At 60.3% G+C, this 136,304-nt stretch overlaps 5 protein-coding genes across 8 annotated transcripts; all 5 read left to right on the forward strand.

The window, feature by feature from the left end:
* Window positions 1-16,774: 16,774 nt before the first annotated feature.
* MTA1 (metastasis associated 1) lies at window positions 16,775-55,157 on the forward strand. 2 transcript variants are annotated; one of them, XM_081228892.1, is made up of 21 exons: window positions 16,775-16,905; window positions 30,837-30,904; window positions 35,372-35,465; window positions 38,588-38,638; window positions 39,035-39,161; window positions 39,532-39,595; window positions 41,970-42,087; window positions 45,167-45,269; window positions 46,058-46,157; window positions 46,775-46,963; window positions 48,329-48,403; window positions 48,537-48,595; window positions 48,988-49,103; window positions 49,360-49,511; window positions 49,606-49,795; window positions 49,890-49,979; window positions 50,943-51,095; window positions 51,226-51,261; window positions 53,940-53,971; window positions 54,262-54,413; window positions 54,502-55,157. In XM_081228892.1, the coding sequence occupies exons 1-21, from the start codon at window positions 16,878-16,880 to the stop codon at window positions 54,650-54,652; spliced, it is 2,148 nt and encodes a 715-aa protein (XP_081085018.1). In that variant the 5' UTR covers window positions 16,775-16,877; the 3' UTR covers window positions 54,653-55,157. The 2 variants fall into 2 exon arrangements, with proteins under 2 accessions (XP_081085018.1, XP_081085019.1); XM_081228893.1 differs by lacking the exons at window positions 49,890-49,979; window positions 50,943-51,095; window positions 51,226-51,261; ... (1 more) ...; window positions 54,262-54,413; window positions 54,502-55,157 and having other exon boundaries at window positions 49,407-49,511; window positions 49,606-49,743.
* A 3,806-nt stretch (window positions 55,158-58,963) lies between these two features.
* Window positions 58,964-64,172, forward strand: CRIP2 (cysteine rich protein 2). Its single transcript, XM_081229485.1, has 8 exons — window positions 58,964-59,082; window positions 62,058-62,152; window positions 62,233-62,290; window positions 62,644-62,784; window positions 62,867-62,935; window positions 63,013-63,107; window positions 63,403-63,460; window positions 63,542-64,172. Exons 1-8 carry the CDS (start codon window positions 59,040-59,042, stop codon window positions 63,607-63,609), a joined length of 627 nt encoding a protein of 208 aa, XP_081085611.1. The 5' UTR covers window positions 58,964-59,039; the 3' UTR covers window positions 63,610-64,172.
* A 7,077-nt stretch (window positions 64,173-71,249) lies between these two features.
* On the forward strand, window positions 71,250-72,894 carry LOC308614186 (cysteine-rich protein 1). Its single transcript, XM_081228405.1, has 5 exons — window positions 71,250-71,391; window positions 72,286-72,380; window positions 72,452-72,509; window positions 72,590-72,636; window positions 72,760-72,894. The coding sequence occupies exons 1-4, from the start codon at window positions 71,352-71,354 to the stop codon at window positions 72,628-72,630; spliced, it is 234 nt and encodes a 77-aa protein (XP_081084531.1). The 5' UTR covers window positions 71,250-71,351; the 3' UTR covers window positions 72,631-72,636; window positions 72,760-72,894.
* A 1,725-nt stretch (window positions 72,895-74,619) lies between these two features.
* TEDC1 (tubulin epsilon and delta complex 1) lies at window positions 74,620-100,321 on the forward strand (the record flags this gene model as incomplete). Of its 3 annotated transcripts, none has more annotated exons than XM_081228403.1 (8): window positions 74,622-76,107; window positions 76,205-76,283; window positions 76,586-76,788; window positions 77,078-77,233; window positions 78,342-78,440; window positions 81,614-81,700; window positions 82,166-82,333; window positions 100,205-100,321. In XM_081228403.1, exons 1-8 carry the CDS (start codon window positions 75,967-75,969, stop codon window positions 100,319-100,321), a joined length of 1,050 nt encoding a protein of 349 aa, XP_081084529.1. In that variant the 5' UTR covers window positions 74,622-75,966. The 3 variants fall into 3 exon arrangements, with proteins under 3 accessions (XP_081084528.1, XP_081084529.1, XP_081084527.1); XM_081228401.1 differs by lacking the exon at window positions 100,205-100,321 and adding an exon at window positions 83,666-86,055 and having other exon boundaries at window positions 74,623-76,107; XM_081228402.1 differs by lacking the exons at window positions 82,166-82,333; window positions 100,205-100,321 and adding an exon at window positions 83,666-86,055 and having other exon boundaries at window positions 74,620-76,107.
* Window positions 100,322-100,364: 43 nt separating this feature from the next.
* On the forward strand, window positions 100,365-101,665 carry TMEM121 (transmembrane protein 121; the record flags this gene model as incomplete). The annotated part of the gene is made up of 1 exon (XM_081228404.1): window positions 100,365-101,665. The coding sequence occupies one exon, from the start codon at window positions 100,365-100,367 to the stop codon at window positions 101,319-101,321; it is 957 nt and encodes a 318-aa protein (XP_081084530.1). The 3' UTR covers window positions 101,322-101,665.
* Between the last annotated feature and the right edge of the window lie 34,639 nt (window positions 101,666-136,304).

Here is a 136,304-nt window from a genome sequence, read left to right on the forward strand (position 1 = left end):
AAGCCCCAGGCCCATCCCTGTCCCAACACCCACACCGGACAGAGCGCCAGTGTGAGGCCCAGAGGGGCACCTTACACACACATGCACACACACACACCACACACACACCACACACAAGCACCACAGACTTCACGCACCACACACACCACACGCACGCCTGCAGGAGAGGCAGATGGTCCCCAGAATGCACAGTCCCTTCGCAGAAAGGGAGTCCCCACTGGCTAGAAAGAAAACTAAAAGGTATTTGATGTCAGGGAAATCAATGAAGTTCAGTTGACAAAAACATGAGAGGCCAGAGTTCTGGCCAAGATGCGGGGCTCGGAGCCAGCACCCCTGCTGGTGGGAGCTCTGGGGCGGCCCCAGGCAGCGCCTGGAGAAGGCGAGACGCCAGGTGCCCCGCAGGAGCCCACGTGTCCAGCCTGCTGTCCCCACAGTGGGGGTGGTGAGGTCATCGGGGCTGTTGGTTCAGGTGAGGGCAGCACAGCAGTGACGGTTGATGGACTGGCCCCTGCAAGTCCACGGGGAAACGTCTCAAAAGCAGGTTAAGGGAGGAGCACGCGGAAGAGCACTTGCACCCCGTGGCCCCGGTTACCTGCGTCAGAGACCAGCCTGGTGCCTCGCGTGGTTTGTGGCCACATCTGCTGGTGGCAGGACCGGAGAGTGGGGAGCAAACCCGGGCTCCCAGCTCACCTCCCTCACTGGGGGTGGAGAGAAGAACCTTGCACGAGACCGTATCAATATGTTTTATTACTTGGGGGAAAAGATCGGGAGCAAGTACAGCATTGCTCATTTTGGGTAGTGGATTCCTGGGTTTTCTCATGTATTTTCCTTTGCGTTTTTCTCATGTGGTTACCATTAGTTTTAAACTAAACTGTGCCTAAGGCCGGGCTAAGGTGGGACAGCCCTTCCACGGACGGGGCCTTGTGTGCAGGCCCGGGGGCTGGCTGCAGGGACTCCTCTGTGGTGGGCTCAGCCCTCCCCTCGCCTGGGGTGACCCAGGAGTGTCCCAAACCCAGCTGAGGCCAGTGGGACCCGAGCCCCCAGGGCCAGTGCCCACAGGCGGCGGGAGGCCTTCACGGTGAAGTCTCGCCAAGTGAGGAGGAAAGCAAGGACCCCGAACTGTGATGATCGGAATCCGTGTTACAAATTGACTTTCAAAAACCTGAAGAGACTGATAACAAAGGAACTTCTAAAGTGGGCCTGGACCTTCCCTAATGAAGGATTTGTGGGTAGGCATCCCCAAGCAACTAAGAAACAAGTCCTCCCCATCGATGAGGTTCACGCTGCCCGGAGCATCACCCTGACACCAGTGCTGCGTGAGGAGGAGGGGAAGAGAAAAGGGAAGGAGAGGACGCGCCATCTAACTGAAGCACAGGTCGACAAGTCCTGGACGTGCACGAAGTGAATCGAAGCAAGCAGCAAACTGCGCGACCACGAAGGGTAACCCCGTCCAGGACAGCAGGGCCTCCGTTCCTCACAGCTCTGTCCCCAGCGCCAGGAGGGTGCGCGGCACGTCGCAGGTGCTTGATGAACATACATTGAGGGGACTCCCCTGATGGCGCAGTGGTTAAGAATCCGCCTGCCAATGCAGGGGAAAACGGGCTTGAGCCCTGGTCCGGAAAGATCCCACATGCTGTGGAGCAACTAAGCCCGTGAGCCACAACTACTGAGTCCTCGTGCCACAACTACTGAAGCCCGCGCGCCTAGAGCCCGTGCTCTGCAACAAGAGAAGCCACCGCAATGAGAAGCCCGCGCACTGCAACGAAGACCCAAGGCAGCCAAAAATAAATAAATAAATAATAAAATTTAAAAAATAAAAAACAAAATCTGTCGATTCTTACTAAGGTAGGAAGAAATGGGCACTTCTGTAATCTGGCAAAGGCAAGCAGCAGGAGCCCACAGTGGGTGTGTTTCCTGAAGCGTCAAGCAGCAGGCAGGGCATCACCATGACGACGAGCCGGCACATGAAGCCTGCTCAGAAGTCAGGAGAATGAAGTGAACCATGAATACCTGCAGCAGCCACCATCTGTAGCTAGCATACTGTCTACCTAGAAAATCCACGCAGGGCAATTAAAAGACCACTAATGAAAGAGGAAAGTTGGATATATGCTCACCATTCAAAACTTAATCGTTTCCAATGCACTAAAAATAACCAACCAGGAAATGTAGTAGCAAAAAGGATCCACTCACTTTAGCAACAGAAACTACGATGTCCTAGAAATAACTCTGTTCTCGTTTGATGCCTATGCGAAGAACACTATAAAATGTGACAAATGGCAGAGAATTCCTAAGGGGAAAATTGTATCATATTATCGGGTGGGAAGATTTAATGTTTTAAACCTGCCAGATTTTCCCAAAATAAATAATTCACGGCAATCCTAATTAGAAAAAAAGAAAAGTTTTTCATGAATCTTGAAGACGTTATCTTAAAGGCACACAGCGTTCCTGGCAGTGTATGAGTTATCTGTTAGTGCATAACAAAAGTCTCCAGATTTCAGCAGCTCAGAAACAATAATAAATATTTTTGTCCCAGTTTCTATAGGTCAGGAGTCTGGGAGCTGCTTAGCTGTGTGCCTCTGGCTCGGGGTCTCTCGTGAGGTTATTCCAAGACGCCAGTCAGAGCTGCAGTCATCCGGAAGCTTGAAGAAGGCTGGAGATCGTGGTCCCCTCGAGTGGCTGGCGAGTCAGTGTTCTAGATCCCCGGCGCTGGTTAGGAAGCCGGTGGAGATGGTTGTCACCCTCAGGCTCAGGTGGGCTTGGTGGGTTTTGATTACACCACAAGACTAGGAAGAGAACTGCCTCTGAACAAGTGGAGGGGAAGTGGGCTAGAAAGAGCACCTGATCGAGCCAGAAGAGGAAGACAGAGAAAGACTCTAAAATAGGCAATACCAACAAAGCAGGAGACGCGGCAGAAGGGGAATTAGCAGTGTCGGTTAGCTCGGGTTAAAGGCAGCTGTTGTCAGAGTGGGTTGCAAACCACACAGCCCCTCGACACGCACATGGGAGGGTGCGGAGAGAAGGGTGGAATATTCCCACAAGTGGGAGGAGACATACTGTCAACAGTCTGGCATTAGTTCAGTGGTGCTCAGCTGCCAGACGCCGCCAGCGTCCCGTGGGCTCCGGGGTCAGGCGGGTGGACGCCCCTCCACACACAGCAAGGCGGCCTGGTGGGTGCTCTCCAGGGAATGGAGCAGCAGGTTGGGTGCCCATGCGGTGAGGACAAAAGAAGACAGTGTATTACTGCAGAGTGACAACATAATTTGAAAAACTAGAGATTTAAAAATTTTTTACTTGCCAAAGAAGCCATGCAAGAATTTTTTGTTTTTGTTTTTGTTTAATATTTATTTATTTAGGCTGCGCCGGCTCTTAGTTGTGGCACTCGGGATCTTTGTTGCAGCACGCGGGATCATTAGTTGCGGCATGTGGGATCTAGTTCCCTGACCAGGGATTGAGCCCAGGCCCCCTGCGCTGGGAGCGTGGAGTCTCAGCCAGTGGACCGCCAGGGAAGTCCCCATGCAAGAGTTTTAAAAAAGAAGAGCAGGGCCTCCCTTGCCTGCTCTGAGCAGTGCATGTTGTGTGGCGCTGGGGCAGAAGTGGGCAAGGAGCCTTATGACCTGCACAAACAGTCCAGAAATGGACCCTGGTTTAAATCTGGGAATTTAATTTCCGAGATTCTGCAGAGCAGTGGGAAACAGACTTTTCAATCAATGGTATTGGGGTGACTGGTTGTCCATTTAGAAGATCGTAAAGTAGATCCCCACCACTCATCGCACACACACACACACGTGCGTGCGCACGTGCTAAACATTAAAACCAAACCACAGAAGCACAGGGAGAATGTAGCAGTGTTTAGAATCCAAGTGGGAAATGCCCATTTTAGGCCAAATCCATAAAGGAAAATCCTGACAAATCTGACTGCCGTTTTTAAAGGCTAGTACAATCAAAGACACAAAAGTGTTACAGGACACTCTGGAAGAAAATACTTCTAATATTTAGAACATACAAATGTTTACCAACCGGAATCTGTGAAGAGATGCTTAAGAGAAAAGAGAAAACAGTTTTTAAAACTGAGCAGAAAAGTGTGTTAAGTCTGTGGACTTATAGTTCATAACGGAGAAATGAAATGGGTGCTAAATGTGAAAAGATTGGCAAAAACGACAAAGATAGACCCGGGCTGTTTGGTGGGGCTAACGACAGACTCTGGGAGTGCTCACGCCAGGGAGCGCTCCCCGGGGCTTCCGCTGCCCGTGTCCTCGTCCTCGTCCCCATGGTGAGACACAGCGCACCACGCCTCCGCAGTAGACCCTCCGACACTAGCAGATGGAGAAAATGAGGTCCAAAGAATGGAGTGATTTGCAAAGGAACTGAGTCAATGCTGTATGTGGAAGTCAACAAAAACTGATCAGCGCAGCGCAACATTTGAAGACTCAGTGATATTTGGAAATTTCTGGCAAGGTTTCTGAAGCACTTCTTTTTCCATCCGAGATAAAGCCTCTTAGCCAGGCCAAAACATTAAACTTTGCTTTATGCAACATTATTTGCTGGAGAGAAAGCAACACGGGGACATTGATTGCATTTTGTGTACAATAATTACCGTAATGTAGCGTCTCCTGTATGCAGTGTCCACTGGGAAAGAGACATGGCTGTCAGGATGGTTCTGCCTCAGTTTGTTAGCATCAGCTTGACCCAACTTAGCATTTGCCACATGCAGAGACCAGCGTCCAACAAAGACTCTGGCATCTGTCTGGGGCACTGGGCTTGCATCTCGGCCCACCTCTGCTTTGCTTCACTGAACAGATTTAGGTGGCTGGGTCATGGCTGTGTTCTGCCTTAGATCAATGACATTTCTGGACCCAGAGAAAACATGAATTAATGAAGGTTTCTAAGTAGCTAGTATGGGCTAGGAGTTCTGCTAGGTGACTGGGATAAAATATACCTCTGTTCCCAGGAAGTCCTCAGCCTGGTTAGGGAGGCAGGCACAGCTACAATTAAGTTACAATTAAGGCAGTGAGTGCTACAGTACACACATACAAAGGGGAGTGGGGGGCTTCCCTGGTGGCGCAGTGGTTGAGAGTCCGCCTGCCGATGCAGGGGACACGGGTTCGTGCCCCAGTCTGGGAGGATCCCACATGCCGTGGAGCAGCTGGGCCCGTGAGCCATGGCCGCTGGGCCTGCGCGTCCGGAGCCTGTGCTCCTCAACGGGAGAGGCCGCAACAGTGAGAGGCCCGCGTACCGCAAAAAAAAAAAAAGTGGGAGTGGGTTAGTGGGGCTATCTGGTAGAGCCTGACAGCAGAGTGGAGAGCAAAGAAGTGCTTCCAGAGTCTTAAAGGATGAGTAGAAGTTAGGCTGATGAGGGCCCAAGAGGGGGAGGACGTGGCAAGTGGGCAAAGAACTCCGGGGAGAGTGTGAACAGAGCCAGTGAATGGTTTTGAACAAGGAAGTGATTGGTGCTCCAGGAAGATTGTTTCTGTTTTCAATATCTGTAAGTCTGTCTCTGTTTTGTAAATAAGTTCATTTATATGGCTACCAAAGGGGAAATGTGTTGGGGGGAGGGATAAATCAGGAGCTTGGGGTGAGCATACACACACTACTCTATACAAGGTAGATAACAAACAAGGACCTACTGTAGAGCACAGGGAACTCTACTCAATATTCTGTGATAACCTGTATGAAAAAGAATGAAGATATGTATAACTGAATCACTTTGCTGTGCACCTGAAACTAACACAACATTGTAAATCAAGTATACTCTAATAAAACTAAAATTTTAAAAAGGAAAAAAATGATAAAGGCAGATCTGTGTGGAGGTGGTGAGGACACGAGGAAACAGTAGTTCTGTTTTATTGGTTTTTCAAAGAACCAGTTTGTGATCATTGTCCACTATTTTTTTCATTTTAATTTATTCATCAGTCTTTCCTAATTCTGTCTTTAAACTTTCAGTGAACTGCTTTTGTTGTTGTTTTCCTAGCTTCTTGAATTGTTTGCTTTGTCCCTCGTTCCAGGGCTGTTTTCTAATTTTCCAGCATTTAAAGCTATCGTGTGTCTTCAGAGGGCAGCTTTGGCCACCCTCTTGGCTGGTGGGAGTCCTCGCTGGCTCCTCCCCGGGATTGGATTTCCCGTCCACTCCTGCGTCTGCGCCCACAGGAGCACCTTGTTCTGGTTTCCAGTCGGGCCCACGGGGGAGTCTGTTCTGCCCGAGGCCTGGAGCCCAGCCAGTGTGCACGATGGTTCCTCTTGCTGGTGAGAATGTGGGTCCCCTGTGCGTGCTCGCGGTTAGGTCACTCTACTTAATTGCTTCCATCTGTTTGTAAACTTTTGTGCCAGTTTTATTACCACTCGCGGGCACATAATTGAGAACAGCAGCCCTGCCAGGCCCTGCGGGTCATGGTCCAGCTGCCCGCATCTGCCGGCTCCCCACACAGGGACTGCGGGTCTCACCTTCCCCGAAGACACCTCCCCCTCCCCGGACCTGGAGTCGGCTCATCCTTTTACCTCAATCTGCTGCGAGTGTCTGCTCCCCAGTGACCCCCTGGAAGCCTGCCCACAGCTGACTGTGGGGCAGTTTCCCTCACAGTGGCGAGGTTGCCCTTCTCGGACCACTTCTCTTTGTCCCTGGAGGTGATAGTCATGCCCTCCTGCCCCTCCTTCGTTGTCTGGGCACTGATTATTGATGCTTTCCCAAACTTTCCAGAGAAACTGTGACACTCGGCTCACAAACGACCCGACCCCTCAGGTCTGGGGGTTCCACCGCCCCTGCCTCTGTGCCGCCCTGTACCTGCCTCATCCAGGGACCCTCCCTGCTGCTCCTGGTTGGGACCCCAGTTCCTGGGCCCTGGGTGTCCCTCCTGCCGGCTCCCCCCTTGTCTGCTGGAGCCCCTCATCTCGCAGCTCCTCAGAAGGCCCTGAAGATACTCAATTTCCTGAGACTTTAAAGTTCTGAAAATATCTTTATTCTGCCTGCACACTTGAGTCATACTTTGGTTGGGTGAAAATTCTCGGTGGCAAATAATTTTCTTTCAGGAACTTTAGGCCGTTGTTCCATTGCCTTCCACCTTCCAGTGGGGTTGCTCGATGCCCTGGACCTTGCGGACTTCTCATCCTTTGTATGTGCCCTGCTTTTTAGTCTCTGGAAGTCAGGCTCTTTCTCCTCTTGCCCTGGTTCTGAAATATCACCACACTGTCCTCTGGTGCCAGTCTGTTCCCTTTCTTGGTCCTGTGTGAGCCCCTTCAATCTGGAGCCTTTTCCCTTCGTGGTGTGTGCGTGTGTGCGTGTGTGTGTGTGTGTGTGTTCATCTTCTCTGTTCTGTCCCTTTCTGAAAACTCTATTAGTTGGATGTTGGGCCTACGTGGTTGACTCTCCCATTTTCTCATATTTTGTTACCTTGGCTTTTTGGGCTTTGCTGCCAGTCCTTCTATTATTCGCATTTGCTGTAATGATGCTCTGTGACAAACAACTCCAAAATTTCCATGATTCACAACAGCAAACTTTTGTTTTTCTGCTCGCAGGTTGTGTGTATTCCATGCCTCTTACCCTCAGAGGTCTTCCCAGGGAACCCTGTGCTCGGGTGGACACAGAATCTCAGGAGGCCCACTCAGACTACACTGGGAATGCACGTGCTCTGTCAGCATCCTGTGGAGCTGCAACATCAGTGAGGCAGGAAAATATACCCTAGTGGGAATCGGCGTGACGTCACATGTTAAAGGGGAGGTGTAGGATTTGATTACAGGAAGGGAGTGACCAACTAGGGTCAACGGTCTACCCCAGCACCTTCTATAGGAGTTTTAATTCTGACATCACATTGTTAACTTGAAAGAGCTCATCCCTGTTCTCTGAACAGCCTTTTTCACATCATCCTCTTCTTGTTTCATAGGTACATTGAATCTAGGAGAACAACAGTTACAGGGGGAGGTGGCCTGCTTTCTTCTGCTCCCTGTAATAGCTCCCTGTCCTCTGAGTTTCTTCTGCCCAGGTTGGTGGTTTGGCCTCTGTGTCTCACACTGGAGACGTTCTCAGGTTGGGGGCGGGGGCCGCTCTTGGTCTACACTGAAGAGTGGGGCACGCAGGGCTGGCTGAAGGCTCCGTGTGCCAGGGGCAGCCTCATCAGTGGCCACGCTCTTTGTGGGGTGATCGGGCAGGCTTGGGTTGCTCTGCATTGGGCACCCCCCACTCTTGGTGTCTGTAGGCCTCTTCTCTGGGGCTGGCCTTTCTCCCAGAAAGGACCCCTCCCCTCTCCTGCGCAGAAGGGGAGCTCAGAGGCCACCACCGGTCTTGGCGCAGAGTGGGAAGGGGTGCTGGGGGCTTCACTGTCTTTGGCTTAAACAACAGAAATGTATTGTCTCGCAGTCTGGAGGCAAGAAGTTCAAAATCAGAGTGTCAGCAGGGCTGGTCCCCTCTGAGGGCTGCGAGGGAAGGGTCTCTTCCAGGCCTCTCTCCTTGGCTTGTAGACGGCCATCTTCTCCCTGTGTCTTCTCACATCATCTTCCTTCTGTGCATGTTTCTTGGTCCAAGTATCCACTTTTTTGGGGGGGGCATCCTAACCATTTTGAAGTGTATGGTTCAGTAGTGTTAAGTATATTTGCATTGCTGTGAAACCCACACCTCCAGAACTTTCCCATCTTGCAAACCTGAAGCTCTGTCCGCGTGAAGCCGCACCTCGCCCTCGCCCAGCCCTGGCAGCCATCATCCCACGTTCTGACTCTGCGGATCTGATCACAGTAGGTAACTCGTATGAGTGGGCTACAGCAGCGGTCCCCAACCTTTTGGGCGCAGGTACTGGTTTCACGGAAGACAATTTCTCCACTGACGGTGGGGCCGGGGGGGCGTGGTTCAGGCGGTGATGAGGGCGATGGGGAGCGGCAGATGAAGCTTCGCTCGCTCACCTCCTGCTGTGCAGCTTGGTTGGCGGGGATGGGGCGGAGCCGGGGATCCCTGGACTAAACAATATTTGTGTTTTGTGTGACTGGCTTATTTCACTACACATACTGCAGCCTGTGCCAGAATGTCCTTCCTGTTTAAGGCTGGATAATATTCCATTGTGTGCATGGACCACATTAGGCTTATCCATTCATCCGTTGATGGGCGTTTGGGTTGCAGCCGCTTTTTGCTACGGTGAATAGTGCTGCTGTGAACATGAGCACAGAAATATCTCTTTGAGACTTGCTTTCAATTCCTTTGGATGTATACCCAGAAGTGGGATTGTTGGATCATATGGTAGTTCTATTTTTAATTTTTTGAGGAATGGGGACTGAGTTTGTCTTAATCCTCTCTTTATTTTTAGCATGGCACCCTTCCCTGCCCCCCATGGCACTCCAGAGGGTGACCTCCTGGCTTCCCCCAGGGAGGCAGTGGGATGGCTCCCTGGCTGGGCAGAGCAGGAGAGGCTCTGAGGGTCTTTCATGGACAGCCCACCTGGGACGTTCTCCCTGGGGGGAGGGTTCCTGCAGGGGTGCAACCCGCTTCTGGTCTTTCCCAGTTAGTAACTGCTTTCCAGCCTCTGCCGACAGCCCTCTAACACCCGTGGCTCACTGCCTGTTCCTTTGTCCCTATGGACACCTGAGCGATATTTTTCACCCTACGCCTCTTTATGGTCATTTTAGAGGGGCCTGGGGAGGAGGCTGACCTTTGGGTCCGCCTTTCTTGAGGCGGCCGCAGTCTGGCTGCGTGTTCTGGGGCCTCCCCAGAGTGTGGGCCAGCTCTGTCCGGCCAGGACCGGGCAGCAGCCGGAGGGCCACGGCCTCCGCGGTAATGGCCCCCAGCATCCAGGAGGCTGACCCGTGCACTCCCGAAGGCAGGGCAGGTGCCGTCCAGGGTGCCCAGGGGCCGAGCCGCCGGGCACGGCCTCAGGAGGCCCCAGGACCAGAGGCTGAGGACTTGCCCGCCCGGCCGGCACTGGGGAGGCTGAGCGCACCGCACTTGGGAAGCGTCCCCCTCCGCATGGCGGGTGCGGGACCCCCAGGCGCGGCCGGCGCGGACCCATGCCCTGTCCCCGCAGGTGTGTGAGCCGCAGGGGAGCAGGCCCCCGAGCCGCCGCTGGAACGTCAGCATGGACGAGCGCTGGAGGCTGGCCGTGCTGGACGGCGGCGAGAGGCCGGGCCTCGCCAGGGCGACCCTCTCCTACAGGGTGCGCGGGGCGGGTGCGCCGAGGGTTCGGTCCTGCCCCGCCCCGCCCTGCTCGCCCCGCCCCCTGACCCCGCCGACCCGCAGGACCTCGCGCAGATCGCGGCCCAGCTGGTGTCCTAGGACGTGGACAAGGATGTGCTCTTCCCCCATCCACCGAGGTCCGCCGAGTCCAGCAGCGCCTTCCAAGCCTTCCTGGTCCGGAGCGCGCCTTTCTGGCACAACGTGACTCTGGAGGCCCAGGCCTCGAGGTCGCCGCCCTCCTAAGAGACGACTCAGCCCCGCGTGTCTGTCTTCAGTGCCTTTCCTGTGGGTCTTGGGGAGGCGGCCTGCCAGGTCTGGGGCGCACGGCCCCTGCGCCCTCCCCAGTGCCCACCAGACAGTCATGACCAGCCCAGGGATGAGAAAACAGGCCTGGGAGGACGTCTGGCTGCCCTCTCCTCAGAACACTCACCCCTGAGGCCTTGGAGACCACCTCCGGTTGGGGTGACTTGCCCCAGCCCACTCTCCAAGAGGCCACCTGGCGGGGCCTGAGGGACAGGGCCAAGATGGCCCTCTGGGCTGCCAGGAGAGGCTGCCCACATCCCCCAGGGGCCGTCATCCTGGGGACAAGCCACTGTGGGCGGCCTGGGAGGGGTGTGAGGCCTTGGCAGCACCCCCTTCGGGGCCTGGTTCATGGACAGCCCCTTAGCTGGCCTGGGTGGAAGGGGTCTGGGCTGGGGAGCCTAGCCCCTTGGGGAGCTGGGTGCCTGCCTGCAGGGGGCAGTGAGGTGGGACCAGCGATCTTCCAGGAGCGGCGAGGTTCTGGTCATGAACTGCTTGGTACTGGTGCCCGCCCAGCCCAGGGGCACTGGCTCTCCAGGAGGCCCACAGGGGCACATGTAACTCGGGGGTGATGCCGTGATGGGGAGAAGCCCAGAGCCTGCGGGAGCCAAGGAGTTTCCCAACACAGAGGGAGGCTTCCTGGAGGAGGTGATGCCCCCCGTCTCTGCACAGGGAGTTTGTAGCGGGACAGGGCCTGAGAAGGCAAGGCGGGGTAGCTGCGAGGAGCTGGCCCTGGCCTGCCACGGTGTCTGCCTGTGCCCTGAGGTTGAGGGGTGGGCGGGGGGTGACATGGGGCTGCATTTTGGGGAGACCAAGCTGGAGGGGAAGAGCAAGTGGGAGGAGGGGAATAAGGGGGGTGACGATAGGCTCCCAGCCCGTGGAGGCGGGTGGAATGAGGGCAGCAGGTGCAGTGCCAGCCCCTGGACTCGGGGACTGACAGTCAGGGGCTGGCTGGGGGCAGCGTGTGTGGGTGGCCGTGAGGGAGGGGGCTTTGGGCAAGATGACGTAATCAACCCCCACCCCCAGGCCCAGGGTGAGGGCAACGCCCGGGTTTCTGCCTCCCTCCCAGAGCCAGCTGCTGAGGTGCTGCGACCCCACCTGCCCATCCTGGCCTCAGCGCAGGCCCCTCCTCCAGGAAGCCTTCCAAGATCATGCAGCTAGGCCCCCACCCCGTTCTCTCTGGGGTCCCCTGAGTATAATCTTGTTCCAGGCCCATGCCTTTCTCAGGATCCCTAGACCCCTAGGGTTAGTGGCAGGCCGCAGGGATGTGGGGTGGAGGCTGGGGCTGGGGGAGGTGTCCTAAGACGTGGGGGAGAAGGGTGGAGGTGAGGGTTAGGCTGGGTCCTGGGGGACAACACGACTCCCTCCCCCTCCTCCTCAGGGACCCTGGTGAAGTGGGGAGTAGGTGTCAAAGGCCAGAACCTGCTCTGGGCCAGGCTCCATGCGGGCCAGGAGGACCCCCTCCCATGCTGAAGTGCCAACAGTTACGATAGAGGTGACAAGTGACAAGTGCAGTGGAGTTCTCTGCCCCAAGGGGCCTTAAAGGACTTCATGTCCAGGGCCTCACTGGGCTCACCCTGCCAGGTCTCTTGGTCTCACTTAGGGTGTCTCATGAGGCCGCAGTTGGATGGGGTGGGTCCAGGATGCTGGGCTGGCCGGCCCTCTGTCCTGCGAGTGGTCTCAGGGCCTCTCCTCTGCACCAGGTCTCCCCCACTGGGACCACCCAGCACTCCTCACCACATCAGCAGAAGTCGCAGGGCTCCCCTGGTGGAGCCCGTGGCCCACTCCGGTAAGGTGTGGAGCCCCAGGACAGGTGGCAGTGCCGGAGATGGTTTTGTTGTCACCCTGGGTGTGTTGGCTTCCTATCGCTGCCCTAACAAGTTACCGCAGACTTAGTGTCTTCACACAAATCCATGGACGCTAAGTTCTGTAGAAGTCTGAAACGGGTCTCGCTGGGCTGAGATTAGGGCGTGGGCAGGGCTGCCTTCCTACTGGGGGCTCCAGCCTTCTCCAGCTCCTCGGGACGCCCGCACGCCTTGGCTCGGGGCCCCGTCCTCCATCTTCAAAGCCAGCAGCGCAGCACCTCCTCCTCCGCTTTTAAGGACCCTGTGATGATGATGGACCTCCTGGACACCCCAGGATAGTATTTTAAGGCCACTTGGTTAGCAACCCCAACTCCCCCCTTGCCGCGTAACCCAGCATGGCCACAGGTTTGGGGTGAAGATGTGACATGTCGGAGGGAGGGGCACTCTGGCATCGAGTGGCTGGAGGCTGGGGCCCATGCAACATCCCAAGAGCAGAGGACGCTCCCCCCGCCCCCAGCTGAGAATGACCGGGTCCCAACGTCACCAGTGACCCAGCTGGGAGCCCCTGGAAGAGAGGAGGGTCTAAGGGGGCCTCGGAACCTGGATGAGAGGAGGGGGTCACACAGCAGACAGGTCAGACAGCACCACTCTGGTTAGGACACCGCCCCTGGTCACTGCTCACAGTGGACATTGCAGCGTCCCTTTACTCTGCTTCCCAACCGGGAGGTCCCTTCCTGAAGTCTAGGAGGAGCAATGCACCTCCCCAGACTCACAGTGACACCCCCGGGCAGGGGGTCTGCGTAGGTTCTCCTGTGGCAGAGAAGACGGCCACCCTCCTGTGTGGTCTCCCTTGTACCCTAGCACCCGCCTGTGCTCGTGGATCAGGTGGGCTCAGAGCAGGAGCAGAGGCCACTCTGGACACCCCAAGCAGAAAGGGGAGCCCCCCAGCCCAGCCCACAGGGCACGGCACCCCCTACCCCCGAGGGCTGGCAGGGCACCTGGGAGGTGTGTGTGGTTCATGCCCTACCGAGGGCCGCAGACAGTCACTGCCCAGTGTTGCTGGTTGAAAAAAATGACTTCATTGGCTTTACAAGAACACTTGCTCACTATTCAGCAATCCAACAATAAAGTTTAAAAGTCTCGCCCACAATTTCATCATCGAGAGGACCGCTGTGATGGAGGTAGTTCAGATATTTCTAAAGGCCTAGGCAGAGGCGAGAGGATATATGGAAATACAGAATAGGGACTTCCCTGGGGGTCCAGTGGTTAAGACTTCGCCTTTCAATGCAGAGGGTGTGGGTTCGATCCCTGGTCGGGGAGCTAAGATCCCACATACCTTGTGGCCAAAAAAACAAAACATAAAACAGAAGCAATATGGTTAACAAATTCAATAAAGACTTTAAAAATGGTGCACATCAAAAAAAATCTTTAAAAAAATACAGAATAAGTGTAGAATTCTTTCAAATTTTTAAAAATTTAATTTTAAGGGAAAACATGATCGCTGAAATTAGATGAACGCTTCTTCACCCCAAGTTTACGAGATTTTGCTAAGATTATTTTTAGAAATTACAACAAACATTGAGAGATGGGTGTCACTGGGGTTTGGGTGGTGTGCGTCCATCCGATGCTGGGCTTTGAACGGTGAAGGATGCCGGCACCTCCCCGCTGGCCCCGGCCCACCTTGCAAAGTCACTCCCGTCCCCTGCGTGCCACGTGTCATATCTGCATCCCACTGGGGGGCCGAGCTCACCGCCAGCATCTGCCCACTCAGTCTTTCTTTCAATTACATCTTTATTGGCTGTCTTAAAGGTCAGCTTTCACATTTTTAAAGAACTTTACTTCTCAGGTTCTTCTAGGTTTAAAAATGTTTCCCTGAGGCCTTTAAACACGCATGAGAACTTGGCCGGGGCAGGATTCTTCAGTTTAGCTTTCTTACCCTCGCGATTTGCTCTTCAGGCTTTGAATGTTGCCGGAGAGAGCAGGGCCAACTTGGGGTTTTGTCTTTGTATGTGACATGCTTTCTCTAAAAAACACTTCTAGGAATCCCTGAAGTTCAGTAAGCAGGCAAGGTGGGTCTCCATGTGACTTGCGCCCCACCATGGTCCTGGAGGCTCCCAGGTGACGCCGGGGGAACTTTCTTGTAGTGAGTCTCTGAGTCTCCTTTCTAACCGAGCACGGCCTCTGGCACTGTGTGCCTCCCTCTGAGGCCTCTTGCCTCCACACCTGCTGCTGCTACTCCCATCCCTCACCAGAGGTCAGCTCAGGTCACTCGGGACTCTCCAGGCCCTGCACAAGGATGCGGCCCCGTCGAGTGGCCTACGGGCCACTTCACCCACCGTTGGACTCCCATGGGTCCCTCCTTCACCAGTGTCCCAGCCTCTCCAAACAGTGCCCCCACTATGATCACCCTGTCCCCTGACCCTCATCACTGTGTCCTCAAGGCCCGTAATGTCACATTTATCACCTCTCCCCCGCCCCCCACTGGACCGCACAGCCTTCCCTGTTAGTCGCCCGACATCCTGCCCCTCGCCGTTTCTTGTTCTAGCGACGACGGCGTGATTTTGAGGAACTGTGTTTCCTCAGCTCTTAACCCTTGCTCTCGTCCTGCTGTCCGGCCATCTACCCTCTGACTTCTGATGACCGACCTCCCGTTCTGTCAGGCTCCTAAGATTCCAGGGCTGCTGTGGAGTTGCCTTCTGCTTCTTCAGGTCTCTTCCGCTGCGCCTCACCCCCGCCCCCTGCTGTCCTTGCGGCCGTGGACGTGGCCACACCTTCACACACCCTCCCGGCTCTCTCCTGAATGTCTACTTCCTCTGCTACTAAATGGGTGAATTCCTAAGTCTTTTTTGCAAGGTGTCTCGGGTCTGTAGGCCTGCCGCGGAGCTGGTGTAAGGGCTGGGCATTGCATGCAATCCCCCCTTTTTGTTAGTCTGGAGAGGGGAAAGCAGTGTGGAAGCCAACGGAGGAGCGGGGGCTCTGTGCTGTCTCCCGAGGGTTTATTAGACGTCACTCTGCTCTGGGAGGGGGGAGACCTGTTATTCCAGCGGCTTCCCTGAGACGCGGCCCGTGGCCTTGCTTCCGGGGGAGGTCAGCCCGGACTGCCGCTCACCCCCACGGCCCCGTCCTGGGAGGAGAACAGCCCCCGCCCTTTGTTGCTTCTCCCCGCAGCTGGCAGGCGGGCGGCCCTGCGGAAAGCTGAAAGCCCTGCCTGGGTACTTATCGGTGGTTCGTAACTAACTTTATGGTCGACTTGTTAGGTGTAGGTGGAAGGGGACTTCATGCTGCAGCTTCGCTGTCCAGACGAGGAGATGCAGGTCACGAAGCTCGGACGGGGCCTGGGGGGAGGGAGACCATTCCACGGCCAGCGCCCCCCACTGGGGAACCTGCCTAAATATCCTCAGCCCTAAGCTCCTCCCCTGCAGCCGCCCTCAATCACGGCGGAGGTGCTCGGCCGGGGGCCTCTCCTGAGCTCCACCCCTTCGCCACTCCCCTCCGTGTCTCGAAGGGATGTCTCTGAGTGGACAAGGCAGTCACCCTGGGGCCCCGACACCTCCCTCCGCTGGCCTCCTAGCAGCCAGGTTGGTCCTGGCTCCCAGCGTGGCCGGGAACCCGCTTCTCTCCACCCGGGACTCCCCCCTGCACCCACTGCTTTTCCTTGCGGGGTGCGCCCAGGCCACCGCGCTCCCCACCATCCTCGGACCTTAAGCTCACAGTCGGTTGCAGGTTCTGCCAGGCCTGGGGAGGACAGGCAGGTGCCTCACCCACAGGGGCCCGTCCAGACTCGCTGTTCTGGGCACGCACCGCCCCCCGCCCCACCAGCCGCGGGGTCTGGGCCGTGTCAGAGAGGCCTGCAGGACCCCCGCTCTCAGGCGGGGCCTTGCACAGGGTCCTCTGGGCACGGCCACGCGCCTCCCTTGGCCTTCTCCTCAGGTCACAGTCCAGGGAAGCAGTGCCCGCACGGAGGTGGGATGGGGCGCCGCCGCTGCCCAGGCGGGGCGTGGGGCTGGGCAGTGGGGCAGGACAGAGACCCCTGGCGTGAGCGGAGAGGGCCGGGCCGGGAGTCAAGAGGCCGCGGCTGGGCCGCTGCGCTTCAGGGAAGTGGGGGACTCGGAGGGGACCCTGCGACAGGAGGGAGGGTGGGAAAGAGGAGCGGGAAGCCCAGGAAGGACTCGGACCGGCGTGGACGGCTGCTGAGGGCCGCTGCGGGGAGGGGCGTGGGGAAGACCCCCGGGGGCGCGGGCGGGTGGCGGGGAGCGCGCGGCCGCGGGTCGGGCAACCGCCCGCGCGGTGGGCGGTGGCGCCTGAGGCCCCTCCCTCCCAGCGGCCGCTCCTCCTCTTCCTCTCCCGCCCGCACCGCGGCCCTCGGTCCCTGCGCGGCCTCGGCGGCGGCGGCGGCGGCGGCAGCGGCGGCAGCGGCAGCGGCGGCGGCGGCGGCGGCGGCGGCGGCGGCGGTGGCGGTGGCGGCGGCGGCGGCGGCGGCGGCGGCGGCAGCAGCAGCGCGGCCCCTTTAAACCGCCCGCCCGCCCGCGCCCCCGCGCCTCGCGCCCGCGCGCCTCCATTTTCCCGGCCGCCCGCGCCGAGCCCCGCGCCGAGCCCGGCCCAGCCTGCGGCCTCCGCCGCCGCCGCCGGACATGGCCGCCAACATGTACAGGGTCGGAGGTAAGGCCGCCGCCTGTCCGCCCGCCGCCGCCGCCGCCGTTATGCGCCGCGGGCCCGACCCTGCCACCCCGGGCCCCGCCGGCCCCCATCCCCCCAGTCCCCGCCGGGTCCCCATCCCCCCCGGGCCCCATTCCGTCCCCCATCTCTCCTCCCCTCCCTGCCTCGGTCCCAAACCGCCGCCCCGGGCCTCGCCATACCTCCGCCCGGGCCCCCTCTGCACCCCGTGCCCGGATCCCCCGTCGTGTCCCTCCCTCCCCCATTTTCCCTTCTTCCCCTTCCCCTCCTCCGCCCGCCTCCCCAACGGCCCAGCCCCCCCATCGGCCCACTTCTGGTCCCCTCCCTCCGCCTCTGCACCCCTCCCCCACTGCAGGCCGTCCCGGCTGGGCCGTCCTTCCCCTCCCCCGGCAGCGCTCACCCACTCTTCTGCACCCCACCCCATCTCCTTCCCCTCCCCCCCTTTCTGAGCAGCCCCTTCCTCCACCGCCACCTCTGCCCCGGCCATGCTCATCCCAACCCGAAGTGACCCCTTCGGCCGGCCCTCATGAGCCGGTGCGGGTAGTGGCCGAGCGGCGCACCAGGGACGCGGGGGCTCTGCCCACCTGTTGGGGACCGACCGTGTAGCCTGTTGGGCCCTTTCAGAGGACCTGTGGAGGGCCCTGGAGTCGCAGAGCATCCTTCTGGGCCAGCGACCTGGTGGGAGCCCCCGACCCCGGAGCAGTGCAGGAGCACATGGTCTGGGGGGGCGGGGGCTGGCGGCCCTCCTGGGAGCGGGAGTTCGGGGGCCGCAGGCGTGTGGCGTGCCCACTGGGCCAGGCAGGGCTGGCTCGGGTGCTGGGGTGGGGAGCCCCACGCGTGGGAGCACAGGGGCGGCTGAGAGCTACCCCTTGGGCCGGGCGTGTGCTTGGGGGCTTCCCCTAGCAGGGCTCCCTCTCCGGGTCCTCAGCAGCCTGTGGTCACCCCGAGCATGCTTTTCTAAGACACCCCCAAACTTTTTGCTGCGTCCTGTTTCCCCAGCCCAGCAGGGAGGTGCTTTGCAAGGGTGCAGAAGGGGCAGATAGCCCCCTGGTTAGGGGGTCGCCGAGCTGGCTGAGGCCCTGGGGGGCTTCCTTCCTGGGCTGTTCGTCCTCCCAGTTGGGCCCCAGGAAGCCGCCGGCTTTGGGCCTTGCCCCACTTCGTGGGGCGGGGGCGCCGGGAGGCTGTGCCGCGGGTTTTCCATGGGTTTCTGAGCTGGTCCTTCACAGGGAGGTGAGGTGCCCACCCGCTCTGAGACTTTGAGATGCTCACTTGCCCACCTTTGGTGGAGTGTGTCAGGGCTGAGGACGGCGCTGGCCTCGCTTTCCAAGTCTCCTCTGTCCTCAGTCTACGCTGTCGCTGGCCAGGTGACCCCGAGTGCCAAGCCAGCCTTGTGACCTTGGGCGTGCACCCCCATCTGTGCAGTGGGTCAGTGCAGCACCTGCCCGGCCGTCAGGCCCTTCCTTGCTCTCTCTGGCTCAGAGGTGGTCATGGGAACGGGGGCCTGTACCCCGTGTAGCTCAGGCCCCTGGCGGACACCTGTGGGGAGCAGGCTGCAGTGTAGGGGCCCTTCCGGGAGGGTCCTGTTCATTTCCCAGCCTCGCCACTCCAAGCAGGAGCCGGCCATCTGTGGATGGAGGCGGGAGGGTCACCCCCAGGACCGAGCCGCCTTCTCCGCCCTGGTAGCTTCGGCCTCTGCCTCACCCCAGCTGCGCAGCCCAGGGCTCCTGCCTCTCTTGCAGCTGCCCGTTCAGTGCTCCCCGAACCTGTGCCCTCTTGGACCACCTTTCCGCAGTGCAGGCCCCTCCTGGCCTCCTGCGCAGCCTGAGGCCCCTCCGGTCTGCCCACCATCCAGCTCGCCCGGTGCCCCCTTGGGTTTAGCCAGCTAGAAGCCCCTCGGCAGGTGTGGTCTTACCTCCCATCCCAGGCGCTGGCCCTGCGGTCACGTCGGCATGCTGAATAAACGAAGCCGTGTCCGCAGAACGGAGGCGCCCATCTCCTGGATGGAGGAGACACGGAGGCTGCAGGAGGAGGTGGCGGCGGCCGGGGGCTGGAGGCCCTCAGCTGGCCCCTGCTGTGCTTTCACCCGCTGCCAGGCGCTTCTGCCAGCTCCTGCCTCGGTGGGTGGGACCTCCACTGTGCCTGCCTGTGGGGACTGGTTCCAAGGGGAGCTGTCCCTGCCCCATCCAGGCTGTGGATGCCCCGATCTCCACTTGTGTCCACTCCTTGACATGTGGGCTTCAAGCCACCTATCTGGCTGCGAAGTCAGCAGGGGCCTGGCCACCCTCAGACCTTCCCGTGCCTCAGTTTCCCCACGTTGTTGACCAGGATCTCTGTGTCCTGCAGTGCCTCCTCCAGGGGAGTGGTCTGCGTGTCCCCCTGAGGGTGTCCTGGAGGCCCTCCCAGGGCCTGCGTTGCAGGACCGCTTCCACTTGGACTCCCTCTTGGTCCCTGCAGTTCCGTCCCCAGTTTCTGTATGGAATCTCAAGGCGCTGCCCCATGGGTCTGCGAGGCCAGTGGTTCCGGTGGGCAGGGTGTTGGCAGGTTGGCACCCTGTCCTGAGGTGCTGCTTGCTCGGGGTTGGGGGGCGGTGTCTGGATTTCTCAGGGCCCAGACAGAGGAAGGTACGCCCCTCTCTTGCTGGGGTTTGGCCCTGCCTGGACAACCTGCTCTGGCCTGGGGAGCACCGCAGGAGCAGAGTCTGGGAAAGCCCCCCTCGCCGCCGCCCCCGTTGTCTCCACTCAGGACGCTCTACCTTTTCCAAAGGTGCCAGACTCAGCCAGGAAAGTACAAGACGCCCGTTCAGTTTGGATTTCAGATAAACAATTTCTTAGCGTAAGTTTGTACCAAATATCGCATGGGAGGGACACGCACTAGAAAGTAGTTAGCAGAGTCCAGCGTTCTCTGGGTGTCCTGCATTCTACCTGGCAGGCCGTCCTGAGGCCCTGCCAGGATGTCTGGGCGGGGCTGCAGCTTCGTGCCAGCTGACTGGCTGGGCGGAGTGGGTCAGCCTGGGAGGGGACAGGGCCTGGTTCTTCCCCGGGAAGTGACCCAGCCTGGACAGAGGGTTGCTGTCGGCGGCGACAGCAAATGTGGTGGTGGAGGCCTGGACGTGGGTGGCGGGGTCAGGGTCCACGACCCCTCTTCCTCTGGGGTCTGCTCTGTGTGGGGAGTGGGGGCACCTGGCCAGTCTTCTGCAACCAGCCGTGGACTGAGGGCACCACGGGCACCTCTTTTTGTCTCTGTGCAGAGACGTGCTGGCATGTTTCGGGACAGAAAGCAAAAACCAACAGCCAGGAGCCACCCGATGCCGCGGTCACTGGGGCGGTGGGTGTGTTTTTAACGGGCGGGCTGCAGCCATCTCCCCTCAGGTCTCGTCTCTTTTTTTTTCTTCTATCATTGTAAGAAATTAACCCCCATTCTTTTGGATAGTTGATTTTTAAAAATATATTTTGAAAAGGTGACAGGAACACCCTAGTCCTCCGGGCAGCTTGACAGTGTCTCCGTTGCCCCTGCTGTTTTTGTCTTTGTCATCTGTATCCTGTCCTGTTGTCAGAAGTGCTTCTTTGTTTAATTTTAACTTTTGACTAGGTAAGACATCCACACGCGAGAAAATGCCAAACTTGTGCGGGGCCAGCAGGGACGTGCTGGGGCAGGCGGTGCCGTTCTCACGTGGTGGGGCGGGCACCCCTGCAGTGCGCAGTGGACTTCCCAGGGTGTCTGGATGTGTGGACGTGGGTGCTGGACATGCGGGGCCTGAAGGGTGGCTTGGGTGAGGTCAGCACAGGGGCCCCTCCTCTCGGCTGCCTCCCGCTGAAGTTCGGGGTGGGGTGAGGGTGGTGGGGTGCCCTGAGGACCCCCCCGTGACCCTCAGCCTTCCTTCTCTCAAGAGTTTGATGTTCTACGCAATGTCCTGTCTTCCTGCCTTCCGTCTCTCTGTCCGCCCTGCACCCCTGTCCGTCTGTCTTCAGGGAGCAGGGGGCCCGTGTCCTATGGCAGCGGGCACAGCCTTCCCGGGGCTCTTGGGGGCCCCTGTGTGGACGGACGAGGGTGCTGGTGCCATCTCCACAGCCGGGGGGGTCCAGGCTGACGTCGGGGTGCGGTTCCTGGGGAGGGCCTGGCAGGCGGGGCTGCCAGGGGTGGCCTCGGAGATGCTGCCCGTCGTCTCGCGCTGGCCAGGCCCCTGCGGCCTCCCCGCTCCCGGTCAGTGGGACGCGGGTTGGAGCCGTACCTTCTCGTGGGACGCCTGCTGTCCCGGCCCTGCAGCGCCCTGACCCTCTCCTGGCTGCGATTCTTGGGCTGCCTGAGGAGATGACCCTTCTGAGCAGCGGGTCTGCTCCGTCTCCCGTGCTTCAAACTGCTTAGTGGTTCCTGCGGTGGGGGGGTCAACTCCCAGCACCTTCGGGGCCCCGTGATCCGGCCCCGCCCTTGGGTGGCCTCCCACTGCCCCCCGACTGGGTCCTGGCCCTCTTGTCGCTGCGCGGGGGTCCCAGCTGGGCACGGGCCCCTGAGACGGAGGCCCAGGTTCCGCTGGGTGACGCGTGTGACAGTGGTGACCGGAGGTGGGGGCTGCTTGCCTCGGGAGCGAGGGGCATGGCTGCAGCACGCCCAGGGGGGCCCCGCGCTCAGCACCCCTGGAGGGCAGGCCCGCTGCTTCCCTGCCCTCTGCAAGGCGGGGGTCCAGGCGGCCACACTGGCTCCCCGAGGGTCCGTCTGTGGGCGTCGGGCAGAGTGGGCTCCTCGGGCTGCACGGGCGGGGCTCCCCTGGGGGTCGCAGGAGGTCGCCTCTGAGAGGCGGTGCAGCCCGCGGGAGGGGACTGGGTGCAGCCCAGGGCAGGGTGGGACGTGCTCCAGTGAGCTCAGCCGTGGGCACCGGCCGGGCTTTCCCTGGCGTGCGGGTGAGGGCGGCTCTGTCCCTCCCTCTGTAGAGATGTGGGGGACACCTGCCGTGCTCAGGCCTGGGGCCCGGCCTGGGGCGCCCGCGTGACCGGCCGTCAGCCTCCACCCTGTGCTCCAGCCCCTGGAGGGAGGCCAGGCCCCGTGGTCGTCGGCCACTTGCCTCTCCAGGCAGGGTCCGGCCTCCGTCCAGTGGGGTGTGTGCACGGGAGGCCTGGCTGGGGAGCTGGAGCCGGCGGGGTGAGGACAGCGGAGCAGGGCGGGGCCCGTGTGCAGGCGGCCTGGCTTGGGGCTTGGGGGGGCCCAGGTGTAGCAGGTGAAAGCTGACTTGGTCCTGCAGGGCCAGGAGTGCGGCTTCCTTAGGCGCCCCGTAGTTCCCGCTGCGGGGTCCCCAGCCCCAGGGGCCCTGGTGGGAGTCGGTTCTGGAGGGATGCTGGCGGGTCTGGTGGCCCTCCTGGGGTGTGGGGCCTCTGTCCCCGCCGGCGCCCCTCGCGCGGCCTCCTGGCTGTGACCAGCTCGCCCACTTGCTCCACGGACACATCCTGTCCAGCCCCATCAGTCCTCACGGATCGTCTTTGCGAATCCGCCTGAGGTTGACGTGTAAGCAGTGGAGCCGCGAGGGATGGGTCCCCCGCCTGTTAGGACCCTATGCCACCTGAATTCTTGAGCTTTTAGTTGGAGATTTCGGAGTTTCAAGTGCACCCCAGCGTAGCCATGCAGTGCGCCCAGTGTCCCTGAGCGCGGGGAGGCCACGGGCCCGACGCTCATGAATGGACGACGTGATACGTACCGGATACTCACAGAGGCCAGGTTACGTGTCGATCTGCTGATGGAAAGGTAGCCCGAGGCTGGCGGGACCCTGACCCTGAGCTCCCTGCGGGGCGATGGCTCAGCTCAGGATAGTTCAGTGTTGGTGGTGACATTAGGGGACGTCATTACTGAGACAGACGGGAACGGCCTGTGTGTGTTTTTTACATTTAAAGTTAGGTCTATTGAAGTACACTTTCAACACCCTTTTATGTGTGCGGTTCTTTGAGTTGGGCGGATGCACACCGTTGTGTAAGTGCCGCACACGCTTCCACGTGTGTGGTCCTAAACAGGCCGGAGGGGGAGGTAAGCGGTTAGACCGCTTCCACGACCCACGCGCGTCCCTCTTGCCTTCTGTAGTCAGCCCGCCTGCCCCCCCCCCCCCAGTGCTGGCAGCCCCGATCTGTCCCTGTTGCTGCAGATCCGCTTTACAGGGTGTCACACAGCACGCTGGCTTCCCTCATGGGCTACAGCGCGTTCAGGACTTGTCCTCGTGTTGGGGGCTCGTCCTCTGCTTGCTGAATGGGTTCCATCGCATGGACGTACCGAGGTGTATTCAGCGGCGAAGGGACGTTGGGGCCGGCTCGGTCCCTCAGGCTGCTGTAACAAGGCATGAGCCACTGGGGGCTGGTTAACAACAGATGCCAACTTCTTGCAGTTCTGAAGGCTGCAGGTCCCAGGTCAAGGCTCCAGCAGCCTCAATGGGGAGCTCTGTGGGGTCTCCTGTAAGAGCACTAATCCCACTCCGAGCCCCACCTAAGCACCTCCCAAAGGCCCTGCCTCCAGATACCATGGCTTTGGGGTTAGGATTTCAGCGTGACTTTTGGAAGGACCTGATGTTCAGACCACAGCTGGGCCATTTCTAAGTCTTTTTTAATATATAATTTTTTAAAAAAGTTATTCATTTTATTTATTTACTTTTGACTGCATTGGGTCTTTGTTGCTGCGCGTGGGCTTTCTTTACTTGTGGCGAGCGGAGCTACTCTTCGTCGCGGTGCGCGGGCTTCTCATTGCCGTGGCTTCTCTTGTTGCGGAGCACGGGCTCTAGGCACGTGGGCTTCAGTAGTTGTGGCACGTGGGCTCAGTAGTTGTGGCTCCCGGGCTCTGGAGCACAGGCTCAGTAGTTGTGGCGCACGGGGTTAGTTGCTCCGTGGCATGTGGGATCTTCCCGGACCAGGGCTCGAACCCGTGTCCCCTGCATCGGCAGGCGGATCCTTAACCACTGCGCCACCAGGGAATCCCCTATTTCCAGTTTTGGTGGTTGAGTGAAGCCGACCGCGAGCACCTGTGCTCAGCTTTGAGTGTGAACGTATGTTCTTATGGGTGTTTCTCGTGGGTGAAAGTGCCCAGGGGTGGGGTTGCCTGGCGGAGTCGCCTGTCCGCAGTGCATCCTCATTACTTTCCAAGGCGGTGGCATTATTTTCCTGTGCTCCCGGCAGCGATGCTGAGGGTCCTGGGTCCTCTGCACAGGAGTCTGACTGGCACACAGGGCATCTCACTTGAGTTTTGATTCATGTTTCCCTAAGCTTCCGTGCTGCTGGCCACCTTTCCGCGTGTTTATTTGCCATCCTGTGCCTTTGGTCAGGCGTCTGGACAAAGCCTTTGCCCGGTTTTTAAAATTGGAAAGAAGCTTACTGTTGAGTTGTGAGAGTTTCTTTTATATTCTGGATTTCAGTTCTTTACGAGATATGTATTTTGCAAATTTTCTCTTTTATGAGAGAGAAGTGTATGAAGTCTGCCTACCCCAAGGTCACAAAGATTTTATCCTGTTTTCTTGTAGAGTTTTTATAGTTCCAGGTTTTACTTGCAAGCGTAGGACCCATTTTGAGTTCATTTGTGTGTGTGGTAGAGGTGACGGTTCTCGGGTCCTTGCCCTTTTGCGTGTGAACGTCCAGTTGTCCATCTCCACCTGTTAACGTCTTGACCGCCCCCCCACCTGTAGGCACCTTGGTCCAGCCCGTTTGCCGTGGTTCCCTCTGTTCCTCCTCTCTTTTCCACTGATGCGGCCATGCTTGTGCCGATCCACGCCGTCTGGATTACTGTAACTTCACGGCAAATCTGGATCAGGTGGGAATCCTCCAACTTTTGTCCTTTTTCTTTCTTTTTCTTTTTGGTCGTGCCACGCAGCTTGCGGGATCTTAGTTCCCTGGCCAGGGATTGAACCGGGGCCTCGGCAGTGAGAGTGCAGGGTCCTAACCACTGGACCGCCAGGGAATTCCCTGACTTTGTCCTTTTTCCAAATTGTTTAGCCTATTCTGGTGTCTCGGATTTCCCATGTAAAGTGTAGGATTGGCTTATTGGTTTCTACAGAAAAAAAATTGTGGAGTCTTGATTGGGATCACGTTGGAACTATGGTTGAGATCAGTTTGGGGGAAAATTGGCATCTTCACCAGGACTGACTCCTCTGCTACAGGGACTGGCAGGCTGCGGCCCCCTGCCTGTGCTCGTGTGACTCATGAGCTAAGAATGGTTCCTACATTTTTAAATGGTTGAGGAAAAAAAAATCAAAAGAAGAATACTTTAGGACACATGAAAATTCCATGAAATTCAAATCTCAGTGCCCATAAATAAAGTCGCGTTGGAACGAGCTGAGCTGGTGCGTTTGCGTTTGTCCTCTGGCTGCTTTGGGGCCTCAGTGTGGTTGAGCGGTGGTGAGGTCACCTCACTTGCTCACCTGCCCACCTGCGGTGCCGTCATTACGAATCACATCTACGTGTCGTAACTCGCGAGCTCGGAGCCCTGTCTGCGTCCCTGTCCCCGCTGAGCAAGCAGGGCACCCGGGCTTGGGAGGTGGTGGCTTTAGGAGCATGAGCGCTGCGCCTAGGGGACGCAGCGTGTGTGGGTGCAGCCGCAGGGCTCCTTCACGGAAGTTCGCGAACTGGACAAGAGCCTCCAACAGGGTCTGCTCGCTTATCGGCCAGGCAGGCGAAGCCGGTTACTGGTGGTGACGTCATTCAGTCGTGCTGGTGGCAGCTGGCCGAGGAGCAGCCTTTGGGAGGCTGGCTGCCCAGGCTGAGGGGCTGGGAGTGGGTGCGGGGTACGCGGGATGGGCTCCCCGCGAGGCGACCGGCCTCTGTGAAGAGTCCGCCTGGACCAGGCACAGCTGAGACGTTCAAAGAAGTGGGGAAAATGCGAACCTCATGCCGACTGAAGTGGGCTCTACTAGGACGCTGTGTCCACCCGGCTGGGCTCAGGGCAGCCAGGGAGCCGGGGGGATGTCGTTTCCGGTGCGGCTGCCAGGGCGTCGCGGGACAGGTCAGCCTGGATTGGAGCCCTCCCAGCACAGCAGCGTCCAGTCTGTGAGGCCTGATGGCGCGGAGAGGCAAGGGGCTGGCGTCCTGCTCGTTGCACTGGGTCATCCATCCTCTCCTGTCCTTGGACATCGGGGTTCCTGGTGCTCAGCCTTTGGACTCCGGTTCTCAGGCCTTTGGACTCAAGCTGATTCTCACCACTGGCTCCTGGTCCCCAACTTGCAGACGGCAGATCATCTGACCTCTCAGCCTCCATACCCACGTGAGCTGATTCGTAGGACAAACTGCTATGTTCGCGAACAGAATTTGGTGTATGGAGCAGAACAGGGCTTGGCTGGACACCTGGACGAAGCTTGTTAACACATCAGGTGCCTGAAGCTTGTCCGTCAGGCTGCTTGTCAGCAGGTGTTTTGTGCAAAATGTTGAGTCTCGTGCTTCACCCAACCTGTTGTGTCAACAGCGAGCTGCACTTGACCTCGAGGAGTTAGCTGTCATCAGTTCTGGGAATTTTTATCAGAAGTGGAAGCTGAGGACTTCCCTGGTGGTGTAGTGGTTAAGAATCCGCCTGCCAGTGCAGGGGACACGGGTTTGAGCTCTGGTCCAGGAAGATCCACATGCCGCGGAGCAACTAAGTCCATGCACTGTAACTACTGAGCCCGCGTGCTGCAACTACTGAAGCCCGCACGCCGAGATCTAGCCTGTGCTCCACAGTAAGAGAAGCCACTGCTCGCCGCAACTAGAGAAAGCCTGTGCGCAGCAGTGAAGATCCAACACAGCCAAAAAAAAAGGTGGAAGCTGAATATCTTGACTTGCCCTACCATGCAGCAGCTTGAGGGCGTAGCAGTGGTTAAATTTTACTGTGATTTCTTAAACTCGGGGCAGAAATTGGAGTTTTTCAGAATGAGAAGAACCACTCTCAACCACGAGTATCAAACACTGAGTGCCTTTGGAAATTAGTTTTTGCTGCGTACTTGATAATGGTCCTTTATGAATTCATCTGAAAATTACATGAAATGGCACTTACTGCAAACTTATACTGTGGTACATTCATTTTGGTGATGACTGACGTTTGAATCACAAACTGCTTTATACAGTTTCTTACTGTCAGATGTTAAAACGAGAAATGGGATCTCCATTCCGACCCAGATTTGCATCGGGCATGTTTTCTGAGTTCAGACCACAGTCCCCGCAGTGTGTTTTGGGCCGCAGTGCAAGTGCGAAGGAGGTTTCTGTGTTTCAGAAGGCACTTAGCTGCCTTGAGGAGCTGCCCCACCGTCTGTACTGTGCCACCTGCTGCAGTTCTGGGTCAGCAAAGCCGTCACACTCATGGCTGAGTTTAGTACAACAAAAAGATATACACCAGAATCAGCAAAGGTAAAAGGTCAAGGCTTCCAGCTGGCCTCTCTCAGGGCCACAGATGGTGAGACCACAAGCAACTCGGTGTCCAGGGTGTTTATCCAGGTTGGTCACATAGCCATGGCTAACCATCAGCGTGGCTGGCCTTAGTGTCCAGCCCTCCGGAGGTCAGGTTGATCTCTGGCCCACCACAGATCACATTGTCGGCGTGGTCTGTGTGGCCTGTGCCCCCAGGTGGGCAAAGACTCCCATCAGGCAGGACCCTCCAGGGGCTTTGGGGCGACCTCCCAGGAGGTCAGGGGCCACACCTTCCTTTGGATGTGCAGGGTGTGGACGACCCGGGCCTGCTGGGTTCACCCTTCACTGCCCAAATGCTGAAAGGAAAAGGTCGAGAGAAATCTCAGAGAGTCTAGTATGAGTGTGCTCAATGAAAATTTCACGCCTGCAGATGGATATCATTGTTTGGGTACTTTTTGTGCAGAAAGACATAGAGGCCGCGTCACGGGTCGACATTAACAGGGACGTTGCGATGGGTTTTCATGATCCAGAACGTGAACTTGAGCCCCGATGAAGCAAATTGTCCTCCCCCAAAACAGAATTCCTTAGTAGGCCAGGATTATCACAAAAAAGTATACTCAGTTATTATTGTTTTGATTTTAATTTCATTGGCAAAATGTTTGTGGAAATGTATTATGTTAATACCTAAGTGATACCTTTGGTTTAGCCTCTTGTCGTGCAAAGCCTGAAGTATTTACTCTCTGGCCCTGTACCGAAAAAGGTTGACGGTCTGTGTTTTGATCCATGATATCTTATGTTACGATTTATTTAGATTTTGTTGGTTTTTCTCAGTAGCGTTTTGTAGTTTTCAGCATACAGATCTTTGCACTGAGCTTTTGATCTTTAAAGATCTGTAGGTTGTTAAATTAATACTTCAGTGCTTGTGTGAGCTATTGTAAATGGTACTTTTTTTTTTTTTTTTTTTTTTTTTTTGTGGTACGCGGGCCTCTCACTGTTGTGACCTCTGCTGTGGCGGAGCACAGGCTCCGGACGCGCAGGCTCAGCGGCCATGGCTCACAGGCCCAGCCGCTCCACGGCATGTGGGATCCTCCCGGACCAGGGCACGAACCCGTGTCCCCTGCATCAGCAGGTGGACCCTCAACCACTGCACCACCAGGGAAGCCCTAAATGGTACTTTTAATACACTATTTTTATATCCTATGAGCTTGCTAAACCCTCACTCATTAGTTTTTCTTTTTTAAGTGAAAGCAGGTTTATGGAGAGAGCAACACATGCCACAGGCAGGATGCAGTCCATCTCAAGGCAAGAGCGGCCCCTCACTTATGAGTTTTAATAGCTTTCTGTAAACTCTGGGAATTTCTCTGTGGACAGTCATGTCCTCTGCATTTAGAGAGTTTTCTCTCCTCCTTTCCAATCTGTACGCCTTTCATGTATTTATTTTTTCTCCTCGTGGCACCGACTAGGACCTTTGGGTGAGTAGCAGTGCAGTGGATCGACTCCCGTGCCCTCTTCCTGGCTTTAGGGGAGGGCACCGTGTTTTCATCAGTAAACATGACTTCACTGAAGGTTTTTGGTAAACGCCTGCTAGCAGGCGAGGAAGTTCCCTTGAATCCCTAGTTTGCGTCAGAGGTTTTTTGTTTTTTAACAAATTTATTTGTTTTTTATTTTTGGCTGCCTTGGGTCTTCGTTGTGGTGCGCGGGCTTCTCATTGCGGTGGATTCTCTTGTGGAGCACGGGCTCTAGGCGCGTGGGCTTCAGTAGTTGCGGTGCATGGGCTCTTGAGCGCAGGCTCAGTAGCTGTGGCGCACGGGCTTAGTTGCTCTGCGGCATGTGGGATCTTCCCAGACCAGGGCTCGAACCCGTGTCCCCTGCGTTGGCAGGCGGATTCTCAACCACTGCGCCGTCAGGGAAGCCCCTGTGTAAGAGTTTTTATCAGGAATTGTGTAGGTTTCGTCAGCTCCTCTGCATCTATTGAGATGGTTTTTCTGCTTTATTCCACTGCTGTGATTTTGACGTGTCCCCAGGTGACTCCCAGTGGTCGAGGGGCGTTGTCCCCTTGCTGGGCGACCAGCTACCACATGCAGAGGTTGTGCTGAGAAGCTGTGCTCCGAGCTGGTGGGGGGCACTGCTCTGGCCTCTCGCGGTGTCCCGCCTCCTGAGCCACCGGGGGCCCCCTGCTCTAGTGCTTTCTGGGAGAGTTCGTGTGCACTGGGTTCAGCCTCCCTTCCGGGTTCGGTGCGGTTCACCAGCGAAGCCGTCTGGGCCGGGGAGGGGCCGGGGGTTCTCCTCTCCCTTCTTTCTCCGTTTGGTAGGCGGTTGCCTCTGCGCTCAGGCCCCCTCGCGGGTGCGGGGGCGGCTCGTGCCTCCTCCCGCTGCTGCTCCCTCTCTCCCCCTCCTGCCTCCTTCTTTGTTCCCCACCTACCGAAGCACGAGTTACAGGCGGTGAAGCCCAGTCCTCGGAAGCTCAGGGCAGCTGCCGGCAGGTATGTAACTGCCGCCCGGGCACGAGACGCCCAGTCCCCCGAGCCCCCCGTCGCCCCGTGTCCAGGGCACCTTTCCTGGCGCTGCCGGGACTCTGTCGCTGGGCGCAGACCTGTCTGCCACCCCCTACCCTCCCGGGGGAGCGTTTGGGTGGTTTCCAGTTCCTGACACGCAGGAGTAATTATTTCAGGTTTAATTTGATCTTTATCTAGTTTCTTAGAACGAAAGCTTGGATGATTGATTTGAGACCTTTTTATAAAACCTGCTTAGTTGAGATAGAATCTACATGTGATAAAACCCGCCTGTCTGGAGTGTACGGTCCAGTGAGGTGCAGCGTGGCCGCGGTCGCCCTGGAGCGAGCTCGTGCCGGCCAGCCCCTCCTGCAGGCCTCTCTTGGTCCCGCCAGCCTCCGGGCACATCCTCCTGTGATCCCTCTGGGGTCTTCACCTCTGTCCGGGGGCACCTGGGCCGTGTGCACGTGCAGGCCTCGGCGGACTCCATCCAGGACAGCCTTCTGGTCAGCTGTCCCCTGCGGGGCTGGTCTCGCGGCTGTCCTGGGCTTTCCCGGGTGGGCCCCCGGCCTCCCGCTGGGGGCCTCCCTGTGCCAGAGCCCCGTCGCCCTTGGGGGCGTTGGGGAAATGGAGAGCACGGGTGGTGGTTCTGTGAGGGGAGCCTGTGCTGACTTGAGGTCTGGGGGACCCGGCAGGGGCGGCAGCACCCTCAGGACCCCGCTCCCCTGGGCCCCCGACCTCGTCCCGCCCCACGAGCTCCGTGTCTTCTCCACCCGGGAAGCCCCGGCCTGCGTTCAGCTCTTTTGTCTTTGGGGGAGAGGTTGTGGGACGCCGGGGCATGTGCACGGGGTGGGGGGGGGGATGACCGGGGCCTGGCAGCCTCCATGCCGACGTGGTCCCTGGGGCCGGCGGTAGCGGTGCCTGTGACCGTCCTTCCCGCTCTGCCGGCACCGCTCTTGGGGCCCCCTGCGGCCCCCCACGCCCCACCTGAGCCTGGCCCCCGCCCGCCACCGCAGATGCAGCCAGACCGCGGGCGAGCGGGGGGCCGGCCCCCAGGCCAGCGGGCTCGCGAGGCTGACGCGCTCTCGCCCGTTTGCAGACTACGTCTACTTCGAGAACTCCTCCAGCAACCCGTACCTGATCCGGAGGATCGAGGAGCTCAACAAGGTAGCGTGTGGCCCCGTCCCTGCTGGGGGGCGGGGGTGCCCCTCCCCGGAGAGCCCATCCCTGAGGGTCCCTGGTAGGGTGTTAGGAGAGGGTCTGGGTTGGAGGGTTCCAGCCGAGGAGTGAAGGAAGCCGCCTGGGCGCCCGCAGCCCGAAGGTCCCCTGCCCGTCTACCTCCTCTCTCGCTCCACGTCTGCCGGGCAGGCGCTTATGAGTGGATCAGGGGGCGGGGCCCCCGGAGCCCTCCTGGGCCTGGTGGGGCGCGGTGGGCGTGGGCTCGCAGGCTCGGAATGGCCTCTTCGGTCAGAGGAGTGGGCGCCGTCCTGCGCGGACCCCCAAGCCCGGTGGGGGAAGCCCCCCACGTCTCCTGCCGCCCTCCTAGTTGGAGGCGTTGGCGGGGGCACTGGGGGAGAGGGCATTGGTGTGACCCTCCCCCGAGGCCACGGCTGCGGCCACGGCGGTGCCCGGTCAGCAGGGCCCTTGGCGCTTCTCTCTACCCTGGCTCCTGCAGAAGGGCGGCTGTGGACCCCTGCCCTGGCGCAGCCCCCGTCCCGGAAACACTGTTGTCACTCGTGTTGGCTAGGGGCCACCTTGTTGTGCCTCCATGTGGCCGGCAGGGGAGGAGCTGCTTTCCTGGACCTCAGGCCTTGGGGCGGTGCAACCGATTCTCGGGGCCAGGCAGGGTGGGGCGGGAAGGTCAGGGTGCCGGTCCCCCAAGGATCAGACTAGCCGTGGCGGCACCCCGACCCTGCGACTGTGCCTGCCGGGACCAGGAGATGGGCGGCGTGCCCATGCCCCGAAGCCTCGGCCCCGGCCTGAGCGTGTCAGCTGGGGGCGGTGGCCAGATGTCCCATGAGGCCACCACACCGCCGGAACCGGTGCGCTGGCAGGCGCCTCCCCCGAGCCCTGCTCACCGCCCGCTGGAGCCGTAGGGCGGGAGGGTGCGGCCCGTGCCCGCTGCTGCGATGGGAGCAGGCGTCTGTCCCGCCCCCACCCCCACCCACCCCGTGCAGATCACTGGGGACGTGGCTGGGGGCCAGGCCTCTGCGTGGAGTCGTCCTGTCAGGTGGGGCCATGGCAGCCAGTGGTCGCAGGGTGGCCACGGTGCCCTCACTCTGGCCGCGACACGCCACGTGTGTGAGGAAGAGGCAGTGCCGCCCCGTGAGGGTGGACGCATGCGTGGGCACCAGGAAGCTCCGCCTGGTGGGGTGGTGGAAAGGGGCGTGGGTCCAAAGCACCGGAGAGCACGGATGTCTGCTGTGACCCTCGGGGTCCTTGGAGCCCTGCACCCTGCTGGCCTCCCCTCCCACCCCACGGGGCACGGGGGCTCCGTCCCGGCTGGAGAGGTGGGCACAGCCCAGGCGATTGTAGTTCAGGCAGGGGCTGAAAACGGGGTCAGTTCGAGGGCTCCCCCCTGACGGCCCCAGGATGCTGGGCAGCCTCATGTGCAGAGAGATGTGGAGAGGAGGGTGCTCTCTGGGGGCAGATCTGAGCCACGGGCGTCACGTCCCAGCAAAACGCCTGCTCTCAGCCTGCGACCTGGATGGAGCAGGGAGGACAGCTTCCACCGTGAGATCCATCGAAACACACCGAGGAGAGAGCTGATGAGGGTGCGGAGGAAACCTGAGGCCAGACAAGCCGGGGGCGTCCTTGGAGAGCCGCGGCGGCCACTGTGACCGGGGAGACTCGGGAGCGAGAAGAGGCTCCTGGAAGGCAGGAGCAGAAACTGGGACGAAAACAGAGAGAAAACTCAGAAAAGGAGAGAGTCCTCCCGCGGCCCAGCGGCCAGTTAGTAGGACTCAGAGAAGAGGGCCCTGCAAGCAGAGGAGTGGCCTGAGAAAACGCCCCCACCCCGAGGTCCTCCAGAGCCACAGCCCCGTCCAGCCCCGGGACAGCGGGCGCCCCGGCGGAGGGCACCCTGCAGGCCACGGACCAGTCTCCACGCCGCCCACCTAGAGCAGCGCGGGGCGGCGTGGGGTCCTGGCGGGGCCCTGGAGTGGACCCTGGAGTGAGCACTGAGGGGTCGGGAGGAAGGGGGGTGTGTAGACTGGGGCAGGGGGTCCGGGGTCGCTCCGTGCTTTGTCTCTTTTCTGTAAATGAAAACAAGTCTAAAATGAGTTTTCTTGGCGAAGCCCAGCTCTTTGGAGCCCCTCGGAGCCCCTCCTCTGGGCCGTGCCAGACACCAGTTCCCCCAGCCCTCCCAGGACTCTGGGCGTTCGTGAGCTTTCAAAGTAACTGTCGAGTTTTCTCCTTAGAACTTTGATTGGATATGTATGGCATTTACGTTGTTTTCATGAAGAGTTAAATCTTTACACTACTGGAGAAAATTGCCATTGTGAACAGGAAAAGGCCGACGGGGGTGTGTGTTGGGGGGGCGGAGGGCAGACCCTCGGGACGCGCGTTGGGGGGTGTGGCGTGGGGACCAGGCCCCGCGCAGGCCCTCTGGGTGCCAGCCAGGCAGGAGAGGCCCAGAGAGGACAAGAGGGCAGGCGGAGGCCTCCCGGGAAGCCTCTGTCGTGGGATTAGAAGCCAGGTTTTAGGGAGTCAGGTTGGACCGTGGGCCGTGGGAGTCTCCGAAAAGTCCAGCAAAGGATGAAAGGCAGACGCCGCTGACCCCAGTGGGACGTCTCCCCGCATCCCATGTTGTCCTCCAGCGGGGTCCTCCTGGGGGGCCAAGGACCCCACTCCGCCTGCTCCCGAGCCGTGGCCACCCCCAGCCTTGTGGGAAGGCCCCCTGCCGTCCTGCCCTTGCTCCTGGGCCGCTGAGCCGGCCTCCGTGGAGACAGGAAACGGGCGAGGGTGCCCTGTAGTCGCCCCAGCTTTCCTCCCACAGGCCCTTTGGGACCCCAGCCCGGGGGGTGGGGACGCAGGCAGATGCAGGAGACACGTGGGGGTTGTGAGGGGCTAGGCAGCAGGAATCCGGGTGGAGCACCAGAAGGAAGAGCGCTCTGGAGTCCCGGGTCTCCAGGGTCTGGCCTGAGCCAGGCTTGCAGAGCTGAGCTTGTGCAGAACAAAGCACAACTCCAGGAGGTGCACGTTCTGGGTGGGGGGGGCCTGGGAGGGGCTGCACCTGGTGTGGATCCAGGAGGGGGCATTGCTGTGACTCCACAGGCCCACTGGGGGGCAGCCTCTGTGGCTCAGAGACTCAGACGAAGCCCTGAAGACGCAAGGCCCAGGTGCTCCCGGAGGCCGGGACCCTGGCTGCTGCGGGACGCGTCAGCCTTCTAGACTCTGTCTGGTTGCTTCTGTGGTCCTGACGCGGTGCCAGATCATCTCTGTCGTGTTGAAGGCCCCTCATCATTCCAGGCTCAGCGGACAGTCTCCAGGACCATTTCTAGGAGGCGCTTTTTGGTCTGGGAATCCCATCTTGCAAAACTCCGGGCACCCTTGAACACTGCAGGCGTTTACGGGTCTGACACAGCCGTGCTGACAGGTCGACAAGTCGTGCTTCTAAAAACCGTCTTCACACGCTGAAGACACACGCGTCATCTTCAGGCCTTTCACAGTCGCTTGTTCTGATACTCGATCTCAGCTTTCCTGGAAGAATTCTTCATGCTCTTTACATCCCTTTGTGGACTGGAGTGAGGATGCTTTTCATCAGCGTGCACTCTGCAGTTTCTGTGATGAACCTGTAAAGCAGCGGAGTTGATATAGCGCTTTTAACTTACACTCAGTGATGTGAAAAATTCTGAAGGTTTTTTCTTGGGAAAAATTCCTGGTCTAATAGAATTTAATAACTAAAAGGGAAATACTTTTCACAAAGATAATTTTGTTTAATGTTATAAATGCTGCTGTGCTAAACTCTACAAAGATTAGAATTGTGATACAATCCTTGCATTATTATTAAAAATTTTGTGAACTCGTTAGTTAAGAAAAGACATGTTCTCGGTACGAGGTTACCGCCCCGCGGGCTTCGTGGTGTCCTTGCTGCTGCTCGTTCACGGACGCTTTGCAAGCCCGGGTCGTCTCGGGCAGCAGCCGCTGAGCGGAGGTCGGTCCCGGCCGCCGCCGCCCCATCCGGCGCTCAGCCCCGCCGCACTGCCCTGCGTCTCGGAGGCGGATCCAGGCCTCGGCCGCGCCTCTCGTGTGCTGGCCAGGTTTCTGCTCGTGGGGGGTGACGGGGGCCCGCAGTCGTTGTCCTTGATCCCGCCCCCTCTGGTGCCCGACAGGAAGGGGCAGCTCCCGAGGCCAGGGCAGAGCTGTCCTCCTTTCTGGTGGCCGGGGTCCACCGGGTGTCCTCAGGCGGCTCGGGGTAGGACAGGAGTGGGGGGCGCAGACGCGGTCTAGGTCCGCTGTGCGTCCCCTCGTCAGCCAGGGTTGCCGCTGCCCTCAGGGCCCTCCCTGGGGCATGGGCTCTGCATGACGGGCCCGTCCCTGGTCACACCCGAGGCCCCGTCTGGGGGACACCCCTGCGGGGAGCCGCAGGCCCGCGGGGGCGTGCGTTCCTTAGACCCTGCCTTGCTGTTGCAGACGGCCAACGGGAACGTGGAGGCCAAGGTGGTGTGCTTCTACCGACGGCGGGACATCTCCAGCACGCTCATCGCCCTGGCCGACAAGCACGCCAGTGAGTCTCCCAGCTGCCCCTCCAGCCCGCCTGGAGCTGCCGCCTCAGCCTCCGGGCGGGTGTAGACTGGAGTCCACGCATGTCCCTGGGGCCTCCTTCCTTCTCTGAGAAGCGGCCCTGGCCGTGCTTGTCCTAGGGTGTGGCTGCTCCCACCTACCTGAGGAGTTTACTTCGGGGGACTTTCCAGATCCTTGGTTGGACCACTCCTTGGATGGTGCAGGGAGCGCTGGGGCCTGGGCTCCAGGCCTGCGGGGGAAGGGGCAAGGCCGCTGCCGCTCTTGCCCAGGACAGGCCTCTGCACCACGCAGGGTGGACGCAGGCTGTGCGGCCGACCCCAAGGGAGCAGCCGGGTCTTTGCCAGCTTCGTCTGGCCTCACGGGAGGATGGGGTCCCACCTTTGGGTTTTGGCCTCTGTCAGCAGCATCCCTGTGGCACGCCAGTGGTGGACCCTGAGGCTGTGCCCAGAGGGGACAGAGATGGGATGCAGGGCCTCTCAGCCTCCCACCCTGTGCCCACCACCCCTGCACTCGGGCTTCCCGGTGCCGAGGAAGAGAGGAAAAGAGCCGGGGTCTTGGGGGTGCACGGCTGCGTGGCCCAGTGGAGTGGTCCGTGCAGTCGCTGGCCCTGCAGGTGTCAGCACGCGGGCTCCCGTTCATGCTGTCAGGACGCTGACGGGGGCCTTGGGGGTGGCCCTGGCGGTAGGTGACCCGGGGGTGTCGATGATACAGGATCTCCTCCCTGTGTCTGCTGCTCAGCCCAGAGCGACCGCAGCCCCTGCCCCTCAGCACATGGCGTGCCGTTTCCACGGGCCCAGGCTCTCCTGCTCTCAGGCCTCCGGGGGGAGCCTGGCCAGGTGTTAGGCCCTGAGGCCCGTGGGAGGAGGGGGTCCTGCAGAAGTGCTGGAGCTGGCAGGGTGGGCAGAGGCCCTGCGGTGCCGGCGGGGCTTCTGCACGCAGGGAAAGCTCCTTGCCGGGGACTTAGAGCCAAGCTGCAGGGAACACGTGTCACGCACACAGGGTGCGCTGCTCTGAGGAGGCCACCCGCTTCCACCAGCTCGCCGCCTCAGTGCGGGGCCTCGGCTGTTTTCTCAGGAGTCTGTACTGGCTGCTCCGTCTCACGGTGATTTGTGCAGAAACCACGTTTCTCGGGGTTGACTCTCCTGGCGTGCTCATCTGTGAGCTCGCTGCAGCTGGGGCAAGGCTGGTCGACCTCGCTGCCCAGGGCCTCGCCCGGCGTCAGGGCATGGGTGTAGGGACACTCTGGGGGCCCTTCTGGCAGGAGAGGTAGAGACCCAGGGGAGCCCACTGCACGGTCAGATTAGCTGCTCGAGTTTCTTCTGGGCCTGGGGGCCTGAGAGACAAGCTTCCGCCCTGCCCCTACCAGAGCGTCCAGCCCCTGGTGCAGCACAGATGCCCTGGGGCCACACAGGTCTCCCCGGAGCGGTAGAGCCCTTGCTGGGGTCTCCAGGCCACATTCTGCTCCGCCACGGCCCTGTCTCGAGGTGTGTGGCCCCCTCCCACAGAGCTGTCCTCCTGAGACCAAGGCCTTGCCCGAGGGGACAGTGGGCACAGGTGACAGGTTCTCCCTGGAACCCCCCAGAGCCAGCTGCAGGGGCTCGGGAGAGCCAGTAGGGTGTGTGAGCTGAGCCGGGGCAGGGTGGGAGCCCGGAGCCTGCCTGGGCCTTGTGGGGAGGGCCCCCAGCTCTGAGCCCAGGGCCCAGGCACCCTGGATCCCAGAGGGAGGGGCTTCTGCGCCAGGGGCCATGTGCCTGGGTTCCTAGAGGCCAAGCGCCACAGCCCGCGCTCGTTTGAGGCTCCGCTGGGGACGGGGCCTCAGGGCTGTGGGGAGGCTCTCCTGGCCTCCCGGGGGCTGGAGGTCAGCCCGGCCCGAACCCTGGCCACCCCTGAGGCCTTAAGCGTTCCTGGGTCCCTCCTCACTGTTGCTGATGGCAGGGAGCCCTGGTGGGCTGGGGGTCTCAGAGCCACTGTGAGCTAGCTTCAGGATGGGGAGGGGCGGTGTCTGCAGACCTGGAACGGATGCCCAAGGTCCTGTTGCGGGTAGGGGCCAGGGTGGCTGCCCCCAGCCCGGTCCCTAGCCTCGCTGCGGGGCCAGCGGGGCCGTCACTGGACGGGCGTGAGCAGGATGAGGTGTGGGGACTGTGGGCCGGCTTCCGGGTGCTGGTGACGTCCCCGGGAGCGGGCAGGGAGGTGCCGAGGCCAGCAGTGTGGGTGCTCAGGCTCCTGTGGCCCATGGCCTGGGCCGACCGGCCCTGCCCCCCTTCCCCCAGCACCCCCGCCCCTAGCCTTGGCCTCGGTCTGAGCTGCCGCAACCGGGGTTTGTGGTGGGGGGTGGCGTGTCCCCTGCCCAGGGGCACCAGGACTCCCTGCAGCCACCACAGGGGGGCAGCAGAGGGCCAGGGGCCTTGTGGTGGCCCACAGCCTGGGGGGCTGGGCTCCACGCCCCTACCTTTGGGTCTTGGGGCAGAGGATGGGTTTCACCGTGCGTCTGGCTTCCCCCACCCCACTGTGCACGACCCCAGACCGCCAGCTTGTGTCTGGGGGCACCCCAGCCCCAGGACTGCACGTGCTGGGGTCCACATCGTGGAGACCTTCCACAGCCCCACCGCGTGCATGCCAGTTTCGAGTTTCAGGCTTTCCCTGTGCCCATTGATAGCCCAGCCCTGGAGGTGTGGCCGAGGCCCCCCGGGTCACCGTCCGCAGGCAGGAAGCACACGCTGCTGACCTGGCCTTGGGACGCATCCCCGCCCCTCCCCCCCCAATGCTGTGGCTCGGCCGTGTCCCCCACCCCGTCCTTGCTTCTCCCGACTTCTCAGGGGCAGGTGTTCTGTGTGCAGGTAGCAGGGCCTCGCTGCCCAGGCTTTTCTGGGGCTCTGCTTGGAGAGTCTTGGGCAGCGTGGGCGTGGGGTGGGCAGGAGCTGAGGTCAGCTAGGTGGGATGTCCAGAGGCTCAGGTGTGTTCTCTGTCTGCGGCTGGGTGGTCTGCGGTCCCCTTGTCCACCCTGCTTCCTGGCCTCACAGCCCTCGGTCCAGGCCGGGCAGGGAGCGAGTGGCGCGGCGCGCTGTCGCTGACCCGCCATCTGGGCGCTGTCTGTCTGTTCCACAGCCCTGTCAGTCTGCTATAAAACCGGATCGGGGGCCGACAACAGCGAGGAAGGTAAGAGCCGCCCCTGCGGGAGGGTCCTGAGGTCTGTGCGCCGGGCTGCCCGCGTGCCCGTGCCTGTGTGCCCTGCCGCGAGGTGGGCCTGAGGGGTTCCTGGCACAGGGAGGGCTGCGGGGCACGGTGGGTCCTGCCCCCTGTCCTGGACGTGCAGCAGCTGCTGCCTCGCTTTCCCTTCTCTCTCTGACGTGCTGCTTCCCAGGCCAGCACAGGACACTGTCCTCCTTCCTGTTCAGATGCCCGGGGCTCCTGGGGTGCGCTGCGGGGACCTACACTGCCACCTGCCCCGGGTCCAGCACGGGGAGGGGCCTGTGCTGCCAGTGGGTGGGCCTTTGTCCGGCCGCCTGAGCGTGTGTCTTTGGGACCAGCTCACAGGAGCTCTTTGTCCTTCAGGTGAAACAGAGGAGGAAATGGAAAACCCAGAAATGGCAGACCTGCCCGAGAAGCTCAAGCACCAGCTGAGGCATCGAGAGCTCTTCCTCTCAAGACAGCTGGAATCACTGCCCGCCACCCACATCAGGTGCCCAGGGGCCTGGGGCGGGCACGAGGGAGTCCCGCCACCCACATCAGGTGCCCGGGGGCCTGGGGCGGGCACGAGGGCGTCCCGCCACCCGCATCAGGTGCCCGGGGGCCTGGGGCGGGCACGAGGGGGTCCCGCCACCCACATCAGGTGCCCGGGGGCCTGGGGCGGGCACGAGGGGGTCCCGCCACCCACATCAGGTGCCCGGGGGCCTGGGGCGGGCACGAGGGGGTCCCGCCACCCACATCAGGTGCCTGGGGACCTGGCGCGGGCACGAGGGGGTCCCGCCACCCACATCAGGTGCCTGGGGGTCTGGCGCGGGCACGAGGGAGTCTGCCCGGCTCCCCTGACGCACGCCCTTATCTTGCAGAGGGAAGTGCAGCGTCACTTTGCTCAACGAGACCGAGTCCCTCAAGTCCTACCTGGAACGGGAGGTGAGGCCCTGACGCCGTGGGCTGGGGGCTGGGGGCTGGGGGCAGAGGCGGATCCTGGCTCCGCTGGTCTGGTCTGGGTGGGCATTGCTGCTCCCACCTCTCGCTGGGCTCAGGCCCTTCCCTGCCCGTGGTGCCCTGAGGCCAGGCGCTGTCACGGCCCTTCCCGGTGTCCCGTGCAGTCCCCACTCCTCGCACCTCCAGAGCGAGGGCCCAAAGTGGGCGCGACGGCCCCTGGGGGTCTGCTCTCCCCACCACCCCCTGCCCCCCAGGAGGGGCACGACTCGTCCTGGAGGGGACGATGGGACCCGTGCTGGCCGCCGTGGTCGCCGTCAGGCTTTCCCAGCGGGCGTGTGGCCCTACCGCAGTCCAGGCCACTGTCTCCAGTCTTCGCTGGTTTGACCCACGGCTGTGTTGGCCGGGCAACCAGAAGGTTTCTGAGTTTATGAAATCAAAAACGTCAGTGCTGCCAGGGTCTGGAGCCAGGGCACTGACCTCCTCATCCCACAGACGAGGGTGGGAAGGGAGCCACAGCGGCCGGTGCCTGGGCCTTGCTGTGACACCTGAACTGCTCACCCTGAGCCCGTGGTGACCCCCAGGGTGGGTGGTGCTTGTTGCGGGCTGTCCGTGCTGCCCACCCAGCGCCCCTCCCCCGAGGCGGAACAACCAAAACCGTGCCCAGAGGGTGCACGCGTGAGTCCTGGGAGCAGCGAGAAGCGTGTGTGGGGACAGTGGCAGGCCGGCGGGGTCAGGAGCAGCGCGGGCACGGGTGTCACCTAGTGGGACAGGTCGCGGTGTAAGGGAGCTCCTGGGGTCAGGTGAGGAGTGGTTGTGGGTCCGGGGTCCCCTCCCTGCATGTCCCCACACACTGCGGGCTCCCCCGGGACCTGCATGCGGCCACCCTGCAGCTCCTAGCAGGAGTGTCATCGTCTGTGGGCGACGGTTGTTCTCAGCCACGGTCCCCTCCTCCCGAGGCAGGGCCCGGCTCTTCCCGGGGGCCCAGAGGGGAAAGGTGGGTGGGGGGTTGGACCGTGGACCATGGTGACAGCGGTCCAGCGAGGAAGGGCAAGCCCGGTGCCGTGGCCTCACCGAGGCCTGACTCAGTCAGGCGTTGGAGAACCGCCAGGAGGACGCTGCCTGGAGTCGGCGCTGAAGAGCCCCCAGGGCAGCCCGGGCTCCAGGGAGCCGCCGCGTGCCTGCCCACGGGACAGAGCAGGGGCCGCGGCCCCCACGCGTGTGTCCACTGGGGGCTGCTGTCTGCAGTTTAGAAAGACCCCTTGGTGACAGCCACACAGAGGTGGTGACGTGGAGGGACGGCCGTGAGCAAAAAGGCGGCTGTGGGCCACTTGGTCTCTGGCCGCGGCACGCGTGTGGGCCCCGTTTGGGGACCCGTGTGTGGCTCCTAGGCGCACGCCGCGTGTCTTCTGCTTCTCTCCGCTCACCTGTCCAGGGGTGGGTGGCTCGTAGCCTGAGACGGCAGGCGGCCTCCCCTCCCGGTCTGGGCGGCCCCGGGCGAGAATCGACTGACTGCATCCAGGCCCGCCGTCCTGCTCGGGCCTCAGGGAGTCAGTCCTCGGGTGCGGGTGCAGCCGCAGCCTGCATGGACCTGCACCCAGAGGAGCCCTCGGCTCCGACGCAGGAGCTGGCCGCTGCCCGGGAGCAGGGGCCGCGAGAAGCAACCACAAGGGACTGAGAAAGGGGACACGGGGACACAGGGCCAGGTAGAAGTCCTGGCACGGGGTGCCGTGACCCTTGGTGTACACGGCGAGACCCCCGGGGAAGCCCAGGGTCGGCAGGCTAGTTTCTGCAAAGCAGCCCAAGCCAGCTAAACGCAGCTTCTGAGAAACAGCATTGGCACGTGGAGTGCCAGGCAGCGAAGGGCCAGAAAGGCCGGATTGTGCCAGTTCCAGGCGGAACAGCCTGGGCGCAGGCGTGCGGGGTGAAGACAGGCTCCAAGGCTGAGGGCCGCAGCCTGCTGCTCCGCTGACAGCTCTGGGCACCGAGTCCAGAACATTCTGTAACGTAACCCCCTTTGTGTACGTCTCCTGTGACAACTGCACGAAAACGGCACCATCTCCTCAAAGGACGTGCCCGGAATCTGTCAGATTCCTTCCCAGATGCCTTAGGATTTTTGTTGCTGTTAAATGCTCTTATAAACTCAGTTTTCACACTGTTGCTGCTGGTGGGCACGCGGCAGTCTGGGGAGCTGGTCCTACAGCCGCCTCACCTGCGCGCTCAAGCCTGCTGACCTGTCAGCTCTCTGCGTCTCTGAGCAGATCCCTGTCCCCCCTGATGGGCGTCCCTCCTGTCTGCTGACCTCCCACGAGCGTGGCCGAGGGTGCTGTGTATTGACGCCGCCCCGTGTGCTGTTTTCCAGGACTTCTTCTTCTACTCTCTCGTCTATGACCCCCAGCAGAAGACCCTCCTGGCTGACAAGGGGGAGATCCGTGTAGGGAACCGGTACCAGGCGGACATCACCGACCTGCTGAAAGAGGGTAGGGTGGACCGGGAGGCTGGCGGGGAGGGCGGGGGGCTCTGGATGTTGGGATGGGGCGGCAAGCCCCAGGGCCCCCAGCAGGAGGGGTCGTCGGACCCTCCCTGGCACCCGGAGATGTTGTTTCCTTTTGTCAGTTGTTTTCATAACCTTTTCGAAGCTCTTTCTCTCTCCCAAAAACTCGTTTGAATGGATCTGCCTGTTTCACTGACTTCTAGCGGGTGGTGCCGTCCGCGAGGCCGAAGTGCACGGGGACGCAGTGCCCAGCTCCCCTGCCCTTCAGTCCTTCAGCAGCCTGGGGGTCATGGGTGGGCTTGACCCCCCTCTTCTCAGCCCGTTCTGTCCCCGACCAAGCTGCCCAGGCAGGAACGTGGACCCGCGGTGACCAGCAAGGCCGGTGCTGTCTGGCTCGGGGCGCCGTGTGGCGGGCTTCCTTCTGGGGCCACGTGGTTGAGCCCGGGTCACCTGGGTGGTGGCCGCACTCAGGCAGCTCAGGTTGACCGGGAGCATAGCGGGGTCCGGGCCTCGTGGTACCGTCCACTTCCCCTCCCCCCTTTTTTCCCGCGCGGTCGCGTAATGGCCGTGTGCCGCGGGCCTGACGGCTGGACAGCGCGCTTGCTCGTCCGTGGTGGCGTTTTGGTGCCTGTTCTCTTCGGAGCCTGTGCTCCTGCGGAGCTGGTTCCCTGTGTGCAGGGTCATCCCCGCGTGGCACCCAGGTGGCCTCGGGGCCTCTGTGTCCCTCAGGAGCGCGGTGTCTTCCTGACGAGCATCCCCAGCACCTGTGGGGCTGCGGGTTGGGCTTGGCTCCCCTGCTGTCTGTGCCTCGGTTTCCTCTGTGCCGTAGAAACACCGCATGTCCCTTCTTTCCGTGGCTGCCGCTCCTTTCAGGGACGTGACTCCTGCTCTCCAGAAGCTGGTCCGCTTGTCCTAAACATGCGCTCTTGGCCTGTGTGCATGTTTCCTGTTGCACACACGAGCGCGCACGCGCGCCACGCCTCCCATGCGTATGCATCTCACACACACACACACGCACACGCACACGCACACACACACACACACACGCTTGCTTTCCCCATTGGTCCGTCTTGGTCTCTGTCTCTGTCTCACGGGGGTTCCTGCCGCTGGGAGCACCTGGTGGGGGCGGCGCCCTCTGCTCGCGGAGGTCCCCGGCTCCGTCCCAGGTGGGGCGAGGCTGCCCTTCCTGCCAGCCCTGGCGCTCTGCCTGTGGTCCTGCCCTGTGGCCGCTCGCGTCACTTGTGGGGGCTCCCGCACTTGAGCAGAGCCGGATGCGCTGGCCCAGCTGGTCTCCTCAGCCCGGGCACCGCTCCAGGGATGGGCATCCTCCAGGGGCCCTATGGGGCCTCCTGGTCTACACCATCCCAGCCTGGCTGAGAATAAAGGGCCTGGTAAGGGCCACATCCAGTGGGAAACAGGAGAGGCCACACGACGGCCACAGAAGAACACTGAGTGGCTGGAACGTCCAAGGACCTCCCTTTCTGGCCAGCCCTGGGTGCTTGGCGGGAGGATGCGTCTCTGGTCTCGGGGCGCCCCGGGGAAGCCCTACCCAGGGCCAGGGGCGGCACCCCTACAGCCCTTCCTCTTCCCGACCCCGGGGCCGCGGGGGCGAGGTGGGGTCGGCCGAGGCCGCAGCTCCCTGTTCTCCTCCTGGAGCCTGGACCCTTCCCAGCGGGTGAAGCCGTGCCCCTGCCTTTGATGCGTGAGACATCTGCAGGGTGCACCAGCGGGCGTGGGCGACAGGTGGGGCCACAGCTAGCTGTGCCCGTGGCTCTGGGCTCAGTTGCCCGGCAGTCGCTGGGGGGTGGTCGTGGCCTGCGGACCTTGGATCCAGGAGTGGGGGCCCTGCCTTCCTTGGTACCCACTGTCCCTGGGGAGGGCTCTCCGTGCCGGGTCGCCACCAGGAAGGGGCCTAACCCACAACACCGGGAAAATCCCACCTGTGCCCATCCTACAGGTGCAGCCCCCAGGTCCCTGACCCCTCAGATCTCTTCGTTCCCACCCCCGGGTCGGTCCTGCACGTCTGCAACGCGGGGCTTCTCTCCCGTGAGCCGCTGGCCCAGCGCCGTCCCCTGGAGCCTGGCGGGGCCTGACCTTCCCCAGGGCGAGGGAGCACGTGTTTCCTTGGTGACTTTCGGCCATGCCCGGCCCTGCATGACTGCGCTCACACAGGGCTCCCGTGGGCTTGCTGAGTGCCGTGAGGGGTCCTGCCCTGGGTCTGGAAGTCGGTCGCCACGGAGAGCGGTAGAGGCTGAGAGGGTCTGCAGACGTGCAGGCTGAGCGCCTGAGCTGAGCGGGGTTGTGACCTCGGGGCGGGCGTTCTCTGGACCCTCGTGCTGGCCTCGTCTGCCTCTTGCTGCCTGGAGCACGTGGCAGGTGGCGCTTGGCATGGGCAGCTGCCCAGGAGAGAAACCCTCGTGGCTGGGCCCTGAGCCCCCGTGCCCGCTGCACACAGGGTGAGGAGTGGGGCTCCCGCCTGCAAAGGGAAGGTGCCCCGAGACGGAGCCTTTTGGCACCAAGGGGGCCCTTGGGTGGCAGGCGTGTGGGTCCGCACTGAGTCGTCATCAGTGTCCTCGTTGTGACGGGGCTGCCGCTGGGGGCTGGGAGCAGCTGCACCTCACCCTGCAGCGTCTCAGAGGAAAGAGCTTGATTGATCAGATCCGAGCCGCTCCCCCCTCTGTCCAGCTGGCTGTGCTCCCTGGGCCCTCCCGACGGCACCACTTCAAGCTCCTCCACGGGGGCCACGGGCTGCCAGCCCAGGCGCCCACTGTTTCCAGAGGTGAAGGCCGTTGTGTGTCGAGCGTGCCCTGGAGCTCTGGGCCTGACCGCCTCTGGGCGTGCACGTGCCTGCTAGTGCGCGCGTGTGTGCGTGCGTGTGCGCGTGCTGTTGCCTCGCCCCTGGGCTCACTCGCCCTCCCCACCCCTCCCAGCCCTGCAGGAGGGCGTGTAGCCTGCTCCCCGCCTCAGCAGCCTGGTCCCTCGTCCGACCCTGGGCTCCAAGCTGAGCCTCAGGGGTCTTCTCACGGCCTCGGTGGTTCTCACCGTGCAGTGTGTCTTTCTCCTAGGCGAGGAGGACGGCCGAGACCAGTCCAAGCTGGAGACCAAGGTGTGGGAGGCTCACAACCCGCTGGTGGACAAGCAGATCGACCAGTTCCTGGTGGTGGCCCGGTGAGTTCTGGGCTGGGGCGGCCATGTCCTGCCTGGCCCCCGGGCACAAGCCGGCACGGGGCCTTAGCCACTTCCCCTCCCCTGCGGTGGGCGTCGGGATGCCTGTCCTACACGGCATCCCCCAGTGAAGGGCCTGGGAGGTTAGAGGGTCCGGGGCCCTGCTCTGTTGAGACCCCCTCATGGCTCCTAGGGAGGCCTGCAGGGTGGGGCCTGGCCCGTCCCTGAAGGTGGAGCCGGCTCTTGGGGGCTGCTGGGTCCCCGGGTCCGGGAGGCAGCCCGACCCGTGGACCTCAGGGGCCGCCCACCAGCCGAGGCCAAGGAAGCCGGCTGCAGATGGGGGCTCTTTCCCCGGATGGCAGGGCGGGACAGAGGTGCTTGCTTGTCCGGCTCCGGGACCGGGCACATGTGGCCTGGAGACGCAGGGCCTCCTGGGCACAAAGGGGCAGCCCTCCGAGGAGCAGCTTCTGCCCAGGCCGGCCCCCCAGGGGTCCCTGGGCTGGGACAGCAGGAGGGGAGCTCCTGCGAGCACACGGGGGCCACACGCCCAGAAGGTGCCTGGGCCGGGTGCCGTCGGAAACAGTGTAGGAATGGGGTCCTGAGCCTCAGGACCTGAAGGCTCTCTTTTGTAAGAAGAGGTCTGCAAAGTCTCAGAAACGACGTCCCCGTGCTCCAGACCAGAGTGCTCCATCCCGAGACAGCCGAGTCTGGACGCGTCTGCGTGTCCGGCTTGGTCCGGCCGCCCCTCCTGCTTGTCCGCTCCAGTGGTCAGCGTCTCTCCTCCTCCCCAGCTCCGTGGGCACCTTTGCACGCGCCCTGGACTGCAGCAGCTCTGTCCGACAGCCCAGCCTGCACATGAGCGCCGCAGCCGCCTCTCGGGACATCACCCTGGTAAGTGAGAGGGCCACCGGGCAGCCGCGGCCCTGTGCGTCTGCTCAGGTCAGCACCCGCCCCCCGGGCACAGCCCTCCCTGTGGGGCACAGTGCAGGGCTCTCACTGCCCCTGTGTGGTGACCCTGTCTCACGCTGGTGAGAGGCTGCCGGCCGGCACATGGTCAGGCCCTGCTGGGCCCTTGCTGGGTCGTGGGCCGCACGTCCTCAGCCCACCCTGCTCCTTCCACCCTTGCCACCTCAGAGGCAGCGGCATCTCCCAGAGGATGGCTCGTGCCCTAGGCCGGCCCCTCCTGCCCAGGGCACTTTGGCCCTGGGGTCAGTCACCCACTGCTGGCTGAGCCACCCCCTCCTGGAGTCCTGCCCCTGCCGAAGTGGGCCTGGGAGCACGCCTGCTTCCCTCTTCTGCTCCGAGCAGCTGGGCCTCTCCCTGCACTCTCCCCAGAGGCCCCCGGCCGCCCCCCGAGACTGTCCTTATCCCCTCCCAGGTGGGAGGGAGGGCCAGCCCCTGGGTCCTGTGGCCTCCCACATGGCCCGGGTGTGCCTCCTGCCTGGGGCCGGGCGGGGTGGGGTCGCACCAGCTCTGGGGCCCGGGCGACCCCGCCTCTCCTGCTGCAGTTCCACGCCATGGACACGCTGCACAGGAGTGTGTATGATGTCGCCAAGGCCATCTCGGCCCTGGTGCCGCAGGGCGGGCCCGTCCTCTGCAGGGACGAGATGGAGGAGTGGTCGGCCTCGGAGGCCAGCCTTTTTGAGGAGGCCCTGGAGAAGTACGGGAAGGATTTCACTGACATTCAGCAAGATTTTGTGAGTACTGGGCGCAGGTTCGGGGCCCTGCTGTGCCCGCCGGGCCGCCGTGTTTCCGTCCCCTTGTCCATTAGTGGCTCCGGAGGAAACGCCCAGGGCCGCCTGCTGGGGCCTGGGCTGTGCCACCAAGGCGAGGGTCCGCGCTGGTGTCTCCAGGGTCCTCGCCGGGCCTTGTTTGACTTGGTTCGTTTGACTGTGTTGGTTGTTCTCAAGTGGCCGAGCGTCTCCATGTACGTCCTTGCTTTGTGTCCCTTGGAAGTGTCCACCAGTGAGCCCGTGGGAATTCCAGCATGGGCAGGGCCTGTGCCCTCAGGGGCCCCTCCTGCCCTTACAGCCTCTAAAATACACTTGAACTCATCTGAAAGGAGGTGACCTGGTGGTCACTCAGAAGAGCGCGCCTGTGCAGAGAGGGCAGCAGGGGCGGCCAGGCCGGCCTGACCGCGAGTCCCAAGGAGGGGCCGGGATGCAGCGGCCTCGCCAGCATCTGATTCTGAGCAGCACCTCTGCAGTAACAGACGAGGCTGATGCCACAGGACCCATGTCAGAAGGCAGACGGCACCACTGAGGGTGGAGAAGCAGTGTTGGTCCCCAGAGGCCATCAGAGGGACCCGCGCAGCCCCTGGTGACGTGGACACAGGCCGAGGCCGACAGCCGGCCCCCTCTGCGAGGCAGATGCGCAGAACGCACTGAAAACCTAAGCAGAGCAGCAAGGCCTCCTCACACAGAAACAAGCGGAGTGAGAAGGCGGGCGGGAAATAAAGCACTCACCTCGCCACGTCTCCCGCACGTCCCGGGCCCTTCGGGCCCCTCATGCTCCCGTGCGGCAATGGCCCAGGTGCGTGCAGAGTCTGAATTGTCGACGCGCCCGGGCAGACGTTGTGGGAGAATCCGCGCCGCGGGACTCGGCTGAGCCTGGCCCGGAGGTGGCATGGAAACGCAGGGGGCGGCACAGCAGTGGCAAGACTGTGACGGCCGCACTGGGCTTACACGCAGCCTGTGGGGCCCAGAGGTGGCGCCTGAACAGCGGGGGAGCTGGGACCCGGGAACAGAGCGATCGCGAGAACGTACCGGTGGAAGCGTTGCAGCCGGGTCATGGGTGGGGCTGGCGTCTGGGCGCCCAGCGCCTTGCGCAGGGGGAGGGAGCACCCACCACCAACCGAGCCGGGCAGAGGTGCTGAGACCAGAGGTGCCGAGACCGGGGAGGAAGCTCTTGCGTTGAATGGAGTGTGCCTGAGAGGGAGAGAGAGAGGGCGAGGCCTGAGAGGGGCCCTGACGCGGGCTGGGGGGAGGCTCGCCCCCTCCTGGGTGGGGTTAGCGGCCCCGCCATGCCCCCACCGGCCCCCTGACGTGCCCGTCTCCCCCCAGCTCCCCTGGAAGTCGCTCACCAGCATCATCGAGTACTACTACATGTGGAAGACCACCGACAGATACGTGCAGCAGGTGAGGGCCCGGCCTGGGCGGGGGCCGAGGGGTCCTGTGGGAATTTTAGAGTGAGGGGGCAGCGCGGGGACTGGGGGATCCCCTCTCCAGACCCACCTGCTGGCCACCCTGACCCTTTGTTCTGTGTTTGAAGAAACGCTTGAAAGCAGCTGAAGCGGAGAGCAAGTTAAAGCAAGTTTATATCCCCAACTAGTAAGTACGCCCCTCACGGCGCCGTCCCCGCATCCCACGTGGCCCCGTGGTGCTGCCCTGGCTGAGTCCTAGAGAGAGTCGGGGGCCTGTCATCGGAGCCCGTGGTGGCCCGGGGGCAGAGGTGGGGGCAGCACAGGGCATCAGGACTGCAACCCGCCCGGCCTGGGGTTCAACTGTGAGCTGAGCTAAGCGCAGGCAGATGGAGCTGGGGTGTCGACAAGGTGGGAGCTGCTTCTAGAACTCGAGGGGAGAAAGATCACACCCCCCCAGGCAGGGGTCCGCATCTGCCCTGTGGCCAGGCAGGTCTGGACGGGGGCTGCCGGGACCCGGAGCCGCGCGCCCAGGGCTTGGTGGTCCCGTGACGTCTTTCCTCTCTCCCTTCCTTACCCAAGTAACAAGCCAAACCCGAACCAGATCAGCGTCAACAACGTCAAGGCAGGCGTGGTGAATGGTGCCGGGGCGCCAGGCCAGAGCCCTGGGGCCGGCCGGGCCTGCGAGAGCTGTTACAGTAAGTGCCCCGCCCGGCATCCGGGTGCCCCCCAGCCCACTGCCCTGGGGCCCAGCCTGGGGGCGGCGGCCGCGCCCTGCTGGGGAAGCCCTCCTGGGGAGTGCCCGGGCCCACGGGGCGGGGGGCGGGCGCGGGTGGGGCGGGCACGGGCCCTCGGGGCGGGGGGCAGGCGCGGGCGGGCGACAGCTGTGTAATGCTCTCTGCCGTCACTGGTTCTGCTTAAGAATCCGTCTATTTCCAACTTTGTTGTCCGTAGCCACCCAGTCTTACCAGTGGTATTCTTGGGGTCCCCCTAACATGCAGTGTCGCCTCTGCGCATCTTGTTGGACATATTGGAAGAAATATGGTGGCTTGAAAATGCCAACCCGGTTAGATGGAGAGAGGCCAGGACCCAACCGCAGTAACATGGTAAGTCGGTCCCCCCCACCCTGCCCCAGCGCACGCCCCGCGGTCCGGCCCGCGGTCATGGCGCTGTGTTGGGGCGGCCCGCCCCCTTCCGCAGAGCCCCCACGGCATCCCAGCCCGGAGCAGCGGGAGCCCCAAGTTTGCCATGAAGACGAGACAGGCCTTCTACCTGCACACCACCAAGCTCACGCGGATCGCCCGGCGCCTGTGCCGTGAGATCCTGCGCCCGTGGCACGCCGCCCGGCACCCCTACATGCCCATCAACAGTGCGGCCATCAAGGCTGAGTGTGAGTGTCCCTCCGGGAGGGGCGCTGGCGGGGCTGGTGGGGACGGGGTGTGCGGTCCCTGCGGGAGCTCTGACCCGGGCCTCGCACCCCACAGGCACGGCACGGCTGCCCGGAGCCTCTCAGAGCCCGCTGGTGCTGAAGCAGGCCACGCGGAAGCCCCTGGAGGCCGTCCTGCGGCACCTCGGTGAGCCTGCTCTCCTCCAGCGCAGCCTTGCCCCCCCCCCCCCCGCCACCGGCTGCTGCATCCCTAACCCCCCCAGGGGGTCCCAGCCTCTCCCCACCCTGCTCCCCTCGCCCCTGCAGTCCCCAGGGGTCTGGGTCGGCCGCACTGGCTCTTGTGATGCCTCTGCGCCTGGATAGGCATCTCCCACGGGGGCTTCTCCGCCCCCCACTCCCCAGGGCAGGGTCACGGCTGGGTGGGAGACGTGCACACCTAGGCAGCAGCCTGCAGGGAGGGCCCTTGTGGCCTGGGGACCCTGAGCACTTCGGCTGGCTTTGCCCCCCCGCCTCCCCCCGGCCCGGCTTGTTCCTGGGACTCAGCCAGGGGCTTGGTGGGGGGAGGGGGGAGGGCCCTTGGCTTGGCTGGGCTTGGCTGTGTGGACTCGGTCCCCCCAGTGGTGGGGGTGGCTTTCCCTTCGTGAGGGACATTCCAGAACCGTGAGCAAGGCATGCTCCCGGCAGACACAAGTGGCTCTGGCAGCACTTGCTGTCTGGAGTCTCGGCCCGGGGCTGGCCTCGCCCTGACCCGCGGGAGGAGGTGGTGTCTGTTCCCTGAGAGCCCCCAGGGCTGTGGGACGTTGGCAGGTGTGAGCCATGCCTTCCGGGCGGCCCTCGGGGGCCCGTCCTCGGCCAGCCCGGGGCTGTCAGCCCCGGGGCCGCGGAGTGGACCTGCTGGTCTATGGGTGTCTGGAGCCTGTGAGCTGCCGGTGGTCGCCGGCGGTGCGGCCCTTCGGCCGGGGCTGAGGAGCCGAGGAGACCGGCCCCAGCAGCTGTCCCTGCTCGCGGGATGCCCGGGGGTGCTAGACTGCGGTGCCCTCCCAGGCCCTGGTCGCCCTGGGCCTGGGCTCTGGCAGCCCACAGTCAGTCGGGCGGCAGGGCTGCTGCTGAGGACCTGCAGTGCGCCCACCTGCCCGCGTTGCCCCTGCAGAGACCCACCCCCGCCCCCCGAAGCCCGACCCCGTGAAGAGCGCGTCCGGCGTGCTCGGCGGCCTGACCCCGGCCAAGTCGGCGCCCGTCATCAACAACGGCTCCCCCACCATCCTGGGCAAGAGGAGCTACGAGCAGCACAACGGGGTGGACGGTGAGTCCGGCGGGGCCTTGGGCTTGGCCAGCACGGCCTGTGGCCCCGGGGCACCCGGCCCTGGCCCCCGCCGCGCCCGCCCCCGCTGACCGTGTGTTCTCTCCTCTCTCCTGCCGCCGGGCGCTGCCAGGCAACGTGAAGAAGCGCCTCTTGATGCCCAGTAGGGGTAAGGCCCGGCCCTCCGCGCGTGCCTGTGTGTGCTGTGCTCACGCGTGCGCGGCGGACGGCTCAGGGCACGTCCAAGGGCAGTCCACGCGGGCTGGGCCGCACCTGCTGCCCCGGCTCCTCCTGATTCACCTGCCGCTCGGCAAAGACCGGAGCGCTGCCCCTCGGGCCCCCAGCTTGCCCACGCGCTGCCTCCTGCCCCGGGGCCTCCGGCTCGCGGGCCGCCCCTCCTTCCGGGCCCAGCGCCGGTCAGTGGACTGTCCTCGCTCTGGCGGCCCTGGTGCCCCCGCCGCCCGCCTGTACTGTCTGCCATCGTGCTGTGACTGTCCGCATGCCGCCAGCCTCAGCTTGCGTGGCCGCCTGCGCTGTGCTTGCAACCCTGCCCGTGCCCCTGCCCCAGTGGGGGGCTGTGGGACCCTGGTCTCCTCGGGGGGCAGATGGGACAGAGCTGTGGCATGGCCGGCACGGCTGGGTGGGGGTCGGTGAGGCCCGGGTGGACGCTCAGGTCAGGGCCCCGCAGGGAGGCGCGCCCAGGGCTAAGGGTCCCAGAGCTGGGTGGGACGCTCGTGGGGCGTGCGCTAGGGCAGCCCTCCGCGGGGCCCTCCTGCCGTCAGCGCCTCTGGAGTGCGGCTCCTCTTCTCGCCTGCCCAGGGCCCGGCTTCTGCCCCGTCAGCGGAGGGTGGGGTGTCCGTGAGCTGGGGCTGCTCTAGGAGGATGTAGCCACGGTGGCAGTGGGGGATGTGTCAGACCTGGGTGTTCTAGGGCCCCCCAGGGGTCTGCCTGCGGCCGGACCCGTGTGGGGGCGGGGGAGGTGAACAGGGAACCAGCTGAAGGGAAGAACGTGGGAAATGCACTGGGAGCCCCTCCTGCCAGCCCCTCGTGACGGCAAGGTCAGGTCTGGTGTGGGTACTCCAGCTCCATGGGGCAGCCAGCATGGACATGTCCAGAGCCCTCCCCAAGCTCAGGACTGGAGGACTACTGGCCCCGGGGGTCTGGCCGAGGCTTGGCTGTCCTGGGATCTGTGGGAGGTGGGCCGGACGTGGGGACCCGGGAGGTGGCTGTGGCCAGTGGCCACCCGGCCCAGCCCTGTGCCCTGGACGCTCCGTCTCTCGGCTGTGTCTGGGAGCCCCAGCAGGCACATCCTGAGGGTCAGCCGGTGGTACTGGTGCCGGGTCCTGCCGTCTCGCTGCATCTGGACACGGGCTCTTGCCTGCACCAGGCCCCCCTGCGCCGGCTGCCTCACCCACGACCCTTCAGTGGGGCTCCGAGGGCGGGGCGCTGGCTTGCTGACCTCCCCCCGCCACCACAGCCCTCGGGCGGGGAGGCTGCCGCAGCCCCTGGTCCCAGCAGCGGGGCTGGCCGCTCCTCTGCCCCTGCGACAGCTGCCCTGGGGATGGTCTGGTCACGCCCACAGACGGGGGTGACGGGCCGCGTGCTCGTCAGCAGCTCCGGGCTCTGGGGTCCGACCTGTGGGAAAGCCGTTAGGTAGCGGGAGGGATGAAATCCTTTGGTTTCTGTCGGGTTTTCCAAGATCGATGTGCTTCCGTACCTATCTGCTTCAGCCCCGGCGTGCGGATCCTGCGTGGGGATTTCGGGGGCCGCACACGAGCCCTGGGAGGAGGCCACAGCTGGCCTCCTGGGGTGCTGTGGGGCGGCCGGGGCAGCAGCGGGTGGCGGGAGCTGGCTCTGGGCGAGGCCCGGCCTCTGGCACCAGTGGGGCCTTAATGGGCTAATCGGCTCACGGACGCGCCTGCGGCTGCATCCACTCTCTGGGCCCGCCGCGCGCACGCGCTCCCCTGTAACGCTGACCGTGTGCTTTCTTTCCTCCGCCACCCATCCCTCTGGTAGGCACCTACCTGGGTAAGTAGCACAGGGCCTCGAGGGCTGCAGGCCGGGTGCCGCGGCCCCTCCCTCTGCCCTGCCGGGGTTGGGGTACTCCCAAGTTAGGAGGTGGTTTGCAAAGGGGAGGGCTGGACGGCTCTTCTCTGCTCGTCAAGAGACAAACCGTGGCCAAGGGGCACTTTGGGAGAAGCTGGTCCTGGGAGGCCTCTGGCGGGACGCAGGTGGTGGAGACCAGCCCTCACGGCCGTGCGCTCCCACGGCCGCCCACACGCTCGCTCCATGTGTGTCTGGGAGCCACAGGCCTTGGGCGCCGGTTGGGAGTGTGGACCGAGACCTGGGACGGCGCCTTTCCTGAGTCACTGGTAGCTGCTTGTGGCTCCAGACCCCCGGCCACAGGGTGGAAGCGCTGGAACCCTGGCCAGAGCCTGGCCTACTGGCCACTCCTAGGAGCTTCCATCAGCTCCTCCCTGGGTGGCTGGCCCCAGGGTTTGCGAGGGGGGCTGGGGGCCCCTTGGGAGGAAGCCCAGGGTGGCCCGGCCTCCTGGGGTCTCAGTGGTGCTGCCCGGGGAGTGGCCGCCTTGCAGAGGGGCTCCTTGGCGCCACTGTATTTATACCCACTGTAGACCAGGCCCCAGTTGTCGCGGCCCAGTCAAGGGAGCGACCTCAGATCCGAGACTCCTGGCCCCCACCCAGAGCGCCACCTGGGTGTGGGCTGTGGCTCTGGGGGCACCTGGCCCCAGGTTTCCTGCTTCTCGGCTGCGGGTCCTCAGCGAGTGTGTTGAGTGCAGGACATGCCCTGCCTCGGACCTCACAGCCTCTTCTCCTCCCTCTTGTCAGGTTTGGCGAATCACGGACAGACCAGGCACATGGTGAGAGGGAGGGCCCCCGTCCTCCACACGCGTACACACACGTGTGTTCCCACAGCTCCCGCGGGCCTTTGGGGGAGGCCCCCCAGCCCTGCCAGGCGCTGCACGGGAGCATCTGGGAGGCCCAGTGGGACCAGAGGAGGGGCAGGCGGCGGGTCTCCACGGCCCTCGGAGGGCCCCCTGCCCGCCCGGGGTGGCCAAGCCTCCATGCTCCCCGCTGGGACCGCCACCTCGGGCTTTCCGGGTGCCCGCGTGGAGGCCCCGGGCTGACCCCTGGCGCCTCCCCACCGCAGGGACCAAGCCGGAACCTCCTGCTCAACGGGAAGGCGTACCCCACCAAGGTGAGGCTGATCCGGGGGGGCTCCCTGCCCCCCGTCAAGCGGCGGCGAATGAACTGGATCGACGCCCCCGATGACGTGTTCTACATGGCCACCGAGGAGACCAGGTGGGGCCTCCAGGGCCAGCGGCGGGCAGGGGGCAGGGGCCACCGTGTCCGCGTCACGCGTCCGCGTCACTCGGTGTCTCGCTCACAGGAAGATCCGCAAGCTGCTCTCGTCCTCCGAGACCAAGCGCGCGGCCCGCAGGCCCTACAAGCCCATCGCCCTGCGCCCCAGCCAGGCCCTGCCGCTGCGGCCGGCCCCGCCCGCGCCCGTCAACGACGAGCCCATCGTCATCGAGGACTAGGCGCCGCCCACCTGCCCGCCTGCCCGCAAGGCCCTCCAGCCGCAGACAGTGCCCGCCCACCGCCCGCCTGCCGCCCGGTTTCGGTAGTGCCCCCGCCCGCCCCCGCCCCCCCCCCCACCCGCAGAGAGACTGCTCCTCGGCCCCCAACGGGGGAAAGCGCTGCCTAACTTACTCCAGGGCCGCCGAGGAGTCACCTTTTTAGCTTGTGTTTACTTTTTGGCCGGAGCGGAGCTGAGGGGCCGCCCCAGCGCTCGCCCTGCGACGTGGGCCTGCGGGCCGGCCGGGAGTTTCCTTGTGTTCTGTTGAAGGTGCCATTTTAAATTTTATTTTTATTACTTTTTTTGTAGATGAACTTAAGCTCTGTAACTTACACCTGGAATGTTAGGATCGGCGTGGCCAGCGGCCAGCCGAGCTGCCTGGTGGGGTTGGCCCCTTGTCTTTTCAAGTAATTTTCATATTAAAAAAAAACAAAGAAAAAAACTCATAAAAACAAAAAATCCAACTAGCCCTTTCCTTGTCTATTGTCTTCAGTCCTCTCCCTGTCTTGGGCCCACCTCACCCCCAGGGCAGAGCCGGCGCTGGCCTCGGGCTTCCTCGCCAGGGTGGCTCCAGAGGCGCCCCCAGCCTGGACTCCCCCGGCCCGCCACGGGGGAGGACTCTCAAGGAGAGGCCCTGGCGAGCAGCACGTGGCCGGCCTGGCCCGCATACCTGCCTCCCGGAGGCCCTGGCCCGATGCTCACCACCTGGCCCTGGGGGCAGGGAGAGGTCCAGACAGGGCTTGCTGGTGCTCACTCGGCGGGGGGGCGGGGGGGGCGGTGCTGAGACCCCCTGTGTCTGTCCAAGGCAGGGGGTGGTCTGGGCCTGGCCTGGGACCCAGACTGGCAGGTGCCTGGCTTCCGTCGGGGCAGCCAGTATAGCTGGGTCAGCCGGCCGGCCAGCCTGCTCCTGGCAGAGTCCTGCCCCAGCTGTCTGCGGGTTTTTGCCAGGAACTGCAGGGCCACCCCTAGCAGGTGTGGAGTTTCCACGGGGAGAGTTTGCTCAGATTTCAGCAAGTCCCTCTCAGACATCCTGCCTCGGCTGGCCCCCGCACAGCCACTCCGGGCCCAGGGGACAGGTGCGGCCAGGCCGCTGCGGGGAGGGATCTGGGAGCCACGCTGACCTCCGCCGGCCAAGGGGGTCAGCGAAGCCCTCCCCAAGGGGCTCCCCTCCCCGAACTCTGCCTCCTGTGCCTCCAGCCCCACTGGGACGCGTGGGCATCTCAGCTGGGGAACTGAAATAGAAACCACCCTGCTCCCTCGCTGGAGACAGATAAGGGGCGTCCTGGCCTTCCAGGACCCAGCTGCAGGGCCCAGCAGGGTGGCGGGCCAGGGTGTCAGAGGGGTGGCTGTGGCGCCCCCCCCGCCCCCCCCAGCCAATTCTAATCTGCAGTCCTGGCACCACCCCTTGCCGCCCCTGCTGCCCCAGGGCTTCGTTGCAGTGTCAGCCGAGGGGAGGGGAGGGGGGGCTGGGAGGCCAGGCTGGTGACCTTGAGAAAGACACTAGCTTCCTCCGGGGCCTTTTCCAATCCTGGGGCCTGAGGATGGGGTGGGGTGGGGAGGGGAGGGGAGGGTTCTCCCCAGGCCCGGGGACTGACTTCCCTTCCCACGAACCTGGTCCCCCCAGGCTGGTCGAGATCTCTGTCCCAAGGACAGGCAGGCCCTGCGGAGAGCCGGGAGCCGGGGGTCCCCCGCCCCGACCCCAGCACTGTGCTGGGCAGGGCCTGGGCTGCGAGGTCTGAGCCGGGGCTTAGCAGCGGGGTGGGAGGTGGGTATGGGCTGGGGGGAGCAAGGTCTTGGGTGCCCAGGAGTGTTTGCCAGCTTTGGCCTGTTCTCGTGGGCCCGGCAGGGGGCTGTAGCCAACCCCCCCACAACCCCCAGGGCCAGGGCCAGGGCCAGGGCCATCTCAGTGGGACAAGAGTCCCCACAAGGGACTCAGCCCGGACGCCTGCCGTGCCTGGGACCTCCCACTGCCCACCGCTGGGCGCAGCCCTGGGGGCCCTGCGGGAAAGCGAGACTGGGCTCCTGCGTGCCATTTGCCGGCGCTGCGGCCCTAGGGGAGGGAACTGCCTGAACACCTAGCCACCTGGCCTGGCCACCTCGGGGCAGGCCCTGCCTGCTTCCCGTGAACCTGCTGTCCTCACCCAGCCCCACGGCCTGCTCACCAGGAGCTGGCCCGGCCTGTACCTGCCCCAGTCTCTAGCCCTCAGTGGCCTCAGAGGCAGATGCTGCTGCTCTGTGTCCCGCGATCTGTGCCCCTTCCCGCCAGGCCCAGAACAGCCCCGGTGCCATCAGCCCAGGCACTGCAGCTGGGCGGCAGGGCACCTGCACCGCCCCCCTCGCCCCTCCCTGGCTCCAGGGCATCTGGCCAGGGCCCAGTGCCATTCCTTTGCTCCACCCCCATTCCCTCTCCAAGCTGGGCAACACCAGTGCCCAACCAGTCTGCCCTCCACAGCAGTCCTGCAAATTTCAGGGGCGGGGTGGAGTCACGGAGGCTGATGCCCGGGGGTCCCCGGGGGCTCCCAAGCTGCAGAGGAGGTGGTAACAGGTGCCAAGTGGGGGCAGTGGGCCCATGAATTATTCAGAGACACCGGACACCCAGCCCGAGCCAGGAGCGGGCTGTGAATGACTGACCTGCAGGCCACCTTGTCCAAGAAGGGGGGCCCGCTGAGGCCTCCCCTCTGGTCTCTGCCCTGGCTGGCTTGGGGCCAGAGCCGGAGTGCGGAGGGAGAGGGGGCCAGCCAGGCTGGTCAGTCAGGCCTGAGGGGGGCCACATGTTTCTGGGCTGTTCTCACGGAAATGGCAGTGGCTGAAGGGTGTGAGTGCAATGGGTGGGGGCACCGCCGGGAGCAGGGCTGCGGCAGGGCTGCCATGAAACTGCCCTGTGAGACTGGCTCACCCAACCACTGTGAACATGCTGGCACCGGGGGCCAGGAGAGGCGCCGGATGCCACCAGGCAGAGGAAATGGGGAGTGGGGGGCAGACCTCAGTGTCCAGCACAGAGCCTCAAAGACACAGGGCAGGGGGTGAGGGGGCTGGAGCCCGCTGCCCAGACTGGGCCTAGTCATCTGGGCTTGGGGGTCTGCCCATCTGCCAGACTTGAGGCTCACCTGGGGATGGAGGTCCAGAGGAGAGCCCATGAGGAGGCAGAGCCCCTGGGAGGTGGCCCCAGCATCCTCCAGGTCCCCCAGACCCCTGGGTTAGGGCCGGGTCCTGCATGGCTTCAGGTGCAGGTAGGTAGGGTGGGACTGGTCAGGCAGGTAGGTGGAGCCCTGTTGGCAGGAGGGCTGTGGACCCCGGGGAGAGACCCTGAATGCTGGCAGAGCCCTAGCTCCCCGGCCCTCCAGGAGGGTGCTTTGGCGCCACCAGGCTGGAGGTCAGAGGCCCTGGGCCCTAAGCTAGTGGGGTCCAGACGAGGGATGCCCGTGGTGGGAGCCGGGGGAGGGGATAGGGGTAGAGGCTGATGGCAGGGTCCGCCCGTGTGGCCGGCCACAGCACCCGCGAAAGGGGCACTCCAGGGGCCCCACATCTCCTCTCCCTCCTCTCCTCCCCTCCCTACCGCCCTCGGGTGGGAGAGCTTGGGGAGGACAACTTCAGAGCCTGCAGCACATTCCCGCGGGTCCCCTCGCTGCCAGGCACCCCCTCCCCAACCCCCTTCCAGCAGTTTCTCTCGCGCTGTTTTTGGAAATGGCGGGCGCCCTGCCCTCCACCCGGTGGGCCTTCAGCACCACTGACAGTGCTAGGCGGGGCCGGGACCGGGCCTGGACCGGTGGCGCGCCCGCCCGGAATCCCGCTCCTATCCCACCGCAAGGCCGTTGCTGTAGAAACCGAGCAACAAAGGGAAGCGGGGCGGCGGCGCGCGGCAGGGTGGGGTAGGGTTCCCTTGGGGACCCGGGCGCCAGGACCGGGCAGGGCGGGCCGGTCCGCCGTCGGGGAGTCAGTCTGCTTGTCCCGACGCCGCCCTTCCGGGCCGAGGCCCCGCTGGCCAGGACGCCCCCAGTCGAGGCGGCCGCGGACTCCCAGTCCCACCCGCGGCCCGGCTGGCTGCCCCGACGTTGCCATGGAAACAAGCGAGGACAGGGCGGGCCTGGGTAGAGGCCACCTCGCGCGCGCGACCCAGGGGCCCCCGGCGGGTCCCGTCGACCCCCATCAGCCCTCGCAGGTGCGCCCCCGCCCCCGCGGGCGCCCGGACCCCGGGGGCGGGCTCCCGACGCCCCGCCCAGGACGCAGCCCAATGGGAGCACGGACAGCCGGTCGGGCGGGGCTGGCGGGGCGGGCACGGCGGCGGCGGCGGCGGCGGCGGGGAGACGGGCGCGGGCGGAGGACACGGGCTGAACGGGCGCGCACCGACCATGGCCTCCAAGTGTCCCAAGTGCGACAAGACCGTGTACTTCGGTGAGTGTCCGGGCCCGGCCAGCACCCCGCCGCCCTTCTCGGTCCAGGATGCGCGGCCCCGACCCGGCTCGCCGCGCTGCCCACGCGGGTGCGGCTGAAGGGCGGAGCGGCGACAAGCTGGGGGCGGCCACGCCCGAACCCCGAAGTGGACGTTGGGGGTGGGGCGGGGGCCCGAGGCCCGGCAGGTGGGGGCGCGTGGTCCCCCCAGAATACGGCCGGGCTTGGGGGAGAGCTTTGGGTTCGCGGGCGCATCGCGGTTCTCCCGGCGGTGCCGAGCGGGGCGGGGTCGGGCGGGGCAGCAAGCTCTGGGCGCTTCTCGCGCGCTCCTGCCCCTCTCGGCCCTTTCGCCCGCGGACCCCAGTCCCGCCTTCCGCGGACACGTGGCCGGGCTGGCGTGGCCTCGACCCGTGACCCCCAACCCCCACCCCGACTTCTGCCCACGCCGGGCTGGGCCAGGGCTGGGCTCTGTCTGGACTCAGTCCACGCGGGGGCGACCTTGGCCTCTACCTCCTGCGTGTCCCAGCGCGCTCCTTTCCTGGGCTCACGTTCCCCCAGGACTTTCCCGGGGATGGGGTGACAAGCGAGTCCCCACAAGCAGGAGAGGACGCTAGAGCCCAGGTGGCCAGGCCCCCTGCTTCCTCAAGGTCAGAACAGTGGCATTCAGGAGGAGGTAGCTGGGTTGGAGGGGGTCCTCTCTGCCAGGATGCCCCCTGGGTTGGCGGCACCCTCCCCCAGCACTGGCTCACCCACTCTCTGGCGCTCCCACCCTGTTGTCTGGCTTACCCACTCTCTCCCTCATCCTGGCTGATCCTCTCCTCGACTTTGCCAGGGCGGCGAAGTCCCTGCCCACCGAGCCTCCCACCAACGCCCACACAGACAGACTTGGTGGCACAAGCCAGGATGGCCAGAGGGCAGGGAGAGACAGGGACAGACAGGGGATGCGATCCTTCCGTTGTCATCCTAGGGGCAGTGGTCCGGGTCTGGGCTGGGACAGGCCGAGGTGAAGATGGCCACTTGGCTTCCCGGCAGGCCAGAGTGGGAGGAGGAGGCCGGAGGAGGCCGATGTTGTTTGCTGTTCCCGGAGGGGAGGGACCGGATTCGGCCTGGAGTGCTTCTGGGCTGGCTGGAAGCCGAGGGGCTTCCGGATGCCTCCCCAGGAGTCCGCCCAGCCCTCTGCCCCCATCCCAGACAGGGCTCATCCTGTAAGGCTCAGGGTGGGGGCCAGCGCCAGGGTCCTCCTGCCAGCCCCGCCGCCCACAACTTTGCTCCCAGTCAGGCTAGCTCACGGCCGGGCCGACAGTCCCGTGGACAGCCCGGAAAAGCGCTTCTGCCTGCTTGGGCGGCCACCGGCTCCCAGCAGAAAACAAAGGCGGCTCAGACTCCGCTGGCTTCTGTCCTGGTCTGGAGGCCCTGGTGGAGGAAGGGGCGGGGGCCAGACCCTCCCACCCCCAATCAGGCTGCACCCCAGCAGCCTACACCCCAAGCGTGTGCACAGTGCAACCTGGGCCAGGATACCCCAGGGTGACCTCAGGGACACCAAGCCTTTGTGTCCCCAACAACCGTGCAGCTGGGTGAGGGCCGGTTCCCTTCCGAGCCATTAGACTCAATCGATTCTGCCTTCCCAACTTGGGCCGGTAATGTGGGGCCGTCGACCTGGCCAGTGGGTCTGAGGGTCATTCCCCTGCCCTCAGGTGGCCACATCCTACGAGCCAGCCAGTGGTTCTGGCAGCCCTGAGCTGCAGCTGCCTCGGCCGCCGCTGGCCAGAAGGAGAACTGGGAGAGGATGCCAGGCTGGTGTGGGATCCGAGCCCGCCTTGGGCTCAGCCAGCTCCCATCTGCCCTGGCATGGACCTGGGGGGAGGCCTGGCCAGCCTGCATCCCAGCCTCCTTGGTGGAGTGGCCAGAGGGATCTAAGCTTGTGCTGCCCCTGGCCGGGGCCAGCAGGTTCCACCAGGGCTGTGGGGAGCCGGCGCTCAGAGCTCCGAACCTGGGCTACCAGGGGGACTCACTGCCCTCCAGCAGCACCCACAGACCTCCTGGGGCTCGGGGTGCCCCCGGCCAGGCCCTCTCTCCCTGCTCTGCTGGGGCCCTGGGGGAGGCCTGGCCATGGTGGGGCCCCCTCTGTGAGGGAGACCAGAGGAGCCACTGGTCCTTGGCCTCTTCTTGGGGCTTGGCCAGATTCTGCCAGGGCGGAAGGGGCCCAGCCCACCTGACCCCCCCCCCTCCTCCCCGACTCCTCTGGCCGGGCCCCTTTCCAGTTGGGAGGAATTCCAACTCAGCTCCGGCCTTTCTTCCTGCCCTCTCCTCTGCCCTTTTCCTGCTGTGCTCCCCTGGGGAAGCCCCAGCTTCCGTCCATTGGGAGGTGGCCCAGCAGCCCCAGCCTGGGGCAGGGGACAGGGAGGGGCCCCAACGTGACCCTCAGCAGCTGGTCTCAGACCTTGAGCGCCAAAGCAGCAGCCAGAGGCGGGGGGGGGGGGGGGGGAGTGCTCTCAGAGCTTAGGGAGGGGAAGCCAAATATAGACAGGCAGGCGTCCTGTCCCACGGGTGTCCCATGGCGGCGACAGGGACTGGCCTCTCTGCTGGGGTTCTGGAGGCTCGGGGCCACCCTTCAGCGGGGGCGCTCTGCCAGCTCCATTAGGGCCTGATTGGAGGGTTTGGGGATGTGTGCGAGGGAGGGGCAGGTGTCCTGGTGAGGGGATTAGCAGGTGCTTGAGCTGGGACCCCGTCCAAGTTCCTTGCTGCAGCCCAGTGACCCAGGGTGATGAGGGTGCCTGAGACCCAGAGGGAGAGCAGGGCCCCTGGGGAGCAAAAGGTGGTTGCAGTGGGGGAGCAGGTAGGTGCCACGTGGCTCCTGGGTGGGGATGAAGGGGACCCGGCGCAGAGGCTGCCCAGGAGCGGGGAGGACAGCGGAGGCAGCAGGCGGCTGCGCGCGGGAGGGCAGGAGGGCGTTGGTCCTGACCCTCCTCCCGCCCCAGCTGAGAAGGTGAGCTCCCTGGGCAAAGACTGGCACAGATTCTGCCTCAGGTGCGAGCACTGCAGCAAGACGCTGACGCCAGGGGGCCACGCCGAGGTGAGCCCCTCCCCCGGGCAGGGAGGGGGGCCGGGGAGCCCAGGCCAGGCCCCCGCCCTCATACCCTGCCCTCTGCCTAGCATGACGGGAAGCCCTTCTGCCACAAGCCCTGCTATGCCACGCTGTTCGGACCCAAAGGTGAGCCTGGGTGGGGCGCCACGGCGTGTGATCTGCTCCAGCGCTGGGGGACATGGCCAGTGCCGATCCTCGGCCCAGCAGAGACTTGGGGCTGGCCTGGCGAGACACTGTGGACCCTTGGATTCCCCCGGCCCCCTTCCCTCCTTCCCCGTGCCGGCCCCTCCCGTCCTTGAAGGACCATCCTCCGTGCCTTTCCCGGAAATCTGCAGCCCACGGGTGCCCTCTGGGTGGGGGTCCTGACCCCACAGTGGGCCGTGGAGGTCCCTTTTCTGAGAAGTTGGGGGGTGGCTGTGAGAGCTGGGTGGTGGGGGAGCCCACTGGCCACCCCCCCTACCGTGCCTACCACCCCACAGGGGTGAATATCGGAGGTGCCGGCTCCTACATCTACGAGAAGCCCTCTGCCGAGAAACCGCAGGTCACTGGCCCCATCGAGGTCCCTGTGGCCCGAGCTGAGGAGCGCAAGGCCAGCGGTCCCCCGAAGGGGCCCAGCAAAGGTGGGCTGGGCTGAGTGTCTGGGGGCGGGGGGGTTGGGGCGTCGGAGCCGCTGTGCCCCGTCCTGACTCCTCCCCCTCCCAGCCTCCAGCGTCACCACGTTCACCGGGGAACCCAACATGTGTCCTCGCTGCAACAAGAGGGTCTACTTTGGTGAGTGGCCGCGCCCACCCCCAGCCCGGGAGGTCTCCACCCGGGGGCCCCAGCCTCACCATCTCTCCCATCCCCAGCCGAGAAGGTGACGTCTCTGGGCAAGGACTGGCACCGGCCGTGCCTGCGCTGCGAGCGCTGTGGGAAGACGCTGACCCCAGGCGGGCACGCGGAGGTGAGAGGGGCGCTGGCTGGACGGTGGGGGCGGGGCGCGCAGCTGCCGGGGGGATGGGAGGCGGGGGAGGGGGGTGCCGGGCGGTGGGCGTTGCCCCCTGGTGGCCAGCCTCGTGGCTCGCGTGCGCGCAGTGCTGCGTGGCGTGGCGGCGCTGTCCTCCCCTCCAGCTCCCCCGAGCTGAGCCGACCTGGCCAAGGCTTTGAGAACTCGAGGGTTCAGGGCGGCCCGGAGGAAGCCACCAGGGGGAGTGAGGACTCTGGGGCCCCTGCTTCTCACCTCCCCATCTCGTCCCTAGCACGACGGCCAGCCCTACTGCCACAAGCCCTGCTACGGAATACTTTTCGGACCCAAGGGTGAGTGTGGCCAGGAGGGTCTGGGACGCGGGGCCCCCCTCCCCCACCCCTCCCCTACCACCCTTGCCCCTCTCCCCACAGGGGTGAACACCGGAGCTGTTGGCAGCTACATCTATGACAAGGATCCTGAGGGCAAAGTTCAGCCCTAGGGCCCCAGGCCCTTCTGCGGGACATGGGCCCGCCTGCGCAGGCCCCTGGCCAGGGGCCCACTGCTTGGCTACGAGGGGAGAGTGACCGCCACCCAGTCCCACCTCAGCACCTGCGAGTCCAGGGCCTGCGTGTTGGGGAGGAAGCCCCTGAGCTGACTCCAGAGCCCTGCCCACCAACCCTGTCTCTCTGGGTGTGTCTGCCTTTGTGTCCCCAGCCACCTGTCACCCCCTTTTGTGTCCTCCTGGCCCCCCGTGTCCGCATGTCTGTGTCTCGTGGCCCACACGTCCCTGAGTGTCCCTGTGGCCTAGGCGGGTCTTTCTGAGGTGGCCGCCCCACGCTCCCCCTCCTGCTGCCCGAGTCCTGCCCACAGTGTTATTTATGCCCCCCCTGCCCGTGACAGCCACAGCCACGCCCCTCACAGTGTCCCAAGGGTGGAGGGACATCCCTGCCAGGAGCCCTCTGCCCGCCTCCCCCCCGCCTCACAAGCGCCCGCCCGCCACCCTCATGTGGCTCACAGTCGACTGCTGGGGGTTTTGCTGTCAATGAAGGTTTGAGGATCGCACGACCCCGCGTTGTGTCTGTGTCTGTGGCAACGGCGTGAAGCCGGGATAGCGTCTCTTCGTCCGGGGTCCTCTTCCCAACGGTGGTGGTCGTGGCTGGGAGGCAGGGAGGCGCTGGTTTAGGCTGTGGTGCCGACACTGAGGTGGGCTGGGCCCCTGAGAGGGACCAGACTAGCTGGACGTGGGGAGGGTGGGAGGCATCCGGGGGTGGGGTCCTGGTCCCCAGACATGGGCACCAAAACCGGGGGGTCCTCCAATCCATCAGAGACCCAGAGGGAGAGGTCAGCCTCGGGAAAGAGCAGAGGGCATGGCGTGTGGAGGGAGACGGGGCAGGTGACCAGAGGAGGGGTTCTCTGCAGGGGGAGAAGCCGGTGAAGGGTGGTCAGGGACGAGGTGGGCCTTCAGCCCAGGAGGAGCCAGGAGGGTTTAGGGGGAGTGAGGCTGAGTGTGGTTGGCCGGCCCCAGCATTGGTGGGAGCCCAGGGACAGCATGTGGGCAGTCTGAAGGAGGGGCCTAGGCGCTTCCTGCCTGAACGGCGTACCTGCATCTGGGCTTGCAGTGTTGACGGAGTCACCTCGGGCCTCCCCAGGATGTCCAGGCTCTGCGCCTCCCCAGGATGTCCAGGCTCTGCCTTTGCAAACGGGAACTCTTCAGTAGCTGGGAGGAGGCCTCCTCGTCTGCCTTCCCTTTATCTGCCGGCTCCCGGGAAGCCCACCAGAGGGCGCCCCTTCTCTTCCACTCTGGGCGCGGGGGGCAGAACCCTCGGAGACCTGCCCTCCAGTGCTCAGCCCCTGCCCTGGCCTGCTCCCAGCACCCCACCCCCAGATGCCTCGCCCTCCCCGAGCCAGGAGCATCATCCGGGCCTTCGCATTCTGAGCCCGTGTCCCCAGCACCATAGGCAGCCGGCTCCCCATGTGCCCTGCCCCCAGGGACAGTTCCCAGTGCCCCAGCCCGTGGCACAGGCCCGTGCCTGGCGCGCCCTCCAGTACGCGGGCCCAGACACACTGAGCCTGGGTGCCCGGCTCATTGACCCTCGAGCAACCATCCGTGTCCCTGGTGTGGAGGGCTGGCTCCTGGTGTCTGCAGTGTCAAGCCGCCCTCCTGGCCAGTCCAGGCGCCCCGCGTGGGCGGCAGCGTCTCCTCGTACCTGGCCGGCGCCTGGAACGCAGCTAGGATGTGCAGGGTGGGTCGGCCTGCCCTGGGGGTGGGAGGCGCTGGAGCAGGTACCCCAAGGGCGCCCAGTTCCCACCCCAGGCAGAGGGGAGGTTCGGGCAAGCACGCTCGGAGGAGGGGCTGGGACAACACCCCTCCACATTCCCACCTCCCTCCCGCCAGCCAGCACGAAGCTCCTTGGTTGGGGGGTAGTTTGGGGGAGAACTTAGGCTGCCCTGAGCACTCCCAGGCCCGCCCTCGCTGAGGGCTCCCGGTGTCGGATGGGAAATTCCTGTCGTCCGGCCGGTGGGGAGCTGCTGAGAGCATAGCCGGGGCCCCTCCTCCGGGAGGCTCCGGGGGAAACTGCGTGGGGGAAGACTTGACCTGCGGCGCGCCCTTCCCCAAATCCCGGGGAAGGGCGGGGCCTATTCTCGTGTGAAGGCCCGCCCTGGGGGGTGGGGCGAGGGCTGCCGGGGTCGCCTCGAGGGAGGATCGGCCCGGCCCTGCCAGGGACGCAGTGCCCTCTCACTGTTGAGGAGGGCGCGTTCCACTTCCTGCGTGCGGAGGGTGCCGCGGCTCCGTGTTTGTTTCCGCGGGGTTGTCATGGAAATCGGGGCGGGGCCGCTACCGTCTGTCTCTAAGCGGTCGCTGGGTGTCGTCGGTGGGGGCCGCGGGTGGCCCTGCGCTGCCGGGGCTCTCTTGGTGTCACCAGCTCCAGGAAGCCTCCCCACAAGCCAGGTGTTTCCTCGGGCGCCCCTGCAAGACGCAGGGGAGGCCTGTCCGGTGTGCCGCCTTCTCCACCTCCCCTCTGCCCGGCCTCCACCCCCACCCCTCCAGCCCGGTCCCAGCCAGTTGAGGCGGCTCTGAAATGCCATCTAACCACCTCTGTTCCATCCAGAACCGCAGGGCTGGGCAAAGCGCCCGGGCCTCCTCCGCCATCTGGCTCCCCAGCTGTACCCCACCTCCCACCGGTCCAGTCTTCCCCACTTCCTCGCCAGGACCCTCCAAGACCCACCCTGCACCCCATTTCAGACCTGGGCCCTAGCTGGTACCCCCACCACCCAGGCATCTCTGTGGGGCCTGCAGCTCCCTCGGCCCCCACTTCCCTGAGGCCCAGAATCCCCTGCCCTAGACCCCTAGCCCCTCTCCCTCCACCTTCCCCTGGGCCAGTGACCCACCAGTGCCAGTCCTCTGCTGTTGGAGGCTCCCTGGGGATCCCATGCAGCTAGGCTAGCCTGGCTGAGCTTCTCTAGGCCTGAGGGAGCATGACCTTTCTCCAAGCACCAGCGCACTGGTCACGGGCTGTGGCCCCCTGGGTGCTAAGGGTCAGGAAGTCACCTAGTGCCTGTGACCCTGGCTCTGGGCCTCTGGGAGCTGGGCCAGGCAAGGACTGGAGGGAGACCTGGGCGGCAAGGTGTGGGCAGCACGTTTTCTCAGGGCCCAGCTGGCTGCAGGGCTGGGTTTGTGGCCATGAACACACCCAGCTGCTGGACTGATGAGGCTGGAATTTGAGGCGGTGCTGCATGGGCTTTGGCTCCAGGGCACAGAGATTCCTGGAACCAGGCTCAGCCTGGGGTGGGGGGAGGGGGAGGGGGAGGGCAGGGAGGGCTGAGGGAGCTCAAGGTTGTAGGCGCCCCCATCCCTCCACCCCAGCCCTCTGCATCCCGTGCCTGCTTCCAGCAGAGGAGGAGAGGGGCCTTCTCCTACCCTGGCCAGGCCGAGGCCTGGTGGACAGGATCAGCGTCCTTCTGGGAAAGCACAGAGTCCATTCCCTTCCCCAGCCCCAGGGCGACCCGGGGCAGGACCTCGGGCCAGACAAGGGGTCCTGGGAGACAAGCTATTAAAAATAGGCCCTGGGAATGTCTGAGTCTCCACGACTCAGCCTCAGCCGGGCCTGGGAGAAGGGCAGGGAGGGGTGGACTCTGGGGGCAGGAAGGCAGCTCTGGCCCCGGGCTCAGCAGTGGTCCTGGAGCACATGTTGGCCCTGCAGGGCATCTGGGTACAGGGACTCCAAACAGGCCCTGCTGGCCTCCAGCCCTAGCAGGGGACATCCTTACACCTGTCCACACTGAGGAGGGGGCCCGGAGACTGAGGCGCTGGGCACTGGGTGGGGGCTTGAGAATGGTAGGGAAAAGGCCAGAGGCAAGTGTCACAGTGTATGGCATGGGGGAGGCGGGGGGGTCTGTCCAGCCCTGAGGGGCAGAACTCTCCTGGTGGATTCCTCAGCGGTCACTGGGGCCCAGCCCTGCCTTCACCGGGCCCAGCCCTGCCTTCACCAATTCTCCCAGTGACTGGAGCCCATGCAAGCCCTGCCCTGGGGCCCCAGCCCGGCTCTCTCCATCCAGAATTCTGCTGCAGGGCAGGATCCTGCCCGGTTCCCATCTGGGTCTCCAGCTGAGCCTGGGTGGAGCTTGAGCAGGCGAGGGCGTGGGAGTGTGCAGAGAAAGGGTGAGCACGTGGAGGTGGCCTTGGCCAGGCAGCCAGAACTCCGCAGTGACCTCCCCCAGGTCTCAGGGCCCTGGATGCCCTTAGGCTGGCTTGGGGCAGGGTGGACATTCTGGGCACAGAGCAGCCTGGGGCAAGTAGCCCTCCTGGCCGCTCTGTCCCTCACACTCCAGATGCAGCCCCTGTGCCTCCAGCCAGAGCTGGGAGGGAGAAGAGCGCAGGGCCATGGTGCTGGTAGCGCTGGGGCGGGCCGCGTCTTGGGGTGTGCGAGGTGCTTCACTGCGCCTTCCATGGGTTTGTGCAGCAAATGCCACTAGGGCCCCAAGAGTAAGGAAAGGGGTGGAGGGCCAGGCAAGGCAGATCTGGGTCTTGAACTGGACCAGTGGTCCCGAGTCTGGTTGACCTTGGGCCAGGTCATTGCCACTCCCCGACCAGTGCATCCTGGGCAGGTGAGCCCATGGAAGCAAGAAGCCTGCTCCTGGAGGGGCTGTCAGGGCCCTGACGGGCACCCAGTCAAGCCTCAAATGGGGATGTGCCTGGCCATGGAGTCTAGGGGGCTGAAGGATCTGTCCACCCACCACAGTCCCCCAGTGCTGGGGGGGTCTGCAGCTGGAGGGGTCCCCACCCCCACAGGTGGGCAGGACAGACAGGGAGCTGGGGGAGTTGGAGGGGCACGTCAGTCTGTGACTGAAGCTTTGGGAGGGTTCCAGGCAGTGTGTGTGTGTGTGTGTGTGTGTGTGTCTGTGTGTGTGTGTCTGTGTGTGTGTGTCTGTGTGTCTGGAAAAACCGTGCTATGTACCAACCAGAGGGCAACGCCCATGGCCCTCGGCCCCCCTTGTTATCCTCCCCACAGGGGCCCGTGCTGTGACCATGGCAATGGCAATAACAGCGGGGAAGGCCAGGAAGAGATTCATCACCCTGGTTTTCAAGGGGGGGCTCTCAGCTCCCCCCACCCCCAGGGTCAGGCGGGTTTGGAGTCCCAGTGTTGGTGGTGTGGAGGCGTCATCCCTGGAGCCAGGTGTGTGGAGGGGAGACAAGCCGGCTCACAGCCCCACCTGGCCCGGAGCCCTGAGTGGGCTGGGGGTGTGGGCCAGACATAAACATGGGAAGGCAGCTGCTCAGAGAAGGGCCTCGTGCACACATGCCCCGAGAGACACCCTGATGGGTACGCCCACCCAGGCAGGCACTGGGACACGCACATGCACGTCCAGGCAACCTGTCGGTCACTGCCCCCCTCCAGTTCATCATGCCGGTGGAGCTGACCTCTGCCCAGCACACCCAATTGGGGCAGCCTTCTCAGGGGTCTGCAAGGCAGTGCGTGCAGCACGTGTGGCCTGACGCCCGGGATCTGCTGTGACAGACGCCCACCCCCCAGAGTGTCCTGCCCTGTGCCCCCCGCCCACCTGGGCCTCTCCATCACCAGGGGTCTTGGCCCTTCCTCCCCTCTCGCTGCTGCTGCCTGTCTGCATTTCCTAGCTGTGTCTGTGTCTCCGTGTGCCCCGTCCACCCCGCCCCCACCCCCCACCCCGGTCACTCTCCTGCTTTCTCTCCTGCCCACCTTGCTCTCTGGATCATGGAGCCAGGAGATGAGGGAAGCCAGGACCACCTCCTGTTCCTGGCCTGGCCTGGCGGCATCAGGCGCAGGCCAAGGAGACACCAAGGGCCGGGTGGGGGTGGTGGGGGTGGTGGGGAGGTCGGGCCGGTGGTCTCAGCCCCAGAAACCACGCTGAGGTGCCCCTGTGCCAGGCAGAGAGGGTGTTGAGGCTCCGGGCCCAGAGCAGGCTGGGCTGGGGCTCCACCAGTGCAGGGCAGGGTGTGCACCGCCTCCTGAGGGCAGCGGGCAGCCGGGCACCGGGGCTACCCGCCTTGTGGACCCCAGGGCTTGCACAGCTCCGGGGGTGGGGGGCAGAACTGTGGCCTGAGAGAGGAGGTCCCAGGGAGGCGGGAGTGACTGGAGAGCGGTGTGGGGGGCCCGCCGCGGGAGTGAGGGGTCCAGCGGGCCGTCCTCCTCACCGAGGCTGGGGTGCGGCCGGCCTCCCTGACCCTTGAAGGCTGGGAGCTCTCACCGCCACCCCCCACCCGGGCCTGGTGGGGCGCCGTCGGGGTGGAGGCAGCCACGGCTTCCACTCCTGGTCCCGGTGCCAGACTGGGGCGGGGGTGCTGCCCGCGGCGGGTGGGCAGGGTGAGGGCGTCACTGCGTGGGGAGGCTGGAGCTCCTGGGCCCTGTCACAGGATGGTCTCCAGCACCCTCCATGGAGACAGGGCCTGGACAGGCCCAGAGATGACGTTTTGTTTGGCAAGATGGGTGTGCTGAGGGCACATGAGGACACTGGTAAAGGTTCAGGGTGTAGGATGGAGACACGGCTAGAGAGGTGGCCTGGGTGACTGTGATGGAGCAGGGTTGGCCCAGGCAGAGTCCTACAGGGCACAGAGCACTGGGACCCCACCCAGGCCTCCACCTCAGCCTGGGCTAAGGGGCAGATGGGAGGCCGGCCAGCCGCCTCCCCTCGAGGGCCCCACCCCCTTGAGATGCAGGCCTCTCCGCTGGTCCGCAGAGGCTGGCCTAGGACCCCGCACCCGCGAGAGAGCCAGCCCCCTAGGTCTTCCCCCATTCCTGGGGCGGGTGGGGTCCGCGGTCTCTGCCTGGCACGCGGGAGGCTCCGGGGCCCCTCCCCCTTTCCTTGGACGAACGACTTGGACCGCTCTGCACTCGGCGCTTCCCGCAGAGATAAAGACCCCTCCCCCGCCGGCCCCGCATCTCCCAGACGGCCTGGGCCGGCCTGGGCGTCGCCGCACCCACTTCCCGCCACAGAACCCCCAGCCCCCGCAGCCGATGGCTGTGCCCGAGGAGGAAAGGGATGCCCCGTCGCGGAGTCCCCTCTTCTGAATTCCCTGGGGACGTTCCCGCTGCGGTCCGATGGACTTCCAGGGCGGGCCTGAGGTGGGGCGCGTGAGAGAGACCGGTATGTCCCTCGAGGGTGGGGGACTGGGGCGGGGCGGACATCCTGGCCCCGCGCGTGATGAAGGCCGAGGGGAGTTCCTGGGGGAGGGCTACCGGGCTGAGACTCCCCTGGCAGGTGTCCCCAAACCTCCATCTGGGGAAGGGGATACGCTGGTTTGCATCTCTCTGCATTTTAGATGTGACCGGCTCCCTCCCTGGCTCCGGCGTACCTGGGGCTGGGGGTGGGGTGCCCCCTCCCGCTCTTGGGGAGCCCACTGCCCCAGATCCTGGGCCCGGCGAGTCCAGAGTCCAGGGCGAGGGGCGGGGCTCCTCCGGGTGCTCCAGCCCCGCCCCTTCAGTGAGTCCCCACGGATCTCCTGCACTGCTCGGATCACGCTCTGTCGTCGGCTAGGCCCAGGTCGTACCCCAAGGCGGGCGTGGACCAGATGACCTTTCTCGGTCTGTTGGCTTGGGTCCGAGGCCTCCGGGTCCCAGTCCAGGGCTCAGGGGGCGGGGCGCTAGGGGCGGGTCCCAAAGGGGCGGGGTCCCGGGGTGCTTGAAAGGCGAGGACCTGGCGCGACCCACCCAGTCCCGCGCTCCGCTCTGCTCCCGCTCAGCCACCCGCCCCGGACCCGGCGCCACCATGCCCAAGTGCCCCAAGTGCAACAAGGAGGTGTACTTTGGTGAGCGCACTCCACCCCCACCCTCCCCGGCTCGAACTGTGGGTCCCTGAGCCGCCCCACGCGGAAGCGCGGCCCAGGGTCCCCGCCGCGGGGCCGCTCAGGTGGGCCGGGGGCGCAGGGGGACTTGGGGCACCGCCTCGGGGCGACGCCTCAGCCTTGCCCGCGGCCGCCTGGATGTGCGGGTCGGGACCCCTGCGTCGGACGGCCCTCCATCTCTGTGCCCCGCTGTCTCTCCGGGTCCCGCTGGGTCTCCCATCTCTGGGTCTCCCGTCTCCGCGTTCCGCTCTCCAGCCTCCTCTCGCGCGCGCCCTGGGCGGGGACCCCGAGGGGTAGGAAGGAACGCGGGGCTCTGGCCGCCCCTCCCAGCGCTAAGTAGAAACAGACGCGGAAACCGGCTTCCCGGGCGCGAGACCAGGCGCGCTCAGATTCTGGGCGCCGCCTTCCTGCCCCGCGCCCCGGGGCCCGCCCAGGGGAAGGGCAGGAGGAAGTGGGAAGTCCCCCCGCCTCGCCACGGGAAAGGGCGCCCCTTAGGCCCCGCCGCCGTCACCGGTGCAGAGGCGGAGGGCTCAACACGGCAGTCCGCCCGGGTCCCGACCCGAGGCCCCCTCGCCTCCTCCTGCAGCCCCACCCAAGCCCTCAGGAGCGCGCTCAGGACCGGCGCCCCGCCCCCCCGCTAGTTGGGCGGGACTGGTTGGGGACTGCAGGTGCCCCTCTCCCCCCGTGGGGCACAGGTGCCGCTGAGACCTTGGGTGGGCCACCGGGCATGCGTGGGCGAGGCCTTGAGTAGAGGTGGCTGGAGAAGGTGCTGTGCGAGCAGGTGGGTGTGCCCCGTGTCCCTGGAGCAGTGTCTCACCTCACGGGGCGGGGGGGGGGGGCATGTCTGTCCCTCTGCAGCTGAGCGGGTAACCTCCCTGGGGAAGGACTGGCATCGCCCTTGCCTGAAGTGTGAGAAATGTGGAAAGACGCTGACCTCGGGGTCTCACGCCGAGGTAGCTGGGGCCTGGAGGGAGGCCGGGGCATGGGGATGGGGTGACAGGCCCTCACGCGCCTCTCTCTGCAGCATGAAGGCAAGCCCTATTGCAACCACCCCTGCTACGCGGCCATGTTCGGCCCCAAAGGTATGCTCCCCGCAGCCCCCACTTGACCCTGACTTCCACAGCCCCTGGCCACCCCTAACCCGCCCACTGCTTCTCCGCAGGCTTCGGGCGCGGTGGGGCAGAGAGCCACACTTTCAAGTAAACCCAGGTACCCCCCATCCCCCTCGCCCTGCCCAGCCCAGCCAGCCCCGAGAGTGGGGTTCCCCACCCTGAGTGAGGTCCAACCACTCCCGGGGCCTGCACTCACCTCTGTCCCTGTCTCTCTGCACAGGTTTTGGAGATCCCATCCCTGGCTGCCCGCCGGGCCGCTGCCCCTCTAGGCCGATGGCAGGCCCTCCCCACAGGCACCTGGGGCTCCCCTGTAGACCCTCAAGCCCTCAATAAACCCGGACACTTGGAAGACCTACTTGTGTGTGCACTTCACTGGGGGAACGGCGCAGGGGGCTGCGGCTGGGGGCCCTGATGCCAGGCCCTGCCGGGCACTTGCTCTTCCTGCTGCAGCCAGCCTTGCTGCCCACTGCCCTGGCGGGGGCGGGGGTACTCTGCCGGGGAGCCACCCTGGATAGCCCGGGGTTCAGCCCTGCAGATGCCCCAGCCCTCCTCTGCAGCTCTGGGATTGGTCAGCAGGAACATGAGGCTGCAGGGTGAACCCGCTGAGCTGGTTCCGTTTTTGAGAAGCTTTGCGGAGCTGCGGTGGGGAGCCCTCTCCTGCCTCCCCACTTCCTGCTGCTCCTCCCTTGTCCCCATCCCCTCCCCACCCCACCTGACCGGGCCAGCCATGCATCCACCCGGACACCTCATCTGCCCCTGCACCATGCCCAGGGACTAGCAGGTGGCCGGCTGCCCGATGGGGACTTTGAGGTGAGGACTGGCTGGGCAGCAACGGCTAGGGGCTTTCTGAAAACTCCTGTTTCCGTTCAGGGAGCAGCTGCAGACTGGGCCACCCTCAGAGCCCTCGCCATTCCCCCCACTGGCCACTCACACTCCGGCCCTGGCAGATGGCCACTGTCCCAGGGCTCGGCTGATCTAAGGAGCCCAGAGAGGTCATCTCAGCCTTGCAAAGGGCCTCAGCCCTGAGCTGGACGGGCGTGGGGGGCCCCAGGGTGGTGTGTGGGGTCATGTGCGCGCGCACACGTGTGAGATTTGGGTGATTCATAGAATTCCAAGGCGTGGGAGCTGGAGTGCTTCTGGGGACAGACGCAGTTCGGCGGGGGAGGGGGGAGCAGAGGATACTCAGTGAGGCCCGGTTTCTCGGTGGTGGGGTGTGTGTGGGGGTGGAGCTGTCATCTGGGGGCCCAGCAGCTAAGGGCTTGTGGCCAGAGCAGGCACAGAGTGGGGAGTGGGTGCACCGGAAGGTCCGCGCCGAGCTGCTGGGAGGTGGCCCTGAAAAGGCAGCAGAGACTCCTGGCCCCTCCGCCACTGCGTGGCTCACAGTCTGGCTGTGGGGGGCAGACTTGGGGTGAGCGCTTAGAGTGCTGAGGCCCACAGGGAGAGTGGGTCAGCCAGGCCTCAGGTTGGGGAGGAAGGCACTCTGAGCAGAAGGCCCAGCAGGTGCAAAGGCCCGGAGAGGCAAAGGGCTCATCGGGTTCCAGACCCAATGCATCAGGAACCATGTCGGGCGAAGGCTCCAGGGCGCTATGGCAGGGCTTAGCAGCATGGCCTCTGAGCTGTGGAGACAGAAGGCAGGGCCAGACTGGAGGCCTGTGCTGGTCCCAGCCCCAGCTCAGGAGGGGACTGGAGGGGACTGAAGATGGGGTGAGGGGCAGACAGCAATGCCCCCGTGCCCGTGGGGGAGGAGGGCTCTCGGGAGGTAAGCTGCCCTGGCGCTTGTCGGGTGGCCACTGAAACGGGCACCCGGGGGTGCCCGGGTCAGAGGCCAAGTTCTGGAGAAGGGGTTAGTTCTGGGGGGACACAGGGAGTGAGCAGCTGCTGTGCCTGAGACGGCAGGGGGCTGGTGGGGTGGGGGCGGCCAAAGGTGAGGACCAGGCAGAAGGTGGGGCGTCAGGCGTGGCCGCACTTCCTGTGGGCTTGGCGAGGGCTGGAGGGTGGCTTGTCTGGGGAGCACTTCATTTGGGATCCAGGCAGGCCTGCTCCCTTCCTCTTCATCACTTCCCTCTTTCCCTTCTCTCCTTCCTTCACTGTCCTCTTTACAGCTTTATTGGGGTACAATTTCATACCGTAAAACTCACCTATGCACATTCGATGCTTTTTAACCAGTTCAGAGTTCTGCAGCCGTCACCACAACCCAAGTTCTAAACCGTTCTCCTTAACCACAAAGACTCCCTCATGCCCATCTGCTGCCACTCCCCAGCCCTGGTCTCTTTCCAGGCCACCACTGACCTGTCTCCTGTCTCTGTACACTTGCTTTTCTGGACACTTCCGATAGGTGAAAGGCACGTACAACATAGTGTTTTGCATCTGCCCTCCTCTGTGTCTGCGCTTCCCGGCACTTTGACCCGCATCAGTGGTGCCGAGAGGGTTCCCTCCTAGGGCTGACTGCCCAGCTGGCGGCCTTTTGGGTTGTTTCGGTTTGGCTGTTATGTACAGAGCTGCCTTGAACGTCCGTGAGTGGGAACACGAGTCCTCACAGGTTCCGGGCACTGGCACTGTGGGGTCGTCTGGTAGACTTAAGTCTAGCTCTGAAAGAACCGCCAAACTGCTTTCCAAAGTGGCTGTGCGGATACTCCTTTGAAGACTGTCTCTTCAGTGGCAGAAAGGAGAGGCTGAAGGTGCAGGGCAGAGGCAGGCCGGGGTGGGGTGGGGATGGGGGTGGGGGTAACGGGGGCCAGCCGGACAGACCATGCACTGGACGGGGAGGGGCCAGGCGGGGTATGCAGGCGTAGGTTTGAAGGGGGAGAGAGTCGCCGGCCGTCGGGGAGGAGCACCCGCCCGCGCGCTGCGGGGTTGAGCCGTCGGGGTACGTCCCCCGGTACCCGGGCGCTGGCCCCTGCGTCTCCGGCCTTGTACGCGCTGCGGGGTCCCAGGGCTTCCGGAGGCCAGAGAGGGCTTCCGGAGGCCAGAGAGGGCTTCCGGAGGCGGAGGGTCCCTCCCGCGTGTCGCTGGCGCCTCCCGGCCGCAGGGGGCACCCTGAGCGCCGCCGCTGACCCTCCGGCGGTTGCTAGGCTGCCATTTGGTGCAAGGGGCTGATCGGTGGGGTCAGCACAAGGAGAGTCAGGTGTCGCAGCGATCGAGTCGCGGAGGGCGGACCCCGCGAGGCTCTCAACGCTGATGGGTCCCCGATGCACCGGAAATGCCTCCGCACCGGACAGGACAGACAGCACTCAAACGCCGGGGGCACCGCTCATTGGGCAGGAGCTAGAGGCGTGTCTCAGCCTACTCGGTGGTTGGGCGCGGGCCCAGCAGAGGCGGCATCTGAACGGTGACTGGGCGCGGGGACGCAGCTCTCGCGGGGATTGGACGCGAGGACGCGGCGGCGGCGGCGGCGGCGCGCAATCTGAGACAGGCGGGCGGAGGCTGCATGGGGCGGCGGCGTCGCCGGGTGGACCTGGCGGACGCGGCCCGGGCCCTGCCCGAGGCCATCGCCGCGTTGAGTCAGACGCTGCCCGCCGGACCCAGCCCCGAGACCTTCCGCCGCGCCAAGTTCGACCGTCCGGAGGCGGTGAGGCCAGCAGGGCAGGCGGCCGGGGCCAGTAGGGCTCCGGGCGGACGCAGGGACGCCGCCAGCCCCGCTGACCGTCGCTCTTTGATCCTCGCAGGCCCCCGCGCTCTGGCGGCTGCTCTTCCGCGTGCTCTCGCCGCAGCTGGCCGATGGCGCCTCGGCCTCGTTCTCTCCGGGTAAGCCCCGCCTTCCCGTAAGGCCCGCCTGGTAAGGCTCTGGCCCCGCCCACCCAGAGCCCCGCCCACTGCACGACCCACGAGACAGCCCTCCGTAAGGCCCCGTCCACTGCCCCGCCTCCCCGATGAGACCCCCACCCCGCGTGAGCCTCTCCCCTTCCGGCCTCCAGGTTAGGTCCCAATGCCCCTGCTGGTCCCTTCCAAGCATGGTCTCTGCTCTGCGTCCCGCGGGGGTCCATTAGGAGTCTGGGTAGTGTCACCTCCAGTGGGTGTCCCCCCTGAGCTGGCGTCTCCTACCGCAGAGGCCGAGGTCCACTCTGTGAAGTTGGCGCTGCGCACCCAGGGCTACCCTAGGCGGGCCCTGGCACAGCTCCCGGACGACGGCTCCCAGGGCGGCCGCGAGCTGCTGCTGGCCCTGGCCTGGCTCCTGGCCCGCGGGCCCCTGCCCGAGCAGCTGCTGACACAGAACCGCGTGCAGCTGGGCGACGAGATGCCCGTGTGCGAGGTGGGTGAGGGATGAGTGTGAGCCGCGCCCAGCCCTGGCGGGAATCCTGGGTGTGGGCACCGGACCGGCGGGGTCAGTCCTGTGGGGGTCAGTGTTGCTGCCCCGAATGCCCGGGTGAGCACATGGAGGCAGGTGAGGGCCGGGGACATGCCCACAGGCTCTTTACCCAGCTCTTCCTGGCACCCCCGGGATCTCTTGGCTCTCACTCCCAGGGGCTTCCTTTCTCTTTCCCCTTCGTGGTCTCTGCCTGGGGTGTGGGAGCAGTGCGTGACCCTTGCCCCCTCCCCAGTGCGACGCCCTGGCCAGCCCTGGCCCTCCTGCCCGCAGTGTGGAAGCAGACGGCTGTGTGGACATCCGCCACCTGCAGTGGCTGATGGGAAAGCTGCGGTTCCGGTGGCGAAACCTGATGGCCAGTCAGCAGGAGCAGTGCGCCCTCCTGGGCAAGGTAGCGCCACGCATGTGTTGTCCACCCAGGGGCAGTTGTCCTCTGTGCTATAGAGGCCTGTCCAGTATTCTCATCTCAGGCTGGCGCCCAGCCTTTGGCTGAATGTGGGCCTTCCCAGGCCTGGCTGGGAGCTGACCTGTTGGGCACAGCCTGGGGTGGCCCAGAGCCTGACCCTAGGGCTGCAGGTTGTCCAGGAGGGGGCCTAGAGCAGCTGTTGCTGGACCTCTATGGGGCAGGGAATTGGGGGGGCAGGGAGCCTGCAGGGTTGGCCTCCTGTCCCCAGAACTCCCCAGAAGCTTCAGCCTCTATATCACTGAGCACCAAAGTGGGCCCTGGGGAGCCCCTGCTGCCTGAACACGAGATGGCGAGGGAGGCACCCCCTCCCACCGCATCCTGGGTGTGGGCTCACAGGCGGTGGGCAGCTCCTGCGGGCTTCCGAAAGGCTGGTAGGGCTCAGCTGTCGGGGCACAGGTGTCCCCACAGGTCCAGTGCATGGTCTGGGCTGAGTGGTGGTTGGGCAGGTGGTCCAGGGCTCGCACCAGCGCAGGGCTCTCTGGTGCTAGAACACCCCGCCTTGGGCTCTGCCCCTGGGAGAGGATCTTTTGCTCAGCTAGCATTTCCTGGGACCCCTCACTGCCTCTTGCCTGGGCTCCAGCTGCCCCTCTGTGTGGGACATGCCCACCCGTTAACCTCCCTGCTGCCTGTGTGGGACACGCCCACCCGTTAACCCCCCTGCTGCCTTCAGGCCTCACCTGGCTGGGGTACCCTCCCTGTGTCTGTGTCCCTGCCACTGGCCTCACTGAACCACTGAGCTTGTCCAGAGGCTGTTTCTGCCACCACATGGGCCTGGCACTGATAAGCTGAGGAGGAAGCAGGGGCGCCCCACTCTACCTATACTGCACCCCTGGGAGCTGGGTGGGGCGCCCCTCCCTCTTCATGGGCCTCCTGGTAGGTGCGGGGCCCTGGGCCAGCCTCCCGGCGGTGCTAACTGCTCTCCTGGACCTGACCCTCTCTGGACCCTGTTTCCTTGTCTGTAAGGTCCTTGCCTAGCACCGGCAGGGGGGAGGCGCCCACCTTCTCAACCTGGGGTCTGCACTGCCTGTTTCAGATCCACTCATATACTCGTGGCTGCCACAGTGACCGCAGCCTTGGCCACCTGTCTGTCACCGAAACGGAGCTGCTCAGAGACCCGGAGGGTGGCCGGCAGGTGAGGGCTGGTGGGACCAAGGTGGGCGTGGCCCAAGGTGAGAAGGAGCCTGGGAGGGTGGGGGACCCAGACAGCAGACCAGCTTTGAGCTGTGGGTGTTAGCCAAGCTCACCATCTTTTTAAAAAATATTTGTCTATCTATCTATCTACCTATCTATTTATTTATTTATGGCCACGTTGGGTCTTCGTGGCTGCATGCAGGCTTTCTCTAGTTGTGGCGAGCAGGGGCTAGCTACTCTTTGTTGCAGTGCGCGGGCTTCTCATTTCAGTGGCTTCTCTTGCTGCAGAGCTCTAGGTGCGCGGGCTTCAGTAGTTGTGGCACACGGGCTCAGTAGTTTGGCTCACGGGCTTAGTTGCTCCGCGGCATGTGGGGTCTTCCCGGACCAGGGCTTGAACCCGTGTCCCCTGCGTTGGCAGGTGGATTCTTAACCACTGCGCCAGCAGGAAGTTCCTTTTTTTTTTTTTTTAATTCATTTGGCTGTGCTGGGTCTTAGTTGCGGCATGTGAAATCTTTGTTGCGGCGTGCAGGACCTTCATTGCGGCATGCGGACCCATAGTTGCGGCATATGGACTCTTTAGTTGCAGCATGCGGGATCTAGTTCCCCGACGAGGGATTGAGCCTGGGCCCCCTGCTTTGGGAGCACGGAGTCTTACCCACTGGACCACCAGGGAAGTCCCCAAGCTCACCCCCTTGCCTATGTAGGAGACACGTGCAACCTCAGGGCCTCTCTTGCCCCATGGAGCAGCTAGTGCTGCTGTGTGTGTGCACGTGGCTGGGTACACTTTGGGCCGTGGGAAGAACACAGGTGTCTGGGCCAGGCTGGCAGCCAGCCGAGGGGGGCCACTGGAATTAAGGAAGACTGCTCAAGGGTCCGAGCTGATGGTGTGGGTGCCTTGACCTTGGGCATGTGTCACCTGTTGATGGGGAGGTGGGGGTTGGCGCTGCCCCACACTCTACTGACCTTCTTTTCAAGAGCCCCCATTCATCATCACTGTTTCCTTCCCTTGGGCTCGCCTGGCCAGTGGGTCCTGGGACAGGCCCAAGGCTGACCATTACTTGAGTGCTGGGCTCTGGCTTGTCCAGAGTGTGAGGCTGGCAGTGCCTTGTCCTGGGGCACTTGGCTGGGTAGGAGGGCTGAGGCTCAGGGCAGGCCCAGCAGATCCCAGCTGTAGAGCCACATGCTTCTAGGGGGTCTGCATCCCCACTGTGGGCTCAGGGCAGCCACCTGGGGGTGTCTGCCTGGCCCTGGGTGCCTGCCCGGCCTGTGTTCCTGGCTGTTGCCTGGCTGGCTTTACCTGGGCAAGGCTGTGCTGGGCTCTGAAGGTGCTGAGGCGGCGTCTGGGCGTCCTGAGATGCCCTTGGCTCTGTTCTCTTTCAGGGGTGACTCAGCGAGGCCCCGGCCTCCTGCCCCTGGTCCCCTCCCTGGTCTGAGTAGAGCAGAGGCTGTGCCAGCTCCAGCCTGGTGCTGCCTGGGACCCCAGCCTCTGTGGGGGGCCTGGGCGGGTACGGCTCCCCTCCTCCTGGAGGGTGGTTGGTGCCCCATGGCATGTTGGTGTCACAGGACTGAAAACGGTGTGGCCAGGTGGATGGGGACAGTTGGCTTCCTTCCAAGGATTCTGGATGAGGAGCTGGTGGCAGGCCTGGACCAGCCGACCTGAAGGGGCTGCACTCTTGGGATGGGTCCCGTAAGCTTCTGGAATGAGCTCTTGTTGCCGTGTCAGTGGCCAGGCATGCTGTGGAGTGGCTGGGCAGCATCCTTGGTTACTGGCTGGGCCTGTAGTCTTCTTATATTGTGGCTTGGGATGTGGGGGTGTGGACCCCCTCTGGGACTGTTCTTGGGAACTGAGTAAGCTGCTCTTCTCACTGGCCAGCAGGTGTGTGTAGCGGGGTGTGTGTGTGTGGTGTGGGCATGTGGGCTCCACCCTCCCATGTCCGCAGCCCTCCCCCAGACCACAGGGCGATTCTCACCGCAGGTCTGCCTTCGCCCTGCTCCACTGGCCATGGGCTGGGCCCTTGGCCTGGTGTTCAAGGCTGCCCCCATCTGGCCCCCTGGCCCGGGAGCCCCTTGTCCAGCTATGTGCATCCCCTGGTTGCCTGGCAGGCACGCTGGTGCGCATGGCTCGGGCACCAGCCTCTGTGAGTGGGGGCCTGGCAGGGCTTTTGTCCGCCGACAGGGCAGCTGCCGGCTCTGGCCATTTGTCCCGGCCCCAGAGCACACTCCTGGGCTCCCTTCTAGAAGGAGCGGTGCCGGAGGCTGGGTCACTGTGCCGGCTGCTGCGTTCAGAGAGGAGCACAGCGGGTGCCGGCCTGGCCCGTCCCAGTGGGGCCCATCTGTCTCTCCGCAGCTTGCCGTGGGCCCTTGGGGTGGACCGTGCCTGGCCTTGCCCCTGTCCGGCTTCCCGAGGCCGCAGTGGCCTCGGCAGGCGGGACGGGAGCATGTGCCCGTGCACTGGACTGTGGGGTCCACAGGTGCGGGGCTGTTCGGGTGGTGCCTGCAGGGCGGGGCGGGGGGGCTGCATGGCTGTGTTCTCCACCCTGGTCCCCGGTCTGTTCTCCGTCGCCTCCAAGCTGGGCGCCGCGCAGCCTCTGCCCTGCCTTTGGGCTCCAGGGGACGACAGGGAGGGATTCCCAGAACCCGCCAGTCTCCCCCATCCGGGGCCTCCCCATATGCCCGAAGCCTCCGGGGTGCAGCCCTCAGTCAGCGGGGGATGTGGGGTGGAGTCCCAAGTGAGGGGGCACCAGGACTCAGCCCCCGACCCTGTGGGACCCACGCTTGTGGGGGGCCTGGGGGATCACTGGTGTGGTCAGAGGCCTGGTAGGCTTGCCTGCTTGTGCTGGAGGTGAGGCTGCCATGCCGTGCCCTGTCCTGCCGTGCCGTGCCCTGTCCTGCTGTGCCGTGTCCTGTCCTACCATGCCATGGCATGCCCTGTCCTGTCCTGCCGTGCCATGCCCTGTCCTGCCGTGCCCTGTCCTGCCGTGCCCTGTCCTGTCCTGTCCTGCCATGCCATGCCGTGCCCTGTCCTGTCCTGCCGTGCCGTGCTGTGCCCTGCAGGGAGGTGGCTCAGCCCGCGGGTGGGCTGAGGCGCCTGAGCCAGAGACGGTGGGCAGGGTGGGCAGGGTCCCAGGCGCACTGGGTTCTCTGACTCTGCGGGCTTAATGGTTTGCGTTGCAGCTGCTGCAGAGACTGGAGAGGGAGAACGCACGGCTGCAGGCGGCCCTCGAGTGGCGGCGCCGGGAGCTGGTCTTCTGGCGGTGGATGGTCAGGAAGCCACGCCGCCCCCCTCCTGTCCCTCCCCTCCTCTCCCCTCCCCTCCCCCGGTCTGACCACAGCAGCCCTGAGGTGGTGGTGGGGTCTTCCCATTTTCCAGACAGGAAGAGAAGTCTCAGGGAAGCCCCTCACACCCAGCCCTGAAGCCGGTTTCACACCCAGGCCTGTGGGTTTTGTGTGTGTGGCTCTTTCCAGATGTCCGTCGGTCCCATCACCACCCTTCCCAGCTCCTGGGGAGGCCCAGACTTCTCAGGGGTCTTGGCCTTCCGGAAGCCTGGCCTTTGTGCCTCCCTGGCCTCCAGGCCCACCAGGGTGAGGGTCACTGTCCAGCTCGCTCTGCGACCCGGGGGCGGGAAGTGACCCTGGGCCTCTGTCCCTACCGGCTGGGGAGCTGGGCCTCTGGTTGTGAGGCCCGGGCCTGCCGCCCACCCTCTCACTTGGGGTCCCTCTCTGCAGGACACGGTCCTGGGCGCCTGCCCCCCTGAGGCCTCACAGCCCACGTTTCTGCCCAGGATCCCCACGCCAGGGGCTGGAGCATTGGAGCCCCTGGTGCGGGAGCTGCAGGCCCTGCAGGGAGAGCTGCGAGAGGCGGTGGAGGCCCGGCGGGCGGCCTGGGAGGCCGGGGTGAGGACGTGGGGCCCTGGCCCGGGCTGTGCTCGATGGGGGGGCTCCCACGGTGGGACTTGCACCATTTGGTCTGTTTGTAAGGGGGGTGGGCTTACCTGCCAGACTCCCCTGCCGCCCCACCCTGGCCACCCTGATGGAGGTTTGTTCGTTCTCCCAGGGCAGTTTTGGTGTCGTCCCTGCTGGCTTCCGCTCACACCCTGTGGCCTCTTGAACCTGCTGGTGGACATGTGGGTCCCCCAACCCCACCTGGGCGCCACCCTCCTCTCTCCATGAGCAGGACTGGGCGAGCACCGGGTTTGTGGCTGTGAACAGTGGGCCACGTGCGCTGCATTGATTTCCTTTTTCTGAAGCGTCTTAGAGTAAACTGTAGGCGTGGTTTTCCCCTCAGATACCCCTGGGGAGCATGGGTGTTTCCTGGGGGCCTGCAGCGTGGCTCGTTCAGGCCCTGCACGGCCATGTCTCCTCCGGCCAGGCCAAGCTGGAGCCCCCTGCCCTCTTGGGCAGTGACAGCTGAAGCACCGGTGACGTTTGCAGGCGGTTTCTCACAAGAAGTGGGGCCGGTGCTTGTCCGGGCTCAGGGCTCTTCATGCTTCCCTGTTGCGAACCACGGAGCAGTGCCCACTGAGGGTCGGGGTCAGGGTCAGGGTCAGGGCAGTTCCCTGGGGACACTGAGGGCACAGCCTCTTTGTGCTCCCTGCTTCCTGCAGGGTCTCTGGGATGGGCCTGCCTTGGGGGCCAGAGGTGTCCTCACCAGGTCGTGTACTTGGCCTGGCGTCCCGTTAGCCTGGCGTCCCCTTGGGTCAGGGCCACCCCATGCCACCCCTCTGCGAGGGCAGTGGGAAGCCGATAGAGCAGAAGACATGCTGACCCCGCCTGGCGTGGTGGGTGGGATCGGGGGTGGGTGCCCCGAGGGTCTGCACTCTGGGCTCTGAGCAGACCCTGCAGGACTTGGCCTGCTGGGGGCAGCCAGGCCCACTCCCCCTGCAATACCGCGGTGAAAGAGCTGGGCCTGCAGCTGGGTGGTCCTGAGGGCTCAGGCCCTGCAGGGCTGTCGGGGGTGATCAGGCTGCTGGCCCTGTCTCTGGGGCCCCACGGCCTCTGGCTTAGGGCTCAGATGCTCGGTGCGGGTGACAGAGCCTGGAGGAGCCAGGCCTTAGAGCTGGCGCTAGAGTTGGTCCCCGTTTCTTGGGAGCGGCGGGCTCAGGGCGCTGAGAGGGGCCGCAGGACTGCTGGGGGCCGGGGGTGGGGCTCAGGGAGAGCCGAGAGCCCTGAGCCAGGGTCCTGGTGAGACTGGTCACCCTTGGCTCACTTGCCACATCCCCTGTGCAGGTCGGAGGCCGCGGGCCTGAGTGGAGCGCCGCGAGGACGGCCTTGCGGGAGGCCGTGGGGCAGGACCTGGCGGCTCTGCGGCAGGCGTGCGAGCGAGGCGGCGGCCGCAGCCTGGCCCAGCCCCACGGGCCCCACCGGCTGGTGAGGACTGAGGCTGGGGCGCCCGGGGGCCCAGGCCTGCGGGCCCCTGAAGTGATTGAGGCGCTGAGGAGCCGGGAGGCCCGCCTGGAGGTGGTGCTGCGCCAGCTCCAGGGCCAGTGTCGGCAGGAGCTGGCCAGGCTGGTGGGAGCCCCGCCCGGCTCCGTCTGGATCCTGCCACCTGGACGCTGATGCTCCCTTCTCCCGGGGGCACCCCTCTCAGCCTGGCTGGGCCTTGGAGGGGCAGATTCCAGGCCGGTTAGCTGCAGGGGTGACACAGACACAGCCCCAGTGGTGCAGGCACACTGGGCCCCGGGCCCCCACTTTGGGCAGTAGTCAGCCCCGCGGCCTGCAGTGCTGGGGGCAGGCCCATTGTGGTGGCCGTGGGCATTCAGGATCTGGAGAAGACCCGGAGGTACATTGTGGAGGCCTCCTTGCAGGGCTGAGGCTCCAGCTGTCCCTCTGCCACCCTTCCAGGTCTCTGTCTGGGGAGGGGGTGCTCCCCTCAGGCCCAGGGCGAGGGGTCCCTGGGCAGTGGTGGCTGAGCCTGGGCTGGTCCAGGGCTGCCCAGGTGCTGGACGGACAGGCATGGCCTGCAGCACAGGGTGGGCATGAGGGCCCGGGGGATGCAGTGTCCTGGATGCGCCCTCGGAGTGCCCTCATCCTGGGCTCCCCTTGTACACCCCACCTGGGCCACGCCTGTGCCTGGTGTGCGTGTGTGTGTGTGTGTGTGTGTGCGTGCGTGCGTGTGTGTGTGTGTGTGTGTGTGTGTGTCGGGCAGGGACGCCTCATGGGAACCTTGGGTGGGGGGGACTCTGCTCCGTTCCTGAGGGTGGTGCCCCGGGGAGGGGAGGGGGGTCCTGCCGTGGACAGAGGGGGCTTTGTTCCCGAGACTGCTCGGGGAGCTGGGCTCCACCCTGACAAAGAGCCATCTGTGTCCGGAGGATGTGCCCCCAGCCTGCCAGAACAGGCCCCTCTCCTTCCCAGGAGGCTTGGCTTCTTGGCACCTGCCCCGTCCCCCTCCCGCCAGTGGACAAGGCCTCAGCCCGGCCTCCCTTGCCGGGCTCCCCTCTCCCCCAGGGTGCTCCACCCAGACCTGCTGCCGGCCAGCTTAGGCCCCAGGGCCCAACCACAACGCCTTCTCATTGGCCTTTGCTGTCCGCTTGGGGAGTGCTGGCTCACGCCCAGGGGCACTGGCCCCTCTGGGCCATTCTGGGTCTCCTTTGTCCTGGGTTGGGGCACACCCGTGGCGCCTCTGCACTGGCCTCGGGAGCACTGACCAGACCGGGGTGCGAACCGGTCCCCCTTCAGGAGTGCCCCCCTGACCCTCTCCTCACAGGCTGGCCCCAGAGAGCCTCTGGCCTGAGCCCCTCCCTCCAAGGCCTGGACCCCTCTCGTAGCCCCTCTTATGGGCTCCCCACTTGCTCCAGTCGGGTCCAGGGCACCTGTCTTTCGGGTGTGTCAACTGTGAGGTCAGAAATCGAGGAGGCAGTCCGGGTGCCTTCCCGCGGCCACACCGCGCTGCCTCCTGTGCTCGGGCTCTTGTTCCGTCACTTCCACCTTCACGGTCCTTTTGGTGCCCTACCCCACTACCCACTGGCCGGCCTCCCTCTCCCTTGTCCTTATCTGCACTGGTCGACCTTGGCTTGACCTTGGCTTGGGGGGCGTGGCTGGCTGGTCAGGACTGAGGCCCCCCGGGGTCCACCTGCAGCCTGAGGGGTATTCCCCGTGGCCTGCTGAAGTTCAGGTTTGGGTGGACAGGAGTATCTCTCAGCGGCATTTAGGAGACAGTCCCTGTTGGCGGGGCACAGTTGACGACCTTGGTCCATAGGCCCCGGCACCCGTGTCCTTGCCTGTGGGTGTGGCTGGTGGCCATGAAGTCGTGCCTCTGGAGCTCCAGGGCCCCCAACTGGGTCCTGGTTGCTGAATGCAGCGGGGCGCCGGCCTCTCTGTCCTTCTTGGCCGAGCTGGGCTGTTCCTCCTCTCATCCATCAGCCAGGATTCCCGAGGTGCCCAACGTGTGCCAGCCCCGGGGCTGGGGGCAGGGTCTGGGGGAGAGCAAACACCATAAACCAATATGCATCAGGGGGCGATGGCCCTGGCCGTGCGGGGTCGGGGCGCGAGGTGACAAGAGGGTGGTGGTCAGAGGAGGCCTGCCCAGACAGTAGAGGGGGGGGGAGAGGGTGCCTAGTGTCCCGCCCAGGAGGGTGGTCCAGGCGAAGGAAATGGCGTGCTTATGTGGGGGCTGCATGGGGGGCGTCTGGGAGGGGGTAGGACATGAGCTCAGAGGTGGGGTCGCAGAGGGGCGGGGGCTGCAGGCTTCTGTGCTGCAGGTCAGGATTTTGGAGTTTCTTCTGAGCGGGGTCGGGGCACCGTTCAGGGCCAGGTCCCAACTTCGTCCCCAAAGGCCCCGTCTGCCCCTGGCGGGAGAGCTTCTGGGGTTCAGCGAGAAGGCGGGTGAGGGGTGTTGGGCTGGGCCCTGTGGACTCTGGTCGATTTGGGGCCTGGGATCTGTTGCTCTCTCGGCTGTGGGGCTTGCGAGCCGGTGGCTCCTCTTTTAAGTTGTTTTTCTTCTTACCGTCTTTATTTACAATTCCCAAGTTTTTTCCTTCCCTTTTAGGGACAATTTTTTAAAATTGTGGTAAAAAACATAACATTAAGTTTGCCATCTTAACCATTTAAAAAAAAATTGAAATACAGTTGATTTACAATACTGTGTTAGTTTTGGGTATACAGCAAAGTGATTCACACACACACATATATATATATATATATATTTTTTTTTTTTTCAGATTCTTTTCCATTATAGGTTATTACAACATATTGAATATAGTGCCCTGTGCGCTACAGTAAATCCTTGTTGCCTTTTATCTAGATTGGGGTGGGCATTTCATGGTTAAATAAATTTGTCAAAACGCAAAAAAAAAAAAATCCTTGTTATCTATTTTATGTATAGTAGACTGTATCTATGAATCCCATGCTCCTAATTTATCCTTCCCCACCCCCTTTCCCCTTAGGTAACCGTAAGTTTGCTTCCTATGTCTGTGAGTCTGTTTCTGTTTTGTAAATAAATTCATCTGTATAACTTTCTAGATTCCACATATAAATGGTATCGTGTAATATTTCTCTTTGTCTGACCTACGTCACTTAGTGTGATGATGTCTAATTGCATCCATGTTCCTGAAAATGGCATGATTTCATTCTTTCTTCCGCCATCTTAACCATTTTTAAGTGCACCGTTCAACAGTGTTACGATATTCACACAGTTGTGCTGCAGACCTCCAGAACTTCTTACATCTTGCAGCACAGAAACTCTGTCCCCACTGAACACTAAGTCCCCCTCCCCCAGCCCCGGGCCCCCACCATCCTTTCTGTTTCTGTGAATCTGACACTTCTAGGGACCTCATATGAGTGGACTCACACAGGATCTGTCCTTCTGTGACTGCCTTATTTAACTGAGCATAAAGTCCTCGAGGCTCATCCATGTTGTAGCAGGCGTGAGGATTTCCTGCCTTTTTAAGGCTGAGTAATATTCCATTTATGGATAGACCTCGATAGGCTTACCCCCTCATCTGTCAGTGGGCATGTGGGTTGCTTGCAGCTCTTGGCTGTTGTGAAGAATGCTATGATGAATGTGGGTGTGCAGGCATTCCTCTTTTTAGTTTAGTTTTGGAGGATCTCTGGGCCATCAAGAGCCGGTCATGGCTTGATGGAGACAGCTGTGCAGCCCGCAGAGCCCCTGGGAGGTGAGCCAGGGGCAGGGACCAGATGGGGCACCCTGGCTTGTCTCCCTTGGGAGGAAGGTAGTGGTGACTCTTAGCTCCCCCTAAAGTTGTTTCTTGGGTCTGATTGTTTTGGCAGCTAGCATTGCCCTAACTCAGGGTTCCTGCACTTTCTCAGCTCATGGCGCTTGCAATGGCTCAGTAATTTTTTTCACAGCACCTCTTGGTCCAAAGAAATACCTAACACTTCTGTGTATTGTGGCCAAAGAGCTTAATAAGTATTTAGGTACTAACAACTTAGTAGCAGTTTAGAAAACAAACCCAAAACCCCAAACAAACCAACAACACATAAATTGAAAAAAACCCTTAATTCTTAGAAACTACAATTACTTATTAATAGGATATCTGAAACTGTTAGACTCTACACACTTTTTCAAACCTTAATCACATCGGACACTGCCACCTGCATTACCTGATCCATGTGGATTTTTGCCTGGTGTTTGCTTTTTTATTTCAGCAACTGCTGTTAAACCAGCTTTGCAAGGAGATATCTTAGAAAGGAAAGCAGTGCAATCCGATATGGAAACTCTGAGTTCAGTCGAATTATTCACAACGTGTCTGGCATGCTCTGTATCCCGTGTTTCCCTCAAAAATGAAAAATACCCTGTAGTGCCCCTGAGAATTCACTGTAGCACCCTGGGGTGCCTCGGCACACAGTTTGGGAACTGTGGCCCTAATCAACTCAAGTCTTTGTGTTTCCCTATTCTGTTTCTTTCCACTTTGTATTGTGTTTTATTGTATTGTATTTATTTTACTTTATTTTTTTTTGTCGAGTGGCTTGTGGGATCTTAGTTCCCTGACCAGGCATTGAACCCGTGCCCTCAGGAGTGAAAGTCCAGAGTCCTAACCACTGGACCGCCAGGGAATTAATTCCCTGTATTGTGTTTTTAAAGCTCCATCCTCAAAGCTGTGTGTACAGCTCTTCACTGCTTCTGCCCAGCGGATAAGGTCCCAGATTCACTACATTTACCATTTCCTACACGTGGACACCCTGGCTGCCTCACAAAAGCCCCTGCTCTTGGGTGGACCTGTGGGAGCAGGGCTTTGGGGTGCACACCTGGAGCAGACCAGTGAGTTCTCCAGTTGGTCAGTTGGATGTTCCAGTCCATGGTCCCACCAGTTCCTACATCCTCGGTCCCTGTGACCCTCCCTCAGCATGTCCTAGCTTCTTCAGGTTTGCCAGTTGAATAGGCATTAAGTGGTCTCCCAGTTTACTTGACATTTCTCTAATCATTGAATTTGACCATCTTTTCATGCACTTGCTTAGTTTTGGGGCCTTCCTCTTCTGTAACTGGCTGGTCATATCCTTTAATCGTTGGTGTTTGGGGGCTGCTGACTTTCAAAAATTGCTTTGCAGAAGTTCCTTGAAAATTCGAGATATGATTCCTACTTTTTTTTTTTTTTTTTTTTTTGCGGTACGCGGGCCTCTCACTGTTGTGGCCTCTCCTGTTGCGGAGCACAGGCTCCGGATGCACAGGCCCAGCGGCCATGGCCCATGGGCCCAGCTGCTCTGCGGCATGTGGGATCTTCCCGGACCGGGGCACGAACCCGTGTCCCCTGCATTGGCAGGCGGACTCTCAACCACTGCACCACCAGGGAAGCCCCCTTCATTGGCTTTACACATTATAAATATCTTCTGCATTCTGTCATCTGTCTAAAAATTTGCTCATGGTTTCCCTTTGTTGAATAGAAAATTTAAAGTTTGTTTTAATTGAATTCATCATGTTTTTGCCTCTTGCTTTTTACAATTAACATTTGAAGACATGCTTCCCTCTCTTGTGTCACATTCTCCTACATTTCCTTCTGTCAGTTTTTTCTTCAACGTTTAGGTCTTCACTCCGTTCAGAGCCCACCTCTGTGTGTCAGGCAGGAATCCAGGTCTCTTCCATGTGGTGAGCCAGTTTCCAACACCGTCTACACACAGACGTATCCTGTCCTCGTTGATCTGGGCCTTCTCCATATTCAGCTCCCGTCTATCCTGACCTCCCTTCTGTTCCACTGGTCAGTTCGTGTACCAATACTACGCTGCTTTTATCACTGTGTGTTTCATCAGGGTCCAGCCAGAGGAGCAGAACCGGTAGGGGTTCTATATGAAGAGATTCATTGCCTACTGTTGCTGGTGTAGAAAGATACTGTGATGATGGTAGTTTCATTTTGGCCATCTTGCTAACGCTTACGAATCCGAGGTGGTGATCCTTATTCTCAGTCTTCAAGGGCATGTAGCTAAGGTTCTCCATTAAGTACGGTGCTTGCTGTACTCTTTTGGTACATAACTTATTATAGCTTTTTAAAAAAAAGATTTATTTATTATTTATTTATCTTATTTTTATTTTTGGCTTGTTGGGTCTTAGTTGTGGTATGCAGGATCTTTCGTGTGGCGTGCAGGCTCTTTGTTGCCGTGCGTGGGTTTCTCTCTAGTTGTGGTGCGCGGGTTTTCTCTTCTCTAGTTGTGGTGCGCAGGCTCCAGGGCGCATGGACTCTGTAGTTTGTGCCACGCGGGCTCTAGTTGAGGCGCGCGAGCTCAGTGGTTGTGACGTGCGGGCTTAGTTGTCTCGCGGCATGTGGGATCCTAGTTTCCTGACCAGGGATTGAACCCACATCCCCTGCATTGTAAGGTGGATTCTTGACCACTGGACTACCAGGGAAGTCTCAACTCTTTATAGCTTTTAGAAAGTTTCCTTCCACTCTAATTTTCCTAGGGGCTTTTTTAGAATCATAACTATTAAGTGCTTTGTCTTTATTAATCAAGACAATCATATGATTTTCTCCTTTATTGTAATGAATTACATTATATTAACACATCAACACCCTTTCCCAAGTCAAACCATCCTTGCATTCCTGTGAGAAGTCCTATTTGATCATGATACTATAACTTTTAAATATACAGTTGGTTTTGGTTAGCTAAAATTTTATTTAGAACATTCATATCTATGCTTGAAGTGAAATAGGTCTATAATTTTCTTCTTTTTTTTCTTCATATTTTCCTTATAATGTTTTGGAATCAAGATTACATTGGCCTCATCACAGCCTTTGCCACCTATTTTCTGGGAAAACTTGTTAAGGTAGGAATTAACTTCCTTGAGACTTGAACTTTACAGAGCAAAAGTTTTTGATTTTGATGAAGTCCAGCTTATCAATTTATTGTTTATGGATTGTGCTTTTGGTGTCATGTTTGTTTGTTTGTTTTTGACCAGCATCAGGTCATGAAGATTTCCTTTTACATTACCTTCTAAAAGTTTTATAGTTTTACATTTAGGTATATGATCCATTTTGAGTTAATTTTTGTATGAGATTTGAGGTTTAGGTTGAGGGTTTTTGTTTTTATTTGCATATGGGTGTCCAATTTAGTGAAAGTACTATCCCTTCTCTGTTGAATCACCTTCACACCTTAGAGCTAATTGGTTACATTCAACAAACAAGGAATAGAAAGGAACTTCCTCAACCTGATGAAAGGAATCTACCCAAACTCCACAGTTGACGTAATACTTAATGGTGGGGCTTCTCGGGTGGCGCAGTGGTTGAGGGTCTGCCTGCCGATGCAGGGGACACGGGTTTGTGCCCGGTCTGGGAAGATCCCACATGCCACGGAGTGGCTGGGCCTGTGAGCCATGGCCGCTGAGCCTGCGCGTCCGGAGCCTGTGCTCCGCAGCGGGAGAGGCCACAACAGTGAGAGGCCCGCATACCACAAAACAAAAACAAAAACAAAAACAAAAACTTAATGGTGAAATATTGAAAGCTTTCCCCCAAGATCAGGAACAAGGCAAGGATGTTTACTCTTGTCTCTTCTATTCAACATTGTATTGGAGGTTCCAGGCAGGGCAATTAAGCAAGTAAAAAAAAAAAAAAGGCATCCAGGTTGGAAATGAAGAAGTAGAACTATGTTTGCAGATGACAAGAACTTGTATGTAGAAAATCCTGAGGAATCCACAAAAAAATATTAGGACTAATAAATGAGTTCAGCAAGGCTGCAGGATACAAGATCAATATGCAAAAGTCCATTGTATTTCTATGCACTAGCAGTGAATAATCCAAAAATGAAGTTAAGAAAAACAATTTCACTTACAACAGCATCAAAAAGAATAAATTAAGAATAAATTTAACCAAATGTTGGGTAAAATTTGTGCTCTGGATACTACAAAACACAGGTGAAAGAAATTAAAGGAGGTCTAAAAGACATCTTACGTTTATCACCAAATTGATCTATAGATTCAATGCAGTCCCTATCAAAACCTCAGACGGCTTTTTTCAAAAGTGATGAACTGATCCTAAAATCATATGGAAATGCAAGGGATACAGAATAGCCAAAACAATCTCAAAAAAGAAGAACATAGTTGGAGGATTCACACTTCTCAATTTCAAAACTTACTACAAGCTACAGTAATCAAGACAGTGTGCAGTTATAAAGCAGAAAGTAACAACCACTGTAAAGCAATTATACTCCAATAAAGGTGTTAAAAACAAAAGAATCCGCCTGCCAATGCAGGGGACACGGGTTCGAGCCCTGGTCCAGGAAGATCCCACATGCCGTGGAGCAGCTAAGCCTGTGTGCCACAACTACTGAGCCTGTGCTCTAGAGCCCAAGAGCCACAATTACTGAGCCCACGTGCCACAACTACTGAAGCCCGCATGCCTGGAGCCCGTGCTCTGCAACAAGAGAAGCCACTGCAATGAGAAGCCCACGCACCGCAACCAAGAGTAGCCCCCGCTCGCTGCAACTAGAGAAAGCCCGCGCACAGCAACAAAGACCCAACACAGCCAAAAAAAAACAAAGAGGTAAATAAATTTATATTAAAAAAATAATAAAGTAGCACACCCCACCCGAAGCATTCTTTATCACATTCATACCTCCTAAAATTATCTATAAAATTATTGTTTATTTGAAAAAAAAAAAAAGACAGTGTGCGGGACTTCCCTGGTAGTCCAGTGGCTAGGACTCTGTGCTCCCAATGCAGGGGGCCCGGGTTCAATCCCTGGTCAGGTAACTAGACCCCACATGCCGCAACTAAGAGTTTGCATGCCGCAACTAAAGATCCTGTGTGCCGCAACTAAGACCCGGCACAGCCAAAATAAGTAAATAAATATAAAAAAAGAAAAGACAGTGTGGTACTGTAATAAGAGTAGACATATAGACCAATGGAACAGAATTGAGAATCCAAAAATAAACCCTTACATTTGTGGTCAACTGATTTTTGAAAGGGTACTAAGACAATTCAGTGGGAAAGGAAAGTCTTTTCAACAAATGGTACTGGGACGACTGGATATGCAAAACAATGAAATTCTTATATGCAAAAGAAGTAAACTGGATCCTGTATTAGTTTCCTAGGGCTGCTGTAATAAATGACCACAAACTGGATGGTTTATAATAGAAATTTGTTCTCTCACAGTTCTGCAGGCTAGAGGTCTGAGATCAAGGTGCTGCGGGGGTGGTTCCTTCTGGGCGCTCTGAGTGAGAATTTGCTCCTGCTTCTGGTGGGGCCAGCAAACCTTGGCATTCCTTGGTTTGCAGCTGCATGACTCCAAGAGCTGCCTCTGTCATCACATGGTCTTCTTTCCTCTGTGTATGTGTCTGTGTCTTCAAATCTCTCTTTCCTTATAAGGACACTAGTCATTGGATTTAGGGCCCATCCTACTCCAATATGACCTCGATTTAAGTTGATTACATCTGCAAAGACTCTATTTCCAAATAAGGTCCCACTCACGGGTACTGGGACTTCAGCATATCTTTTGGGGCACCATAATTTAACCCATAACAGATCCCTTTCTTACAGCATACGTAAAATTTAACTAAAAATGGATCATAGACCTAAATGTAAAACCTAAACCTATAAAACTCTTCGAAGAAAACATGGGGGAAAATCTTTATGACTAGGGTTAGGCAAAACCTTCTTAGATATGCTACCCAAAGCACAAGCAACAAAAGATGAGATAGATAAACTGGACTTCATCGAAAGGTTTTTTTTTGTTTTTTAAAAAAAACTTTTATTTATTTATTTACTTTGGCTGCGCTGGGTCTTAGTTGTGGTATGTGGGATCTTCATTGCGGCATGTGTCATCAAAAGTTTTTAAGCTTCAGAGGACACCATCAAAAAAATTGAAAAGACAACCCACAGAATTGGAGAAAATATTTTCAAATTACATATCTGGTAAGAGACTTGTATCCAAAACATAAAAAGAATTCCTTCTTACAACTCAACAATAAAAGGACCATAACGCAATGGAAAAATGTATAAAGAATTTGAACAGACATTTTCCGCATATAAATCCTGTATGTGTTTTGTTATTTTATTATTATTATTTTTTTTGCTGTACGTGGGCCTCTCACTGTTGTGGCCTCTCCCGTTGCGGAGCACAGGCTCCGGACGCGCAGGCTCAGCGGCCAAGGCTCACGAGCCCAGCCGCTCCGCGGCATGTGGGGTCTTCCCGGACCGGAGACACGAACGCATCGGCAGGCGGACTCTCAACCACTGCGCCACCAGGGAAGCCCATTTTGTTCGATTTATACCCAAGTATTTAATTTTGAGGGGAGCTAAAGTAAATATTCTTGCTTTACACATTCTGGTTTTCAGTTGTTTGCTTCCAGTAGAAGCAGGAGTGAAGTCGTTTTGACCTTGTATCCCGCAACCTCGCTAACCTCACTTATTAGTACTCAGATTTGTTTTTTTGGTAGAACTTTTGGGATTTTCTACATAGACTTTCATACGAATAGAGAGTCTTATTTCTTCCCTTCTATTCTATATGTCATTTATTTAGTTTTCTTATTTTATTGCATTGGCTAGGACTGCCAGTACAATGGCGAATAGTAATGGATAGAGTGGACATCTTTGCCTTGTTTCTGATCTTAGGGCAAAACACCCAGTCCTTCATTATTAACTATCATGTTAGTTGTAGTTTTGTTTTGTCTCTCTTTTTTTTCTTTTTAGATACCCTTTATTACATTTAGTAAAATTTCTCCTATTTCTAGTTTGCTGGGAGTATTTATCATGGATGGATATTGAATTCTGTTAAATGCTTTCTATGCATGAATTGATATGATCACATGGCTTCTTCTTTAGATTGTTAATATGGTGGATCACACTGATTTATTTTCACATGTTGAACCAGTCTTGTTTTCCTGAGATAACCTCCCTTTGGTTGTGGTATTTCTTTGTTTTTATTTTTTATGTTGCTTGCTTCTATCTGCTAATATTTTGTTGAGAATATTTGTGACATGATGGTATTGGATTTTCTTTTCCCTTGTGGGTTGGATTTTCCTGGCTCTTCATATGCAGAGTAATTTTGGACTGTATTCTGCACATTCAAACGGTTTGTTATGAATATCTGGTCTTGTTTAAATCCTATTGAGAATGGTGATATTTTTGTTTTAGCATGCAATCAACCCAGTTGGGTTCAGGCAGAAAATTCCAAATAGCCTTCTGTGGGTAGTGGTTTCAATGTCAGTTCTGTTTTCAAAGCCTTTGCAGTGTTATTTGAATCTGTCCTATGTGGGCACTGCCCAGTGGCCAGTGTGGGACTCGTGCAGTGCTGTGTCCTGTAGTTCAGTTCTCGGACTCAGGGTGACAATTAGGATTGGACCCGGACACACATGGCTCGGGGTTGAGCCCAGAAGTCATGAACAACTTCATGGGTTGCCTTCTGGAGCCCCTCCTCCGGCATGTCTCTGTTACTTTCTGGCTCCCTAGGGCTCCCCTTTCCAGTCCTCTGGCAGAAGTTGGGGGCTTTAGTCACCCCACCCTCCTGCACACTCCCCTTGACTGTGCCTGCATCTTGAGAAAGACAGAAGGGCCTGGCTCTCCCTGTCTGCTCAAGGCAACTGGGTCCCACCCTCTGGGACCACGTCTCCTCTGACTGGAGAGGAGGGTCTTCTCCCTAAAAAGGTGCCTGTGAACCCTGATGCCTTGACTGCAGCCTGGGTGGAGGTGGGATTGCCCAGGGGCCCCAAAGCAGCAAACAGAACACCCCCCCTCCCAATCTCTCTTCTCCCAGTCTCTCTTCTTTCCCTCCCTGAGCCAGAACTAGGGGGCCCCTCCCGGAGCTCTCTGTCCCTGTCATGTCCCCATGTCAGGGGGACCAGGCAGAGTCCAGCCTGGGGATATGGGGGGGAAAATCCAGAAACTCACCACCAAGTTGGTGGTGCTTCGCATTCTGGTTCTTCCCCCAGTCTGCCTGTTACTGCTCAGGCTTCAGAGCCCTCAGTACCTCATGCATTACCTTCTTTGTATAGCTGCACTCAGCGAATGAGACAGGGTTTATCCCATCTCACCCAAAACAGAACCCAGGAGACATAAAAGAAAAAGACAACAGGGACTTCCCTGGCGATCCAGTGGTTAAGATTCTGCGCTCCCACTGCCAAGGGCCTGGGTTCAATCCCTGGTCAGGGAACTAAGATCCCACAAACTGTGTGCCCCCCCCCAAATATGTGTGTGTTTGTGTGTGTGTATATATATATATATAAATCCTTGGTCTCGATTCGGCAACTCTTACTCTCCTGCCACATTTGGTTTCTCTTTATTCAAGTGAGTGTGTGTGTAGAAATAAATGTATGTTGTATTGTGGACCATTTAGGGTAAACTACAGGTGCCCTGACAACTCACCTGGTCACTTCAGCACACGTCGCTCCAGAAGGACGGTCTCCTGGGGGCGGTCCTCACACAGAGACCCCCTCGGCGGTCCCACACGCCACCCTCCTCAGTGCGCGTTTGCACCCCTGCCTCCCTCCCTATAGGACACTTGTGATGACAGTGGCCCACCTGATCATCTGGATGATCCCAGGTCTCAAGGCCCTTCATTTAATGACATCCTCCAGAGGGAGCCGGCCCATGTCCCAAGGGCTCTGGGCCTGGCGCGAGCGGGGTGGACATACAAATAGGGGGATGGAGAGGCAAGAACTGGGTGCCCGGGTGGCGACGGGGTGTGTGGTGTTCAGAGCACTGACTCAGGCAAGCAGGACGGGGGTTAAAGATTGGGCCTTCCCAGCAGCCCTTAGGTGAGGTGGGGAGGGCAGAGGGAGAGAGGAGATGGGCAGGGTGGCCTGGGGGGCAGCCCCTCCCTGAGAGCGGAGGGTGGAGGGAGGGAGCAGGCCGTGTGGGCTGTGGTGTGGGCTCAGGGGGCCCTGGAGGTGCTTCTGGCCCTCCTCTGCCTGCTAGGGGGGTTGGGCCAGGTGGTTGCTGGTGGTGCCCGCTGGCCAGACGGAACCTGTGCTCCCTGGGCCTCCTCCCCTCCTCCCTCCATGCTGCAGGAAGTGGCCTTGCTAACCAGGCCTTTGTCCCTGGAGACCTCCTGGGGAAGGTAAACCATCCCTGGGTCTGGGGCCCCTCCCTGGCCACAGAGGCAGCTTTAGGGTCCTGACTACACTTCTTCCAGTGAGATCAAGTGTGTGAGTGGCTATGGGTGCTGGTATCCCCCAGTCAACCATCCTGAGGGCTCAGCCCAAGAGCATCTCAGCACCTCACATGTGCCTCTCATGGACGGCCCAGGGCGGCAGTCCTGCTATCCTCACTCCCTGCTGGCCCTGGTGCACCCCTGGCCGGCCCCCAGTGCTGATGGAGGGCGGCAGATCCCGTCACCTGCACAGACTCAGCCACCTGTGTGGAACCAGGCACATGCGGGGCCTCGGTGCAAGCTGACTAGGTGCGAGGGATCCGGGTTGTCCCTTCACCCTCTGACCTGGTCTCCTCCTGTCAGAGCCAGCAGGCAGGCAGCCGGTGCGGTCCCCTCCTCCATCCTGCGGTGGGCATGGCTGGCATGTTGGGGGCGGTGCTCAGTGAGGACAGGGTGGGGATTCCGAGGGGTGGGGGAGGAAGCCTGAGCCTCCAAACCCTGGCATGCTGCCTGGATGGCTGGAGAAGAGGATGAGGGCTGCCCAGTGGCCCTGCTCTCCGCCCTCAGATAAGAACCGGGAAGGCTGCAGAAACCCAGGATGCAGGGCTTCTCTGGGACGCGGCGCCGTGTCCCCAGACGAGGTCCCCGGGGGCCACCTGCAGATAGTCGGCGGGCAGCTCGGCCCCCACGTCGGGGCTAGCTCCGCGGGTAAGGCACAGAGTCCCGCAGGCCGCCTGTCGCAGGCGATCGGGGTCACCCTGGTGGGCGGCCCGGGTACAGGCTGCCGTGGAATTTCAGGGCGTGAGCGGAACTGAGGCGCCCGCGGGGCGATTCTCCGGCTGTTGGGTGAGGACGGTGGAGAGGAGACTTCCCGGGCTTGCGCGTGGACCCTGGGGGCGTCAGGCTGCCCAGTGCCACAGGTTCCGGGGCCGTTGCTGCGCAGTGCCGTCGCCCTGGCAACCGGCGCTGCGGAGGGGGCGGGGTCGCGGGGACCCCCATCTCCGTCAGGCGGGCGCAGGCGGCTGGGAGCGCGGGGCGGGGCCGCAGGCCAGGGGCGGGGCGCGCGCGCGGGCTGGGGGCGCAGCTGAGCGCAGAAGAGCGCGGCCACGGCCCCGCGCACCTACGGGCTCCGCGGAGCCGGCCCCGGCGCGGCGCAGCATCTGGCCGGCGGTGGGTAAGTGAGGGCAGGGTGCGCGGGCTGGGGCTCCCGGTGAACCCCGACTCCCCGGCCGCAGGGGCGGCGGGATGCAGGGGCGGCGCTGCAGGGGTGAGGCCTGGCGGGGGAGCGGGCGGTGGGGTCAGAGGAGCGGAGACGCAGCTGCGGGGAGCGGCCCAACCCCTTCACCGCGCTCTGTCCGATCGGGCTGGGGCCGGGGGAGGGCGGCCCTTTTCTCTCCCCCTGCCACCGCTTGTGGGCACTGAGGGAAGGTTGGGGCGGGAGGGCGTGTGAGGCGCCGGGGAGGAGGCGGGCAGTGAAGGGCCCGGAGGCTCCGGAGTCTGTGAGGTCCGGGCAGTGGGGCGTGCAGGGGGCACCGGGCCGGGCCCGGGCCGGCCAGGGCAGCGGGGCCAGCCCCCAGGGAGAGGCCCGGCAGGGTGTGGGGGAGGGGTGGCCAGGTCCTGGCGCTGGCTGCCTGGGGCAGGGGCCGGGGCTCCCTCTGTGACGGGGTCTGTCCCGGCATCCTCAGCCCTCCGCGCATGTTTGATGAGTGAGTGAGCCGTGGTACGGGTGGGGAGGAAGGGGTTAGCGGTGCAGCGGCTGTTTGGCTAGTTGGCCAAGGGCTGGGATGAAGGAAATTCCCAGGCCGCTGCTGCCGCCACAGGAGGCCCAGGTGTGTGTGTGTGTGTGTGTGTGTGGCGGGGGGCCTTTGTGGGTCAAGCGTGTCCACCCAGTGGCGGCGGACACGGGGTGGGTGTGTGAGGGGGGAGCAGCAGCTCACGGAAGTGTGGAGGCGGGGGCATCATAGGCCGATGACCCTCCCGAGGCACCTACTACTACTTGACGCGGCCGAGCTCAGAGTGGTTGGGGGCCCTGGATGTAGCGGCAGGGACCCCTGGGAGGTGGGTGCTGGGTGGGGAAGCACTGCAGTGAGGGCAGGGGTGGAGGTGCCGACTTGGAAGGGGACCTCCCTCCCCAGGCAGTGGGGGCTGCGGTATCACCAGGGGCAGGCTGGGCACTGGCTCCACAGTCACACGTGACATTAATTTTATGTCCTTGTCTAGACAGGGCAGTAAACAGAGCCCTGGGGCCAGGGGTGCTGTGGGAGGGACAGGAGGGATGGGGAGCCTGGCTGGGAGTGAGCCTGCAAGTGACTTTCGGGTGGGTGAGGGCGCAGGGCCTCCATCGTCCCCCAGGTGTGAACGGGCACAGGTGTGGGGACCCGCAGGCTGCGGCAGGACTCTGACCAGCACAGCCATGACAGCCAGTGCCAGGGGGGTGAGAGGGGTGCAGGGGGCCCTGGGACCCAAAGCAGGCCCAGGTGGGCATTAGCGGAGGGCAGGCTTCCTGAGATTGCCCCCAAGGGCAGGGGGGAGGGAGTGGCAGGGGGACCACCCCTTCATGGTGAGCAGGGCGGCGTGGGTGAGCTGGCGCCAGGGCTGGGGGAATGTACACGGCAGGAGTCGCAGCCAGGGCAGTAGGGAGCCACGGTGGGAGCAGGGCAGAGACTGGTCCACATGCCCTGGGAACGGTGGACCGGAGGGGAGACTGAGTCTGCCGAGGCGGGGAGGGAAGATGCAGGGGCTGCGAGGCAGGGGTTGGGAGGCACGGAGAAGCTTTTGGGGTGGAATCCGCAGGCCTTGGATGACTCTCAGTCCTGGATCAGGAAACCTGTCCAGAGCTCCGGCTCCTCCGGCCTTCCCTGAGCGCGCAGAGCAGAGCGCAGGCCCGCCTTCCGCCCAGTGCGGCGCCGGGAGCGAGGACGCCCGAGCTCCCGCGGGAACGGCCACGGGACGGAACCCCGGGCCTGCGGCGCAGGCCGCCAGAGCCGGAGGGACGGCGGCGTGGGCCCAGCAGGGACAAACCTCCGGGTCCCCGGGGACGCGCGCGCGGCGGGGAGAAGCCACTTCCGTTCCATTTCCTCCCCGGCGGTGGCGGGAACGAGGTCTCGGGTCTCAGGTGGGGCTGCGGCGCCCCCTGGAGGCCCCGCTCTGGCTCGCGGCCTCCCGTGCGCACATCGGCGCGTGCGTGCGGCCGAGGCCCGGGGCCCCGAGTGGGGACAGCGCCCCTCGCGGGAAGCACGTCGCCGGGGTGGGAGAGGCCGCCCCCTCCGCATCCTGACTCTATCTGCTCTGATCTCCTCAGATTCTGAGCTCGCCAGCCGGGAGCAGCGGCGCCCTGGGGGCGGCTGGACAGGCCCCGCGCCATGCCCAAGGGCTGAGCGCCGCCGCCGCCGCCGCCGCCGGGCCTCGTCCCGCCTAGCGTGGGGCTGCGCGCGCCCAGGTCGGGGCCCCGGCGGCCGACCATGGTGCTGCCGCCCCCGGACCGGCGCCACGTGTGCCTGACCACGCTGGTGATCATGGGCAGCATGGCGGTCATGGACGCGTACCTGGTGGAGCAGAACCAGGGACCGCGCAAGATCGGCGTGTGCATCATCGTGTTGGTGGGCGACGTGTGCTTCCTGCTGGTGCTGCGCTACGTGGCCGTGTGGGTAGGCGCCGAGGTGCGCACGGCCAAGCGCGGCTACGCCATGATCCTCTGGTTCCTGTACATCTTCGTGCTGGAGATCAAGCTCTATTTCATCTTCCAGAACTACAAGGCGGCGCGGCGCGGCGCGGCCGACCCGGTGGCGCGCAAGGCGCTGACGCTGCTGCTGTCGGTGTGCGTGCCCGGCCTCTTCCTGCTGCTCGTGGCGCTCGACCGCATGGAGTATGTGCGCACCTTCCGGAAGCGCGAGGACCTGCGCGGCCGCCTCTTCTGGGTGGCGCTGGACCTGCTGGACCTGTTGGACATGCAGGCCAACCTGTGGGAGCCGCCGCGTACCGGGCTGCCCCTCTGGGCCGAGGGCCTCACCTTCTTCTACTGCTACATGCTGCTGCTGGTGCTGCCGTGCGTGGCGCTCAGCGAGGTCAGCATGCAGGGCGAGCACATCGCGCCGCAGAAGATGATGCTCTACCCGGTGCTCAGCCTCGCCACCGTCAACGTGGTGGCCGTGCTGGCGCGCGCTGCCAACATGGCTGTCTTCCGCGACAGCCGCGTCTCGGCCATCTTCGTGGGCAAGAACGTGGTGGCGCTCGCCACCAAGGCCTGCACCTTCCTGGAGTACCGCCGCCAGGTGCGCGACTTCCCGCCACCCGCGCTGACTCTGGAGCTGCAGCCCCCAGCCCCCCAGCGCAACTCGGTGCCGCCGCACGCGCCGCTGCACGGCCAGCCGGGCCGCCCCCACGGGCCCTCGCCCACGCGAGACGCCCTGGACACGTGACAGGGGCCGCCCCGGGGCGCTGAGACGCGTGGCGGCAGGCGCGCGGTTTGCATGGGATGGGGTGGGGGCGGGCTCCCAATGGGGCTAGGTGCGGAGAGTGACCGAACCCGGGGGCGGGGGGACCCCCGGCCGCTTCTTCATCTCAGGAATCCTTCGGACCACGGACCTCAGCCCCTGCTCGACCAGTCCGCCCAGCGTGGGCGCCGGTGTGTAAGGCCTGAGCCAGAGCGGGAAGGGCCCCGCCTCCGCCTGCTGGGGTCCCTGGGTGGGGCCTCTGGCGCAGAGTTTGGGACTAAGGAGGCCTCTGTCATTTTAAAGACTCTTGTTTACAGTTTTGTATGGAACGTGGCACTGCTCTGCCTGTTTGATGCGTCCAGTCTCTTGATAGCTGCGGAGGGGCGCCTGAGGGGCGGGGTGTGAGCGAGTGACGCTGGGCGGCTGGGCCGGTCCACTTCTGTCCTGTCCTGGTCTCTCTGGGCAGTCAGACGGGGACGGCAGGGAGGACCCGTGGGAGAGTGGGTCTCAGGGGCCCTAGGGGCCCGCTCCCTCTCCCGACGGTCTCTTTTGGGTTCCTGCCTCTTCCCGGAGGAGCCCCTTGCTGGCCCTTGGGTCTCCGCCTAGCGATGGGGCCGTTGCTGTGGGGTTGTCTTGGCGGTGAGGTCCCGTGTCCCGGTGTCAGAGGCGGGAACTTGGTGCACTCCCAGGGCAGAGAAGACAGCTCTGGGCTCACGGAGCCCCAGGCTCACCCGTCCTCCTGGGCCTCAGCGCTGCTCCGCGCCTCCCACCTCTGCCTCCACTGGCCTCCGCGGCCCTGCAGCGCCAGGCACACTGGTCCTGACTTGGTTTAATGGGCCATGTGCCCTGCCCCCCGACTTTGAGGACCTCCGAATGAGGCCCAGGCCGGCACCCACCGTTTTCATGACCGGGGCTGTTGTCTGGCTCGTGGCCCGAGGTGTCTGCCCTCTGGGTTTGCCTTGGGAACAAGATGGGGACGTCCCAGCCTGCCCTCCCCTGGCTTCCTGCGGTGGTCTGTGATGGCCACAAGTGACAGCGACGCCACCCAGCTGGCGCCCGTCTGTCATCCCCTCACTCAACAGCTCCCAGCTCCTGTCATCGCAAAGACGCATCCAAATTCGGGAAGGAGAGGGCGGGGACTCCTTTCGGGCTTCCCCTGTTGGTAGGGAAGTCCCTCTCAGAAGCCCCCAGCGTGGGCCCCTCAGGGGCCCTGGGCCACAGCTGGTTCCATGATGGCCGTGTTCTGAGGGCTGGCCTCGGGGCTGGGGTACTTGCCTCGTTGGGTCTGGGGTCTGACAGCCCGGGATGCCAGCGGAAGACGAGGGCCCTGGGTTTGAGGCCGAGGACCTTGCCCTCTTCCCCGGAGTGAGGGCCTCCGCGTCCTCCTTCCTCCTCCTGGAATGGGGGCTCAGACGCACCTCACCTGCTGTGGTGGCACCAGGCAGAGTCTGCCCCTGCACGACGCAGCTCGGTCCCTCAAGACGAAAACACATTCGAACTCCTGACCCGTCTTCTTCCGTTCCAAAGCACGTTCACTTTTTCTGTAGGAAAATAGCTTCATCATAGTAAAGACCCAACTTGGCAAAATCGAACTCCCTCATATTATAGCTAAACTTCATATCATCCGATTCATTTTGTCCAGTAATGCGGTGGAGACCCAGTTAGTGACAAGCCCAGAACAGAAGCCACCACCATCATCGCCCCTGTTAGGATGGCCGCCACGTCATCTGCTCTCTGGGGACCCTTTTGCTGATGGCCCAGGTGGAGGAGGGATGGGACACCGCAGTGTTGCACGGCCTCTCGTGGCTGAAGCGTGAGTGGCTTCATCTGGCAAAAACAAGGTAACTGCCAGTTCACCGGAGAAAGACCAAGGAAAAGACCCCTCAGTCAGAGCGTCTGAGGCTGGGCGCTGCCCGAGGGGTTCAGACTGGGGGTGGGAGCGCACGTGTGTCAGCTGGGTCAGCACGCAGGGCGCCCGGGGCAGACTTCTCCCAGGGAGACAGCTGGAGGTGGGGTCGCACCAGGGGGCTGAGAGCAGAATGGCAGCGGTTCGGAGGGGGTGTGTCGGTCCGGGTTCTGTGGAGAGACAGAGCCAGTGGGAGAGACACAGAACAGAAGAGACCCTTTATGAACGGTCGGCTCACGCGACCGTGGGGGCCGAGCGGGCCCATGACCTGCCAGCTGCGGGCTGGGGACCAGGAGGACGGCGCTGTCGTTCAGTCTGAGTCCGAAGGTCCACGAAGCAGGAGCACGGATGTCCGAGGGCAGTAGAAGGTGGACGTCCCAGCTCAGGCAGAGGCAAACCCACCTCCCGTCCCCCCTTCCCCCCTCCTCTCTCTAGGCCTCCAGGATTGGGTGAGGCCCACTGCACGGGGAAGGCCATCTGCTTGCACCCTCAGTGACACACCCAGGAGTAGTCTCACATGCTGCCTGGGCGTCCTGTGGCCCAGCCCGCTTGACACATCAAATTAAGCATCACAGGTGGGGACGGGGCTTGGACAGCCGAGGGGTGGGAGGAATGGCAGAGAGGGGGCTGGGAGGATGAGGAGGGAGGTCAAGACAGGTGAGGAAGATGCCTGCTGGGTTTGCGGGCAGGGCATTGACGTGGACGCCCAGTAGCTGCCCCGTGGCCACTCCTTCATGGTGACCAGACCGGAATTTGCTTGGGGGTCGCCCCGTGCCTATCAGCCCAGTGGTCAGCGTGGAATCGACTCCTTCCTCACTGGTGCTGGGTCACGGAAGAAGGCCTGCTGACCTGACTGTGGACTCGTCTATGTCCCCCCAGGGAGGCACAAAACTGGAGAGGAGGGTGATTAGATGACATGGATGTTCCTGTCACTCCCACGTGAGTCTGGAAGGTTGTCCAGGCTGCTGGTCCATCCCAGCCCACTGGGGACCCACGTCCCTCCTGTCTCCTGGCTCCTCTGTGAGTCCTGATGCTCTGTCCAGGTTCTCAACTGAGGCACAGACAAGGCACTGAAGACCTCGAAAGGGGACGCTTGTAGGATCACTTTGCGTGGTTCTCAGAAGCTGGCACAAGACACCTGGCTCGCACCCCACTGTCCTGAATTTGGACATGTGGGTCCACAGGGAAAGGGTACTCGGGTGTCCAGACGAAATTCTTCTGCTGTGAAGGAACGGGGGCCACTTATATCTCCAAAAGAGCAGCACCTTTTAACTTTACTAGATTTTTCAGTATTTTTTTTTCCCTCTAAAGCATCTGTCCTCACTTACGTTCTCACTAGCAGAATATGAGCGTTGCTGTTTCTCCACCCCTAATGCAGGTGGTAGTGTTAGTCTCGCCCATGTGATGGGGCTGGGATAGCGAGTTACCTTCACATTTCCTTGATTATTCACGAGGTTGATCATCTTCTCACATCTCCATGGAGCATTCGTGGTCCCTCTTCCGTGAATTTTGCATATTCTGTTTTTCTATTCGATTGTCTTTCTCTTATTAGTTCGGAGGCATCCTGTGTAGATTCTGGTCACAATCTTCTTTTTTTTTTTTTTTCCCTTCTTTTTTTGGCCACACTGTGTGGCATGTGGGATCTTCTCTGATCAGAGATCGAACCCTGGAAACGCAGAGTCTTAACCACTGGACTATCAGGGGAGACCCACAATCTTTTTTTTTAAATGGACAACAGTGCAGAGAATTGGGGAGATCATCACCTTTGGTTCATGATATGCTCCCTTCACTGGTCCACGCTGGGTGTCGTTATTTACACAGCCAGTTCTTTAATACGTTGTTTTAAATCATGGAGGCACCTGCAAACCCACCACCCAAACCAAAGCTGGAATCTCGACAATGACTGCATTTCACCGAGGGCCCCCACCTGTCCCTGCCGCGTTCACGGGAGGCACCTTCACCCTGAGACCTGGGAGCGCCTTTCCTTTGTTTCCATTTTGTGCAGATTTATCAAATCGATATGTATTTCTGAATGCATATTTTGGTTTCAGTTGTTTTTAATGTTATGGAAAGGGTGTCATTCTATGTATATTCTTCGGAGATACGTTTCACTCCACGTTTTACTAAGATTCATCCATACTTCCGCGTGTCTGGTAATTCATTCTGTGTGCCAGTGAAAGACCCTTATGTGAATGTTCCACACTCTCCCGTCCCGTCCCCATCGATGGATATTTGGATTTTCCAGATTACTGCCACCGTGAGCTGTGCTGCTGTGACTGCTCCTGTGTGTGCATCTCTCATACGTGCACAGGAGTTTCCCTGGGGTATGTACTCAGGAGTAAACGTGCTGGGACACAGGTAAGGGGCTGTAAGCCTTCTCCAGGTGATGCCACACGGTCTTCCAACGGGGCTGAGTCAAGTAAGCCCTGCAGCTTCTCCCACGCTTGGTGCTTTTGCATCCAGCGTGGCTGTTAACGTTTTCACATCAGCCCAATCCCTGCTGCTTTGTCTGTGATCTTTGCTTTTTCTCTGCAAGTTTTCTAGAGTTGGTCTTTTTTTTTTTTTTTTCTCTGTGGTACACGGGCCTCTCACTGCTGTGGCCTCTCCCGTTGCGGAGCACAGGCTCCGGACGTGCAGGCTCAGCGACCATGGCTCACGGGCCCAGCCGCTCCGCGGCATGTGGGATCCTCCCAGACCGGGGCACGAACCCGTGTCCCCTGCATCGGCAGGCAGACTCTCAACCACTGCGCCACCAGGGAAGCCCTAGAGTTGGTCTTTGATAGGCTTGAATCCCCTGCAACGTGTCCAATGTGGAGTCCTGCTTCTCACCCTCATCTTCCTAAGTCCTGGGAATCGAGGGGAGGTGTCAGGTTTGGGAAAGCCATTGCCACTAGTTCTGCCGGCTGAACCGTCTGTTGGTTTTGGGCGTAGGTGGTCTGCTGGAACCTCACAGGCAATTGTGTCACTCTCCTGTACTTCTGTCACCGTTGCCGTGCACATTTTCATGCTAAGTTGGTAACAGGTGCGGTCTTCTTGGTTCCTTTGTTACCGTGTTTCTCTTTATCACTAGTCATCCTTTTTGACTTAGGTTCCATTCTGCCTGATAGAATTGTGCCACCAGCTTTGCTTTGGTTTGTGTTTTTATGGTGTATGTTTTCCCACCCTTTATTCTCAAACCCTCTGCTGTGGACCGAATGTCTGTGTCCCCCCTGCCCAAATCCACTTGTTGAAGCCCTGCCCCAGTGGGATGGTATTTGGAGGTGGGGCTGTTGGGAGTTGATTAAGGTTAGAAGAGGTCATGAGGGTGGGGTCCTATGATGGGATTAGTGCCCTGATAAGAGGGAGGGACCATGGCTCTCCCCACCACATGAGGACACAGCGGCATCTGCAAGCCAGGAAGAGGGTCCTCATCAGGACCTGGCTGCGCTGGCACCTTGATCTGGGACTTGAAGCCTCCAGGACTGGGAGACATAAATGTCTGCTGTTTGAAGCCCCCAGTCTGTGGTGCTTTGTTATAGTGACCCCGAGCTGACTAAGACACTCGGCACAGTTTTGTTTCAAAAGTGGACTTTGTTGTTTACATGCTGCTTGAAAAGACGAGCTTAATCCATATGCATTTACTGTGAATTCTGTTATATTTGGACCTCTTTCTACCATCTCATTTTATGTGTTTGTCGTCTTTTTTTTTTTTTTTTAAACCCTCTCCCCTCTCCATCCCCTGTCCTTTGGGTCAGTCACATTTTCCACCATACTTTTTATCCTCTGGAGGTTTGGCAAGTAGAATTAAAAAAAAAAATTCTTCTGTAATTCACCGTTGAATGTTTTTAAGGGTAAAACATTTTATTCACTGACTTTAAAATTGTGGCAAAATATACATAACATAAAATTGACCATTGCTAACCTTTTTAAGGTGGATGCCACTCTGCTCACGTGGCATTAAGTACACTCGTATGGTTGTGAGACCATCACCACCCTCCATCCCCAGAACTGTTCTCATCTCGTAAAACTGAAACTCTGTCCCCATTAAACAGTCCCTCCCCACCCCCTCCCCCAGCCCCGGGCCCCCACCATCCTTTCTGTTTCTGTGAATTTGACTCTTCTAGGGAACTCGTATGAGTGAAATCACACGGGATTTGTCCTTCTGGGACTGGTTTGTTCCATTCAATGCCCTCCAGGCTCGTCCGCACTGAGGCCTGTGTCAGGATTGCCATCCTTTTGAAGGCTGAGTAATTTTCCATCTTATTAATGGGCATTGCACTATAGGATGTTCTGTGCACTTAACTTGAAAATTTTCTTTCTTTTTTAAAAAATATGTTATTGGAGTATAGTTGATTTACAATGTTGTGTTAGTTTCAGGTGTACAGCAAGGTGATTCAGATATATATATATATATATATATATATATATATATATCCATTCTTTTTCAGATTCTTTTCCCATCTAGGTTATTACAGAATATTGAGTAGAGTTCCCTGTGCTATACAGTAGGTCCTTATTAGTTATCTATTTTATACAGAGGAGTGTGTATATGTCCATCCCAATCTCCTAATTTATCACTTCCCCCACGTTTCCCCTTTGGTAACAATAGTTTGATTTTGAGATCTGTGAGTCTGTTTCTGTTTTGTAAATAAGTTCATTTTTATTAGATTCTACATATAAGTGCTATCATTTGAAATTTCTATTTCTCTGTCTGACTTACTTCACTCAGTATGATCATCTCCAGGTCCATCCATGTTGCTGCAAATGGCACTGTTTTGTTCTTTTTTTATGGCTGTGTGATACTCCATCATATGAACAGACTGAGCACTATTGAATGTTCTGTGCACTTAACTTGAACTTGTTCTAACAGGTTTACAGTAAGTGTCTCTGTCCTTCCCTGTGGAGCATCAAGATGTTAGCCTCTAATTCCCCTTGGACCCCTCTCCCCTCAACTAATTGTTGTCTAGACTTTCGGTTTACTTTTTTTTTTTTTTTTTTTCCAGTATGCGGGCCTCTCACTGTTGTGGCCTCTCCCGCTGCGGAGCACAGGCTCCGGACGCGCAGGCTCAGCAGCCATGGCTCACAGTCCCAGCCGCTCCGCGGCATGTGGGATCTTCCCAGACCGTGGCACGAACCCGTGTCCCCTGCATCGGCAGGCCGACTCTCAACCACTGCGCCACCAGGGAAGCTCTGGGTTTACTTTTAAAATGCAAAATGCCGTGTTCTTTCACTGTGAGTTGGTAATTAATTTTATCCACCGGGTCCACCTGGCCTCCCGAGGAAGAACGTTCTGAGGTTCCTCCCCGGGCTGCCAGCCATCCTGGGGCCACATCCCCACGCGGGCCGAGCCTCCTGTGCTGGAAAGAAGGCCCCTTCTTCACACTTCTCCTGCTGGAATGTGCGCGTGGTGGCAGGTTGGAGAGCCGTGGGGTCACCTGCACCCGCTCGCCCGCCCGCCCGCCGCGTGTCTGACCTGGTCGGTGGAGGGCGGTGTGAACTCTGCTCGCCGTGGACTCTGCTCACGTGAGCCATGCCAGTGACTTTTCCTTGTGGTCACACAGCTGAATTTTGTCATAGTGGACCCAAAACGGGTTTGGGGTGGAAGTTCTCTTAGCTCTCGTGTGTCTGGACATGTGTCTTCTTGCTCCATTTAAGTGACACTTCGTGGCAGTTAAGTCTGCCGGGTCCCGTGTCCCTGGCCTTCCTGTACTAACAGGCTGGAAATGGACGTCTCCAAGCCCCACCGGCTTAGCCGTGTGACAGTTCTGGCCAAAAGAATGAAGGTGGATGTCGCTTCCCAAGTTCAGAAGTGACTCAGAAAGCCTGGTGGTTTCTTGACCTTGCACATCTGGGCCGAATATCCTCTGCTGTCTGTCCCCTGGTCCTCTGTTCTTGGACATGCCCCCATCCTGCCGCCCCCAGGTACTGAGTCTTTCTGGTGCTGCAGTGGAAGGTGGGTTGCTGTGTGTTTTCCCTGCTGCTGACTTAGATTTCAGCTTTGACTGGATCACTGGGTCTCCGCTGTTTCAGATCTTGGCTGTGGCGCTCCAAGCCGGGCGACCTGGGCACCTGGCTTCTGTTTCCTGGTCTGTAAGCTGGGGTCCTGCGAGGATCAAACCGGGTGACCCCGTATCCCATCCAGGACAGGGCCTGGCGCGTGGAAGCAGCCGGGTAGGTGTTTGCCCTCCTTGTCCGTATTCTTATTGTAATGGGATTTTGGGAGAGTATGTTTGTAAGTGCACAGGATCAATGCTTTATGTTTCACTGGAAGTCTCAAAAAAAAAAAAAGCTTCACCTTTCATTAAATTGAAAAGAAATAGTGCAGCTGAAATAATAAATACACTGTGGAAGGGACGGAGCATAGAAGTGTACGTGATAACACTTGCTTTGACTAAACCTGGGTGGAGAAACCAGATCTCTTGCTGAAATTCGGTTCGGCAGGATTTTTTCACTAGGGAAAGTTGTTCTTGACAATCATCATGGCCGGGAAAGTGACAGAAGACACAGTGGTGATGTTTGATCCAGTTGAACCTCGGCCCGTGAATCAAGCCTTCACTGTAAAATTTATGTGGAAAAGAGTCTTTATTCATTCTTTATGAGATGAGGCAGAAAACGGAGGACATCGGGAATGGTTTGCCCACAGCGGAGCTCGGGGACTTTCCACCCACCTCACGGCTGTTCGTTCCAGGAAATGTGTTCTTCCTGGGGTTTGATGGCTCTTGGTGCTCACATGGTGGTGAAAGCTCACGAATGACTTGCAGGACGACTGTAGGTTATTGCACGAGACTGCTGGTTCCTCACCCGAGGGGTCGCAGACCTGCGCTGGGCTGTGGCCTGCAGGGGACACTCTGCAGCGCGGGGCATGAGAGCTCGGCTGTGCGTGCGGGTGCATCGCAGGTCCCTGTGTCTGTGGCGCTGAGGATGGGCCGACGTTCACTTCCTAGGAGGAGAGGCTGTGAGCCTGTGGGGAGACGGGTGTCATGCCTATGGATGCCAGCGTGAGTGCAGCGGAGAGCAGGGCGGGTGGGGCTGTGTCAGGGCCTCCCCAGCAAGTGACTTCACGCTGGGACTTGATCACGAGCAGGATTGGCTGCGAGGAGAGGAGGGACGTTTATCCTGGCAGGTGGGATGCCCCCAAAGCTCACCTGCCCCAGAGCCCACCTGGCTGGGGCGGGGCTGGCAGGTCTTGCAGTGGCGCAGGATGGCCACCAGGGGGAGCCCGAGCCTCAGCCCTGCCCGGCGGCCCCTCCCGCTCGCACGGAGAGCCCCGCCAGAAGGTGTGTGTCCAGGTGGAGGGACGCCCGCTGGCCTCTGCAGGAACGCATCACAACATCACCTCGCACCGAAAAGATTTCAAAGAATTGTAACGCGTGCGTCCGGCATGGCGGAACTCTGCAAGGGCACGTTTCAGTCTCAAAGTGATATCGTGGGATTAGCCCTATGAGGTTTAGGCGTCAAACTGCTCACTGAACCCAGCTTCTGACAGATAGGTCTGAAAAGGGACCAGCTTTGGGATTGATCCAGGTGATCACAGTTTTAAGTTTAATGTGTCAGGACAGCTGACACACCTGCCGTGTCCACACCTGCCAACACAGGTACCCAGGCACAGGGCCCGGCTCCCCACAGCGCAGGGCCCCCAGGTGTGCCTGGCGCCCGGTGTGACCCTTCCTGTAAGGGTGTTCCAAGGACCCCAAAGCTCACCTGCGCCGAAAGGACGTGGGGCGAGGATGGGGCCCAGGATGCACACGCTCTCTGGGCCCCAGGATGAACCCCGACACCCTCCTCCAGGTGGTGCTGGCCCTGCCCTCTGCCCCCTGCCCGCCCAGGGGCCCCAGGTCTGGGCAGAGCCTCCTGCTGGCCCAGTGCATGCAATGCTGCTGGCGGCCACAGCGGGGCAGCAGAGCTCAGCGTGTTCCGGGACCGGATGTCCAGCTCACGGGGCCGCCCTGGGCGCCTGCACGGAGGCCAACCCCAGGCTCACCCGAGCCCGGCCCTAGGTCCCCTGACCCCAGCCCCAGGTTCAGCCTGGACCCTGTCCCCAGCGGGCCGAGCTTACTGGCAGTAGGTCACCCCTTGGTCCTGGGTCATTGGGGCTGTGGCGGCTGCACCTGTGGTGAGTGTCCACGGCGAGTGCAGCATTTGGAGAACTCAGGGGACGCTGGGCCCTGGACAGTGAGACTGGCGCTTGGGGGACAGGACGAGGGCACCCCCTCCTGGCCCCCTGTTCTGGCACCTCTGGGGTGGGGGTCCTGGGGGTTCTGGCAGGAGGGGGCGACCCCCCTGGTGCCTGCCAGGGGAGGGAGCCGGGGCCCGCGGGGGCCGCTCGGGTCTCCGGGATGGTGGTGGCGGGGCTGGGTTTGTGGGGAAGGGCTGTGAGGGACCCAGCCTGGAGGTGGACATGCTGGGCGACCTCCTGGAGCCGTTTCTCAAGCTTTTGCATCTGTACACACGGGTGGGGGTTTGTCCCTCATGAGGGCCAACAATTTGAGGTGAAACTTTGCCAGTGGTTTTGGGACAGCAGCGGTGAGTGATACCTTTAGTGCTGATACGGCTGCTAACATGACACTCAGGCTAGATTTGCACCCATGGAAAGGAGGATCCTTCCCACCTCCGTGGAGATCCTAGCTGAGGTCTGGGACACGCGCTGGCTCACGGGCTGAGTCACAGACAGCCCAGCACGGATCGTCCTTCCAGGGGTGTGGTCAGGGGTTCACGCTCAGCTGGCATTCTTGTCTCCTTGGGACACTGAAGGGTCACTTGAAGGTGGTAGCTGGTGTCCGGGCTGCTCCCAAACCTGGGCCGGGTCTCAGTGTCCCTCCACCCCAAGTGGTCTTTCTAGTCGGGAGCTGGACCTCTCACTCGGGGGCTCAGGCCTCCCACTGTCCCTTTTTATTTTATTTATTTAAGATTTATTTTTCTTGAGGTAACATTAGTTTATGATATTATATGTTTAATATGTACAACGTATTTCTACTTCTGTACACCCTGCAGCATGCTCACCACCAAAAATTGAGTTTCCACCCATCACCATACAGTTAGCCCCCTTTACCCATTTTGCCCTCCCCGCCCCTCCCGCTCTGGTAACCACTGCTCTGCTCATTGACCCAATGGATGTTCATAGCATGCTCTTCAGTCTCCACATATTTGTGATTTTTCCAGCTTTCTTCTTGTAGTGTATTTCTTTTTTTTTTTTTAAATTATTTATTTATTTTTGGCTGCATTTGGTCTTTGTTGCTGCATGTGGCCTTTCTCTAGTTGCAGTGAGCAGGGGCTACTCTTCCTTGTGATGCGTGTGCTTCTCATTGTGGTGGTTCCTCTTATTGCAGAGCACGGACTCTAGTGCGTGGGCTCAGTAGCTGTGGCGCATGGGCTCTAGAGCGCAGGCTCAGTAGTTGTGATGCACCAGCTTAGCTGCTTCGCAGCATGTGAGATCTTCCTGGGCCAGGGCTCGAACCCATGTCCCCTGCATTGGCAGGAGGATTCTTAACCACTGCATCACCAGGGAAGTCCTGTAGTGTATTTCTAATTTCATACTAGTGTGATTGGAAAAGATGCTCGATAGGATTTCAGTCTTGTTAAATTTATTGAGACTTATTTTGTGTTCTAACACATGATCTATCCTTGAGAATATACCGTGTGTGCTTAAGAAGAATGTGTGTTCTGCTGCATTTGGATGGAATGTTCTGTCCAAATCTGTCAAATCCATCTGGTCTAATGTTCCATGAAAGCCACAGTCTCCCTGTTGACTTTCGTCTGGAAGATCTGTCCACTGATGTACGTGGGGTGTGAGAGTCCCTACTATTATTGTGTTGCTGTCAAGCCCCCTCTTTGGGTCTGTTAATAATTGTTTATGTATATTGATGCTTCTATGTTAGGGGCATATATATTATTAACTTTATGTCTTCTTGATGAACTGTCCCCTTTATCATTAGAGTCCATCGTTGTCCCTTGTTACCTTTTGGCTTGAGGTCTCTTCTGTCTGATATGAGTGTAGCTCCACCTGCTTTCCTCTGGCTGCTGTTTGCTTGGGGTTTCATCTTCCGTCCCTTCTCTTTGAGCCTCTGTGTGTCTGTGGAGCTGAGCGGGGTGTCCTGGAGGCGGCATGGAACTGGGTCTTGGTTTCTAACCCATCCAGGTTCTCTCTGTCTTTTGATTGGTGATGTCGATCCATTTATATTTAGGGTGATTATTGATAACTGAGAACGTAGGGCTGCCATTTCATCTTTTGTTTTCTGGTTGCTCAACACCTCCATTCCTTTCTTCCCTTGTGTTTCTCTCTGCCATTTTTGTTTGGGTTTTTCTAGGATACTTGTCTCATTTTCTTTTTTGTGTTTCTTGCCTCTGCTCTAGATGTATGTTTTGTGGCCACCATAAGATTTGTGTAAAGTGTCTCATCGATAAAATAGTCCTCTTTCTGCTGACAGCATCTATCTTCATTTGACTAGACAGGTTCCATCCTCTTCCCCATGTATTTTTGTTGCCTCAAATTACCCCTTTTAAATATTATGAGTTTGTTACGAAGTTGAAGTGGCTATAGTTATTTTTTTGCTTCCCCCCTTTAAACTTAATGCTATAATTAAATGTTTATTTAATAGTTTTTAACATCTTTATTGGGATATATGTATATGTATATGTATATCTGATTCACTTTGTTATAATAAAATGTTTAAAAGCCTATTCTGGGGCTTCCCTGCTGGTGCAGTGTTTAAGAATCCACCTGCCGATGCAGGGGACACGGATTCAAGCCCTGGTCCGGGAAGATCCCACATGCCGCGGAGCAACTAAGCCGGTGCATCACAACTACTGAGCCCGTGCTCTAGAGCCCACGAGCCACAACTACTGAGCCTGCGAGCCACAACTACTGAAGCCTATGCACCTAGAGCCTGTGCTTGGCAACAAGAGAAGCCCCCGCTTGCCACAACTACAGAAAGCCCGTGCACAGCAACGAAGACCCAATGCAGCCAATAAATAAATAAATAAATAAATAAATAAATAAATAAATAAATAAAGCTTATTCTGTTAAAGAGCTGCAATTTCCAATTCTATTTATCACTTTATTCAGTTTTGTGTGCTTTTGCCTTTTTGTTTCTGGTAGAAGAGCTCCTTCCAACATCTCTTGTAAGGCAGGTCTAGTGGTGAAGGACTCTCTCAGGTTTGTTTGTCTGGGAAAGCCTTTATTTCTCCTTCATATCTGAATGGTAACTTTGCTGGATAGAGGAAAGTTGGGTGACAGTTTTTATCTTTCAGTCTTTTGAGAATGTCATTGCACTCTCTCCTGGCTGGTAGGGTTTCTGCTGAGAAATCTGCTGGTAGCCTAAGGGGGGTTCCTTGGTAGGTGGCCATCTATTTTTCCTGGCTGCCTTTCAAATTCTTTGTCATTAGCTTTTGACAATTTTAATATAAGGTGTCTTGGAGAAGGTCTTTTCGCATTGAGGTGATTCGGTGTTCTCTTAGCTTCATGGACTTGCATATCCAGTTCCTCTCCAGGTTTGGGAAGTTCTCAGCTATCATTTCTTTCTTCCTTTTTCTATTTCTTTTCTTTTTTTTTCTTTTGGCCGTATGGCGTGGCTTGCAGGATCTTAGTTCCGTGACCAGGGATTGAACCCAGGCCCATGGCACTGAAAGCACTGAGTCTTAACCACTGGACCAGCAGGGAATTCCCAGCTATTATTTCTTTAAATAAACTATCTCTTGTCCCTCTGGAACACCCATCACCCTAACATTGCCCTTCCTAACAGAGTCAGATAGAGCTCATGGAATTTCTTCATTTTTAGTATTTTAATTCTCTTTCCTTTTCTACTTGTGTCATTTCTAGATTTCTACCTTTCAGTTCACTAATTCTCTCTTCCATATGGTCTGCTCTATTTCCAATGCTTTCTAATGCGTTTTTCATCTCATTGATTGAATTCTTTTTTTTTCTTTTTTTTAATATATATATTTTTATTAGTTTCTGCTTTATAACAAAGTGAATCAGTCATACATATACATCTGTTCCCACATCCCTTCCCTCTTGCATCTCCCTCCCTCCCACCCTCCCCATCCCACCCCTCCAGGCGGTCACAAAGCACTGAGCTGATCTCCCTGTGCTCTGCGGCTGCTTCCCACTATCTATCTACCTTACGTTTGGTAGTGTATATATGTCCATGCCTCTCTTTCGCTTTGTCACAGCTTACCCTTCCCCCTCCCCATATCCTCAAGTCCATTCTCAAGTAGGTCTGTGTCTTTATTCCCGTTTTACCCCTAGGTTCTTCATGACATTTTTTTTTTAAATTCCGTATATATGTGTTAGCATACGGTATTTGTCTTTCTCTTTCTGACTTACTTCACTCTGTATGACAGACTCTAGGTCTATCCACCTCATTACAAATAGCTCAGTTTCATTTCTTTTTATGGCTGAGTAATATTCCATTGTATATATGTGCCACATCTTCTTTATCCATTCATCCGATGATGGACACTTAGGTTGTTTCCAGCTCCGGGCTATTGTGAATAGAGCTGCAATGAACATTTTGGTACATGTTTCTTTTTGAATTAAGGTTTTCTCAGGGTATATGCCTAGTAGTGGGATTGCTGGGTCATATGGTAGTTCTATTTTTAGTTTTTTAAGGAACCTCCATACTGTTCTCCATAGTGGCTGTACCAATTCACATTCCCACCAGCAGTGCAAGAGTGTTCCCTTTTCTCCACACCCTCTCCAGGATTTATTGTTTCTAGATTTCTTGATGATGGCCATTCTGACTGGTGTGAGATGATATCTCATTGTGGTTTTGATTTGCATTTCTCTAATGATTAATGATGTTGAGCATTCTTTCATGTGTTTGTTGGCAGTCTGTATATCTTCTTTGGAGAAATGCCTATTTAAGTCTTCTGCCCATTTTTGGATTGGGTTGTTTGTTTTTTTGCTATTGAGCTGCATGAGCTGTTTATAAATTTTGGAGATTAATCCTTTGTCAGTTGCTTCATTTGCAAATAGTTTCTCCCATTCTGAGGGTTGTCTTTTGGTCTTGTTTATGGTCTCCTTTGCTGTGCAAAAGCTTTGAAGTTTCATTAGGTCCCATTTGTTTATCTTTGTTTTTATTTCCATTTCTCTAGGAGGTGGGTCCAAAAGGATCTTGCTGTGATTTATGTCATAGAGTGTTCTACCTATGTTTTCCTCTAAGAGTTTGATAGTTTCTGGCCTTACATTTAAGTCTTTAATCCATTTTGAGCTTATTTTTGTGTATGGTGTTAGGGAATGATCTAATCTCAAACTTTTACATGTCCCTGTCCAGTTTTCCCAGCACCACTTATTGAAGAGGCTGTCCTTTCTCCACTGTACATTCTGGCCTCCTTTATCAAAGATAAGTTGGCCATATGTGCGTGGGTTTATCTCTGGGCTTTCTATCCTGATCCACTGATCTATCTTTCTGTTTTTATGCCAGTACCACACTGTCTTGATTACTGTAGCTTTGTAGTATAGTCTGAAGTCAGGGAGCCTGATTCCTCCAGCTCCGTTTTTCGTTCTCAAGATTGCTTTGGCTATTCGGGGTCTTTTGTTTTTCCAAACAAATTGTGAAATTTTTTGTTCTAGTTCTGTGAAAAATGCCAGTGGTAGTTTGATAGGGATTGCATTGAATCTGTAGATTGCTTTGGGTAGTAGAGTCATTTTCACAATATTGATTCTTCCAATCCAGGAGCATGGTATATCTCTCCATCTATTTGTATCATCTTTAATTTCTTTCATCAGTGTCTTATAATTTTCTGCATACAGGTCTTTTGTCTCCTTAGGTAGGTTTATTCCTAGATATTTTATTCTTTTTGTTGCAGTGGTAAATGGGAGTGTTTTCTTGATTTCATTTTCAGATTTTTCATCATTAGTGTACAGGAATGCCAGAGATTTCTGTACATTAATTTTGTATCCTGCTACTTTACCAAATTCATTGATTAGCTCTAGTAGTTTTTTGGTAGCATCTTTAGGATTCTCTATGTATAGTATCACGTCATCTGCAAACAGTGACAGCTTTACTTCTTCTTTTCCAATTTGGATTCCTTTTATTTCCTTTTCTTCTCTGATTGCTGTGGCTAAAACTTCCAAAACTAGGTTGAATAAGAGTGGTGAGAGTGGGCAGCCTTGTCTTGTTCCTGATCTTAGTGGAAATGGTTTCAGTTTTTCACCATTGAGGACAATGTTGGCTGTGGGTTTGTCATATATGGCCTTTATTATGTTGAGGAAAGTTCCCTCTATGCCTACTTTCTGCAGGGTTTTTATCATAAATGGGTGTTGAATTTTGTCGAAAGCTTTCTCTGCATCTATTGAGATGATCATATGTTTTTTCTCCTTCAACTTGTTAATATGGTGTATCACATTGATTGATTTGCGTATATTGAAGAATCCTTGCATTCCTGGAATAAACCCCACTTGATCATGGTGTATGATCCTTTTAATGTGCTGTTGGACTCTGTTTGCTAGTATTTTGTTGAGGATTTTTGCATCTATGTTCATCAGTGATATTGGCCTGTAGTTTTCTTTCTTTGTGACATCCTTGCCTGGTTTTGGTATCAAGGTGATGGTGGCCTCATAGAATGAGTTTGGGAGTGTTCCTTCCTCTGATATTGTTTGGAAGAGTTTGAGAAGGATGGGAGTTAGCTCTTCTCTAAATGTTTGATAGAATTCGCCTGTGAAGCCATCTGGTCCTGGGCTTTTGTTTGATGGAAGATTTTTAATCACAGTTTCAATTTCAGTGCTTGTGATTGGTCTATTCATATTTTCTATTTCTTCCTGAGTCAGTCTTGGCAGGTTGTGCATTTCTAAGAATTTGTCCATTTCTTCCAGGTTGTCCATTTTATTGGCATAGAGTTGCTTGTAGTAATCTCTCATGATCTTTTGTATTTCTGCAGTGTCGGTTGTTACTTCTCCTTTTTCATTTCTAATTCTATTGATTTGAGTCTTCTCCCTTCTTTTCTTGATGAGTCTGGCTAATGGTTTGTCAATTTTGTTTATCTTCTCAAAGAACCAGCTTTTAGTTTGGTTGATCTTTGCTATCGTTTCCTTCATTTCTTTTTCATTTATTTCTGATCTGATCTTTATGATTTCTTTCCTTCTGCTAACTTTGGGGGTTTTTTTGTTCTTCTTTCTCTAATTGCTTTAGGTGCAGGGTCAGGTTGTTTACTCGAAATGTTTCCTGTTTCTCAAGGTGGGATTGTATTGCTATAAACTTCCCCCTTAGAACTGCTTTTGCCACGTCCCATAGGTTTTGGGTCGTCGTGTCTCCATTGTCATTTGTTTGTAGGTATTTTTAAATTTCCTCTTTGATTTCTTCAGTGATCACTTCGTTATTGAGTAGTGTATTGTTTAGCCTCCATATGTTTGTATTTTTTACAGATCTTTTCCTGGAATTGATGTCTAGTCTCATAGCATTGTGGTCGGAAAAGATACTTGATACAATTTCAATTTTCTTAAATTTACCAAGGCTTGATTTGTGACCCAAGATATGATCTATCCTGGAGAATGTTCCATGAGCACTTGAGAACAATGTGTATTCTGTTGTTTTTGGATGGAATGTCCTATAAATATCAACTAAGTCCATCTTGTTTAATGTATCATTTAAAGCTTGTGTTTCCTTATTTATTTTCATTTTGGATGATCTGTCCATTGGTGAAAGTGGGGTGTTAAAGTCCCCTACTATGATTGTGTTACTGTCGATTTCCCCTTTTATGGCTGTTAGTATTTGCCTTATGTATTGAGGTGCTCCTATGTTGGGTGCATAAATATTTACAATTGTTATATCTTCTTCTTGGATCGATCCCTTTATCGTTATGTAGTGTCCTTCTTTGTCTCTTCTAATAGTCTTTATTTTAAAGTCTATTTTGTCTGATATAAGAATTGCTACTCCAGCTTTCTTTTGATTTCCATTTGCATGGAATATCTTTTTCCATCCCCTTACTTTCAATCTGTATGTGTCTGTAGGTCTGAAGTGGGTCTCTTGTAGACAGCATATATATGGGTCTTGTTTTTGTATCCATTCAGCCCCTCTGTGTCTTTTGGTGGGAGCATTTAGTCCATTTACATTTAAGGTAATTATTGATATGTATGTTCCTATTCCCATTTCCTTAATTGCTTTGGGTTCGTTATTGTAGGTATACTCCTTCTGTTGTGTTTCTTGCCTAGAGAAGTTCCTTTAGCATTTGTTGTAAAGCTGGTTTGGTGGTGCTGAACTCTCTCAGCTTTTGCTTGTCTGTAAAGGTTTTAATTTCTCCATCAAATCTGAATGAGATCCTTGCTGGGTAGAGTAATCTTGGTTGCAGGTTTCTCTCCTTCATCACTTTAATTATGTCCTGCCACTCCCTTCTGGCTTGTAGAGTTTCTGCTGAGAGATCAGCTGTTAACCTGATGGGGATTCCCTTGTGTGTTTTTTGTTGTTTTTCCCTTGCTGCTTTTAATATGATTTCTTTGTGTTTAATTTTTGACAGTTTGATTAATATGTGTCTTGGCGTATTTCTCCTTGGATTTATTCTGTATGGGACTCTCTGTGCCTCCTGGACTTGATTCACTATTTCCTTTCCCATATTAGGGAAGTTTTCAACTATAATCTCTTCAAATATTTTCTCAGTCCCTTTCTTTTTCTCTTCTTCTTCTGGAACCCCTATAATTCGAATGTTGGTGCGTTTAATGTTGTCCCAGAGGTCTCTGAGACTGTTCTCAGTTCTTTTCATCCTTTTTTCTTTATTTTGCTCTGCATCAGTTACTTCCACTATTTTATCTTCCACCTCACTTATCCGTTCTTCTGCCTCAGTTATTCTGCTATTGATCCCATCTAGAGTATTTTTCATTTCATTTATTGTGTTTTTAATCGATGCTTGATTCATCTTTAGTTCTTCTAGGTCCTTGTTAACTGTTTCTTGCATTTTGTCTATTCTATTTCCAAGATTATGGATCTTGGAAATAGAATCTTGGATCAGCTTTACTATCATTATTCTGAATTCCTTTTCAGGTAGACTGCCTATTACCTCTTCATTTGTTAGGTCTGGTAGGTTTTTATCTTGCTCCTTCACCTGCTGTGTGTTTTTCTGTCTTCTCATTTTGCTTATGTTACTGTGTTTGGGGTCTCCTTTTTGCAGGCTGCAGACTCGTAGTTCCCGTTGTTTTTGGGGTCTGTCCCCAGTGGCTAAGGTTGTTTCAGTAGGTTGTGTAGGCTTCCTGGTGGGGGGGACTAATGCCTGTGTTCTGGTGGTTGAGGCTCGATCTTGTCTTTCTGGTGGACAGGTCCACGTCTGGTGGTGTGTTTTGGGGTGCCTATGGCCTTATTATGTTTTTAGGTAGCCTCTCTGCTAATGGGTGGGGTTGTGTTCCTGCCTTGCTAGTTGCTTGGCATAGGGTGACCAGCACTGTAGCTTGCTGGTCGTTGACTGAAGCTGGGTGCTGGTGTTGAGATGGAGATCTCTGGGAGATTTTCGCTGCTTGATATTATGTGGAGCTGGGAGGTCTCTTGTGGACCCGTGTCCTGAAGTTGGCTCTCCCACTTCAGAGGCACAGCACTGACTCCTGGCTGCAGCACCAAGAGCCTTTCATCCACCCGGCTCTTTTGGGGGGGTCTGAGGTCTTCTGTCAGCGTTCAGTAGGTGTTCTGTAGGAGTTGTTCCACGTGTAGATGAATTTCTGATGTATCTGTGGGGAGGAAGGTGATCTCCGCGTCTTACTCTTCCGCCATCTTCCTCCGGGGCCAGCTCATTGATTGAATTCTTAAGCCGCAGAATTTCTGTTTGTTTCTTTTTTAGAATTTCAATCTCTTTGGTAAAGTATTTCTTCTGTTCATTAAATTCACTTCTGAGCTGACTGAAGTGCCCTTCTGATTTTCCTACAGCTTGTTGAGTGTCTGCGTGACAGCTATGTGCATTGTCTGTCATTTAGCCCGCAATACCCCGTGACTTTGAGTTTGGTTTCTGGAGAACTGCCACTTCTCTTTGTGGTACAGGGTCCTGGCTTCTCCCCGGCGCTGAGTGGGGATTCCTCCCCCGGCACGTTTGAAGTGGTGACAGGTTCGAAATTAGAGGCCTTTCCTTTGCCTTCCAGCAGGTGGCGCCACCACACAGGTTTTCGGCTTCTCCACCTGAGCTCCTCCGGCTATACTTGGGAATCTTCACCCTCCGCCCTCCGCCGCCTCTGTCGGGGGGGGTGTCGCCCGAGCCCCCGTCATTGCTTATTGTGCCTCCGGAGTCGCTGGTGCCCTGATGCTACCAGTGTCGCTGGCGTTACCACCTGGTTCCCCGGGGAAGATGAGCTCTGCCTTCGTGTCCGGGCCCAGGCCCCCAGCCGCGGGGGAGGGAGGTGGTGGGGGTCCGGTTAGAGCTGGCACCTCTTCCGCGTCTGGTGGTGTGAGGTTCACAGGCTCTGCTGCTGCGGTGAGGCGGGGGCTGGAGGGACGGGGTCACAGGCCCCATTGGTGTTGCTGCCCGGTTACCTGTGGCCGCAGGTGCCGCTGCAGTCGGGATGCAGAGGCTTGTGCTCCGCCTCCCCTGCGGCCCCCGGTTCCCTGGGCCGAGGCTGCGATTCAGGCACCGCCTCCCCTTTTGCCCCGGTTTGGCCTCCCCTCTGTGTTCCTGCCCACCTTCCTAGACGTGCAGGGGTGTGGAATTCTCTCGTGCCCCCGTGTGTCGGGCAGAAGCACGTCTGTTAGTTGTGGATGTTTTACTGGTCATGGACTGAAGGGCAGGGACCCAGGCCACTTTCCCTGTCCCGTGTTGCTGACCTCTCCCACTGTCCCTGGACGGCGAGGCCGGCACAGCGTCCTCTGGCTGTTCTCCGCTGTGGACGGCAGTCACAGCCAGCCTGGTCCCTGCAAGGGGCACGATGACCCCCACATCCCCTCCCCCACATCTGGCTGCCTTGAACCCTCCTCAAAGGGTTCCGTCCAAGTCTCGATGCTTTTGTCGAAAATCCCAGCTGCAAGGACGGACCCGAGGAAGACAGGGCGCGTTTGTCCACACTGAGATCGCTTCAGTCCTACAGAAACTCTGCAGGAGCATCACCACACTCCTACTCTCCTTCTTTAGTTTCCACACGTGGAGCCATTTGACCGCATGTGGGGACCCTCCCCGCCCCCCCATATGTCCATATCATTGTTCCTAGGGCCTCTTGGTGGGTGGAGCTAGGACATGTATGTGTGTGAGCACACGCACACTTACACACACACACTCCACACACGTGTTCACGTCCAAGTCTGTGGCTCTTGCTCTGCCCAGTACGCCCCCCTGCCTTGGCGGGACTGAGTCTCTGGAGCCAGGGTCCGGCGGGGCGTGCAATGACGCAGCACGGCCACAAGGGGCTGTGTTCTAGGGAAATCATATGATGGGCGAAACACGCAAAGGTGTATGGAATGTTATGCACACACACGATTCAGGGCGTGGTAGTGAAGAGAACACACAGGTCCCTACAGGGCAGCCTGAGAAATAGAACACGAGGGGCTCCAGGCCTGTCAAGAAGCAGAGGCCAGTGAGTGGCAGCTCCCTGCCCCCGAATCAGCTCTGCAGGGTCTATAAAGGCAGTTGGTTCTAGCAAGAAGCAACCTGCAGAGGCCACGAACCCCACACTCCAGGGGGCGGTACCCTCCGCCCGCGAGAGGGGGGAACATCTCCGTAAACTGTTGGGGTTCTTCTGCAGGGAGCTGTCTCTTCTCCCCCGTTTTTATTTTTCATCAATTTTTCACTTCTATCAGTGAATCCATTATGTACTTATATCAGTGTGGACTCACGGGTATTTATTTTACACTTTGGGGTCTAATGCAATACCCAGACGGTGGGCGGGGTGCCAGGAGGTGCTGCCCTGTGACCTCTCTCCCGGGTCTGGGAAACCGCCTGGTCTGGGGCGTGTGCGATGGCGCAGGGCGGCCACCAGGGGGCACCCGAGCCTCGCCGTGTGGTCACTGCGGGGACTGGATGGTGTGTAGGGGTCGCGGCCCCCGCACAGGCGGATCTGCCAGTGTGACCCTACCTACTGAGTCCTGACCAGCAGCCGCGGCTGAGCCTGCCCTGCCCAGTGTGCCTGGCTGCCTGCTTCTAAAATCGTCTTTTTTCCGCTGAGTGTTCACCTCAGTGTGTCAGGAATTGCATTTTGCTTTTCTTTAATGTTATGGACTGAACTGTGTCCCCCCACCCAGTTCAAATGTGGAAGCCCTAACCTCCAGGACCTCAGAATGTGACTGCACTTGGAGACAGGGCCTTTAGGGAGGTGATCGAGTTGAAGGGGGGGTACTAGTGTGGGCCCTGATCCAGTCTGGCTGGTGGCCTCATAAGAGGACGACATTAGGACACAGACACGCACAGAGGGTGCCCACGTGAGGACACGGGAGAAGACGGCGTCTACACGCTACAGAGAGAGGCCTCAGGAGAGGCCGCGTGCTGACACCTTGATCTTGGACTTCTGGCCTCCAGGACAGGAAGGGAGAATCTGTAGTTTCTGTGCTCAGTGCGCGGTGCTAATTACAGCAGCCCGAGCAGACTAGAACATTTTCCTGTGTGGGGTCTGCTGGGATTCTCCAGCGTGCTGGGCCCGGTCTCTCATGTCTTTGGACAATTCTGGGCCCTTGCCTCTCCGTGCGCCCACTTCTTCTTTGGAAGATGAGTCCGTGGTGTGGCATGTTTGCTCCAGTGTCCAGGGCACTTGGTGTTGCCGTCCGTGTCCTCTCTCTTAGCCTCTCTGTGCTGCCTTTACATTGTCTTTAACTTTTCCTCCATCACAAATTCTCGCTCCAGCTGTGTCCTGTGTGCTGTTTTGATTCCACTGTCAAACACCACCTTTTCCAGTTCTAGGACCTCTTTTCAAATCTATTGGTTTCTTGAACACTTTTATCTTATTTTGTCAGACTTGAATACATTCTTCAATTTAAAAAAAGCCCCTTCAGCTCACACCCTGCATGTTCTGAGTCTGATGGTTCTGATAACCGGCACTTCCTGAGATCTTACTCTGTGGTTCCTTGTTTCACCGATTCTCGTTTGAGGTGGCTTCTTGTTTTTGCTTCATTATGATTTTCTTTGTTAGTGGGCTTCCGTTCTCAGGTCTCTATCTTGAGCCTTCTCTGAGGCTGAAGTCTCAGTGCCCCAAGTAGGCAGTCCCAGTGGGAGCAATGTTTGCATCTGCCAGGCCCCTGGCGGATCACCCAGCAGGACCAGCCATGTCGATGGCTGTCAGGACGTTTAGGGTCCCTGGAGGTTGAGTCCTGGCTCCTGCCTGCCCGGGGCTGTGGGGGGTTGGGAGGGGCCTTTCCCGCACCGGAGCCCCGGCAGAGCTGGACCGACTGCTTTCCTTGTTGCCTCCCTCTGGGTGTGGGTTTCCCAGTTCACCCCCGGGGGCCTGGCTTGCAGGGGTGTCTGTCTGCCTTGACTCCCCAGACTGATGGGCCCTGGCCTGGCGCCTCTCCCTGATCCATGCAGACCCCCTACACTAACCCTGGCCACAGGGCAGTGCCCTCCTCAGCACCCACCCCCGTACTCTCGGGCCATCTCAGCCGTCCATTCAGAAATCCCCCTGACCCTGATACAGACTGCGACCCACCCAGGTCCCAGACCCATGCCTAGGCTTGGTCCTGCCCTGTCGCAGATGGGCACTGGGCCTGGGTCTGGGTAACCACCCCCGGAGTGGTGCGGGGGCAATGCCTTGGGGTGGGGGTGGGAGCTTCCCGCCGCCTGGGCAGGAGAGCTGGACGGACCTGCTCACTTGGCCTAGAACCGAGTCCTGGCCCGGCCCAAGTGCAACCCTGAACCCCAGCCCTGGGGAAGCTCCAGGGGGACCCCTGACCCTGTCCCAGGCTGCCCACGTGTTGCCCACAGAGCCGCCTCTCAGAGCTCCGAGGTTGTGGGGAGGGTGCTGGTGACCCAGCGATGGCAGAACTGCGAAGGTGCAGGCTACGCCAGGGGGTGCCCAGCCTCGCTCTGTGGTCCCTGTGGGGACAACCCTGGTCTGGGAGGAGACAGGGCCTCACGGCTGGTATGTCCAGATGTCCTCCTAGGGGACACCCGGGAGTGAATGCCTCCCTGGGACCTGCTGCACATGACCTTGGGACAGGCTGCAGAATGGGGCCTGGGAGGTCACCCGTGGGGCACGTGGAGAGTGTCCTCACAACCTGCAGCGATAATACAGCAGCCCCAGCCGAGCAGGGAGCAGTGTGTGATCCTCAGTCCTTGCCCTCGCCCCTGGGCTGGGCCTCAGGACAGCTGACACACCTGCCGTGTCCACACCTGCCAACACAGGTGCCCAGGCACAGGGCCCGGCTCCCCACAGAGCAGGGCCCCCAGGTGTGCCTGGCGCCCGGTGTGACCCTTCCTGTAAGGGTGTTCCAAGGACCCCAAAGCTCACCTGCGCCGAAAGGACGTGGGGCGAGGATGGGGCCCAGGATGCACACGCTCTCTGGGCCCCAGGATGAACCCCGACACCCTCCTCCAGGTGGTGCTGGCCCTGCCCTCTGCCCCCTGCCCGCCCAGGGGCCCCAGGTCTGGGCAGAGCCTCCTGCTGGCCCAGTGCATGCAATGCTGCTGGCGGCCACAGCGGGGCAGCAGAGCTCAGCGTGTTCCGGGACCGGATGTCCAGCTCACGGGGCCGCCCTGGGCGCCTGCACGGAGGCCAACCCCAGGCTCACCCGAGCCCGGCCCTAGGTCCCCTGACCCCAGCCCCAGGTTCAGCCTGGACCCTGTCCCCAGCGGGCCGAGCTTACTGGCAGTAGGTCACCCCTTGGTCCTGGGTCATTGGGGCTGTGGCGGCTGCACCTGTGGTGAGTGTCCACGGCGAGTGCAGCATTTGGAGAACTCAGGGGACGCTGGGCCCTGGACAGTGAGACTGGCGCTTGGGGGACAGGACGAGGGCACCCCCTCCTGGCCCCCTGTTCTGGCACCTCTGGGGTGGGGGTCCTGGGGGTTCTGGCAGGAGGGGGCGACCCCCCTGGTGCCTGCCAGGGGAGGGAGCCGGGGCCCGCGGGGGCCGCTCGGGTCTCCGGGATGGTGGTGGCGGGGCTGGGTTTGTGGGGAAGGGCTGTGAGGGACCCAGCCTGGAGGTGGACATGCTGGGCGACCTCCTGGAGCCGTTTCTCAAGCTTTCGCATCTGCACACACGTGGGCCCGTGGCCTTGTTCTGCGTGTGTTGTGTGTCTCTGCGGGTGCGTCCACCCCAAGCCCTGCCCTGCACAAGGCACCCCGGTTCTATGCACCTGAGAGCCCCCAGCCTCCCCATGGGTTACAGCTTGACGGGGAGAGTTACTGTTTGTCTAGGTTTTGCCCGTTTGTTGCCCGTCCTTCCCGGGCTGGCCACCACCAATGCTGAAGGAAGGTGCCCTGTAAGCCCAGGAAGTGAAACACCAAAGGGAAAAGCCACGGTGGGGACTGTTTCCATCAGCAGGGCACAGCGACCCCCTGAACGAGGTTGCTGGTGAAAACCACTAAAATGCTGGACTTAAGAAACCTAAAATGCTCACTTTTCTAAAGCAAGGTGACCTGGCCAGAGGAGAGGGCCGGTGGGAGGAGGGGGCGGCAGGCGGTCCCATCCCAGGCCCACCGCGGACCTGGTCCTCCGGCGGCAGGACCAGGGGCTCCGCAGAGGGGAGGCGTGGGCGGCCAGCAGCCCAGGTCCAAGCAGCCCTGGCGGTGGACCTGCAGAGGGCCGTTGTCTGGGCCCGGCTTCGTGAACGTCTTTCTGGGGAAACTTGCACGCCTGCTTGGGAGCAGGGCTCCCAGTTAATCCTAAAAGCAGGCAAGTGGGCCCGTGGAGAGGCCGGCCCTGCAGGGTCCCGAAGTCGCGGCCCCGCCGGGGGTGGGGAGGGGGCGGAGGCCCTGCAGCAGCAGAGGCTGGGGTCGCGGCGCCTCCCAGCCCTGCCGCCCGCTGGCGCCCCTTCTCCGAGACGCCCCTGCTCTCCCCGCGCGCACCCCCTCCGGTCCCGCCCAGCTCCCCGCGTCCCCTTCGGGACGCCTCTGGGCCCCGTCGCCTCCCCCGATGCCCCCCCCCCCCAGCCCGCCGAATTTGGGAGTGAGGTGGGGCGGTGACCGAGACCTCCGCGGGGGCGGCTCATCGTGTTTCAGAAGGTGACGTGGGACATGCGCAGAAGATGGAGGGGGCTGCTCTGTGCCTGAGCGCCCCTCCGCAGCCAGGACCCTCCAGAGCCCCCAGGGCCTTGTCCCCTTCACTTCCGTAAGACTGTGTCACCAACATGAGCAGTGTGTTTGCAGCATATGGTGTGGTTTCAAAGTTTTATCAGAGCAGCATTACAAATTAACATTTTTACCACTGAGAGAAAAACATGAAGTAACATAATTGTCCGAAACCATGCAGGAGAGTCTGGGGTGAGGCCAGGTGAGGGACCCTAGTTTAATTACAGGACCTGGTCCCTCCCCAGCCAGTCCTTGGGGGTGCCCCGTGGTTCCAGCATCCCCTGGCCCCTCCCGACCAGACCCCCACCCCAGACTCTCTGGGGGGGCAGTGGCGGCGCCCGAGGGCCGGGGGGAGGTCCCAGGAAGGGAGCACCCCTGCAATGACCGAAAGCTCCGGCCTCGGGATCGATGGGGCTTGGGGCGATGGAGGGGAGGGAGCCCCGAGGGGCCTTCTGCCATGGGGCACGGGGGAGCCCTGGAGGAGGGAGAGCCTGGCACTCACCGCCCCTGGGGGACCCTCCTAAGAGCTGGCCTCGGCCTCCCGCTCGCCCGCCCCTCCCTCTCCGTGGTCCCTCCCTGGCCCCCAGAGCTCCTGTCCTTCCCTTTTCTGGGCACCAAACTCGATGAAGGGTGCTCACACGGCCTGCCCCTCCCACTCCCCTCTGCTCTTCCTTTTCTCTTAAAGAAAAAACCCTTCTTATTGTGAAATGTGGTATTCAGATAGAAGATTGCCCCAAACCAAGAAACACCCTAGAGCCACTGCAAGCCCCCGTGCTCCCACCCCAGGCAGCAGGGGTCCCCGCCCTGAAGGCCCCTTCCTCCCAAGGGCACCCCAGCCTTGTAGGCGTCACATTCCCGCGAGGACTCGTGCTCCTGTTGAGACCCCCGGAGCATGGGGGCTCGGGGGCTCAGGGTCCCAGTGCGGCCAGCTGAGCCCCGGCCCAGGCCTGGCCACCTGGGGGGCACGCTGTCCTGGGGCCCCGGGGGGTCAGGACCGCCCTAGCTGTGGCAGCAGGCAGGGGCACTGGGTGACCAGCAGGCTTCCTGGAGGAGCGTCCAGGCTGGACCGCGGGCTCTGTGTGAGGAGGGTGGTGACCACGTCTGCACCCGCTGGGCTTGGCCTGGGCCATGGCTCCATGCACAGACCCTGCCCTGAGACGCCCTCCACAGCGGGTGTGGGAGCCAGGGTGCTGAGGGTAGCTGGAGGGAGGGTGGCCATGGAGGAGGGCAGTGCCTGTCCAGGATTCACCCCGAGAGTGCTGGGGCCACGGGCAGCCGTGGTTTCTTGAACAATCTCCAAGGTGCAGATGGTACGAGGGTCGGTGTGGGGCCACCGAGCGGTGCAGGGCCTGGCGGTGGGTGGACGAAGGTTCAGGGTCCAAGGGGACAAGGCCAGGTCAGCTGGACCACGAACCCTGGGTGCTCAGATGCGACGGGCAAAGCGCGGCCCCCCAGGGGACTGCCAGCCAGCTTCCTGTTTGTGTGTGTGAGTGAGTGTGTGCTCACGCCTGAGCTACCGCCGCACCCTGATCCTGACCACACACGTGTGCATGCCTGTCTCCTGTGTTGGTGGCACATGCCGGGTGTCTGAGGGGCTCTGGGTGGGCTGTGTGCACACCACGTGTGTCAGGGACCCCAGCCCCGGGCTCAGTCATGACAAGGTGTGTTCCCTTCTGAATGGACGTCACTGTGCAGAGCCCGGGTCCCGAGTTCCCTGAATGCAGCCCCGGCGCCAAGGGCAGTGCCTGAGACAGGTCTGGGGTCTCCGGGCTGAGCAGGGCTCTCCCGTGCTCCTCAGGGCTCACACTGGGCCTCCCAGCCCCCTCACCTGTGGCCATCATGACTGACTGTGTCTATCCGAGCCTGTGTGCTTGTGTGAGCCTGTGAGTCTGTGAGTCTGAGTGAGCCTGTGAGCCTGTGTGAGTTTGTGTGCCTGTGTAAGTCTGTGTTAGTCTGTGAGCCTGTGTGAATCTGTGTGAATCAGCATGTCTTTGAGAGCCTGTGATACTGTTCACATCTGTGTGCCTCTGTGGCCTTGTGAGGCTGTGTGAGGCTCTGTGCCTGTGTGAGTCTGTGTGATTCTGTGAGGCTGTTTGAGTCTTTGTGCCTGTGTGACTTTGTGTCAGTCTGTGCACCTGTGTGAGTCTGTGTGAGCCTGTGTGAGTCTGTGAGCCTGTGTGAGCCTGTGTGAAACTGTGTGAGCCTGTGTGAGCCTGTATGAGTCTGTGTGAGTCTGGGTTAGCCTGTGTGCTTGTGTGAGTTTGTGCCTGTATGAGCCTTTACGACTCTGTGAGCCTGTGTAGGTCAGTGTGCCTGTGTGAGTATCTGTGAGCTTGTGTGAGCCTGTGTTAACCTGTGTGAGTCTGTGTGGGCTTGTGAGCCTGTTTGAATCTTTGTGTCTGTGTGAGCTTGTGTGAGCTTGTGTGACTCTGTGTTAGTCCTTGAGACTGTGTGAGACTCTCCGCCTGTGTAACTCTGTGAGTCTGTGTGAGCCTGTGAGCCTGTGTGAGTCTGTGAGCCTGTGTGAGCCTGTGTGAGTTTGTGTGCCTGTGTAAGTCTGTGTTAGTCTGTGAGCCTGTGTGGACCTGTGTGAATCTGTGTGCCTTTGTGAGCCTGAGTTTGCGTGAATCAGCGTGTCTTTGAGAGCCTGTGGACTGTTTATGTCTGTGTGCCTGTGTGGCCTTGTGGGCCTTGTGAGCCTGTGTGAGCCTGTGTGAGCCTGTGTCAGACTGTGTGAGCCTGTATGAGTCTGTGTGAGTCTGCGTGAATCAGGTGCCTTTGAAAGCCTGTGAGCCTGTTTAGGTCAGTGTGCTTGTGTGGGCTTGTGAGCCTGTGTGAGTCTCTGTGTCTGTGTGAGCTTGTGTGATTCTGTGAGGCTGTTTGAGTCTTTGTGCCTGTGTGACTTTGTGTCAGTCTGTGCACCTGTGTGAGTCTGTGAGCCTGTGTGAGTCTCTGTGAGTCTGTGTGAGCTTTTGTGAGTCTGTGTGTCCATGTTCCTGTGTGAGTGTGTGTGTGCCTCTTGAGCCTGTAAGTTGTGAGTCTCTGTGTGTCCGTGTTCCTGTGTCAGTCTGTGTGCTTGTGTGGGCCTGTGTGGGCCTTCTGACTCGAGGGGCTTGAGCCTGTTCTTCCAGCCCTTTGATTCTCTGAAACCTCTGTGTGTGTGAGGTTGTGTGAGTGCATATGTCTATGTGACTCTGTGACCTTCTGAGAGTGTGCCAGTGGCTGGCAGGGTGCCTTTGTGTGTGTGTCTGTGTGTCAAGGTGTGTCAGGGTGTCTGTTTGTTCATGTGAACACATGTTTACCTGAGAGGCCCCATGTGCCTGTGTGTGTGTTTGTGCCCGTGGGGTCTGTGGGTATATCTCTATGTCAACACCTCTTTGTGTATCCTGTAGTTTGTCTGAGTTTCTGAGTGTGTTTACATTTCTGTGTGTCTCTGTGTCTGCCTGTGTCTGTGTCTCTCTATGTGTCTCTGTACCTCTGTGTCTCTGTGGGTCTCTGTTTGTCTCTGTGTCTCTGTGCATTCTGTGTCCCTGTGTGTGTCCATTTGTGTGTGTGCCTGTGTGAGTCTGCATGGCCATGTTTGTGGGAGACTGTGTGTGTGTTGTGTTCAGTGTGTGTTGTGTGACCCCCGTCACTCAGGCCACACCCTGGGGGCTCTCCCAGGGCCCCCTCTCCCAACTGATGAGTCTTCCCTGCTGGGCCTGGGCCAGGCCTGGACCCTGGCAGATGTGGGCACCCCACCCTTGCTGGCCCTCCGGGGGTCTCAGTCTGCAGGACGATGGGACCAGAGGCCTCTTGTGTGTGGGGTCTCATGGGGCCTCCATGAGGCAGAGTGTGCAGGTTGACTGTGGAGTGGGCAGCCCCTGTTCTGGGCACAGCAGGGACAAAGGTCTGGGGGCAGGATGGGCCACGAGGGGCCGTGAGGCCGGAGCTGTGGGCTGGGTGGGACCAGGTCCTGGGCCAGGGGCTTCATCCCTGGCTGGCCTGCAAAGCCTACTTCCCCGGGTGCTGGGCCCTGTGGGGCTGTGCCTGGTCCCTCCCGTCCATGGGACCCCCTCCACCAGGCAGGCCTCTGGGAAGCGGCCTGGGTGCCTGGTCACTCTGGCCCGGCCATGGCACAGGCTTGGCCACCTGGGGGGAGGGGTGCCCAGAACGTGGGGGAGGATGGTCAGGAACCCTCCCCACCAGCTGGCCCAGCTGGGCCCCCTCCCCGCCGTCAACAATGCAAATGCCCTGGGGTCCTGGCTCTGCTGTTTCAGTCTCAGGGCAGTGGGGCTTTCCACCCTGGGCCCCACCTGCTCTGTGGCTCGTCCTTGGCCCGTTTTTAGAAACATTTGCAAGTGTGTTTGTGCTGTGTGTGGGGCGGGGGTGGGGCACAGCCAGCACCCTCGGGGCTTGTTTCTCAGACTGGGCTGGGGGAGGGGAGCCCACATCCAGCTTCCCCAGGGGGGCAGTGAGGGTCCCGGCAGGACCCCGGGCAGTGTGTGGAGCCCAGGCCTGGGTCGTGGCCTTAGTGGGGAGGCCCCTGTGGCTGGGATTCTCACCTGGGTGTGGCCCACGGCTGTGCCAGAGGGAATCTTCCAGAACCACAGTCTTCCTGGGCCAAAGGGACAGATAGAAAGTGAAGCTCAGTGACAGCAGGCCCCGGCTGCACACTCACATCCCAGGCAGGTGCACACACACACACACCAACACACATGTGCACACACACACCAACACACGTGCGCGCACACACCGACACACACGTGCGCACACACCGACACACACGTGCGCACACACCAACACACACGTGCACGCACACACCAACACACACGTGCACACACACACCAACACACGTGCGCACACACACACACCAACACACATGTGCACACACACTTGCCGTGGCCCCAGCACTGACTGCCCAGGGGGCCTCCTCATCTGGGCTCTGTGTGGCAGTGCAGCCCCCTCACCATGGCCTCATGACTCTGACCTTGGTCCTGACCAGGGAGGCTGGAGAGGCCAAGGTGCCCGCTCGGCCAGCTTTCTCTGACCCCAAGTGCAAACCTCAGGGCCCACAATCCACTTGTGTGCGTGTGAGTATAAACATGTTGGTGAGCACGCAAGTGTGTGAAGATGCATGGTGTGAGCATGACCCACAAGTGTAGTGTGTAGGTGTGTGTAGATCTGTATAATATGTAGGTGTGCACAGGTGTTTGGGTGTGTAAGGTGTGTGTAGATGTGTGTGTGCACGGGTGTGGGTGTGCAAGGTGTGTAGATGTGTGTACAGGTGTGTGGGTGTGCACAGGCGTGTGTAGGTGTGTGTAGGTGTGTACAGGTGTGCAGTGGAGGCTCCTGGCCAGCTCCCCTCACCTTCCAGGCCTGGCTCATTGTCACCCCCAGGACAAGACCTCTGGCTCTCCTCCGGGTCCCTGCGTGCCCCTCAGCCCCCTGGGGGCAGTGACAGGGCTGGGTGGGGGACCAGGCAGGGTGGGGCCTGTGCCACAGAGGAGGCTTGCATTTATGATGTGAGCACCGTGCTGAACAACGGCTGGGGTGTCCTGGGGCAGGTGTGGTGCACAGCCCTGTGCTAGGGCCTGTGTGTCTGCACGTGTGTGTCAGAAGGCCGGGGCTTGTGGAATTGCCCAGCTCCAAGCTGGCCTGGGCAGAGCCCCCAGACTCCCGGCCCCCAACAGAGGCTCCCACCCGAGGAGGGAGGGGTGGCAAGTGGGGGGCCGAGGAGACTCTCGGGGTCAGGGCCTAGCCAGGACTGGGTGGAGGCCCCGTGACTCGGCCCTGGGGGGAAGTGGGGGCCTCAGGGCAGGTGGCCCGTGAATACACGCTCACCCCACTCACATATACACAGAGAAGCACACTGAGAGACACACACACTGAACACAACACCCACACCCGCTACACACTCACAAACAAAACACAGACACACGACACCCAAGCTCTCCCTCCCCCTCCCCCCACACACCCAGAGCACACCGACACACACACACACAGGATGAACATATAGACACCCACACACTCACACTCACACACCTACACCCACACTCACACATTCACACCCCCACACTCACACCCACACTCACACTCACACTCACACCCACACTCCTCCCTCCAGGCCCTTGGGCCTCAGGGAGCCCCACTGAGGCTCTCAGGCCCGGCTACTTCCTCTGGGGCCGAGAACCTGCCCAGGTGTCTGCATCCACCGGCCCCACCGCTCACCCGCCATGTACCCCCGTCCTGCCTCGGGGGTCCCATCTGGGAGGTGGGTACGTGCCCTCCGCTCGGGGAAGGCCCCGCACACACACGGTGCAGGAGCCCAGGGGCACAGGTCAGCTGGCAGCTGGGAGTGGCCGAGTGAGCCCTGGGTCAGAGCCGGGGGCCTGAGTGCAGGTGGGGGCAGAGCGGCTTGGGGACCCACCTGCGCCTCCAGGGTCCGACCCCCGAGGTCTCTGGGATCCCCTCGGCCCTCTGCCTTGTGTGCTGTCACTGTGCTTGCCAGGGCAGGCCTCCAGGCCTCGGGGAGAAACCCACAGGCCTGTCTGGGCCCTGAGCACGGGGCTGGCAGAAGGACCAGCGCCCAGGGGAGCCGGGAGGTGCTGGGACCCCGGGGCACTGGGACCCCAGTCCCGGGACTCAGGCCTGGGTCTGGTGCAGGGTCCCCCTCGAGGGGCTGACAGCCAGCGGCTCTGGGCCGGCTGCCCTTGGAGCCGGTGCTCAGAAGGCAGCAGAGCAGGGCAACCAGCACAGCTCAGCCTGAGGACAACGATGATGCTGCGGGGCCAACAGAACAGGGGGCTGGGGGCAACTTCCAGATGGCGGGGGTGCCCTGGAGGTGCCTGTGCGGGGCTGGTGTCCGTGGGAGGCTCTGGCCGAGGCTCATCCCGCCTGGCCCAGGAGCAGCCGGCGGGGGATGGGGACTGAGGGCAGAGGGGCAGTGAGGTGGGGGGCTGGGGGGGATGGTTTGCTCTGACTGCGCCCAGCTGCAGGGTGTGACCTGCTGGGACCCTGTCCCTCTGGCTGCGTGGAGAAGGGACCCAGGTCCAGGCGGAGGCAGGGACAAGGGACAGGGGCCTCATGTCACTGAGGGTTCGAGGGGGTCTCTCTCTTCTCCATCCCATCACATGTCAGCTGGGAACCCTCTGGAAGGAACGGCGCCCTCAGCTACTGTCTGGCGATCGCAGGGCGTAAGGCGCCCTCGAATTCTTCACCAGTTTTCAGAGCAGCCAGTCAGTGTCTGGAGTCCGAGGGCCCATGTGGAGCCTGCACTGCGGCCCCTGTGCCCACACGAGCGCGGCCTCCAGGTTCTCCTCCAGCCACGAGGCCTCCTCGGCCACCACCCAAGATGCCAGCCAGGCCGCCAAGGCCAGGAGACCCCCTGCTCCTGCCACCCTTGCCGAGTCTGGCAGGCACCCAGGCCTCCACAGGCACCTCCATCCAGTGGGCCAGTGACACCGCAGCCACCCAGGCTCGGGCCCTGGCCGCTGTCCTTCAAACACCAGTGCTGGGGTCTGTGCTTCCTCCCACCATCCTGGGCCCCTGGGTGCCGCGTCCTAGCTGGCCAAGGGCACAAGGGGCCGAGCAGACCTCTGAGTCTCACATTTTCCTCTGGGGAGGGACCTGCCTGGGGGGCTGCTGGGGGCTTCCCTGGGGGTCCAGCCTGTGCACTCAGCGCTGCGCTGGCAGGGCCGTTGGCGGGCTGGGGGCTGCCTCGTCAAGGTCTCTGGGCCCCGAGGCCAGGCCGTGACCTGGGCCCACTTCCCCCCTCAACCCCCCGCTCCCCCCAGGCAGGTGCGAGGCCGGCTCAGTTTCTCCCCAGGTTACTCATTTGGGGCAAACTTGGCCCCGGAGGGTACATGCAAATGCTGTTTGTTCCACACCGAAAAACAAGTCTCTCAGCCTCTGAGGATGTTTCCTGAAATAGCTTGTGCCGACCACCCACCTGCAGCTCCAGCCACCGCCCCCCCACCCCCAGTGTGGCAGGTTGGCCTAGGCCTCAGGAATCGGGGTCCTTGCACCCCCTCCCCCAGGGCAGAGCCCACCGGCCCACCCTGGGTCAGTGACCACCCTGTGCGCGGCGATCTAGTGAACTACAATTGTTCTCAGCTTGCTTGCATCTTTGTGACCCGGTCCCCCACGGGGCGACCCTCAGGCCCCAACACTGGGGGGAGGGTGATGGGGGTCGGGAGTGCGCAGAGAAGAGCGACCCTGTGGCCCAGACGCTGGCCACCCCGCTGGCTGGGCGGCCCCCGCTGAGACCCCAGGATGGCGAGGCCCCACAGGGCCAGGGAGCTGGCCTGAGGCCACACACAAGCCTGTGGGAGCCCAGGGTGGCCACAGCACCCGAGCCCCGTCCACCTGTCCCTCCCATGACCCTGCCCTGCCCCGTCCTCATCCTCCTGTCCACACGCGGCTCCACTGGGGCCTCTGTCTCCGTCGCTTTCTGACTGTCCCCGTCCCTTCTCCTGACACCCAGGTCTCTCCCTGCCTCTGTCTCTCTCTCTCTGTTTCTCTTTGTTTCTGTCTCTCTCTTTCTCTCAGTGTGTCTCTCTGTCTCTGTCTGTGTTTTTATGTCCTATGTCTCTTTCTCTCTGTCTGTCTCTCTGTGTCTGTATGTCTATCTCTTTCTCTCTGTCTGTCTCTCTGTGTACCTCTTTGTCTCTGTTTCTGTCTCTTGTTCTCTCTCTGTCTCTCTGTATCTTTCTATCTCTGTGTCTCTCTGTCTCTGTGTGTGTGTCTCTCTCTCCCGCTCCCTCTCTGTGTGTGTCTGTTTCTGTGTCTCTCTTTCTCTCTCCCTCTCTCTGTCTCTCTATGTCTTTATCTCTGTCTCTCTCCCACTCTGTTCATCTCTGTCTCTCCCTCTCTGTCTCTCTCTCTGTGTCTATCTCTCTGTCTTTCTGTATCTCTGTCTCTGTCCCTCTCCGTCTATGTCTCTGTCTATCTCTCTGTCTCTCTGTCTCTATGTCTCTTTCTCCCTCTGTCTCTGTCTC

Source organism: Mesoplodon bidens, assembly GCF_964165515.1.
Source record: "Mesoplodon bidens genome assembly, chromosome: 3".
Classification (NCBI taxonomy): Eukaryota; Metazoa; Chordata; class Mammalia; order Artiodactyla; family Ziphiidae; genus Mesoplodon; species Mesoplodon bidens.

Coding starts and splice junctions, on each gene's coding strand:
- MTA1 (XM_081228892.1), top strand. CDS start 16,878: ATGGCCGCCAACATGTACAGGGTCGGAG. Junction 49,104..49,359: donor GGCCTGCGAGAGCTGTTACA/GTAAGTGCCCCG, acceptor TGTTGTCCGTAG/CCACCCAGTCTTACCAGTGG. Junction 51,096..51,225: donor GCAGCACAACGGGGTGGACG/GTGAGTCCGGCG, acceptor GGGCGCTGCCAG/GCAACGTGAAGAAGCGCCTC.
- CRIP2 (XM_081229485.1), top strand. CDS start 59,040: ATGGCCTCCAAGTGTCCCAAGTGCGACAAGACCGTGTACTTCG. Junction 59,083..62,057: donor CGACAAGACCGTGTACTTCG/GTGAGTGTCCGG, acceptor CTCCCGCCCCAG/CTGAGAAGGTGAGCTCCCTG. Junction 63,461..63,541: donor AATACTTTTCGGACCCAAGG/GTGAGTGTGGCC, acceptor CTCTCCCCACAG/GGGTGAACACCGGAGCTGTT.
- LOC308614186 (XM_081228405.1), top strand. CDS start 71,352: ATGCCCAAGTGCCCCAAGTGCAACAAGGAGGTGTACTTTG. Junction 72,381..72,451: donor CCTCGGGGTCTCACGCCGAG/GTAGCTGGGGCC, acceptor CTCTCTCTGCAG/CATGAAGGCAAGCCCTATTG. Junction 72,510..72,589: donor GGCCATGTTCGGCCCCAAAG/GTATGCTCCCCG, acceptor GCTTCTCCGCAG/GCTTCGGGCGCGGTGGGGCA.